The 144,179-nt window shown below is 42.9% G+C and overlaps 5 protein-coding genes across 6 annotated transcripts; 2 read left to right on the forward strand and 3 right to left on the reverse strand.

The window, feature by feature from the left end:
* Window positions 1-4,170: 4,170 nt before the first annotated feature.
* znf652 (zinc finger protein 652) lies at window positions 4,171-22,227 on the reverse strand. Of its 2 annotated transcripts, none has more exons than XM_080723801.1 (6): window positions 22,132-22,227; window positions 15,290-16,790; window positions 13,645-13,792; window positions 12,304-12,419; window positions 10,786-10,930; window positions 4,171-8,866 (listed from the first exon to the last, which is right to left on the reverse strand). In XM_080723801.1, exons 2-6 carry the CDS (start codon window positions 16,295-16,297, stop codon window positions 8,244-8,246), a joined length of 2,040 nt encoding a protein of 679 aa, XP_080579927.1. In that variant the 5' UTR covers window positions 16,298-16,790; window positions 22,132-22,227; the 3' UTR covers window positions 4,171-8,243. The 2 variants fall into 2 exon arrangements, with proteins under 2 accessions (XP_080579927.1, XP_080579928.1); XM_080723802.1 differs by lacking the exon at window positions 22,132-22,227 and adding an exon at window positions 21,937-22,043.
* Window positions 22,228-23,906: 1,679 nt separating this feature from the next.
* Window positions 23,907-30,858, reverse strand: phb (prohibitin). The gene is made up of 7 exons (XM_080725054.1): window positions 30,773-30,858; window positions 30,117-30,219; window positions 28,758-28,919; window positions 27,453-27,595; window positions 26,925-27,041; window positions 26,401-26,496; window positions 23,907-24,742 (listed from the first exon to the last, which is right to left on the reverse strand). Exons 2-7 carry the CDS (start codon window positions 30,199-30,201, stop codon window positions 24,530-24,532), a joined length of 816 nt encoding a protein of 271 aa, XP_080581180.1. The 5' UTR covers window positions 30,202-30,219; window positions 30,773-30,858; the 3' UTR covers window positions 23,907-24,529.
* Window positions 30,859-31,802: 944 nt separating this feature from the next.
* LOC308283542 (uncharacterized protein) lies at window positions 31,803-39,739 on the forward strand. Its single transcript, XM_080723981.1, has 6 exons — window positions 31,803-31,895; window positions 32,823-33,006; window positions 33,774-33,877; window positions 34,336-37,074; window positions 37,199-37,407; window positions 38,953-39,739. The coding sequence occupies exons 2-6, from the start codon at window positions 32,823-32,825 to the stop codon at window positions 39,044-39,046; spliced, it is 3,330 nt and encodes a 1,109-aa protein (XP_080580107.1). The 5' UTR covers window positions 31,803-31,895; the 3' UTR covers window positions 39,047-39,739.
* A 6,064-nt stretch (window positions 39,740-45,803) lies between these two features.
* On the reverse strand, window positions 45,804-77,319 carry vat1 (vesicle amine transport 1). Its single transcript, XM_080723916.1, has 6 exons — window positions 76,659-77,319; window positions 70,285-70,492; window positions 57,178-57,348; window positions 51,839-51,928; window positions 49,937-50,178; window positions 45,804-46,094 (listed from the first exon to the last, which is right to left on the reverse strand). The coding sequence occupies exons 1-6, from the start codon at window positions 77,088-77,090 to the stop codon at window positions 45,834-45,836; spliced, it is 1,404 nt and encodes a 467-aa protein (XP_080580042.1). The 5' UTR covers window positions 77,091-77,319; the 3' UTR covers window positions 45,804-45,833.
* A 23,126-nt stretch (window positions 77,320-100,445) lies between these two features.
* Window positions 100,446-135,857, forward strand: rnd2 (Rho family GTPase 2; the record flags this gene model as incomplete). The annotated part of the gene is made up of 5 exons (XM_080724113.1): window positions 100,446-100,553; window positions 100,911-100,998; window positions 123,562-123,671; window positions 128,019-128,153; window positions 135,588-135,857. The coding sequence occupies exons 1-5, from the start codon at window positions 100,452-100,454 to the stop codon at window positions 135,855-135,857; spliced, it is 705 nt and encodes a 234-aa protein (XP_080580239.1). The 5' UTR covers window positions 100,446-100,451.
* Between the last annotated feature and the right edge of the window lie 8,322 nt (window positions 135,858-144,179).

The following is a 144,179-nucleotide window of genomic DNA, read 5'->3' on the forward strand; positions in this document are numbered from 1 at the left end:
TAGTCGTATAGCCTTCGTCTTACTCCTTCCGCCCAACGCTCCCTGCAGACAGGTGACGCCCAACCTGCAGTGACAAATATCACCCTCCCCGAACATAGAGTAGACACTCGACAAGGCCAGATGCACCACAGTGGATTCGAACGCATACTACTTTACCACTGCGCCACCCGAGCACCGGTGAGCAGCAGTTCTGCAGTGAAAATGCACTGTTGATGACAGAGGTCAGAGAATGGCCAGACTGATTCGAGCTAAAAGAAAGGCAACAGTAACTCAAATAACTACTTTGTTACAGGTAGTGTATGCACTATGCAGAAAAGCATCCCGGAATGCACAACATGTTAAACCATGAGGCAGATGGGCTTCAGCAGCATACCACACAGGATGCCACTCCAGCCAGCCAAGAACAGGAAACTGATTCACTCGGGCTCACCAGAATTTAAGATAGGAAAAATATTTGTGCCTTGTCTGATGAGTCTATTTCTGCTGTGACATTCGATGGTAGGGTCAGCGTTTTGCATCTACAACACGAAAGGATGGATCCATGCAGATTTGTTTCAACGGTGCAGGCTGCTGCTGGTGGTGTAATAATGGTGTGGAGGAAGTTTTCTTGGTACACTTTAGGTCCCTTAGTACCAATCAAGCATCTTGTTCAATGAATCTATGCCATGAAGGATTGAGGCAACTAATAAAGTGGTGGGTGAGCCGCAGCTAATCTCTGCCACTGCTGAACCCAAATGTTTCAAATTGACCTCATGGTGGCACTAAAATAGGCCACTTCATACTTTGCCCTATTACTCTTGAACTGTAGGTCGTACAATCAAAAGTGTCTCCTTTCCTTTGATTATGATGCAACTCCCCATATAAGCCATGCCCATTTCCACTGGACAAGATTTTCCGCCAATATGTTGTGTTTTCTTCATAACACTAACTACCACTCCTGCAGAATTTGGCCCAAACTCTTCAGATCCAGAGTGAATGGATGACATCCAGAGTGAATGGATGACAACCATTGGTGGCACTGTTTGATTCAGACATTGTTCCCCCACCAAATTAACCACAAAATGGTCTCACAAATCATGTGACAGTAAAACAGGGTTTTGACTGTTTGCCTGTACACAAATTTGTGGGCACAACCCATTTCTTCCTTGTATCCTGATGGCTGCACCAACGACAGAGACAGCCCTGGGTAGGCAACCTGCCCTGACAGAACTGCTCTGGGAGTGGATAACACTTTCTAGTTACCATTTGCTGCCTGCAAATCCAGACGAACACACACACCAAGGCATTTTGGATGTTAGTTCCTACAGAACACTGATTGAACACAAGACCCTTCATGTACATTGCACGGGAAGGTGCTGTTGAAAGCATGCATGTTGCATGTATCTTCTTATCTGCCTGCTTGCAGACCTCCTCCCTCTTCACCACAGGGCTTAATGACTAACAGCTGGGATGGAGGACTATTTTCGAAACCCAAATGAGAATATATATGTACAGACTGTGCGTTATTATCTCCTCTCCTCCACGTGTGAAGAGAGCCTGCCTGCTGAGTACCTGACCACCCACTCACCAGCGGTGACTCACTCAACACTTTCTATCCCAATCAGTGTCCTCTGCCCCCATCTCAGCATCGAATTAAGCCATCTTCATGTGATGGAGCATGAAGTACCTGAGCTTGTAGATTGGCCTTTTTTTTCGTGCCACACCGTCATATGACGCATTATAATGTCATGTCAAAGGCTATGCTTATAATAGATATACGAAAATGTACTGAATTGGAAGGTTTCAACACTTTCAGAGTTTAGGTTATGTAATGTGAACGAGTGACATTAATCATACATTGTTGTGCAAAGATTAGATAGTATATGTAAGCGACTTGATATATTTTACATCCTTTTACAGAGGCAAAATGCAATCAAGTGCAACATATCATCTCACAAACCAAAAGTGAAGTTTAATTTGCATAGTTGCTCACCTGACGGCAACAGAAACTAGAATTAAACTTCAACTTCAATAAAGGTAAATTATTACGACAGAGGATGACTAATATAAAAGGTAATCTTACCTAACTGATGAGTCTTTGCACTTGACCAAACTGCCAGTTTAGAGGATTATTGCGACCGTAAGGTCGCAGTTTAGTATGAAAACCTCCACCGGCCGTCCGTCGGTCACACGTGCGGTCGACCGCACGTCACACGTGCGGTCGACGTGTGATGAGGTCACGATGAGTCATCTATGCCCAAATATAGATTTCTAGGTCAGATGGCCCATAGAGTTTGTGATGTCAAACCTAGCAACCCAATATAAACAAACCTGATGTCAGACCTGAAGTATCCTTTTATACCCATATATGGAGATACAGAGATCTCCATATATGGGCATATTAGAAAGCCCATATATGGGCATATACGGATGACATCAGGGATATCCATATATGGGCATAAAAGGGACAAGGGCTTACAGTTAAGAGATCTCCATATATGGGCATATCAGAAAGCCCATATATGTTCATATACTGATGACATCAGGAATATCCATATATGGGCATAAAAGGGACAAGGACTTACAGTTAACTCATTTAGTGCCACCCCTTTCACCACTAGAGGGCGCCCAGTGGCCATAGAAAATCCCATAGAGATATGCTGGTATATGCAGAAGCCCTGCAGCCATGACTTGCCTGAACACTTTCCTTTGTGCATGTACAGGAAGAGGATGAAGTTAGCTTGAAGTTAGCTATTGGCTACCAAGCATTTTAGAAGCCTTATTTTCGTCAACTTAGCCATGATTAAACCTTGCACACCTCATGCATGGGAAAAAAACAGAGAAGAATGAGCTCTAAAAAATCCAATGCAATCCTGGATTGCATTGGAGTGGATTTGTGCAGTTTGTTCACAGCTTTCAAACAAAAAAATCCGATTGGAAATCCGTTCAGGCATTCTTGAGATAATCGCCATTATGTTTTACATGTTATGTAAACAAACATGGCTGCCCTGTATGTTAGATGGGGTTGTATGGGGGTGGAACATGCAAAATCGCGATTGAAATCATGTTCACCAGATTTGATGGGGTCCAAAAAAAAAAAAAAAAAAAAAATCAAAAGAATTTTTTTTAATTTTTTTTTTTTTTTTTTTTTAAAAGCCGAACTTGTTCGGGATCGGCACTCTGCGATACGATAATAAAGCCGAACTAGTTCGGGATTGGCACTCAATGAGTTAAGAGATCTCCATATATGGGCATAAAGGGACAAGGACTGTTACAGTAGATATAGAGATGTCCATATATGGGCATAAATGAACAAGGACTGACAAACACTGAGATCTCCATATAACCTATGGGAATATAAGGGACGAGGACTGTCAGCTTGTAGACCTATTTTCTAAATATTGTTGTACATTAAAAACTTGAAATGGGTCGTTCTGCATAGTACTTGGGATTTGTTGATGTAAATGTTCACATAGAGTGTAATAATTGGTAAAACAAACTTTTGGCCTATTTGTGGAGATAAGCGACCAACGGTCGCTTATCTCCCGATTAGGGAGTCTTACTGGTTTGGAAGGGCAGGCTTTTCCTATTTGCAATTCAATACTGTAGCGTTAATGTTACCATTTGTTTTTTGCCAAAATTAGATATTGCAAGGGCTATGAGAGTTCAATTGATGAAATAACCCCAGCAGATTTGAAGGGAAAAAAGGCATGAAAATATTAAGTTCCATCCTCGGGCACTCTCGAGCTGGGGTGGTTTGGCTGGGAAAAAATAAAAACTTGTTTAACTCCTGGAAAATGTTTCCAGAAGGCAAAAATAAAGCAAGGAAAACAGGTCAGAGCTGCTGTCTGTGCTAACAAGTTGTGGTAAAATGCACACAAAGTCAACTGAATGGCTTGAGGAAATGTCACATAAACACAAATCAAGTGAATCCAAGTGATCAGCAAGGCCAAGTGAAACACTAAGTGAATTAAATCTATACACAGTACAACAACAGCCAGCTAGGATTACAGCTGGACATGGCCTTTGGGGAGAGCTTGTTGTTGAAGGCAGAACACACAATGTGCACAATATCGTATTCTCACTCTTTCAACACAGTATACAATTATTAAGTCAAAAAGTCAAAAAACACGAAATGTGATAATCATGGCTACTTGTTTTTACTTCTCAAAGTTAGCAGAGTCAGTTAAATGTACATTATCAAAAAAAGGCCCAACATTTCCACTTCTCCTCAACCTCCAGACATACAAAAAAAGGACAACCCAGGACAGTATAAAGCTGCACATTTTTGTACCAGATACTCACAATAATAAAATATGCAATGCTACATTAAGTGGTTAAAAATACAAAGGGGAAAGTATATTGATTTTTTTTTAAACATCTTTAAAGAATATACAATGTTATTTTCTCTCAACTAGCCAAGATTTTTAGTAGAAAGTGCATTCTATACAACAAAGAAAAGAGGAGGAGAATCATACAGCCAATTGGAACATAAACAAGCACAAGACAAGAGGAAACTCGATAAGAGAATCCCAACAAACAGAAGGCTGCACACACTCATATCCTCAGTATTGATTTAACTCTGGCAGTTCAATTAAATGTCACAGTTAAATGAACACTCAGGATTTTACTTATGAATTTCAGATGAAGCTGGGAGGGACTAGTGTAAAACCACCAAAGCAGCAGGACTGCCACACTATGGAGGCATGTCCATATTAGAGTGAAAGTAAAATTAACTGATCAGATATTCAAAAATAGCTGATCCAATCTCCTAAAAGTCAAACATTTTCATCAACGAACATGCCCGAAATAGGGTTCATGTGGTCACAAAAACAAAAAAACAAAAAAAAAAACGAATTGTCCTTCGTTTGCCACGGTCCCTTCCAAACTATACACTTCCAATCTGATTCTCCTCCTTTTCCCTTTGCCTAAAAACATCCGCTCACCAAATTTATCACCACCACCGCTGTCTCCAACAATGCAGCCAAAAACATCACTCTCTGCTTCCACAATGCATTGTCAGTCCCTCCCTTCCCTGCGCCTCACTCACGCAGCAGTAAAGTGCAGAGGATACACACAAATGAAGTCTTTAAAACAAAAAACAATACAAGAGACAAAGATCCATACTGCAAAAGAGGCCGAAGCACAGCAGTGAACCAGGACAGGGGACATTTTGATAAGCAAACACTGTGGCATTACGTTCCACAGAAATGGCAGGATACTTGCAGGTCTATAAACCAGGAGGGACACATAGCTTATCAAGTTTGAACCACTCTAAAAGGACTAAATGCCAGCAAGGCAGTAGATGGGTCATGCTGAATTTAATGCTATTGGTCATTTCTGGTATCCCTAACATACACAAATATTGGGGTAAGTTGTGTAAAAGCAGCGCACAAGAGCACCGGGGAGTCAGCCAGACAGACCGACATACACACACGCACACACACACACACACACACGTGCACAGAGATAGACAGACACACAGACAGACACACACATACACACACAGGAACAAAGCTTATTGTTGTTCCTAAACACTAATCTCTTAACAGCCGCTCCCATCAAGAAACTCAAACCATTCCAAATACTCAAGAGGCCTTTTCTACCATTTCCTCTCATTTTGAACACATAACATTCACACAATTGGGACAGTTAATAAAATGTAATGTCTTGTGATGATTTGAGTATGCTATCTATACAAGAAATGTAAGTGTATTAGAAACAATATACGAATTGCCTTTTAATCTCTAACATTTCCTATCATGTGCTAACCACAGTTTATCTACACTAGAGATGAGAACCATTCATTAGTTTGAAACTGGGGAGAGCATATTTTCTGAGTGTCATGTGCTAACCACAGTATATCTACACTAGAGAAGAGAACCATTCAATAGTTTGAAACTGAGGAGAGCAGATTTTCGGAGAATCTTTTCTATAAAACATCGATAAACAGCATCAAGCCTTTGCCATCATTCCAGATAGGAAACATTCAATAGGTTTTTTTGACACATATTTGCCTGTGTGTAAGAAACTATGTCAACGGGTGTGTACTGTAAGTAAAAAAAAAAAAAGAAAAAAAAAAAAAAAAAACTAAAAGATTAAATAAAAAAGAAAGCCCCACACCACCAAACGGTGGAACATAGGTTGATCAGACTACTGTATGCATATTAATTAGTTAAGAACTGTGATGATAAAGGTCCCAGGTCTGTGTACTGTATCATGTCAAATGACCTTAAACCCGTATCATTTGGACAGCAGCCAAGGGAAGCAAGGTAGAGGAGAGAGATACGCACAATTTATACTTTGTTGTACAAATGTTGTGCCTGAAAATTGCTGATCTACAAGCTCACAACGCGTTGTATGTCAGTGTTAATTTTCATTGCCTTTCAGCTTTTTCATGGGCTCACATCTTCTAAATGTAGGTTCACCTCACCGAGGGATCTGTTAATTTGTCAAGTATCCTTTGGTTTTGGTGAGTTGATGTTCAACAGTTACTCAGTTTTGAGTAACTGTGTGTCTTAGAAAATGTTCATATGATATGGGCCAATATGTAATTAAGTGTACTAGAATGAATGACATTATACAATTATTTCTACTATGCACTCTTGAAAAGCAACACTGCTGAATGCTGATGAGTTTGTTAAAATACCTTGCATTGGGTACTTTGCTGAGATTCCAAATCCACATTTGGCAATAATTCCTACTACGCAAAACTCATCGATCCCTTTCATCTCTCCTGTTCTTATTGTAACATTGTGCATTTGCAACGCATTGTGGGCTTTTAAATGGCTACTTTTGGGCGCAACACCATTGTACAAGCATAAATTGGGCATGAGAGAAGAGATATCCAAGTGGGGCCATATGTGTGACCCCTCACAGTGGCAGTATTTGAGTCACCTGTTATCTAAAAAAGCAACAGTACTGAAAGCCGAGGTTTGAGAGGCTTGAGTGAGAAAATGTGAGAGGGGGCCTGGGGCTAATTAAGGATCACTAGCTCTATTCTTTTGTTCATAAAATATGTCCATCCAGGTGACCTCAAAATGTAGACTTTACCATGTTATACTTCTGTATCATGACACAATACACATATAATTATATTAATTACACTGTGACTCTCGAATGGAAAAGCGAGTTAAGAACTATATGCAGTATTGGAATGGAAAGCACCATTACACAATCATATGAATCTCTGTACCAGACTCTGCCTGGTCCTAACTAACCCAGGTGTCCCATTTACCCCCCACCCATATGACCTATAGCACAGCGTCTTGTACTACTGCTGTTGACAATCTGAAGAAATAGCAGCCCCTGTGTCAAAGGACAGACAGAGGTTCTCGTTAAAAGCGGTTAGGACAATCATCGCACAGAACTGTGGGAATTTACACGCATAACACACTGAGCGAATGCTTGGACTTGCAACCATTACTCGTATTGATATACTAAGATTAAGGTCTGATGACCTTACTCACAGGTGTGAATGCGATGAAGGAGAAACTAAATGTTAAACATTCCCATCTTTTGCTAAAGGAATTCTACAAATTAATCTCTTCAGATTTCCTAAGAGTATGTTCTCATGAAAATGTTTTTAAAAACTGTAAAATAGATATATGTCAGTTAAGTGTGGTATCTAAAGTAGGCTTCTTGTTGTCCAACATATGTACTGAGGGTATATTAGTCTTTCACAAGCACCTAGGTGTTTACTTTGCATGTAATGTCCCTTGCCATGTTTGAGGGAGGCCATCCGAGTCTAGTGACCGTACAGTCTAAAGGAGGAAGTCTGTATGTTCATAATGATTGGGCCTCACTAATGCTCATTATGACAGGGCTTTTGTTTACTTACTCTGCATCTCATTGGTGGTCTATGGACAGTTCAGAAACATCCCTACCAATGACGTCATCGACAGGGATTCCAAACTAAAAGAAACTTCACCCCCTCTCTTCCTGGATATTTAGCATGCTGAAATGTAATTACTTCTTGCATTAATAAAAAGAAAGAAAGTTTGAAATCTTGTTTCAAAAGTCAAAACTTGCCTACCGACGATGATGCCACTGGTAGGCAGGTTTCGGAACAGTCCACAGCCTTCCTTTGACACACAGAGCGAGTGGAAAATGTGAGATATTATAGAGGGTAATAGTGAGGACCAACTGTAAGATTCCGTTGAAAATGGTTGAAGTGCTCCTTTAAGGGAAACTGAGGCAGGGCCAGGTATTTAAGAAGAACGAGGTGTGGTCCGGTGTGTGGGCTTGCAGGCCGGGAACATAGTTCAGTGGTGTTGGGAGGCTCCCGGGCCTTTGTCAGGGGGGGACATGTGGTGCATGTAACTGCCGTCTTCGTGACCGCAGTGGTTGAGGGGCTCGCTCTTGAAAAGTGCGGGGGGTGGGGGCAAGTGGGAGACGGGGGGCACGGACAGGTGGTGGTGGGGGTGAGGCGGGGCGTGCTGCTGCTGTGTGTTCGGGAGGTGCTGCTGGGCCGTGGCAGGGTGCGTGTGGTGCTGGGAAGGGGTCGAGTGGAGATGCAGGTGGGAGAAGGTGTGTCCCATGGGGCCTCGATGAGGCACAGCACCTCCTGACGGACTGAGGCCCATTGGAGCAGAGGCGGTGGCCGGGGCGGCCGCGGCCGAGGGGCCTGGGCCGGAGGACGAGGAGGGGAAGGAGTTGGTGAAGAGCCGGAGAGGCACAGGAGGGCCACTGGTCTGTATGACCACAGGGCTGGTGACCCGGAAGCACTTCTCCTTGTGGGCCTTGAGCATGTTGGAGAAGCGGAAGCGCTGGCCGCAGACCTCGCACGGGTACGGCTTCTCTCCTGTGTGCGTCCGACGATGGCGCTTCATGTTGGGCCGGCTGGTGAAGCTCTTCCCGCAGATCTCACAAATGAAAGGCTTCTCACCTGCAGGGTTTCAGGAAACGGGAGACGGATAAGAGAGAGAGAGAGAGATCGGGGGACAGCAGAGATTTAACACAAAACATCCCAGTGAGGGAGGAAACAAAAGTGATTGTGTTGCCTTGCAATCGACTTCTTTTAGAGTTCAAACTAATTAAATAACTCTGTGTTAAGGTATAATAAATATAGTCTAACCATTAGATCCTATGATTCTCATATTTGAAAATGTAATGCTAACAATCTGTAAAAACCTTGGGAAATGATGTGGATCTCTGGATCCACATACTGTAGAAACAGCAAGGCTCCAGTGTGGAGCTCAGGCTTCATGTGACCAGCATGTGACAGTCATTTTACTATGACATATCTATGATGTATGACTCCAACTTTGGATAATGTTTCAGCGCAATCACAGCCACATTTACTGTATATCGGTCCAGCAGTTTGCCAAGATTAGCTTCAGACAGTCAGATGGACAGATGATGAGCCACTAAGGGAGTATTTCCCCCACAAATCTTTCTATCATCTTTCAATCACCCCACAAAGCCTTGAATCTTTTGGAGATTATTTTGTTTTTGATGACCAGTGGAGACTCAATTGCAGTAGGAGACTCAAGTAGAATTGCAGGCTGTCACTAAATGCACTTGTTTAAGGACACCTGATACCCTCCCGATGAAAGGGCTTCAGTTTACCCATTTGATAGAGAAGGCCACTTCTTGCTAGCCTCCCTGGGAAGTATCTCACTCAAATTGGAAACAAACAGAAGGTAGTAGATCCCCCTCCTGCCCTTCCAGAACTAAAATCCCTTTGGATCTACATAATTCACATGGATGCCAGCCACATGGATGCCATATTTTCCTATTCAGAACGTTTGAATTCAGCCAAAAAGCAGCACGTTTGCATAGGCCTACGGGGAGGAAATTAATCCCCCAAAATGTTTAAAATGCTAATGGGTTGCCATCAACCCACCCACTTGCAGGAACGCCGTCTTTCATATTCTCTGTGGAAAGGAGATGTGAAAGTGAGCAATGGTGCTCCACTGGAAAACCACTCTCATTAACGCCCCTCTATGGAGTCCTTCAATGTGTCATTGTGCCTGCAACCACCCACACCACCATCCCATGCCTCTGATGCGCTCTCCAAATGCCTCTTTCTGGGCTGTGTGTTAGGTAAGGTGCGAAACTCTTCCAAACGGACAGGGAATATAAAAAGGTGTTGATATGGCTGCCTTCTGTGAGGGTTTGACGTGTTCACAAAACTCAAAACAGCTTGAAAAAGCTCAGAAAGGCTAGAGGAACTATGGGAGTTATGTTCATGTTCGTGTGTGTGGGCATATGTGATGCCTATTACAGAGCATCACTTGGGTGTGTCCCCCCATGGCTGAAGGCTAAATTGGTCGGTAGCAGCAGCGAGAGGAGAGGGTACAGTAATTACACCTCACAAATAGAAGGGTCCACCCACGCCAGGCACGGCCAGAAAAACGAACTGAAGGAGGTGCATGCGGCGCACTCAGTTCAGCTTTGGAAATAGAACAGGCCATGGGGAAAGAAAACCTGAGGGATGTAATAAAGCATGTGTCCGGGTAGTCATTAAAAGCCGCAATATATGTGAGGCTCCTCTTTGATGAGATACCTCCCTTTCATTATATAAAAAAAAGACTGGGTGAAGTCTCTGTGCTCCTACCACTGCAGCAGTCGACTAGTGGACGCCCTGTTTCTTTCCTTTTTTAGATGGGTGCACAGAGACTGGCTGACTGAGAGAGTGACATTGTTTGGTAATTCCGTAAACTCTTGCAGACAAATCCCAAAAAGCAACGTTTGACAGTGGGAGGCTTTCGATATGAAAGGGCCTAAAATCTGCCAGTTGAATGTCTGTCCTTGTGAGTTTATGAGAGGAGTGGAAAAATATCAGGTCTCACTGCGGCTCACCTGTGTGTGTTTTCATGTGCTCGTCAAAGTACTGCTTCATGTTGAAGTCCTTGCCGCACCACTGGCACATGAACTGCTTGTGTCCGATGTGAATGCTCATGTGTGAGCGCAGCTGGTACTTGTACTGGAACCGCTCGTCACAGTTCTATAACAAAAGAGATCCAGATAACACCAAAACGTTGAGGACAACACCATGGTTATAAAAATATAACCACGCACCCAGCAACTCTTTATTTTTCTTCTTCCTTGCCAGTGCTTCCATTCTTTATTAAGTCTTTGTTATGGTTTAATAATGCTTCTACAGGTTGAGGAACCGTCCGAAACCAAAGACTTTTACTCTTGTGTGATCGTATTTAAGATGTAACAATAAAAATATTCAATCTTAGAGCAGACCCAGACCCGTTTGGCTTTGACCTTCCATTCCAGTAGCCGGCTCGGGTACTCATTTGAGAATGGACCTTATGCTTGCATTACTTTAATTACAACTTAAAAGAGCTACGGAGGAAAGACAGAGGGAACTATAGAATCAGATACCCCTTAACAGGCAAGCAGTCTGATACAGTCGAATCCCTTACAGTGTACAACCACAGAAACATACATCAGGGAGTTGTCGGCCACTCATGTTCTCTACCCAGTACCCATTCATGTGGTTCAACCACATTAATTGAAGGCCTTGGGTGGGTGAAACATCCTCTATATGTTAAAGGCTTCCGCAGAACTGAAGTGTTTGGACAGCCAGTATATTATTAACCATTTTGAGCAGAAAAATTAAAAAACAGACTTGGAAAACATTCATCCTCCTCAACATAGTCAAACGCATCCAGAACTCAGGCTGGTTAGAGTCCAATGGCAAGAAATGTCCATTTCATTTATCCAAAGTCCCAGTGAATTGGAACACCATTTGTGTATTCATGGTCTAGTAATGTTTGACCTGGGAACAGACTTCGGAGCACACATCTGTCTCTGAATACATAACAGTACAATGAAACATTATGCAAGGGACACTGTACATACGAAAGACTATTTTAGGAGCGGTTACAAACCGCACAGTACAAGTGTCCCCTCTTGCTGCTCTTTTTCAAGCATGAATCTCCTTTTGTAACAAATGCACATTCAAACAGACTGCAAGGATCCGCCAGGTTTGAGTACTGAGTTCAATGCCAACAGGTTCATTTAACAGGGTGAGGGTGTTGTCCATTTGTGCACGCACGCACGCATGCACGCACATTCTGTACATTGCATGCAGTCCATCAATCCAGTTAAACAGGAAGAAACACAAGGCTGGGCAAATGTTAAAATGTTTGTGCATTATGTGAGTGTATGTATTAGTAATTATATGGATAGTTTGCCTGAAATCTGCATAGTAATTCCTTTATATCCAGAGTAGACTAGACACACACTCAATCTTCAAAGTAATTTTAATACAGCAACTACTTAGATAATTCTGACAGCAGCTGTGCAACATGGAAGAGGGAGACGGTGAGAGGGAGAGAAAGAGAGATACATTGTGATTCTCACCTCACAACGAAAGGGCTTTTCCCCAGAGTGCTGGAGTGAGTGGACCTTTAACGACATACTGCGTTTAAAGGACTTCCCGCATGTCTCACATGTAAAAGGCATGTCCTTGGTGTGAGCTAGAGAAGGGGTTAGAAGGGGGTGGGGGTTGAAAGGAGAGAGGACAAAGACAACATATTCAGCCCTGGTTATAGAAGAACTTTATCCAATTCCAGACAATTTATCCAAATTAAGACACTAGTATCTAGCTAGTCCCCGTGTTGATTACCGGGCCAGTTGGACCATTTGTGCATGTCACTCCCCAACTCTATCATTTCCAGTCTGTCTACACTGTACCATCAATAAAAGTAAAACATATTTAATAATAATAACATAAACCCTTGATGCTGCTGAAAAGAGCTGAATGAAGTGTCCAAAATTGGATAGGACTTTTGCCATCTCCAAACTATGTGCAGGTATGAAGATCAAGAAAATGAAGATGAATTCTAATAAGCATAAAGTTTAATAACCCAATATCCCCATACGGATAGTCTAATGGAAGTTTATTTCTCATCCACTGTGGGTAATTTTCATTCTCAGTGTGAGAAAGATGTGTAAAAATATTAGAGATAAACCAGTCTCAAAACACAGCAGTGCAAGGCATATTAAGACAATGATAATATCACACCAATTCCTGGTTCAGACCAGAGATTCACAAAGAGACAGAACCGTTTGCAGGGCAGCTGATGCCGGATGATTTACCATGGCCTCATGAGATTCCACTTGTCAAATCACAAGCAACAAGTTTCAGAACTTTCAGTTTCATAAATAATTAATATCGTCTCTCTTTTGCTCTCACAACTGTTAAACATATTCTGCAGGGACGCCTTTCCAAAATCTGAGCACTGAGGTCCCAACCAAAGGGCATCACAATCAGAAAAAACATGATATCTTATAGGGAAATACTGTCATGCGTGATCATTTTTGTTCCCATACTTCGGAGGGACGGGTGTGTCGGCTGTTTACTGTATATCACGTAGCCCGGAATAGAGCTAAATAAAACAGGAAAAGATGATGTGCTATCAGTTACTGGAGTTTGTGCGTAATGGAAGTAGGCTGACATGACGTGAAAAGAGTTGTTGCTGTGGAAACGGCGATCGGCCTCATCCGTCCAGTTTTAGAGAGTTGCAATTTCTGTTGCAAGTAGTTGCAAGTTTCAGCTTGGTTCTTCACGAATCTTTGGTCTGAACTAGGCTTACGGGCCCCTTTATGATCCTATTGGGCTGTGTGGATGAGGTTTAGCATAACGCTGTGCACTGCCCAGTGCCCACTGAGCACAGCAGGATAGAACTAGCCTCCACTTACCAACCATGTGCTTGCGGACATGAGCCATTGTGTAGAACTTCTTCTCACATATCTCACAAGAGAACTTCTTCTCAGCATAGCCGTGCACAATCTTAATGTGCTCGTGTAGCGACCACAGCTTTTTGAAAGATTTATTGCAAGAGACGCACTGAAGGAGACACAAAACACACACACACACGCACAAAATCAAGAAACAGGTAGCACCAGTTAGTAGATATGCTGTTTTATAAGCCTACAACAGGTTCACAAGACACCATGGCAGTAGATCAGGGATCTTCAACAGGTGGTCCGGGGCCCCTAGGGGGTCCTCAGAGTAATAACAGGGGGTTCTCCAAATCTTAGAAATAGAAACTTTTTCTTCTTTTCTATATTAACCAATTGAACCATAGCATCCATATTTGGAGAACTTTAGCCAAAAATAGCAGATCTACAAGCTCACAACGCCTCGCTGTGAGCTTGTAGATCGGCTATTTTTGAGCTTTGGTGTAGAGGGGAGAAAGAGCAGACCAAGTACAGAGTGAAAGGTCAAGTTTTTTTTAAGTATTGACGGTTCAAGTGGTTAAATATCTGAAAACACAAATTGACATGATTCCAAAATACACTTTTGACAGACCATATTATGGTCTGTCAAAAGATGAAACTATATGGAATCTATGAAAAGGTTGTGGGGGTCCCTGCTTCATCTCTCTCTCAACTAGGGGGTCCTTAGCCTGAAAACGTTGAAGACCCCTGCTGTAGATAGTTCCCATTTGACTCAGCTGTCTTATTATGCTCCGACTCCCTCTGCTGGCCAAATAGTTTTCTACATCTTCAACTCAGATAAATCCCCACATATCTTCAATCTTCAGACAGTAGACTAAATGGTTTATTTATTTACCAGGGACACATTAATTAACATGTCAGTTTTCACTGAAATCACCCAGGGATTTAATCTGGTTAATTATTTGTGTAACCATTTTGTAGTAATTACAGACGCGAAAGGAACACAATAGTGGTTATTTCACGATTTCCACTACGTGTTTGAGAGGTATTCAAGAACAATAGTGTAAATACATTTTTTCATGTCAGGGATAATACATTGGCAAATCCTCTACTTAATTTCCTATGCTGGATCAATAAAGGTCTATCTATCTGTCTACTACTTCCTCTTGATTTCTTCATGTTTAAAATGTTTTTAAATATTTATCAAAATAATGGAAGTAAATGGGACTCTGATTAGTTATTATTAAGCCATAGGCAACTGACGTCATATGAGCGATGTTTCAGGCTGGCCAAGATCCACATTGGAGCCACACCGTTCTTGATTAGATTTTTGAGCAATGCAAACCGCTCCTACATTTCACTGACAAAAGAAATTGCCAAAAATATTTAGGAAAATAAATTTAGTATGGATCTCCATGTATGATGTTCCGTGCTCGTACACGCAAAGTAGCTGACGTCACAGACAGAACGGCCCATATAAGGAGATATGCACGTGTGTCGTATTTGCACCGCTCACTTCACACTGGTGCAATCTTTTACTTATTTATTTTGTTCACCATGAAATGTGTGCCGTTGTATTGTATAAATCAAGGAACTTTGCATTATTATGGTCATGTTTTCTCTTCAAAGATTGATACATCACAAACAACATGCAAAATCTTACCAGGATGTTCTTCTCACAGTCAGTCTGCTGGTGCAAGGCCAGCTCACTCTCCAGGACAAACTTCTTGCCACACTTGTCACAGATCTGCATGCGCCTGTGTGTGACGTTCATGTGCTTCTCCAGGTACCAGCGTGTGTTGAACACACGGGGGCACTTCTCGCACACCAGCACCTCCCTCTCCTCGCCGCCCTCCTTCCCCGCCGCGGCGGAGCCAGCAGAAGAGGCAGTGGCCCTGGCCGGCCGCCGCTTCCTCTTGGGCTGCGGGCCGCGCTTCCGCCTGCCTCTGGTGGTCATGCCGGTGGCAGGCGTGCTCAGGGACGTTCGCAGGCTCTTCCTCCGCGGCCTCACTGCAGTGCTGCTAGCTGCACGACGCGCCCTCTTAGATCTCGTTCTTCGACTTTCAATTTCCTCCTCCTCCTCATCCTCATCTTCGTCGTCGTCAGGACTCTCCTCCTCTTCATCCTCTTCATCCTCGTCATCACTCAAGGGTGAGCCATCTGCTGGTGGTCCCGCCTTGTTGTCCCCTTTGGATACATGAAGGGTCTGATTGTTCAAGTTGACCTCGACGATGATCTGCTCACGCTTGAAGCCCTCCTGCTCCTCCTCGCCGTCCTCATCGTCACCCTCTTCCTCCTCCTCTTCTTCGTCCTCCTCAGAGTCCTCAGGGGTTCCCCCGTTCCCGGCCTGGGACCCCTGCGCCCCAACCTCCAGCTTTGCACCTCCCTCTCTGTAATACTGCTGCTGCTGCTGCAGGGTCACATGCTGGGTAGGTAAGTGGCTAAGGGTCTGGTCTCCCATGATGGTCTTGGTCGCTGTTTTATTGTCCACCAGCACAGAGCAAGGCTTACATTCACCTTCACGCTTATACAGCGTTCCTGGCAGGTCCAGATCTTGGTTAGGGGAGTGAAAGTAGGATTGGGACACCTGTGTCCTGCGGCCTTCCTCCTGGGACATACCGCCAAGGCTAGGGACAGACACCTCTTCCTTGAGGCTCTGGCAGGATGTCATGAAGACAAAGGGTGACCAGAGGGGAGATGACAGCAGGCAGGGGACGAGAAATAACGCACCTTTGCCTTGCCAAGACTCACCTAGTCTATGAGGAGGGGTAGGGGGGACAACACCAGTCCCCCACCCCTCCCACTACTGGAGAGAAAGGAAGGAGAGGATGAGGGCAAGATAAGTTCAACTAGACTCAAAAAGGGCATCCATGTTTTCCATGGTGGGTAAGAAAGCTGGAAAGACATGCAGCTTGTAGCAGATCTTTTCCCATAGGTCTAAGAATCAGACTTTAGAATCTGAGTTTTTGTTTCTCCGATAAAGAACATCTGAAGCTCCACTTATTTTCTGATGGTCTTGCAGATTTGACGTCTTCAGGTGGTTGATGTGCAGAATGCCCGTCTCTTTATACCGCAGAGCAGAGCAGGTAAAGATGGGCTTTAATGCCAGACGCTGAGCTGCAACAAGGATGTCTGTCTTGTTTCAGGAGCCATTTAAGTGTGACCTAGGAAATAAGGTAGAACAAATGAGACACAGGGAGATAAGTTAGAATGGTTTTCCGTTCTACGTAAGAGGCTGTCTCTGAAATCTGAACTGAAACTACAGTCAATTTAAAATGTGCAAACCAAGATTCAGCACTACAAACCGAGATTCAGCACTACACTTCACCGCAAGAGTTTCAGTGTCGTGTGTGAGTCATAACCACAGGCAAGTGTATGAGGGGAAGCTTCCTGATTATCTATTGGGGCACGTAACACCTGAGTGTAAAATGTAATGCAGAGATTGTCTGGCAACTACATTAAACACAATCATTATATTTATACGCAATCTTCAATCAAGATTCTTTGGATGTTGGTTTGATTAGTGTAAGACCAGAACATTGTTGATTAAGTTAGGAAGTTGAAATTAGCCAATTCTACAATTACAATTCAGCAGCTCTAAAAGAATAACAGTACTGTATATGCATTTGTACATGGTTTGTTGAATTCTCTTGTACACCTGTCATCAATAACTGAATACACAGATGAGCAGAAGACTAAAGACTTAAAGAGCAGATTCAAACTATGTTGTACGAAGGCAGAACAAAAATATTTAGATGTTAACTTATGACCAGCTAGGCAAACAGATCAATTCAGACTAGTACAACACCCAGTCACAAGCAATATACTGGTAAACTTGATGCTGGCACGTTTGTCACCTTTAGCATTCCTTGTAGTGTGCAGTGTAGTGTCCATACAGTGACAATAAACATCTTATCTTATAACCATATGTTTTTGGAAGGAGCATGTATTCACAAATTAACGTCATTCAGAACTTCTGATGGGTGGTCTGGTCTCAGAACTTTTTATCAGAACTCCTACGCACCCAGATGTCCTGTCTCTGGCTGGTAAAATAGGTTGTAAAATACTGTATTTAATATTCAGAGCCATTGTGGTTTGTAGTTTCAAACACTCATGTATCACATATGTAGAATAATTGACCACATTAAATATGAATTACAGAGAATACATAATTGTTAATACTTAATAAAAAAATAACGTGAGCTCTGAGCCGTTTGATCAAATGTATATGTGACAATACAACAGTTTAAACAAATTACTTAAAGATTTCTGCATATTTGTTAGATGTGTATTATTACCTCACAAGCACACACACATTTTCACTGTAACAGAACGGCGGAAGGTAACCACAGTTATGGAGAAATCATCGCAAGAACCATTACAGGAAATTGCATATACATTATCCAATGAGCAATGTGAGCAGATATCTACACAATAAAATAGAGTAGGCTAATTAAATAGATGTCCAATACTATACATTGTTTATTTATTCACCACATTCATAGCTGAGCACAGAATACAAATTTGGTATGCATTAATAAATCAAATTTTTGTGATCATCTTGTTTCTGATGATATTGTAAAAATGTATTCATGCAACAAATAATCTGCACCTGGATACTGCTCTATGACTGTGTCCTATGTGACAGTTGGTTGACCCCAAAACCACGAGCAGCCAAAATACTATGCGTACACTAGGGCGGTTTCTGTATTTGCAACCACTCCGAGGAGCACAAACACATTTCCTTTATCAAAGACAACAAACATCCTCTCGTGTCAAGACAGACACATGGCTTCACTTTGCATCGATCTATTCTCTCCAAGCTAAAAAAGACTAACAGATATAAGCTAAAAATGGTTCAATGATTCAAAATGATTTCCATTCGTCCCAATTCCCAACCACTAACATTCCTCTTATAAAATATAATGAAGGTAGATAAAAAAAAAAGAACAATGAGCAAGAAACAGAAATCAAGCAAGCTGACACATTGGATGTTAGCCAGATTTTAATCCCCAGTCTTCAGTATATCAGTATATCTTGCCAAGTCCCAAAGACAGTCCAACTCTAAATCAGTTTAGTTTCAATTCTTAGCATGCAACAACATAACGCAACAAGGTAAGCCAAGTGAGTCTTCCTCTACAAGTCCCAAACTACCGATAGTTACTCCTCAAGTCCTTTGATCTTGTTGGAAGGCAGTAAACAAGAATGAAAGACAGGCATTAATAACATAAATGACATCCACACGGTATCCGTTAAGCTAAAGTCAAAAGATGCATGGATCATATCGAATCTGACAAACTCGCATTGCATGCAGTGCTGTGGTTAAACGATTTCTAATTTGTTCTATACAAAGTACTCTCATGCCGAGATGCACCTGTCTTCCTGTGCATGTTCACTCTGATCCTTTCCAGGAACTGGACAGCAGCTCTGAGAGCATTAAGACCAAGGGGGAGGGCAAACTGTGTACTGACAGAGCAAATCAACTCACATGGCTGCTTGAGACACAATAGTATGAGAAACTATAACAGCCAAAACCTTGCCGCTTCTGCCATGCAAATCGCCTATGAACAAACACGAAAATCCTGTGTGTGTTCCATTCTTACTTTGTGATTCAAAAATACAGGGTTTTGCAGTTTCAAAAGTAGTAAAATTACAAAACAAGAAGGAAACGAGAACATAAATTCAGAAGTAAGAATCCATATACACCAAGTGCATGGTCAAAATAGTAAACAAAGGCAGTTAAGACAGCAGGTATATGGAATTATCATCTCTTGTTCAAGAGAGAGACATTTAGCAAGAACTATCTAGGTTTGTGCAGATATCCCATGTACTACAGCAATGGATTGTATACATACATTAAGTGACATTGCCTGCGTGACGACCTGTGTGGCCAAGGCTGACATGGTGTCACGTCTCAGCACTTATTTAACAGCCCGATTCACGGTTGGACAGCTTACTGTACATACGCTCTCGAATCGTCTCGATAGTCTATCTGACTCTGTACATGATGATACAGGCCTAGATGCTTTCATGGATAAAAGAAGTATGCATGGGCATTGAGCAATGGGCATACGTCTTTTATCCATGAGAGCACCTAGGCTTAATGGTAATAGATTATAAATGATACTTTTGCCTACATTTATATTTATAAGCATTCATATTATGCCAACCGGTCAGTCCACGTTCAGATGGCCAGGCCAGAATATATATATTTTGGTTTATTCTTGAATCTTAGCTGTATCTTTTTTCTCCTAGCTGGATCTGTCCTTTGTTTCATGCCTACTGTCTGTTTATCTATCCATCCATCCATCCATCCATCCATCCAATTAAATACAATATTAATCCACTTTGTTACAGATTTCCCCACGTTAGTAAAACTGAAATGGATCAAGCGTGATACATTCAGTTAATTCACCGACAAACATTCACAACTGTCAAAACACACACGCAAAACAGTACACAAAACAGCACGGTTATGTAACCCAAATTTGGTAGAATCCTTGCACCCGCTGCTGCTTATCGTTGGCCGTGATGAGTCATGTCACAGTTTCATTCACAGTGAAAGAACTCTTTCGTTTGATGTGGAAAGCAGGGAGGCAACAGAGTTCTCAATATCGGTACTAATCAGCCTACGCAATTATATTGTCAGATCCTGAGGTCAAACATAGTTGAATGGTAATGACATTTGTAATTGGCCTTTTCAGTTTGGACTGCTTTTAGAGATGAATTTTACTACCAATGTAATAAGTTATAACAAATAACAAAACAGTCTAATTTCATAATAAATTAATCATCCTTGACCTTTTAACCCCATATACTTCACTGACTAGAGTCCCCTAGTAGGAGCCAACAGCTAACTCCTTCTACACCAAACCTCTTGGCCGAAAGTAGCTGATCTATAAGCTCACAATGCTTCGTGCTGCGATGCGGTGTGAGCTACATCAGTGGTTCTCAACCATTCCAGTCCATGACAGTTGGAATTGTAGGATTTGAGGCATTCGATTGTGTTTGACTCAGTTGTAGGCCTACAGGTAAATATTGTGAAATTGTTTGCCTCTGTCTTAAATTATTTGACAATTTGGCCAAAGTAGCCCAATCCAAATGCATTTTCTGTATCACATAAAGCTCAACAGATACTTGCATGGCAGAGAGGACAAGACTTTCCTAAAAAACTATAAAGACCAAAAGAAAGGACATGCTAAACACAAGTCTCAGTGGCTGACAGCACATTTGAAGTGTTCAAATGCACCACCTTTACCATGTACTATCATACACGCTGCTCCCTCTTGGTATAAACTTTAATAATGAGCTTTCCATTTCACAACTTGGGAGAGAGACGGAGAGTAACATGTGAGGGTTCACATTCCTGACTCCATCCAAACTCATAAGACCTTAACCAGCACATTGTGTGGTGCGCTGCAGGGGTGCTCCATGCCCGTGGAGGTATTTCACCCTACTGCCTCGAGCAGCCATCTTTTGGCTGCCTCTAGTACTGCCAACAAGTCTGAGGCATCACGGGGGAATCCAAAAACTACAATGTCAATTCTAATTGTCTTGCACATCAAATGGGTCCAGATACACTACAAAGAAATAGATGGAGGAGAGACTGAAGATTCATGCAGGTATTCAATTTGTTCACTACCAGACAGCTCATTCAAGGAAAAAGAAAATGGCAACATTCCAGAAAGAAACTAAAGCATATCCCTGGTGTAATGTGCTTGATCAAAGTTAGAACAAATAAACATGCAATATGGGAAGATATGTGAATAGAATACACATTTTCTTCTAACTAAAGCACTTGCATTAAGACAAATGAAAACAGACTGTAATGTCTGCGTAATTTGACTTCAAAGGCCAACCCTTTTGACCTGCCAATCTGAGAGTTTACTCTAGCGCAGTGTGCAGCAAAGAAACGGTTAAAACAAAAACAGGCAACATTAGACTAGTCTGAAGACCAGTAACATCCTGCAGGCCTGACCAACTTGGGCTAGTTAGCGCAGCTAGCAATACAACTACTAACTGCACACACATGACATGCTAACCTGGCTATACATACTGTACTGTCTTGAGGTGGTCATGAGACTTTGATTCATATGACATCAGACACCCTGTAAAAACTAAAATGTAACTGTGCACAGTGCACCATACCTTCAAAGGCAGTGTTAGCCGACTTGCATTAGCTTAACCAAAGCTAAACGACTTTCACTTTTTTTTCTTTTTTTTTTGGTACCCAAACCCGCCCAGATCACAGCTATAGCTAGCTTTTAGCTAACACTGATCTTTATGTAACATTCACAGCCAATGTTGCACCTTCATTTAGACTAGTGACGATCATCTGGCACACATGAAAGTAGATGGAAATACGATTTTCGTTAGCCGAGGTAGCTAGCTTGTCGTGCAAGATAACACAAAAAAAGCCCCGCTTTCCCCTAACAAAAACCAGACTGTGCTGTGCTGTGACAAACCCACTGAACTCAAGACTGTCTGTCACAAAGTCAATATTACCTTCAGCTCGCACGCAATTCACACCGACGCCACGACCCCCCAGGCCTCTGCGTGCACGTTTTTCGCATTGTCTCGCATGATCGTACAGGATTGTCATGTTGTGTGTAAATAAATAAAATTAGTTAACGTACAGTGTGTGTGTGTGTAGTGCTGCTGGTTGGCTTACCTTCAGCAGAGAGCAGCGCCCTCCCTCTTGCATGATGTGCAATCAGAGTTGCACAGATTCAGCGTTGCATTCTTTCTGCATCCACCTACTTCACATCAAGGACCACTATTAATTCGGCATTTATTTGTGCCACGGACCACACTTTGATAGAGATTCAGCCTCTCAAGTAGGCCTAGTGCAGCTGTTTAACAATCATTTAACTCTTGTCTTGAGAGGGCAAGGTTTCATTTTACACTCTCAAGAGTTAAAGATCTTTAAGGGTCCATTTGGTTACCAACTCTCCATCATTTAGCTGGGGACCACTGGAACCCCCTCAGGGACCACTGGTTGAGAATGAGAACCACTGACCTATTCTACTTCATGTGGACCAGTTACCAAACAGAGGTGTTTGTTGTTGTGTACGTATATGTGCATCCTCAACAACACCACTGGCACTGTCTGGAACCCTAGTACGTGGCCAAGGTCTCACGGGCACGCACGACGCACTCACCACGCTCATCCAGGACCCGCAGTCTGTCTGTCTGGCCTACCAGACAGGGCACGACGCGCGTGCACGCGGCGGGCTTAATTAATTGACCACGACGTGAATTGAAATCTATTTCTTGGGGCTGTCAACTCCAGCATCACAATTTCAATTCAAAGGATCACACAACTAGAATAACAAACGGTTAACTTGGCTTACGTCTTATGGAATGTGATACAAAAAAAAACCCTAAACCCTACCCAATAACTTCTACAAGTATAAGACATATGAATTATTAAACAAATCATTCAATTTAGAGGAAACAAGACACTTATCTGCTTGATCATTATTAGCCTAAGACTAAAGATGCCCATTAGGAAAGGTAGTGTCTAGTGTGTGCCATTACTCAGTTTCTAAGAGTAGGTTTTACTTTTGTCACTGCTCAAATATTCAATCAACATTAACATTTCTCATTGAACCTATACATTGATAAGTGATCACATTTTGCATGGGGGTAAAAGGCACCTTCTTTGTTCATGCACAAAGACAGCTATGTATTTTCAAATATCACACCATCATAATCTGACAAAAATGTACAAAGATGAAGGTTAAATGGTAAAGTCTAATATTTTTAGTATGAGGTCAGAAGGTTAAAAGTGAACCTGGAATATTATCTCCAATTTGTCCTACATGTGACATTCACTTCAGTTAATTTAAATTATTTAGTTGCCGTTATAGCAATTTTATTTTCGGACAACCCCTTTCATACTGCAAACAATATATTGCATCCAAATGTAAAAATCATTAATTAAAAGCTATTAATATGGATGACCTATTCCATCTTCATGGAGTAATTGAAAAGGAACTAACCTGAAGGAGAACTATTGTTCTCAATAAAGAAATAGCAGGCTTATGGCGCTCTCTTGTGGTGAGTAGATCATCTTATACTGCAGATAGAACATGCCAATCAGTTGAAAGATAGTCTGCCTGCTTCTATATGACTCAGAATGTTTTTGATCCACAATGACAAAATCATAAACATTGGGACCATTATAGCAGCACATGTACTTTACCTTATACACATCAATACAAACTGTAAATTGTAAAAGTCTGCATTAAATAAAAAGTAATCAATTGGTTGTAGAAAGACATTTATTACTATGAAGCCTCTTGGAATGTGGGTCTTAACATATCCTCCATCCAAGGTCAAGACGTACCAACGACTGCAAACTATAATGTATATGACCCTGACAGGGACAGTGATATCTCTAATTGTTGATCATTTCCCAAAAGAGTGAATGCAATGGATTTTAAACCTATTTTAGCCAACTTTGAGAGATGTGAATATATTCATACAATACTCTGACAAGCTTGTCTAAGAGAACACAACTGTTTAATGGCTTTCTTGTCATTACTTTCTTTTCCATGTCACAGACTCCTCAATAACATGCAGGTGCTTTGCATCTGCGACAATATAAACAAAACAAAAATCTTATCAGTATCTTAACAATATAAAGAAATATTTTACCATAACATGGATGAATCAACACGCTCCCCTCTTCCACACACACAAACTTCAACATATATATCCTTATCCTCATTCCTTCTCCCACCACACCATGTCAACAGTGCCCAGTCTGTAGTTGTTTGGAGAACGAGCGAAAGGAATTCCGTGTGTGAGAAGTCGGAGTCTCCTCATCAAGCCTTCCCTCCATCACCAAGGTGACAGCTGGTGACAGGAAAAGGGTGGATACAGGGGTGTGGCGCGATCACTGAGGCAGCTGGAGCAGTGTACCCTGGCCTGAGGGAAGATACGTGATATTGCGAGAACGAGCTAGCTGGAAAGCGATGTCCTCGGCTGCCTCTAGCTTACGAAGCTCTACCAAGCCATCCCCAGCCTCCTGCAAGGAGTTTGCAATGAGTAAGGCAGCCTGGGAGTCTCCCTCTGCTGAGATGATGGCCGCCTGCTTCTGCTGCTCTGCCTATAAAAAGATGAAAAACAGAAATGTGTATCTTTAAAAACTTATGGTCTTTAATATATTTTTTTAAATGTTTAGTCTGGGCCTTTCCTGTTCATTTTAAATGTGCTATGTAATAGTTTTAAAATTGAATGGTAGTGTGTTTTTTCTTTTGCCTAAAGGTAGACAGGAAATAGGGGGAGAGTCAAGAAGTGACATGCAACAAAGGTCCGCCGGGCCCAGGAATCAAGCCGGGAACTCACAGACTATGGCCCTCATTTAGCAACGTGGTGCAGATCAAATTTTTGGCCTACGCCGAAATTTAGGCAAGTGTCGGCATTTATCATTTCAACTTGACTTTGCCGTAGGATCAGATCTCACGTCATGTTCTGTGTAGGATTCATCTTAAACCTCTTATTCCATTGTAGACATGCGGGGCAGCATTGTCTAACTATCTGACACATGTATCCACTCCAAAATGTATAGCTAACACACTAATAAATAGTCCCTGTGAATATATAACATTTTATTAAAGCATAGGCTATATAACAGCTATATAACTATTAACAGTTATTCGGATAAGATTGCCGATCTGGCTCAGAATAGGTCAGGAACTCAGGATACGACTGCTTATGCGAGACGCGAGCATTTTGCGGAGTCGGAATCGGCGCTGTTTCTTTTCGTGGGCCGAGGGGTGTGTCCTATATTGAGTTATGTGTTAAGGATAAAACACGATGCTCGAAACCTTCAGATTATGACAGCCTCCTTACCAGTATCTCTCAGTAACATAGCATGCATGGCAGCCCGTGGTTTGTGGGGAATAGGCAGCCATGGTTGCTTCATATTTTGTGTAACCACTCAAACGTGCACTGCGCCGTCACCGATAGTGGGTTAAATTAATATATTCCATTCGTGACAATGACTGGTGTGGTGTCACTCATGTAGGCTGCGAGCTTACTTTACAGAATAAATGGTAATAATGGATCCACATGTGAACCAAAATGCTGCTGGGCTTGGTGGTGTGTGCGTGCGTATGTGCATGTGTGTGTGGTCTGTGCGGTACGGGACATGGGAGTGAACTTGAAGCGTGCAGAGTAAACTCTCTTCTATTGGCTTTTCTTTCGTTGTAGGTCGTATTCGGGTTGTTCTAGTTGTAAAATCTGGGCGTTTCGAGAATAATTAAGGGCGTGTTATTTAAATGTCAGCCTGCGCATTTATCAACGCTGAGATCAAATGTACGCCTGGTGTGTCTATTTAGGACGTGTTCATAAATGCCACTTGAAGGTTGGCCTATGAAAAATTTTGGGGAAAAAGAATTACACTCCATTGATAAATGAGGGCATATGTGAGTGGTACGCATCGCTGTCAGGCATCAGAGCCTATGTGATGTGTGCCTTACCCCCCAGCTCCACTGGGTGCGCTGAGCGTCGCATCAGCATCAACGCTGGGAACGCTCCCGTTTTAATTAATGAAGGGTGCTCCACTGCCAACGTCAACGTCGGACGCCCAATTCGTCCCAGTTAATTTTTTGACGTCTTTTTTTGGAGCCCTAGCCTTAACCACTCTTTTCGGTACCTCATAAATCAGTCTTTGTATGTGATCACACCGCACCAAAATAAATAGATAAATAATCTTCACCTCCTGTGTGAACACACCTAAACAGTAACACAAATATTTATTACCTTTTCCACCACAAATCGGGCTCTCTCTGCCTCCTGCTGCGCCACCTGCTTCATTTCAACAGCTTCTGTGAATTCCTTGCCAAAGGTTAAGTGCGTCTGTTGGAGGAACATAGCAAAAGGAAAAATCTATTAGAGAAAATCTGAAAGTAAGGAAATTACACAAAATACGATTTTTTAGGGCCCTTAGGGGTCTTTTGAGTGGACCTTTACGGTTGATATTGCAACTTCACACTAAATTTAGTTACATGTCTTATGCAAATGGAAGCAATATGTTCCACAATAACTTGGTCTATGTTGTTGTATAAGTAACTGGCTAGAATGAGGCAACACATTTACTTGTGTCAGCCCCCCCCCCCCCCCCCCACACACACACACACAAAAAAAGAAAAGTATAAATGTCCATGTCTGAGATAGCAGATATGCAGAAGTCTTTCATCTGATTAGCCACCTACAAGGCAAAAAATAAAAAATTAAGTTTGACAGCATTAAATAACTTAATTATTATGTAACCAACTGGGACATACCAATGAAACATCATCCAAGATGAGACCAAAGGTGGAGGCTCTTTCAGTCAGGTCCTCGCTGACCTGCCGGGACACCAGCTCTCTCTGGGTGATGAGCTCACCAGCATCAAACCGAGCCTGCGAGGTACACAGAATCACAAGTTCAGTTTACAGTATAAAGATTTGAGTGCACAAATCTGGTTGGGCATGTTGACATATCTATTAGAGCTGCAAATATTGATTATCTTCTTAATTTGTTATATATCAACATATCTATGCAAGAGCAAGTCAGATATATTTTTTTAATTAAGATACTAAATTGATTAGTCCACTTATAAGCCCTATTCTATCATTCATTGTACAACAGTTTTGCACAAAAATAGCCCATGTGACATTCAATATCACAACGTGTGGCAATTCGTTGTGGGCATGTAGATTGGCTATATAAATGTGTGTGTGTGTGTGTGTGTGTGTGTGTGTGTGTGTGTGTGTGTGTGTGTGTGTGTATATATATATTATACATGTATATAAAATAGTTTTGATACACACCACTACAGCCTTCAGGACTTCTGTAGTAATAGATGGCAACACCCTCTCATCGTAGTCCTCTCCAATGCTTGTGAAGATCCGTGGGAGCTGGTCAGTCACAGGACGGAACAGGATACGCAGAGTGATGTTTACATTCTGCAGATCTGTGCGGTTAATGGTTGAAATATAAGAGTTCAGATAGTGAGAATAACTGTCTAACTATATAAGACTCATTGAAGTTAAAGATGCAGTGAAATGAAAAATAAATTGTTCACACTTTTAGAGCATATCTGTAGTGATAATAAGGCCATATACCTAACACTAGATGCCAAAACAAGTGAAAAAGTCCTGTGTTTGTGTATTATAACAAGACAATTACAGCCCTAAGTACAGCCCCTAAACAAAAATGTCATGCGTGATGACGTACGTTGCTTCTACTTAATAATTCATGAGCAGAATGATTGACAGACGCCTGTCAATCTTCAACTACTAGACCATCCCCGCGAGCCACTGTTCCCTGCACTGGTTCGCGTGGATCCCCTTTCCCTCGCCTCCCGTTCGTCCTCGCTGCACAGGGGAGCCAGTATGTTGCACTGGCCTACCTCCGGTTCAGCCAATCACAAGCCGCGGCCAACATCACATCCTATGAGTATGAACACAAATTGTTTACGTAGCCGCTGCCTTGTTACAGTCTATGGGAGCGCTTCTTACTGTCTATGGGAGCGCTGCTACGGAAAAGCTGTGACACTGAAGCTGAGGTTACATTCAGTCCCACAGATAAATATTGTAAAATGGCTGGTCTAGCTTGTAGATCGACAAAGCCAATACCAATCAAGGCCGATAGAGGCATTATCGGCCGATCGTGATCACTCACCGATCAATCGGCACATCTCAACCTCCCAGCACTATGTCCCTCCTTCCTGGCCCGTTTCACTGGTAAATGTGTCACCATAGGGAATTGTAGCATGTGGAGCACTTTGTGACTTTAACTATGGCATAATTGGTATTTGGAACATACAGCCAAAACACTTCTGATGCATCCCCACCCCATAGCGTCTGAGATTAGCCAGAGAGACTTACATGTTGTTTTAAGTACTACAAATGCATTGCCAAACGATTGTGTGCATGTACAGGTTTCTTGTTCACAAACAAACAGTAAGAACTAGCAATACAGCAGCTACATGATAGACAGGAGGCCGACTTCTCCGCAACACATTTTTAGGACATTATGAAAAGTTCACATTACTGATAGATCTTGTACACTATTGCGACAAACAAGCAAAACAGAAGGTCAGGTCTATAATTGGTATTGACTATTAGAATTACCTTTGCTACCAGTGATTACAGGCACATTGCGAGGGCGGGAACGGCAGTCGAAGATGATGGGTTTCTGGACCCAGGGGATGAGGAAGTGTGTTCCCTCACCAACCACAGCATCTTGCACTCCTCTGAACCTGTCAAATATGACAGCCCGGTGGCCTGCGTCCACTGTGGCAAAAATAATAGTTGCACTTTACATTTGAAGGTCAGACTACAGCACTCTACACAACTTTCAATAACAGTGAAAAAAGTCAACCTACAATATTTTCATTGATTGAACACTTTATTAACAGTTTGCAGAAAAAAGCACAAGGAGGAGGATTTAAACCCAAGAAAGCACTATGGCTTTGACTTTATTTACAGGGACCAGTTCTGAGTTGCAGCCTCTTTTAGAGAAGTTTTGCTTGAGAGAAGGGATTTAGACTACTTATATCAGGAGAATAAATGTAACCTCTTGTCTTTGAAGTTAGTAGATGTAATGTTATATGGTACAACATAGATATCTTGGGTATCTTAGTGGTGTAGCGTATCTTTTAGATCAGATTCTCACAACACATCGCGATGTGACACGTTGTGAGCTTGAGTCTACTTTGACTATTTTTGCACGACATTGTGGTGCAATTAAAGGGGCACTCCACCACTTTTCAACCTATGTTCATATAATTGGTCCTCACTCAAAAATAGCTTTCCTTTTTTTTTCAGAGGAGGGCTGTGGGCAGGTCAGAAACCCATCGTCTTGTGACATCATCGATTGCCAATCCAGCTTATAGAAAATGCAGGCTTTCTATTCCTGAAAAGTTGCAATTTTAAAGTGGAAGCCATTGTTCTCGCGATAATAAAAATCGAAATATCTTTTTCAAAAATATTGATTAAATTTTTTTTTGGAAAATGATGATGTCACAAGACGATGGATTCTGAACTTCCCACAGCTCTCCTAGGAGACTTGGACTAAGTAGAAAAAAATTGTGATATTTTATCATGAACATTAGTGAGGACCTATTATATGAAGACAGGTTGAAAAGTGGTGAACTACTCCTTTAAGTATGAAAAAGGGCTTAAACAGTTAATTGATTTGTTGCTATATATTTGTATATAAATTCCTTTCTCAATTATTTGATTGATTAATTGAAAAAGTAATCAAATAATCATCTAAAAAATTATCAATAGATGCAATCCAACACAAATAACATTCTTTTAGGATGTAGGACAACTTAAAAGCATAATATCCTTAAAAGCCATACAGCCTGTGCCAGTGCAAGGACAATAGAACCTCTACTGCATGCATGTGAAATGTAAGGAGACCAGATCAAACTGATCTGATGCCTTCTGATGCCTTTACCCAAAAATTATTTAATCTGCACTCACCATTGAAAAGGGCAGAGTTCACCACACCTCCACCGACCGCTAAGGCCAGACCCAACTTTCCAATGGACTCAAACAGTTTTGCCATGACAGCACTGGAGTGACACTGCAATAAAGGCAAAGCGATTTCATACATTATTCAAAATCACACCTTCATGACAAACTCTGTTATGTACACATACAACATTTCATACAAGTTATTCCACCTAGTAACTTAGTTTTGCTTTGGCCTTGGCTTTGACTGGATGATGCCATAACTGAAGATATTAGCCAACTAGCTCGTCGGATAACTAGCATGTATCCCATATATAGGCTGTCTAACCAGGTTCTGCTGTTTAAAATGTACGTTGTAACAGTCATGTCACGTGTAAAAATAAGTAACGTTATCATGTGCATTATGAAAGATCAACAGCTCATGTCATTTAGATCAAACTAACGTTAGCCTAACTGCACGTACGCATGTACCTTATTCAACGACCGATCTGGACTTGAGTGCTCAGTTCAGACTCAGAGTCCCTGTTAGATTGTTACTTCATCTATCTAAGGTCATGTGTATTTCATAACGCATCAGATCTACATCTCGTGTTATTAGATCGAGTGTTTTAGCAGCTGCTATGTAAACGAAACACAATTAGTGCTGTGAACTCAGATGCACTCACCTAGCGCTGCGTTTAGATCAGAGTATAATGTGACCTCCACCGGAGAGAGAAACCGACGCAATCGCAACACATGAGATGTGGGGACCTAGAGCGCATGTGCGGTATCTGTAACATCCTCTCCTCTGATTGGACAGGTGGGTTTCAGTTGGTTGTATGCTTTGCACTCATTGGTTGACCAAGAGATCACAGACGCCGGGGAGGTGTGTGTGTGTGTGTGTGTGTGTGTGTGTGTGTGTGTGTGTGTGTGTGTGTGTGTGTGTGTGTGTGTGTGTGCGTGTGCGTGTGCGTGTGCGTGTGTGTGTGTGTGTGTGTGTGTGCATAGATATATCTCTGTGTGTGTGTGTGTGTGTGTGTGTGTGTGTGTGTGTGTGTGTGTGTGTGTGTGTCTGTCAGTGTGTGTGTGTGTGTGTGTGTGTGTGTGTGTGTGTGTGTGTGTGTGTGTGTGTGTGTGTGTGTGTGTGTGTGTGTGTGTGTGTGTGTGTGTGTGCGCGCGCGCATAGATATATCTGTGTGTGTGTGTGTGTGTGTGTGTGTGTGTGTGTGTGTGTGTGTGTGTGTGTGTGTGTGTGTGTGTGTGAGAGAGAGAGAGAATGACCGGATACAGTAGGCGGACTCTAGACTCTAGTCTAGACCCTTCTTATTATAACTCTATGGTCTAGACTCAAATGAACCAGACTCCTCTAGACCGAATCAGACTGGTTCATTTGGACTGGACAGTGGTGGAAAAAGTACTCAAATGTAAATTCTCCACTGTAGAAATAACCCTTACAAGTCAAAGTTCCGAATGATGTCCCCCTGGTGATTATTTACTTGAATCCACAAACCAGTGGTGGAAAATTAAAAAGTACTAGTACTAGACTACAGACTACTTAACTAGGCCTACTAGTAGTTTGTTACTTTACACCACTGCCACAAACAAACTATTTGCGTCGCCACCATAGAGGGGTCGCCACCTATGGTCGCCACCCCCTGCCTCACCACACACAGATCTTGGTCGCCCCCTGGCGTGAGCCCAAGGCATCGCGCCATAATCAAGTAGTAGTAGTTTCACTTTTCTTCCATGTTTTGCACTGACTAAAGTACGACACATTTTCGGCTAAAGAGGACATGAGAAGCGTGTGAGGTAAGATAAGCTTATGTTATCAACATGTCATTTGGTGGGATCAAAAGTTAATTCCGTATGGAGGCTTATAACAGGTCCAAGTAAACCAGTACAGTAGCAATACGTTCATGACTGTTGCATAGCACTTCCTTAATGTCACGTTACAGTGTGTAACATTGTTTGTTGTTATTGAATATCGTCGATATTCGCTCGTAAACATGTACGCAGCGTGCGTGGTCCAGTTGGTGTGAGTGGTGGCTGGTGGCAGCTTAATTCGTTCCATCATAGTCGACTTAAAGACACACGTTTATCAGTGATGTAAGATCGCAGAGTGTTGTTCAGAAAAATAAAATGTAAACAGCTTGCTGGAATGCTGGTGGACTTAAGATGCCTTAGCTTAGGGGGTTGACTTTGTTTGGTATACATGAGAGGTAATGATTTCCCAATCTGATCACCGAGTTAGAAAATACTGAACATCTGTGATTGTGTTTTCCCAATCTCCAACGTTATTATAGCGATAGCCCACACTTGATGTGTGTCAGGTTTGGTTTGCCAGCCTATCATTTATGGCGTAAGCATGTGGAGAGGACATGGAGAACAGGGTTTAATTAATTGCAAGTTCCTTTTCAACACTAATCCTTGTGTGTTGGTGCAATGTTGTAGCAACCTCCAACAGAGGGTGTTGTGTTGTCAACAATTGGCACAATACAGCCCTTCATATTTTGAATAGGTGCAGGTATTCAAAATCTCTCCCAATAAATTATAGCTACACAGAGGGGTTTTGTGATATGGCTCATGGCCATCATGGTATCAGAGGTTCCTCTCACTGACAGTCATCATACCAGGATCGTGATTCGTTCCATGTTGATATCAATGAAAACTGAAAAGTCATACAGGCTCAGATTTGTTGTCAGTACCTACAGTCGCAATCCTGTTTCCCCCCACCAGATGGCAGAGCAGTGCCGGACAGTGAGAGTGAGGGGCCTTCCCACAGACATTGAGGCTGACAGATTGACAGACAAGCTGTGTATCCACTTCCTGAGATCCAAGAATGGAGGAGGGGAAATAGCCTCTGTCACCGTTGTCGAGGCTGCACCTGGCTCTGCCCTGATTACCTTTGAGGACAGCAGAGGTCAGTGACATCAGGGGAGTCGAGTGTGTATGTGTGTGTGCTGGGGCGTCACAAGGGAGGGAAAGTGGGACTGAGTTACTAGGGCCCAAGGTGGAGGGGCCGTAATGATTTTATACTTTAGCTATTGAAAAATAGCAGATATACAAGCTCACAGTGCGGCACTCACAAATCTTTGAATATATATATATTGTTTTTAAGCGAACATTTGTAACTCAAATGTTGCTTCTGAACTAAATATTTTGAGATGGGGTTCCATGGCCAAATACATATAATTTGGCCATTATGAAGAACATTCATGGGGGGCCTGCAGTGAATCCTTGTACCCAGGGCCTTGCATCCTTGCGACACCCATGCGTGTGTGAAGTGAACCCATTTCATACAGGGAAGGGGTTTTGTTTGTATACTACTTTATTCATACATTTTATACAAGTGACATGTTGAAGAACAAGTATACTGTATATGACACTGTGAGTCAAAACGGTGTCTTTCTCTGTTGTGTAAGTGTAATTAGTTATAGTCGATTATAACTAAGCTTATTACACATTATTATGTTATCTGCACTGTACACACCCCCAAAATCAGTTTGCATTAATTTGCAAAGTATTAACTGTACAGTACGTTTGCTTTACTGCCTGCCACCATCGATTTACACTGAGCTCAAGTGTTGGCATCCATTTCAATGGAAAGGCTAGTGGTGAAAGTGCTTAGTCAGTTAGTGTACCTCACAGACTGAGATTGATTTCCTTCTGCTGACCTCACTCTTACAGTGGCCCAGAGAGTTATTCAACGTGGACAACACATTTTCCAAGTGGACAGGAGGAAGTATGAACTGACCATAACTGAGCACCATGACAGTCTGGATCCTGATAAGGTATTATGCACAATAAATCAGTAGCGGAGGCAGGATTGACATTTTGGTCTGGCTTGCAAACGTGATGGGTGGGGTAATATTGGCCTATGATACTGTAATTAATAACTGTAATAATAGTGGGTGATATGTCTATTGGGGAAGAATTATTAAGACTTAAAAATTTCAGTCAATAAAATATCCAGCTACAAATGATCACAAAGGTTGTTACAGATACCTAATTCGGTCTATTCATTCTCAACTCTATCACACTAGTAGGCGTGACATGCAGATAAATGTAAACATGTCATGCACAAATTATAATCCGTTTCACAATCACTTGGCGGGTGAGAGCTTACAGCAGGTTGGCTTTTGCATGTCATATTTTTGCATGTTTGTATTATTGTCAAAATCTATCTTCGGGATGTTAGACAAAAGAAAAACACTGAATGTTTTGCATCTCCCCTCTTCCCTGACTCTAGGTCATTGTGAGCATGTCAGTAACTGTCGACTACAGTCAGCTTCCTCAGAGACGAACAACAGTAACAAGCCTTCATAAGAGCCACCCTGATGTTCAGATAAGCTTCAATACTCATGAGGAGTTGTGCACGCTGCGGGGAGCGTATTCACACGTTCAGGCTGCCATGGCACAGCTGCTTGGGCTTCCTAGAGGCCCACAATCTTTGAAAAATATGGAGACACTTCACCCTTCTGCCAGTGTCTCTGGAGGTCTCCCCACTGCGCAAAGTCCTTCTTCTAGTCAGGAGTCAGGAGATTGTGACAGGAGACCAAATGAGAGGGGGGAACACGGCGAGCAAGTCCACACTGGAGATGTCAACCCAAGTCCACCGGGACATGTGATATCTGAAGGTCACAGTTTTGATGACATAGGCCTGGCAGAGGGTGGTGCCATAGCTAAAGATCCCACCTCTGCAGAGGACGACTTCTCACTGATCATGGACGCAGACCTCTTCCAGTATCTGCAGAAACACTGTAGGGAGAAATACCAGCATATCCTCCGTATGTATGGCGTGGAGGTCGTGGATGTGACCACTCAGGGACTGACGACTCTGTTTCTGCAGAGTTCGCCAGGGGTGGATGATGCTGGCCATGAGCTAGAGCGCCTGAGATTGGCAAGTGGTGAGTTAAGTCGGCTTTACCAGGAAAATGAGACCAAGATCCGTCGAGCTCAACTACCAAAGAGCATCCTCTGCACAAGAGGTGGCCTGCAGAAGGCGATTGATAACTTAGGCGTCAGACTCCCTAAGCTCCTCCTGAGTGAAGATGATAGGAACATCTACATCGTCGGGAGCAGTAGCGATGTGTCCGAGGCAAAGCAGTTTCTGCTCCTGGACCAGGGTAAGGACATGGGCGTGGCAGATGTTCTGAGGTCACCGTCATCTGAACTAGGCTCATCAAAAGGAGCTGATGAGGAAACATTTGTGCCTGCCGTCTCCACAGTTGGATCTCTTGATCGTAGCTTAGATAAGATGCTGAAGGCAGAAGAGGATGAGGGGAGAGCTGAGGGAACCAGGAGGTATAAGCTAGCAGCTCGATTCAAGGACTCTGGGTTGGGCGGGTTAGGGAACCGACCAGGAGACTTAACAACGAGGGTTTCATCGTCCAGTAGACACACAGGCAGCCTCTCAGAGATACCAGGCTTTGCCATGAATAAAGGGTTCTCCTCCACAGGGGCACAAAACACAGGAGGTGACATATTGTTTAAGACGGGAGATGCTCCACTTTCTTCAACATTAACAAACCCTTCTCATAAATTCCCCACAGGCACCTGTAGCACAAGTGAGTCCATTTGGTCAGGGAACACTATAGGCTCAACTACGGGGTCAGGGTCCAGCTTGAGGCGATCCAGTAGTTTCTCAGGTACTACCAGGCCCAAGGCCCAGGCGATTGAGCAGCGTGACATCCAAGAGGACTCTGGGAAAGCCACTGTCAGAGCCAGACACAGGTCAAGTAGCTTCAGTAGCCGAACAGCAAGGGACAAGAAGGAGCGGTATACTGCAGAGATAACAGTTCCTTCATTGATGTGGAGCTACATAAAAGAGGCCTATGGCCCTCGCCTGGATGACTTGACCAGTGATCTTCAAATGAAGGAGAACTACTCAGAACCCAGTGGTCCTTTGACTGTAATCTTGACAGGGGCGGACTCCTTGAAAGTGAGTTCTTGTCAGCTGGGCTTACAGAGGCTAGTTGCCATGGTTACTGCAGATTTCTGCATACAGGAGCTATGTCTGTCGGAGTTGGGTGTGGCAGACCCAGCTGATGAAACTCTAGGGGTGTGCTGTGAGGAAGTTCGGAGCCGGTTTAAGAAAGTCTCCGTCCGAATTATGAAGGAAAGCATATATCTAACGGGCCCCAAACATTTGTGCTCCCAGGTGGGTGCTGCACTGAGAGAGGTGTTTTCTGGAGAATCATACCAGACAGGTAGACAGAAGGACTTCTCTAATCTGCCCACTTCCACTTTTAATCAGTCCTTCCGTCCACAACTGACCAGCAACCAAAACACCGTTCTCTACAATAACACACAGCGACAGCTAGATAGCCAAAACGGGGGAGATAATATGACTGGTGGCAATCAGGAAAGGGATGACTTTACCGAGAGACAGAGAAACACTGAGCTAGAGCACATACATAGATCTGTGAGCCAACAGCTAATTAGGAAAGACCCTGTCATTAAAGCAAATGTGATGAGGGCAGATGCAGTGCATGTTGTTGGAGGAAAGAGTGATCCATTCATCATCAGCCACTCTGCAAAAGGAAACAATAGAAATGTCCGACCTCTCAATGGTGTCGGCTCGATGGTGGCACGACCCCATGAAGATGCCCCAAAACCCCAGAAGGAGAGTAACAAACACTGCAAGATGAAGAACAATCGAGAGCACGGAGATCCAGAGGGCCAAGAGAAACCTGGGGGGTCGCTCATTCGCTCCAGTTCTGGCAGGTCCAGTCTAAGAGCTATGGCAGGTATCTGTGTATGTGGGGAGAGCGCCGCGTCAGTGAAGAGGACAGACTGTGGGGTGACCTTGTGCCCAAAGTGCTTGGCCAGAGTGCACGTGCACTGTAGAGTCTGTCCTAAGGCAGAGTCTTTGCCCCAGGGCATCCAGGGCAGTGTGAGCTACAGTGAGATGCCGGTCAGCCTACAAGGCTACAACCGGGACTCCACTCTGAAGATCACCTACTCCATCCCTGATGGCATCCAAGGGGTGAGAGGCTTATTTTATTGAGGAGATTTAAGGAGACCGAAGTTTCCACTCATTACATTAGTATTTCTTTCATTGAGACAGTGATTTTTGACACGCCTTATTTGTTTCTTTCCTCTCCACCCAGGAGGGTCATCCCTTTCCTGGGGGTCCTTTCAAAGGAGGAGTATTTGAGGCCTACCTGCCTCTCTGTGATAGGACGCGGAAGCTGCTGCCCCGGCTAGAGAGAGCCTTCAGGTTGGGGCTCACCTTCACTGTGACTGGCAAAGAGACAGGGGCCAGGGTCACTTGGGATTGCATCCCACACAAGACCAGCCTACAGGGGGGCAAATCAGGGTGAGTGACACAACATGGATCTTCCCTTCTCTAAGACCCATACAGAAAAGATAAGCCATTTGTTCTAAAATATGCAAAAAATATAATATAAATAAAATATATAGATCTTTGTGGTAGCTGTAGAGGGCAAGCCGTCTAGAAGAGCGTTTGTGCGCCTGTGTGTGTGTGTGTGTGTGTCCGTAACTATTCTGGCAAACCACTGGCCAGATCAGTGTGAAATGTCTTGTACACACTGCCAATAGCAGGGCAATAAGTATAACCCCAAATATTTCTCACATATTGTGAACAATCTTTTTCTGTGTGTGTGAATATTCTTCAAATTATTTTGAATACAGTACATGATATCAGATCCACTGTCCCTCTGCATTTGAGCAAAACTGATGTACTCAACATGACATTAGAGACTGACATGGATGCCATGCTGTTATTAAGACCATATCTTTCAGTTTCAGTATGGGAAGTAGAAAGTTCCTGTGGCCAAGATAAATGTGCTTTTCTAGTTAGTGTTGTTGCCTACAGGGCAACCAGATTAGTTATTGACCCCACATGTTCAATGAGTTCAATGGAGCCTCTTAAAATAAAGTCTAGACTACTATCTAGACTACACTTCATTAAATGACTAGCCTCTTAAAATAAAGTCAGCTATAACATCTAAGCTACTCTTCATTAAATGCACCCATATTTCAGGGCTTAATGTGCATTGACAATAAAACAAAATGATACGGAAACAGCCTTTCTTATTCATTTGTTTACTATTAGGTCAATATAATTATAACATTGATTGATTGAATACAATCAAATCTAATACTAGACAGACTATTTTAAGCCTCACTATATACAGCCAATGGCAGTAAAAACAAGTTGTGGGAGATTGTAGGTGGTGGTGTTGAACAATTGTGAGTCTTCTCTGGAGTATTGTTGCCTTCTGCCATCGTCCAATTGCGCAGAGATGCGTGGGACTGAACGCAGCCAGACGCTTCTCATTTTTATGCTGACATGCGGTGAATGGCATTCTGGGTAATTTGCTAAAGATTGAAAGATCGGGGCGGTTCAAGTTCACATACAGGTATTTGGTCTCTACTTGGTCAGATGCATACTTGAGGATTGGAACAGTACTTGGGCACCGACTGATGGCGTTTACAAGTTCGCGAGAATGAGAATCGGCCTTTTCTGATTGGATCAGATGTGTATAATGGATTTGAGGATTGGTCAAGCTTCACGTGACATCACAATATATAGGCAACCACACTTGCAATTTCCCAGAATTGCACCTTAGATAGTGTGGTTGCTGTAAGCAACACATTATAGTTCTAGCACAGCTTACTTCTTAATGTTCTGGTTAAACTTTTAGCCAATCAGGAAGCAGCATTCTCGGTGACGTCACCATTATAGAGTAAGTCCATTGAGTTCAATGGGGGAGTGGTGCAAGCTTGAGGATTGGTCAAGCGTCCCATGACAATCTGGCTAGCCAGACAATAAATAGACAACCACACTTGCAATTTCCAATTGCATCTTTCTAGTTGTCCCTGTTTTTGTCTCTTTCAGAAATGGATACCCAGACTCCAACTATTTGACTTGGTTATCTGAAGTCTTGGCTTCTCATGGAATCGAGGAGACACCAGCCAAGTCCCAAGACTAAAAAGATCGCACCTGTGTGAAGTGAGCGATGCTCACTTTGCATGGTATCAAACATGACACACGTGCATATCTCCTTGTATAGGCCATTCTGTCTGTGATGTCAGTTATCTCCATACCATACATGGAGTTCTGTGCTCAAACGGACACTCATACATAGGGACCTACACACAAAGCCGGACCTAGGAGCAGTTAGCAGCGCTCAAAAATGTCTTAGAAGTTAAGAAAACAAACTTGTCTTATATGCATTTTTATAGTTAAGTCATATATGTATTTATACTATGTTGATGAATGATGGTTAAGTTTACTCTTTTTGGTACAAGGCTGACTAATGCATGCAAAAACTGAAACGCTAAATTGTCTTTCTGATAATGTGCACTCTTACATCGGCATCATGTGAGTTTGATTTAAATAGTTGAATTATTCAGTTTTCTTTTAACATTGCTTGATCAGTTTTAAAGTCTTTATTGTTGCATTTGCATACATTCCTACAACTGTTGTGAAGCAGTACATTTGATATTGTATATTTTATAGATACATGTATGTACATATACACTTCTGTAGAAAAGAAATGACTAATATCTGCTCCAGGGAAACTGTACTTGTGTCACTCTGTATGTGTGCGTTGTACAAGTTTGTGGAATATGAGGCAGCAGTTATTTTTATTAAAAAGAAATAACATGGGACAAAACTACAATAGGACAATTTGATCCCATTTTGTTCTGTATAGGTGTTCAGATTAGATTTCTCAAATTCTCCCAGAAATTGACCATACCCGAACCCGACCCGACATTTAGGGTAGGGTAGGGCCTAAAATGTATGCCAATAGTTGGGCCAGGTAGGACCTCAGGCTCAATGAAACAAGAAAACATATATATATTTTATTTTATTTTATTACTATTACTCTGTGATAGAGTTCTCAAATTCTTTCCAAACCTGACACGACGTTTTCGGGCCGGGTAGGGCCTAAAATGTATGCCAACTAGTCGGTCCAGGTAGGGCCTAATTTTCAGGCCTGTTGAGAACTCCGCGGAAGTCAAAAGGCTACAGAAATAAAAGCACATTTGTTTCTGTTTTCTTTTTTTCTGTTATGCTTTTTTATTAGTCCTGGAAAACATGTAAGGCATATGGTAACATTACACACTGAAGCGTTACAAGCTCTAGAGTCCATGTGGACAACATGGCACCACGCAGTAAACCCAGAGTCAAGCACAGAAGCAGCATCAATTCAAAGGGTTTAAAAAACAAAGTAGAGACAAGAACAAAGGTTGGGATTGGGAGACAACACCAGGAGAGAGTACACAGTAACATCCTCAGTGTTAATTTAACTCTGCGAGTGTACAAATATAACCGAATGGACCCTTACTCTCAGAATCCCAAATGGATAAACGAACACTGAGGATTTGACTTTGTAGAGGAAAACTTGTTTACAAATCAACCGGTTGGATATGCCTTGTAGAAATATCACCAGGGGTGACTGAACTGTAACAAGAGGTCTTGCAGGGTGAAGCATTCCCAGAGATCGGTTAATGTGTGTTATGTGTGTACCAGCTGACCCCATCAGTGCTGTTTCTTCTTAAGCTGAGGGTGGCACAATGGGCAGTGGGTTGGCTGCAGTTGGCACCATGCTCAGACTGGAAGGACGTTTCCTGCTGCACCGCACCACATTACTACTAAACTACTGTGGAAGAGATTGCGAGTGATGCAACCACACATGCCCTTATATCCCTGCCCATCTACTCATGAATCCTAGCAGTCTAAATGACAAGCCCAGCCAAGCACTTTCTCAGCATCTCTGCAATGTTGTGGCGTTGCAGTATTGCAACAGTTTCAAGTGATTGCTAAGGAACAACAGCCAGCCACAGGCAGAAATTGTTTTGTTTTAGGGAAGGGTGTATTTGTGTTCTTCGATGAGTGGATGTGGCAATAATCCTCAGACGGATCCCTCTCATTCTGACTCGGAACGCCATAGCTTACTTCAAACGCTGAAAATGTGCAGTAGAATCAGGTATGCAGGAATTTCTGTAGCGTTGTGAAACAAAATATGTCATTGCCAACTAGGGCATGAAAGTTTTCTTATAAGGGAAACTGCTGTTTGGAATGACTTGTGAGAAACCACTTAAAAGCAAACAATGTCATTTCAAAGCTGGATGGTGGTTGTCTGTGTGGGAGTCATCAAGGCAGAAAACTAGCCATTGGAAATACTATGTACTATGAGCACATTGTTCACAGAGCTAGAATTAAGAATATCGATTAATGTATTCGTCTGTGCTCCCTTTCTTTCCATCTCCGAGTTAAAGTGTGCTCTTGCATAAGAACGTCTGTCTGTCTGTCTGACTGGAATAGCATTTCAAGATGACATACGTCGGAGCTCCTCCATAGTGGAAAAACTATCAGGCAGCACGCCAGAGTAGGAAGGGGTGGGCTTAACACTCCAACCCTAGACATGTAACACCCACCCCACTGAGTTGAGTTCATCTCAAAGGCATCTTCAAAAGTACCACTAGGGGAAATCTTTTTCACATGCCAATGAATGCAGGCAATTTAATTCCAGATGTCAAAGTGCTGTTTCATCCAGTATGCACGTCTATAGTGGGGGAAATGTGGAGCTGACTACAACCACTGCAGCAGCCAAGACGCTCTGGGGATGCAACACAGGAAAAGTGAATTTTACTCAAAATGTCTTGAAATCTTTAAGTGAACTGAGGTCAGCTATATGGCGGAAATGTTACGTCTGGGACCAGTCGTGGCTGATCTGAGATCAGCCAATAAGTTGTGCAGCTGCGCTACAGCAATGTCATCCCTACCACAGCTGTGTGAAAACATCTGTTCCCTCACTTGCAATACAAACCATTTGGAAAAAGTCTTAAAGAAATAGAAACATGGAGCATTGAACAATGAAAAAAAGAAAGATGAGGGCTGTGGAGCGTTGAGGAATTATTTTCAAATTCTATGCATCTATATGTGTCTTTTGGTGGTGTTTTGAACAATCTTGTTAACAAGATCTTGTCCACTTAACTGTTCACTGTGATACTGATTTTTTTTTAGAACACTGGAATCTTCCATATGGATATGGAGGGAGTCGCCTCAGAATGAGGTATGCTGTGTGCAATGACTGAGGTACAGTGTAGGCCTACACTCAGTGTAAAATCCTGAATGTTAATTTAACTCTGAGAATGTACAAATGTATACATTAACACTAAGGATTTTACTGTGCAGGAGTAAGACTGCGACCAATCAAAAGCTACAAATTGTTAAACCGTTTTGTAAACTGCAGCAAAATTCATTCATGAAGCTTTGGGGATACAAATCTCGGACATAGTGAAAACTTTTTTGTATTTTAGTTTTTCTGCAAGGTCAAGGAAACGTATCCAGAAAAGGGATTCTTATTTTTTTTTCTCCTTTTTTCTTCATAGTTTTATGCAGTGTTTATATTCAACGCAATGACAGAGGAATACATACAGTATAATTTGGCACAAATGGCTTGGACAACATAAAGACAAGAGTCATCACGTTTCAAAGGAATGCATCTTAACAGGTCCCCAAAAGAGTAATGAACTTTGAACTTTAAACCCTTGGATAACAAAACAAAAGAAATGAAGAAAAAAACAACAACAAAAACAAAAAACTACAAAAGGCAACATAAAATAAGATAAACATTAAGTAAAACATCCTTTTACTGAAGCATGTTTCTCACATGGCACTCGGAACAGAAGCACCGTCCGCAGGTACACAAAGGGAGCCCAGCAGATTAGAACAGAACACTACCAGAGGCTGACAGAACAGTCACTCCCCACACCAGCGTGGTAGTCACACTCCAGCCCTGCGTAGCATCAGAACCCACTTCCACGTTTTACTCATCCCAGTCAAGGATGGACAAGCACTTTGATTTCAGCTGCCACCCAGGAGAACTTGGCCAGGGCAGATGCTGCCAAAGCAGAAAATGAGTGGACCTTTGAGGTCTTTTGTGTGTCTGTGTGTCACCTGCGCTTTCTTGAAAGGTGTTGTTGAGAGACAGGCTGAAAACCCGGTGGGGTGGTGGGGAGGGTCAAAGCCTGCTGGACTGGAGTGAGACTGTCATGCTTATAAGTGCATTTTTGCTTAATTTATAAGACGTACGACGGTGTCATTTGCCGGAAATAGCAGATCTACAAGCTTGTGAGCTTGTAGATCTGCTATTTTTGGCGAGAGACACCGTCGTATGACAAAGTATAAATCAGGCTTTAAGATCAGCGAGCAGAGTGCAAAATACCAATACCAACTGTCCTCATGACACAGGCCTCTTGTCAGCCAAGGAGCAACAAAGATCCAATAATGGTGAAGGGTTTGGGCCAGCGCTACGTCATGTTGTAGCAGAGTATTGTGATGGAAAATATTGTAGGGGGGGGGGGGGGTCTTTTTCTTTTTTTAAATCTGACACGACCTGAGGACGCACACATCTTCACACACAATGACACACCACACACACAACACATGAGGGAGGCCACTCATGCTAACACAACAACTCTTTTTTTTTTTATAAAGTCACTAGTCACCATCTGAGTCTCAACAGTAAAGCCAGACTCTCAGACAGACGGGCAGGGAGATAAATGGAAAGAAGTGTAAAATGACGCCCTCCCAGTAACAGATTTACAGTCCACCCATGGGGATTTGTGGGAAGACTTCTGGCCCAGCCCAAAGGATTATACTCAATAGACCTCTGGCATGATAGCAGTCAGACAGGATTCAGATTGTGGGATATTGGCCATTAGGGGGAGTGGTGTACCCTTTTGCTGGAGCCAGCAATAATAGCAACAGGCCACCATTTGGTGCTTCAGACAAGTAGTCAATAAATTGAAATTTCAGGATCATAATAAAAAGGAAAGAAAAAGCTGGAGAAATGCTGGATCTTATCCTAAACAAACCTCTCCACTTCAGTGTAAAATGTATTAGGAATTTCAAAGCCAATGTCTCCAAAGTCATAATAGATGTTGTGTAATGCCGGACTACAGCACCAACTGTTGGCAAACAGAGAGTTGGGGAGGTAGAGAAAAGAGGGAGAAACAGAGAGAGAGAGTGGGAGAAACAGACCACAGTGCCATCTCTGATGAGCCTGCCGCCTGTTGCTATGCCGACCATAGAGAGGGAGATCGGGAGAGGGAGGGAGGGAGAGGGAGACAGAGAGTGGGCAGAGTGGAGAGGCTAAGTATGTACGCCAGCTTGAATTTAATTCTCCTCTCCCAGGTCAAGGCGAACGACAGGCGAACGGTCACTGTGAATGGAGCGGAATGTCACAGAATGCCGAGGGAGGACGAGTGCCTGATCTCAAGGCAAAGGAGTGGTGTTCACATCCCTTTTGCTCATTTCAGATACTTTAGTATCTCTACGTCATGACAGTGCCTCTTTCATAACATTCATTGTGTGTGTGAGTGTGTGTGTGTGTGTGTGTGTGTGTGTGTGTGTGTGTGTGTGTGTGTGTGTGTGTGTGTGTGTGTGGCCTCTTTGAACAGAAACAAATTCTCCCTTAATTGGCACTGTAAACTTCTTGCCAACAGTTGGTCAGCTAGAAAAATCTGTAACTATGAAGCTAGGCAATGAGTTCCCTCTCCCTATTCAATACTGGATAGAAAGGCTCATTAGGAGGGAATTTCATATTCAAACTAGTGCAAAATCGCCGGCTTCTATGTGCTATGCTAACGTGTTGGAAATGTTGCTGTCACATCGAAAGATTCCGTGAAAGAATATATCTGTTTAGGTTTCAGCTTTCAATGCATATTCTGTATCCAAATGATACTTTTGATATGTGAGATCTATATCGATCTGGTGTTGTCCGATCTATACGGATCCTGTGTCGTTATTTCTACTGTGGGTGAGGCTAAACGTCACGTGCATCTCTGACTCATCCTTAGTGATATAACTAAGCATTGGACCTTGAAAGAGAATGTGTGGGTGTGGTCCTTCATTGATCTGCCTGTCCGTCCATCCATCTGTCTGGTCTACGGGTCTGGACCATAAGGAATGCAGGATGGGGGGGACTCAGTAGAGTGAGTGGAAGGGAGAAGGTGGGCAAAATGGAAGTCAGAGCAGAACAATTTAGCACAGTGGGAATGGAGATAAAGAGAGGCATGGGGTGGGGTGGGGGGCGGTAGGTTAGGGGTTTGGAGCGTTGGGAGGCACAGGGGCACCGCGTGAGCTGGAGTGGGAGTGGGTATTATGGTCGTCAAGGAAACAGCAATCTGCCCCAGGCCTGGACAGTACCCATAATAGCTCTCCGACTGCGAGTCTCACTCAATAAGCAAACCTTTTAGACAAAAGGTCAGCATAGTGGTTATTTTCTTCTTACTAATGAGGCAAGAAGTGGCGTTGGGAACCTCAGTTAATGTGCACTAGGTGTAGGTGGGATAAAAGTGAGTGAATTGAGGGTGTGTGGAATAAAAACAAGGGATGAAAGGGATGGAGTTCGCGGGTGGACCCAGGCCTGAGTCATCAATCACTGCTGCAGTAGAACTAGTGGACTGAAGGGAAGGTGGGAGGAGAGGTTGCCGAGAGGTGAATTAAATGATGGATAGATCGCTGTTTGATAACGCGAGAAACTCCGCCCCCCGTTAACTCTTTCTCACCCTCCCTCACCTTCCTGCTCCCCAACCACTGCACCCCTCCTCTCTCTCTGCTCCCTCATCCCAGCCCCTTCCATCACCCCAACCCCCCAACCCCCACACACACACACACACACACATTACCCCCCCCACCCCTCCCGCTCCCAGGACATATGCTCCCCACTGGTCTGCTTGACTTGATCCGTTCCTCCCCGCTCACTTCTCCTCTTTCTTGGCTTCCTCCTTCTTCTCCTCTTCCTTCTTGGGCTCCTCCTTCTTTTTGTCGTCCTTCTTCTCCTCCTTCTTGGCGTCATCCTTCTTCTTGTCGTCCTTCTTCTTGTCATCCTTCTTCTTCTCCTCTTTCTTGTCCTCCTTCTTGGGCTCCTCCTTCTTCTCCTCCTCGGGCATGGGGTCCGTGATGAGGACCACCTTTCCGATGTTGCTTCTCTCCTGCATCTTCCGCATGGCGTCGCCCACCTGTGGCAAAGTCGGAGGGAGGAAACATGAGATTACATACAGTAAAGTAAAGTGGTGCTGAACCATTGTAGAGTTGGGTTGGATTAGCTACCTTGGCATGATATAAGACACACATCGTTTTATCTTTTGCTTCTGTACTGTACTTTGTGATCGAGTAACCAGAATATCAATTCCATTCACTCTTGTTTGGTGACTGTCAAAATAAGACTTGTTAATGGGAAGTAACAAAGCTGATTCGGCCAATATAGTACAGTACATTAAAAGGCAAATCTTGGTTTGGGAATTTGGGAAAGTCAAATGGGTAGATTCATGTTTTGTTACACTTGATGGAAGTTCTCCAACACAGTGTTTCCCAACCTCTTTTCTCCCAGGGCACACTTTTCATAGCCAAAAGATCCCAGGGCACACCTAGAATATACAGTGTGTGTGTGTGTGTGTGTGTGTGTGTGTGTGTGTGTGTGTGTGTGTGTGTGTGTGTGTGTGTGTGTGTGTGTGTGTGTGTGGCTATTTTCAAAATGTTTGCCTCCATCTTATATTATTTTACAATTTGATCAATGTTTTACCAGTTTTTACATAGTTTTTGATTACTTTTGATGTAATGGTCTTTTTTCTTTTCTTTCTTGAGGTATTAAAAATATTTTAAAAGTCCTTAAATTATGACTTCAATGTCAAATATCAAAGGAAACACCAAAGCATCTCAAAGGGCACACCAAAGGTCCGCAGCACAGTGGTTGAGAACCACTGCTCTAACGCAACAAAAATCGATAGGTTGGCAATATCAGTGAAACACGAGCACCACCACCATCAGTAGGCAAAACAGATGGAAACAAATGACATACTAGGACAGGTTTTTGTATATTGGCAGAATCTGTTGGACTAGTTTCACCTTGCAATAAGAGTGAAATGAATGGCTACTTCCCGTTCCTCACAGATAAGGCATGTACTGAACACAATCAATAGTATATGGACAAAGACGTGTATGTATATCATGGCCAGGTAGCTATACAATCCAAGATTCTTCCAAAATACATCACTTTGAATAAAGTGAGGTGAGGATGTGGCTGCTGAGAGAAGAGCTCAAATTCATCTGTCAGTGATAAATTATCCATTTACAGAGCAATGTACTAGTAGCCGGTTTATGATCTGCCAACGTATGTTTGAGGTGATAAATAAAAACGCTGGCATCCTTTAATTCTATCCCTCCCACAGTAACTGTAAATGAAGTTGATGCCAGGCACTGCCAACATAAATTGTCTGGGCTTCTTCTACTCCCTAAAAACTCACTTTATTTATATACCGTACATCATGCTATGAATGGGATAACACAGAGAGAAAGAATGAGCCTATCCCGTTCAAACTGAAAAGAAGAGCCTGGTCCAGGAAAGGCTCATACTTATGCTCACCTGGCTAGTACTGTATAATCATCACATGAAAACTGCTAAAAATCAGATATGTTTAACATTTGTAAATCTCGTGTAACCATATATTTACATAACGCAGTAGCAATGTTTATTGAAATCTCAGGGAAATACCGCAAGAACACACTGGCTATTTGGTAGTGCCATGTCACATCGTTATTGACTGGCTTGTTGAGTCACAGGTTAGACCTCGGAATGGCGACAGCCCCTGGTTTAATGATTGATCGATCCACTGGGCCACACTGGCAGTCCGTCACAGTGACACAGGAGGATCACCGCCCATCTAACCCAACCCTCCTGTAGTCTCTCCCTGTGTCCATCGTTTGCTCTCCTTCATCCCACTTTCCTCTCCCTCCTTCTCCTATCCCACCATCCCCGCCTGCCTGCGCAGGCAGGCAGACCACCTAACAACCAATGCCACGGCAACGGAGGGCCATCTCCTAGCAACGCAAAGCCTTGCCGAAGCCCAGCCCAACTGAGACGCACACAGACACATGGGCAGAGGGGGTGGGAGTTCACAAGGGGGAAGGATGGGTGGGAACTGGTGTCTTTTGGATGGCGAGAATGTCCTAGTAAATGAAGGGAACAAGAAAAGGGTGTAGGTGAGCTTTGTTACAGAAGAGCGTGATGGGCGAATCTGTGAACACTTGAATGTGAAAGGAAATCACACTATATCCATTTAATGAATCACTTGAATTGCTCTGCCCACTTACCCCACTTCTGTGTGCTACTGCCTACAGTATATCTCAGTCTCTCAGACGTCTTTACTATGGAGATAACCTCATGTGAGGCAGACTATCGGCATACATTAATCTGGAAAGGGTAAATGCACACGATAGGGATGGAGATTGACCTAACAGATACCACTTATCAGTGATCATGCCTTATTCAAAAGATGTTCTCCACACATGTTCATTGATTAACGGACACGGAGAATGACAGGATAGGTTGAAGGAGGCTTGTTCAAGAGTGTGGCATTTACATTATGCCTCAAGGCGATCAATATTATCTTACTAATTAAGTTTCAGCCGCATTGTTTGTCCTTTTTAAAAATGCAAGAACAACCACAAGAGATCATACGAACAATGTCATAAAAATAATACCCAGTATATACACTTACTCTATTTCTCTTACAAAACTTTATACTAAATGACTGTGCTATCTTCTCCTTTTCATCCCTCTGTATTCTCATGCTTTGCCTTTCTCATACATCAGGGCCCCTCCCTAAGACTGATGCACACGCAGACTATGGGAGGTCACCATAGCAACAAGAAAGAAAAAGAGAAAAAGATACACTGAGAGGAAGGAAATGAGATTTGGGGAGTAGAGTACATAGAAATAAAGAGAAAAAGAGAGACAGAGAGAGAGAGAGAGAGAGAGAATATCCTAAACACAGAGAGTGATCTAAAGAGCCGGATGTAAAGACAGAAAGTGTCATCTGACACTCTTTCTCTGCCACTCTCTCTGCCTTTACATGCCCACTGTCCTTGGAGGACAGTGGCTACTTCTTTCAGGCCGGAACACTGACCGGTCTTGGCTTTGATACTGTAGCTGAAGACTTGGGCCTGGCACCACTGACTCCACATGCCGTCTCTATTACTATCTGTCAACAGTGTTCATTTTCCCTCAACAGTCTAATTCTGTCCAGAGTTGGGTTGAAGGGCGACAGTGATTCCATTCGACACGTGCTGCCTGGTGACTGAATATGTGTATGGCCACGCCCATGTCATGTGCGACCCAGTTGGTTTTGTAAACTTTTGGGGACATTGCATTGACTTATTAATTAATAATTATAATATTAGTGTGGTTGAACCACACTATTGTTCTAGTGCATCATTTTTCCTGGATCAACTTTTAGCCAATCAGGAAGCAGCATTCTCGTTGACCATTATAGAGTAATTCCAATGAGTTCAATAGGGGAGTCAGTGGTGCCAACGTGAGGATCGGTCGAGCTTCACATGATCCATCCAGACAATAAATTGGCAGCCACACTTGCAACTTCCAATTGCATCTTCTAGTTCATTACTTGCACCAGCAGAGCGTGCAAGTACTGCGTTCGGCTGCATAGGGTAGATAGGTAGGTGGCTGTGTGTGTTCAAGCCTGTAGCCCAATCAGGGACCAGCATTTCTGACGTTGTCATCGTTAACAGCCAATGAGGGACCAGCATTCCTGGTGATGCCAGTGGTAATGCCAGCTGGCTACAAGGCGCAAGTTGGCACCTCGAGTTCTAGTTCTAGTTCCACATTGCCCTATCCTAACCTTTACCCTAACCCAGCCACAGAAGAAGCGTCACAGGCCCAACCATAACACAGTGAATATAATCTGCATATGAAACTGCAATATAATCAGATTTAAAATGTGACATGCTGTCCACACACCCACACACACACACACAGTATATACAGTACATTATAAGCACACACCTGCTCAAGATGCCAGGTTGAGTCAATGCGGGGTTTGACTTTTCCCTGACTATACAGGTCCAGGACGACGCTCATGGCCTGACTGATGAGCTCCGTCTCCCCATCCAGGTACCCGAGGTGGAAGCCACACACTGACTTGTTCCCCTGGATCAGGCTGAGTGTGTGGATGGAGAACTGGTGGTACCAGGTCTTAGCCACTGCCAACAGGTTCTTCTTCTGGCCCGCCAGCATGTTGGCTGCACCTGACATAGGTGGGAGAGAAAGGGTTACATAGGGCAAGGCAGAGAGAGAGAGAGAGAGAGAGAGAGAGAGAAAGACAGACAGACTTAAGGGGATTGCACACGGTACGCGGTCACCGCCTGCTAGTAATTCATTTTCAATGAGAGGCGGGCGGCTATTTCGTCCGCGCAGCGAAGTTTAGAGGCGGCGAGGCGAGCGGGCGCAGTCCCGTGAAAATCCCCGCGAGCGTGCTCGTTTGTGCATGCGTACGCGGGCGGTGAGAGATGGATTGTGTTCATCTTTGTGAAATACCGCGCAACGTTTACTCAAAGAGCGAGTGTGTTAGTGTATCACCGCGGCGCGGTCCTCGCAGATCCAAGCGGGAGCCCCGGCGGCAACCGCTGTCCGTCTGTAGAGCGCCATACACTGAAAGAGAGGTGTGTGTGAGTGTGTGTGAAGTGAAGAAGAGGGGGGCTGTTTATTCTCAAACTGAGGGGCAGCCTGTGTAATTGATTCACGGATGAAGCATTGTTTTGTAGTCTGGACCGGTTCATTTACTGAGATATTATCTACCCCAGCTCTCTTTTCCGGCTTTTGTTGTTTTACGCCAACATTCTGACTAGCCAACTGATTCTTTTCCATTCTCGCCCAAGCTTTAACTTCCACATCTATCTAATCTGTGCTCTCAGTTGTGGTTGAAGAGTGCTCTTGCTGGCATGGCATAATAGCTACAGAGGCACCCCATATGACAAAGCTTTCACTTCTCATGGGAGGTTTTCATGACAGCTCACATCCCCTTTACTATTGCTCTGCCTGTTGTGAAATCCAGAAACCCACGTTGGCACTTAATCTCTCACTGTCCTCACACCCCCTAAGTCTCAGCCCTACTGTGCTCTCAAAGGCCCCCAACAGTATCACTCTCTCTCTCTCTCTCTCTCTCTCTCTCTTTCCATCTCTCTACTGCAGAGGGACACAGGGACACAAGTGTGCTCTGAAAGAGGGGAGGGGTGCTGGAGAAGGACCCAGTCTGCTACATTCAGACACATTCCAGGTTCCGTGTGGATAGAACGCCCATTGTTCCAACCACGCATACTTCTGATAAGCTGGATGACAAGCAGCCGGCAAAGAGGGATGTGGAGAGCAGAGGACTTGCGGGCAGGGAGAGCAGAGAGCTAGCGATGGAGGGATGGAACGGAGGGAGGGATGTACTGTAGCGTTGCGAGGGTGAATAGATGAGGACGGGCAGGAGGGGGGAGAGGACACCATGCTGGGTAGTGGGATCGTTTTCTTTTTTTTTATGACATGCAAAGTAAAGGCCCTGTTCTCCATGGATGCCGACGCTGCCCACTGTTGCATGCACGCTGGTCGGCGATTGGCATCGTCACAGAGAGAGTGTATGGGCCTTCCCACGCACAACACAGAGCACGTTTGAGGACATGGGCCTCAACAGAGAGGCCAGCAACCGGGTGCACGCTGCCCACTTGGAAGAAGCTCATTTGGTAGCTAGCATGGGAACCCGTGGGCGTTTTGTCCAGTTTATCAATTTGCTTTTCATTTAGCTAACACGGTCATATTACACCCCCCCCCCCCCCCCCTCCCCTCCATACTAACAATCTGGATTTTGTGTGTACCACATAGTCATAGACAGTTACCCATCACAACAACAGATATTTATTTTCTTACCGTAGGTGATAAGCTTGCCCATAGGTTTGAGCAGATTGTAGGCCTTATGAGTGTCTGAGCCTCCCAGAGGGTCCAATACTATGTCCAAACCTAGGGAGGAAAGAAGAACAAGAAGTAGAAGATTTATCAGTGTGTGTCAAATGGAGGAGGAGATATAGGAGAGAGGAGGATGGCATTTTTCATGTGAATTATAAGACGAGGGGGATCAAATGTTTCTCTGTAGAGTTTTGTTTTTCTTGAGAGAAAATAACTAACCAATCTCTGGACAGAGAGCTATGGCAGCCTAACTGTAAGGGGTTCTCTGTGGCTTATTAATGTCTAGCCACGTCGGCTCAGACTGTAATGAATGATGCTTCTTTCTGTCCGGAGGGGCTTCTTAAAGCAGGCTGGCCACTCCTTGTTCCGTTAAACCCCTGGTTCTATTGATTCTAGCATGGCTCACAGCAGGGTTCTGCTCCGACCACACCACACAAGCACTGACAGACAGACAAGAGACAGAGGCACAGATAGAGAGCAGAGCTTCATTGATCCAGACAGCTAATTAGATGGGTTCTGTCTATCAGTCTGTCAGCTCTCTCTTTCTCCCCGTCTCTCTCTGCTTCAGAGGAGAGGTGTTGGGCGGGGGACTTCAAAACGAGCTAGTAGTGTAATATAACATTCTCCACTCCACTGCTAGGAACACAGCATTAGGTGAGCGGCAATTGGAGGGCTGTGTCATTTCTAGTATTCGGTGCTATTTGTCTTCCCATGATATAATACAGCATATCTATATGCCGTCTCTATAAAATAAGCAAAAAGCTTTTCTTAGACTGTTAAAGGTTCTACACCATAGAAAAAATAAATACAAAAAATACTCAGGGTGAATTCAATATAAAATAATCACTTTGGTTTTAGTAGAAGTAAGCTAAATGCCATGTCCCAGCTCACATTTACTCAGCTTCAGTTCAAATATAAGTAATACAATTCAAACAAAAAATAAAATGATATAGTATGTATTCTAATGTTTCTTACCAAATGTTATTAATTGTGATCAATGTTTTTTTTATGTTTCAAATCTTTAAATCAATGTGTGTGTCTCAGTTGACTGTCCCCCCGTTACGCTGATGCAAAGCTAGCTCTGGTCCATCGCGTCACCTCCCGGTGACGCTCTGACAGACCCGTCGGCAAATGAATAGACCGCGTTTTCTCAGCCCCTCCCAGCGCTCAACTTCAGTCAAAATAAACAAAACTACTTCACTACTCACCAAACCAAAGGTGGTTTCAAACCAAAGGTGGTTTTGCGTTGTTGAAAGTCTATTCTCCACGGTGGTGAACCCCTCAGCACCCCACCCAATCTGAAAAATACACTATTTTTGGCATGAAATAAAGTGCATCCAACTCGACCACCGCTTATTTCCGGGTTGTGAACCATTGTATCTGCGGTGGCCGCTGGGGGGCTCGAGGTGGGTGCGTTTTATTTCATGACAAAAATAAGAGTAGGTGGGGTGCTGAGGGGCTCAACACCGCAGAGAATAGACTTTCAACAACGCAAAACTACCTTTGGTTTGGTGAGTAGTGAAGTAGTTTGTTTATTTTGACTGAAGTTGAGCGCTCGTAGGGGCTGAGAAAACGCGGTCTATTCATTTGCCGACGGGTCTGTCAGAGCGTCACCGGGAGGTGACGCGATGGACCAGAGCTAATGCAAAGCCACCTGTAAATGTCCCCTGGCCTGACTAATTCCTCGAGCCACATGACTTCAGAAAGTAGCATATATTTTTGATAGGAAACCATATACCTGAAGAAGTATCAGTAGCATGGTTTAATTTGCCTTTTTATCAATGTTTTAGGTTACATTACTGTTGTGGTCAAACAAAACAGCATCGCAGAACACCGTAGTACAATTAGAAACAATGTTATCACTAGCCCTGTGGCTGTTCATTTCTCTAAAGCAGGACACAATGTCTCTATGTGCTTAGATACACAGGTATCGAATCAATACAACTTCCACGCAGAGGGGGAAACATTAATAATATGCTGTTAAAAAGGGAACTTTTTTGGATACACACATTGCAGACTCTAGCTCCTAAGGGCCTTAATGAGGACTATGATATTAGACCCTTCCTGTAGGGTATCTCTGCTACCTATATTTTGGGCACTGACAGACAAATTGTTTGTGTGTATTGTTGTCTGTATCAGATGTTGATATACATTTGGTATTTATTATTTTTCTTTTTCAATTGAGGTACTGCCCTGGTTGTTTCTCTCCTCTTATAACAGTCTCTCCTCTGTTGATATATCAAGGTGTTTTTGTCCCATGTTTACTTATCTCTACAATAGACAAGAGGCGCCTCTTTTAGGTAGCATTATGATGGCTTAAGGAACAGAATTGATTGTGTATATATGTATATAATGTATACTATGTATGAGATACAAATACAGACATGTAATATGTATTGGTGACATTGAACATGTGACACTGATTGGTCTATGGCCCACGGGTGTGGGATGACACACTGACTATAAATGCATGTCTAACTGCTATTGTGAAGGTCTGATGAAGAGCCGCTAGGCTCGAAACGTTACCACAAGTAAACTTAATGTTTGGGAGCATAAATTGGTGTGCAGACTTTTATTTTTCTACTTGTCAAGCAAAACATTCCCACCCTGTTTAAATAAAGGAAATTGTAACATTTTCACAATTCTGAAAATGTGGTTGATAAATATATAAAAATCTTACTCAGTGTTCCCAATGTGCTTCCATATTCTTCATTACATGAGTAATAAAATAAAAACGCATAAAATGTCCCCCTGTTACACCTGTAACAGGGGGGACATTTGTCCCATTCATGTGCGATGCATTTGGTCAAAGAATTTAGGAAACAATTAATTAAGATGGGATGATATATTTTTCTGGCAGCTGAACATGCCATCCTTCAGAAAATAATCTTAAAATCCTTTTTTTTAAGGTTTCTAGGCTGAAATGGCATCGAATACTAGGAATGACCCAAATATATGAATGCCGAGTGTAGTTTGCTGTGAACTATGTCAAGAATAGGAACTAAATGCATGGGGGGGATCATCAATTTATTTTTTGATAATGAGAGCTTATAGGTCTTGAGCAGTGGTTCTCAACCTTTTTACACCAAGTACCACCTCAGGAAATATGTGTCTCTCCAAGTACCACCATAATAACTGATGTTAAAATACAGATGCGTAGACCTACCCCATCCTATTCAGCTATGCACAGTTTACACTGGAGGCACAGTTATTATATTACATTTTTCCCATTTTCCCCAAAAAATATTACAAATAAATGAAAAAAGTTATCGAATAAACAAAGCCAGCTCACGTATTAGGAGGGCCGTATGAGTCACCAGAAAAAAAATACTTTTATTTTTGATGAATCTTGAGGGACAGCGAGTGCATTTTCCGGCAGCGGCACCTGCCGCGGCATTGCCAGAAGTGCCGACAACAGCCGCGGCAATGATTCCTTTGCCGCGGCAATTATACCTAATCCGTGGCATAGCCGGACAGAGCGGCAGTCGGCCGGCATGGAGCTTGCGTCTGCCACTGTTGCGGAACCTATCCCACCCCCCACGATGACCACCAGTGGACCAGCTTGTCACATCACGCTTGCTTGCTCTCTGCCGAGGACCACCGGGGACCACCGACACTGCCGGAGGCGCCGGGGACCACCGGCACCGCCGCTTCTGCCGGCAGGTGCCGGCACCAGCCGTATCCGCCGGCAGGTGCCGGCACCAGCCGTATCTGCCGGCACCTGCCGGCATCTGCCGGATGTGCCGGCACCTGCCGGATCTGCCGGTACCTGCCGGCATCTGCCGGATCTGCCGGCATCTGCCGGTACCTGCCGGCACCTGCCGGTACCTGCCGGCATCTGCCGGATCCACCGGCACCTGCCGGTACCTGCCGCATCTGCCGGTACCTGCCGGGTCTGCCGGTACCTGCCGGATCTGCCTACATTATTTATGTTCGGTGGTCCGGTGGTCGTGGACAGGCTGATCCACTCGTCCACAAGCTGGTCCACTGGTGGGGGTGGGGTGGGGGGGGGGGGGGGTGGGTTCAACAACAGCGGCAGACGCCTCCGCAACAGCGGCAGATGCAACGGATTAAGAATAATTGCTGCGGCATAGGAATCATTGCCGCGGCATAGGAATCATTGCCGTGGCTGTTGCCGGCATCTTCTGGCAGTGCCGCGGCAGGTGCCGGTGCCGGAAAGTGTATTGGCTCCTTCTGTGAATCTTTCATCGTTAAAATGGAATTTGAAGTTACAATGGGTTTGTATAGGAATGGGCCCTCGATGGGGAGTGTCTGATAAAATTAATATCAAATATCTAAATATTGAATCACGCAAATTAAAATCTGTCCAGGGTGTTCACAAAAGCCTTTTTTGAAAGTGGAATCCCTTTAAATTCCGTCAGTCACGCTGCATCTCACTCACATGGGTGTGAGGCACGTCGCTGTTTGCCTGGACCCGCCTGTTGTATAACACGCAGTTTAACACGTCGCTGATTGTCAGCTGTGGCGATCCTCGCGCGGTTGTGGAACACGCAGTCTGTGTGTGTCTGTGTGCGCTGCCATCAGCTGTGGCGATCCTCTCTCAGTTGTAGAACACACGGTCTGTATGTGTCTCTCTGTGTGTGTGCGTTGCCAGATTAATAGTTTAACTCCTGCTGTGCCCCGTTTAGAGGCTCTGTTATTTCAGCACGACCTGATGGTTGCTTCTCGCCCTTGGGGCATCTTACTTGTAAGTACAGTACATGTGTCAATAGAAAATCTAGAAACCTGAAAACTTCATTTGAATGGCCTGATACTGCGTTGTGCATGAGGCTGTGTAACAAAAATAGTGGAACTAAAAGCTCACATGTCGTGCTGCGACACTATTGTGAGCTTGTAGATCTGCCACTTGCGGTCCACAACAAGGGTACACAACGTGGTATAAACACATCTTTACCAATTAATTTCCAAAACTTTTCCAAAACGTTTCCAGAATATTTAACCCGATTTCCAGGACTATATAACAATAATTCAGCTCAATAATGAGTCGCTTACTCCTATGCGCAATGCCCAAAGACAGGTAGTGTATGCCAGTGGTTCTCAACCTTTTCAGGCCGTGACCCCCGAAATAATCATATTTGAACTGGGGACCCCCCACCCTGACGAGCACTAACAGTTGAGGAAAGGTATTAACAAAATCAATAACCAAAGACAATGCATAGCTATTTATTCCAGGACTTTCCAGGACCCTTGATCAATTCCAAAACTTTTCCAGTACTGGAAATATATTTCAAAATATTTCCAGGAATGTCATGACCGTGGGAACCCTTCATAAAGTGTCTCACCTTTGGGACTGATCTTGCGGACCTCTTCGACATAGTCCTTGGTGCGGTAGTCGATTGGGTGCGTTACTCCACTCCCGCTGATGGCCTCGTGCTTACTGGCGGACGCCGTGCCAAACACAGTCACATCCTTCACCGTCTGACACAGCTGGGTGGCTGCGGTGCCCACACCACCTGTGGAAAAAGGGGAGGCAGGTTTAACCCATTTAGGCCTAGAATTAGAAGGATTCAAAAGACACTTATAGAATCGGGTCAAAATTCTAATGTTCACGACTTTTCAAAAATAGCAGATCTACGAGCTCGCAGCGCTGTGAGCTTGTATATCTGCTATTTTTCAATAGTTAAAGCATAAAATAATGATACACAAAATGTGTACCCGTTCTAAATGGGTTAATGTATACCTGATTGATTGTAAAACCCTATGTACTGTATTTAAAAGTCAGCAGATGAATACGATCGAAACGCAGCAATTGCCCAAACTGGATTAGGGAGAGAGGAATTTATGCCTCTCAATCTTTAGTCATAGAAATGGTCACTCAGGAGACACCCGAGTAGAAATGATACTCGGCATACGGGGAACACTTGCCAAAGGCACCCCAAAATTAGATTATTAACAAGTATTTTCTAAAGCAGAAAAATGTAATTTGCATTATTTATTGTCCCAGGCAGGGCTTAGTCAATAACAGCATGGCTGTGCAGGGCTCAGGGGTAAGTAAGAGCATTAAACACAATCACATTACCTCTGCAGCCCTGGGGAGAATAGACAGACACCCACACACAGATGTACACACTGACATCCAACTCTGGAGAAACTGGCCATTGTGCATCGAATGACACTACCTCGGGTTTTATTCAAGACAACCTGCCTAAAATTCCACAAGAGATATTTGACTCAGCTAAGGTTTTTGTTTGCTAGTGAAGGCGAGATGGACGTCAATTGTCTCCATAAATTACAGACGTATAACTGCTCATAACAGTGCCACTGGAAATAAAAACTGATGCCGAATCAGCAATGTATTGTGCAAGATGACCTTTGAAGGCAAAGTGTTCTGAGAATATGTTCTTCCTGAGCTGTTTTGGATATCTGCGTTCGCATTGACTGTATTTGAACATGTGTGGCAAATGTCTGAGCCAGTGTTTGTTAAGGCAGCCACAGCAAGGAGTAATAGGTTACTGATAAGCAGGGGTCTGTTTGAGATGGAAGCTAGCTGACTTGAGGACTAGAACTGAAAGGCGTCCATAAAGGTCATTCATGCCTCACCAAATAAAGGGCACATCTTATCTGATGCCAGAGAGAATAAAGCAACACAAATGGAGCACTCACAGCATGTGCATTTAAATGAGATCCATTCTTAATGGCATAACTGAGCTGCTGAACTGTAGCACTCGCCACTCACCATGATTTTGTCAAGTCGTGATCTACTGGCTTGGTTGTGGAAGTATGCACACACTCCTACTCTCCCAAGTTCATGCATACAAACACTACGATCCAGTTGGGCAGTGACTCACACTCACGTATGTTCACATGAGTCGATACGTGGACTGTTTGAGTAGTCTTGCATAAAGGTAACCAAGATGACATATCTTTCCATTCAATTCAATTACCATTAATTTTTTACCAAGAAAAATGGTCTGTCCACTCTCTGCAGATTTCGAAAAATTGATAACACACACTGTCAATAGTTCAACTTGGTACCCTAGTGGATTCTTGCAGCATGCAGGTCAGGATAAAGTGCAATGTTGGTGTTCTTTTTAATGTCAATCCCATTTTTAGAGCTTGAGTGTGTGATTCTGCCTAAACAAGAACAGTTAACTTTGTCTGAAGACCCACAAGGCAACACAACTACCACACAGTAAAATCAGTGTACAAATGATAGAAATAATGTTTAAAACAACAAGTAAAAAGAGATCAAATTAGTGCAAAGTCAAGGTGAGGTCACTGGAAAGAACTGCTCGAGTCAAGAATGTTTATCTTTTGGGGTCAAGATCTAGCCAAAATGGTTAAAGACAGGATGGCAATCTTGATTCCAAGCCCTGGTTTGAGAGGACTATAAGTTTAAGAGCACTGAATAGACACCTCCACTATAAATGTATGATTTATACCTAGTGGTGTGACTGTCACACACCTCCTCACAACTTTGTGTAACTCAGGTGTCAGACTACAGTATTAGTTACTTTGTTGTACAGCCATGTCAATCACGCAAAGAAATTTATTTTTCACTATTATCTGGTATTCCTGGTGAGCGATGCGGAGCGATGCTACAAAGGCATAAATTAGGCTTTACTCTGCTCTTCTTTGCTGATGGAAAAAGTAAGACGTGAAGAAATAACGAGATCGAGGCTGTTTGCTGTTGTCTGGCAGTGTTGTTGAGCCAGCTTTATAATATCACCATCTCTCTCCTTGTCCTCGGAGAGAAACCAAGTTTGTGTTGCCAAGGAAACGGGGGCCAAACTGCCTGCGATGACTGAGCAAGGGGAACCATTTTGTTTCATTGGCTGCTCCTCCACTGGGCATATAGAAGTCATTCCATGGCACATCATGAGCTTGTTGTCTCCAGGTGATCTTTGACAGACCAGCTACAGCAGGGGTCTTCAACAGGGGGTCCGGGGCCCCTAGGGGGTCCTCAGAGTTACTTTAGGGGGTCCTCCAAATCTTTGTGTGATAGAAACCTTTTTCTCCTTTTTGAGCGGTGGTCACAACGCTCCTATACGTGGCCGTGTGTGTGGGTCTGTCTGTCTGTCTGTCTGTCTGTCTGTCTGTCTGTCTGTCTGTCTGTCTGTCTCCGGGTATGTAGCCTGCAGTAACCTTTTCTGACCACACATGTTAAGGGAGGGGCGCTGTTGTTCAGGATAGGCCAGGCATAGGCCAGGCACACTCACACACAAACACACACAGGGGGCACACACACACAGGGGACACACACACAGGGGACACACACACACAGGGGACACACACACACACACACACACACACACACACACACACACACACAACCGCTCAGTTCACATAAGTGTGATTTTTTATATTAACCACGTAAACCCTAGTGTCCTTATTCTGAGAACTTTAGCCAAAAATAGCAGATCAACAAGCTCACAACGCCTCGTAGATCGGCTATTTTTGGCAAAGAGGTTTGGTGTAGAGGGGAAAAAAGAGTAAACCAAGTGCATAGTGAAAGGTCAAGTATTGACAGTTCAAGTGGTTAAATATCTGAAAACACAATTTGACATGAATCCCAAATACACTGATAATTGTGCTGTCAAACAATGAAACTATATGGAATCTCTGAAAAATTGGGGTCCCTGCTTCATCTCTCTCTCAACTAAGGGGTCCTTGGCCTGAAAACATTGAAGACCCCTGAGCTACAGTAATATCAATCTCTTCAAAGCCTCATACAGCCAGCCATCTATGCGTATATGTGCAAAGGCTTGTATACCGGTAGTACAGTATACTATAGTATGTGCACAAGCAGAGAGTGAGTATATCTTCAAATACATATCTGAATAATATCGTCACTGTCGAGTCTGTCGGGCAGAAACCATGTATCTCCAAGTTTCAAATGTGTATGTTTTTAAAGCCCTGCTTCACACAAGACTGTCACACAAAACTAGTTAAAATGGCAGATCTACAAGCAAATATATAAGTATACAAATACTTCTATGTTCTGTATACATGCAACTTATTTGACAAATATAAAAGTGTACTGTATATACTGTATGTGTGAATGTGGTATATGGACTATGGAGGAAAACAAAATGCCATTCAAATTCCAAACAATGCCACACCTGCGTAGTGGTCATTGGCCACATTGTTTTGTCTTTGTTCAAAAGCTCTCTTTTCAGTGCCATACTGAAGGTCATCGCTGTCAGATGGAAACATTGTATGTCCAACAACGTTACTTTTCAGGAAATAGAAAAAAGAACCTGAGGCGCTCGGTGGCGCCGTGGTAAAGTCCCCGCCCACCACCACGGAGGTTGTGGGTTCAAATCCGCTGTGGTGCAACCGTTTTTTTTCGTGAATCTACACCAATACAATTGGCCCGTAGAGTAGTTTAGTCTAGTGTAAAGCAACGTACAGTAATCCAGGGATACTCAAACTTCTGAACCAGTGGGCCACATTACAAAAATGTCAAGGGATAACTTCAAGTCAAGACAAGTGCAATGTGCATTATTGTATGGCTTGGAAATCCATGTATATTCTGTCAGTGACACAATTTGTAATCAAAGTAATTTGCTAACTTTTGCTCTCTTTTTAATACTTCTGTGCAATTAGCATATTCCACACAAACACTAAAACAAACTAATGTACATTTGTCTGCTATTTGTTTGGGTTGATATCTGTCTGCCTGCTATCAAGTGGGATAACATTAAAGATGGCTGAGCACATCTCTCTTTCAATTGCTTCACAATGTTATTCATGACTTGGCCCATATTCAACAGAAATGGCATTTTGCAGAAAATGAACTTAGAAAATAGATACTTATGGCTAAGGAAAATAAAATAAAATCAAACAATCTACTTAAAGTTATACTGTGTAACTTTTTTTATAAAACATATCTTAAAATTGTCCTAACTATTAAATCGCTAAAGTTTTAGAACCCCCACTCTGTTAATTTCAGCTCCCAAAGCCTTTTCTTTATATGTGTTCTACTGAGCCCTGGTGGCCGTGACCGGGGCTGTTTTTCCCGGCAAAATTACGTCATATGCATCATTCTGTACACGTGTCTCCCTACCGGCCAATCAAAGCCCAGATCATACACTGCTGAGCTCTTCAGGAAGTACACTGCAGTGTTTACACTGGGCTAGGAGTCTAGCATGTAACTCCCCAACCGAGGCTCGTAGAGGGACACGAAAGACCTCTATGGATAGGTCTCGGCGAGGCGAGGCGGACGCGGTGGTCTGAATGCCCGGTCCGTGGCGAAAAACGGCCGAAAAAAGCAGACGCGACCGCGGTTTGCTCTACTGCTACTGACCACTAGTTGAGCAACTTACACAGTATAGCTTTAAAATAGATTACCCAGACTGTTTATCTACCAAATGGCTAATGATGCAGTTGTTAAGTAGAGCTACAGTACACCTCTCATTCATTTGATTTCCTACAATGACGTTTTGGGTAATTAGTCAGACAGAGCCACTGGTAAAAAATAATAATAATAATAAAATAAATCGGCGACTTTTGCGCAACTTTGAGGACATTAAGCTGGTGGGCCAGTCAAAATTGCGCCGCGGGCCGGAGTTTGAGTATCACTGCAGTAATCCATCAATTACATATATGTGCATTGTGCTCTAACGTTAGTGTTCACACATTACTGTAAATGCTAACTTATGATCCTCTCATCCTCCTCACATCATTAATCTTCTCAATTAGCTCAGCTGTATTTAGCATACTGAACAAATCTCAAAAGACGCAGCTCCTAGTCCACAGTCTACGTACACTTTTTAATAAAATAAAGAAATAAAATAAACTCTTAAAAGATTATCTTAACAGAAGAGATTAAGCCTTAAAATGGTGTGCTCTTACCCTAGAATGTGGGTTATGAGAGTTGTATCTCCCCAAAGAACGATACTGTACCCTGTCCAAATTTTATCTTCTAGAGATAGTGGGAGAATGAGGACACCTGTCCTGTGCCATGATCCCCTGAGAACCAGCTCCACAATGCTGGCCTTAAGACTGAACCCTGATCACAAGACCAAATAGCTCTGCCAAGTGCCCCTCAACCCTCCCGAACGAACACACGCACACGCACACACACACAAAATAGGGGATCTACAAGCTCACATGTCGTAACAAATATGTGAACAATTCAAATATTAAACCACCATTAATCCATTAATTTAGCATCCAATGATCGGCTTCCTGATTTAACAATATTTGGATTATAGTAAATTTACCCCCATTGATTCCGGATGGGGACTCAAATGCATTTCGGTCCCCATCCGGAATCAATGGGGGTAAATTTATTTTGTAATCAAATTATTGTCTTAGGAATGCGACAAACCCCAAACAATATTATTGAACTCAAGTCTCCATGGCGTGAGTAATCATAGGGGGTGAAAAAAACATTTTGGGGGTGAAGCCGGTGAACTACTCCTTTAACACACCTCCCATGTGCCCCTTCTCCCTATGGCTTTCCCAAGAGATGAGATTCCCAGGGTGACTTGAGGTCATCCCTGAAAACTAACCCCATTCCTTGGGCCATGGAGAAAGTTGCAACTCAACAAGATTCTTGAGACTAATTCCATTTGTTCTCCACCAGATTCAATTGAGTTGTTTACACTGGGAAATTAGGGAATGTCAAAGGCACCAATCTAATCTATTTAGTAAGTCTCTCCGGCGGCCATGCAGGGAGAAAATGACACACACACACAGGGCTCTTGTCTCCCTCACACACATACTCACATTTTGGCACCGGTTGCACTCTTGGCCTGCTTAACATGACTCTTAAGAGAGAAGAGGAATTTTCCCCAAAACACAGTGGAATCTAGCCTGACATTAGGGCCACTGTTGGTGTTCCACACCCTGTGCTCAACAACCAGGGGTGGGTGGGGACAACAGCAATGTTTTTAGATTGTACAAAAAAGCGGAAGGATAACACTTGAACCTCACACCAATAAATCACACACACAATCTCACACACACAATCTCACACACACAATCACACACACACACACACACACACACACACACACACACACACACACGGCCCCCGGCCAACGAATTGTATAGTTCTTTTTTTTAACAAAAAGGAATAAGACCTCACATTGTCTGTGTGGTATTTATTATGCCTCTGCTGTGCCGCGATCTCAGGTGTGGGGTCAGCGGCCACTGGCCACAGGGCTACTGTGCCAACAACACCAGCGAGATTGAATGTTTCATAGCTCCTTGCTCGTTGTCAGTGTGACTTCCCGTGCTTATTTTCAGGTTTCTTCCACCAGTTCTCCTCTTCCTCACCCTATCATTAGGCTGTGGCCGACAAAGTATGGAATACAAACACCGGCCCAAGAATCCCTTCCTGCCCAAACTAGCAGTGGATCCGAGACAACGTCAACAAGACGGATAAAATAAATTACCGTTGAGGAATGTCGGTGGCGTTGCTCTTTCCGATGGCTAGGTTATATAGACAGCAGTGCTCGTGTACTACAGTACACATCTAGATAGGTTTTGTGGTTGACAGAATGTCTGCTATTGAGGTATTACTATTCTGTGTGTGTGCATGTGTGTGTGTGTGTGTGTGTGTGTGTGTGTTGTGTGTGTGTGGTTTGATATGCTCACTCTCCAGTGGTAGATTTTGCTGCGGCATAGAGGAAAGCCATTTTTAGTTACTGGGTGTGAGAAGGCAGTCCTACGATTTCCTGACTGTGAACTCTCACAATGCTTGTTAGCGCAAACACTCACACGTACACACACCCAAACAACAAAGAGCACAGACGTACGCGTACCCAAACAACCCGAGCACAGTCAGAAAAGGGAAATGTTTGTTAACATAAACGCCACCGATAACCGCATGCAAACAAGCACATTCTTCCTACCATAAACTCCCTTCAAAATATGCGCATACACATTCTTTTGTGTAAAACACACACACACACACACACACACACACACACACACACACACACACACACACACACACACACACACACACACACACACACACACACACACACACACACACACACACACACACACACACACACACACACACACACACACACACACACACACACACACACACACACACACACACACACACACACACACACGGCAGGGAGGTGAAGATAGTGTACCGAGCACAGTTTGGAGGTTTTCTTCTCAAACACACCTGTGCATATGTGTGTGTGTGTGTGGGGGGGGGGGGGGGGTGCATGCATGCGTGCAGGGAAGGGGAGGCGATGGGGTCGTGTGTCAACGGCTGTAGCGGTGACGAGTGCATAAAAGAGCGATGTGATTGGAGGGTACACTGGAAGTTGCCCTCATTTCCCTCTCCTATCAGTGCAGCTGATCTGCCTCTGGGTAATGCCAGGCCCGGTGAACACAGAGAGACGGTTCAACTGCACAGCCGAGACTCCTGTTCAGCGGTCAGCTTGAATTAGCATTCTCTAAACTAGCGTACGACCTCCTGAGTTGACAGACTGGGGGAGAGAACAGGAAACCGCTTTGAAGGAGGCATGGACTTTAATTTTTTTTCCATCATGGCTGCTGAGAATTATGGATCCATAAGAGTTGAGATGTACTGCAACAACAATCAACTACTGTAACTGTTTCAAGAGCTTTGTTATCGATCGAATAATGAATGAAAGCTACAAGCGTGGAGGGAAACAAGTGCTGAAGTATACAGTATATTTCTTAGCTTTGAATTAATTTCACATTCTTCTTCACTCTCCCAAATGTATTACCTCAGCTCTCCCTGTTTCTAGCAGATTACATTGTTCCTCAGAATTTCCAGTCATTACTCTCTGCGCGCGCGTGTGTGTGTGTGTGTGTGTGTGTGTGTGTGTGTGTGTGTGTGTGACTGTGTACGCGCGCGTGTGTCTGTTGTCTGTCTAGTCAACAGTAAAATCTCACATCTTCAAGCTGCTGTTTCTGCACTGAAGCCTGATACTTGGTTGTGCGCCCAATGTCACACATCAAAAATAGCAGATCTTGTAATGCGTCACAGTTAGATGCATATTGAGCTTGCAGATCAGACATTTTCCTGCATGACATGGGCTAAGTAGTACGTATAGATATGGCTTGAAGGCACAGTAAGGGAACATATGCCGGAAGCTCTTCTGTCATGATTCACATCAGAAGATTGAGGCCGCAGCTGGACTCTCAAGTCAATATCCTCAAGACAAAAGGTCCTGTGCCAGTAGAGTTCCAGCATCAATGATAAACCTTGAACGATTGCTTGCTGGAGTAACTGTCAATGATTCCTCAAAGATTGCTGAAGATGAGGATACAAAAGCATTTTCAGCTTTGTTAATATCGGACAATATCGGTCAATATCCCTAATAATGATAATAATATTAAAATATTTTATCCAAGGCACCAGCACTGCATACATTTAGATATCTGAAGCCCTGGTGGGAATCAAACCCTGTGTGAGGTCCATTTTCTACCCACTGTGCCATTGCAGGACCACATGAAAGCCCAGGCCCTGTGAAGGCAGCACAAGAAAGATGTCGGAGACTGTGACTGTGACTCTAGGAATTAACTAAGTTCATAGTTTACTGTATACATGGACCATCTGCAAGGGGCTCTTCCACTTTTTTCCTTTTTAGCCACCCAATAACTCACAGATAAAAGGGACATGGACGCCATCATTGGGTGCATCGGAGTACCATAAGCATGAAGAATGTGTAGTGTGTGGGCGTGGTGGCAGGGCTGCTGGCCAGGTCCATAAACACTGGGCCCGGTTCATGGACAGGTCATAGGAAAGGCTTTTGGCTGCCTGGTCACAGCCAGATTTCACTGCACTTTATTCTACCCCTACTCTCTGGAGAGAACACAGTGGAAACACGCGTGTACACATTCCCCGGCGACAAGGAGTCAGCATGGGTATAGTAGGGCCATCTTGAGCCCTTGGAGGGTGGGAGGGTTTCGGGGTGGCGGGTGTGGAGAGGTGGGGGTTATGGAGTGGTGAGGGGGGATGCGTAGGATGGGAGGATGCAGATGTACAGTCCAGTAGAGTAGGCAGGCGGGATGGAAGGACAAACAATAAGCCATTGTTTGGAGAGAGAAGATAGGAGTGACCCACGAGAGAGGCAGCTGAGCACTCGTCAGCGAAGCCAGGATTCAAACACACCGCGCGCACGTATGCATGCACACACACACACACACACACACACACACACACACACACACACACACAGGAATGACTGACTGGCTAAGTCTAATCACCATCAGTCAGCCATTGTGTATTGGTCATCTGACCCGTATAGGAGCAAGTTTTTACATTTTTGTACAATGCCATATAAGTTGAATGGTATCACCTGCCAAGGCCACAATGACAGGTCAGGGTCACACCATTATACGACAATGGCTCAGACAACCTTAAGCGCTGTGTCAAGGGCCTTTACTGAGAAATTAGTTATTTGCACAATAGAGCCATCATTGTGCAACGTTATATACAGTAGATCCATGATAATTCCTCAGCTTGCTCCTCCCAACCAACCAAGTACTGGGTTTATATGATGGAATATAAACTAGTAAGACGCCTCAGGGCGACAATGTATGCCATGTCTTGGCTGTCTGGCCAGTGATGTATATCGGACCAGTTACCCATATATGGAGACCCCTGGTACCCATATTATGGAGATCCATGTACAGTATAAGGAGATCTGCTGTGAAACCCCAAACATCTTACTCAGTTATTTGTTATGTGAAAATCCTATGATGTATATCACATCTGACATCATATATACAATCCCTTTAATGCCCATACATGGAGATCACTGTCTGAACCAGGTGTACACGTCCATCAGGACAGATGAGTCAGCATGTTCCGTTTCACATACTAAACTGCAATATCTGACATGTAACGACAATGGGGTTTTGGAGGCTAAGTAGTAACCGATGAGTAAGTGAAAAAACAACCCAACCCATAATTATACACCTAAATATGAGAAAAAGTATGTTCCCCTATTTAACCTATTTAAAACCTATTACAGTATACTTCATGGGCCAGGGTCCCCCAGGGGTCGATCCTAGGCCCAGTCCTTTCTTCTCCCTTTATAACAAACAAATCTCTTTGCCAAACATTGCAGATCTACAAGCTCCCAAATATTTGCCTAACATGAAATGCCCAGAATAGGGATGCTAGTGTAGCCCAACAGCAAATTAGGCCCCCATTTAATACGGATTCCCACTAATCAACAGATTGATCAGACTGATGCACAGAGAAGGTTATTCATCAAAGAATTAGCCCATGGCTGTTGTGATAAGAGGATCCATGACCCTTACGAGTACATTTTTAGTTAATTTAATTAACACTCTGGATTTTTCAGTATTCAGGAACATTCCCTGTGACAGAGTCAAGCCACCTGCGTGATAGCGTCACCATTTAAATAGTAAATCTTGTTTTACTAAACACTTGTCACATCTTGGTCGAATGTTATGTTGATACAGCTACCAGACCAAAACCAGTGGAACCACAGAATTACATAAAGAACGCTGTGGCTGCAGTATCTTTCATGATCACAAAAGCATTTTCAAAACACCTGCTGAATAAACAGCCTGAATAAGACAGGCACACAGACATGCTCCCTTTCCTGGGCTTCATCATTGAAGGTATCTTTGATCTTTGACATTAATCAGGGACTAACTACATTAAGGAGATGTTCTCAGAGGTGAGATGTACAGTGTACATCTCACCTCTGAGAACATCTCCTTGTACAGTACATCTCTAGGACTAGTAATATAATTAGTTTAATATTACCACCATGATACTGCTTTTATAGTATGTGCAAACTGCATGCACAGAGATTATTTTCATATATTGTTTTACATCAGTAATGTGCACTGCTTTTTAATAATCATAATAATGTCAGCTGGTGAGCAAAGACTGGCAGGCTGCCCTGAGAAACAAGAGAAGCTGCCTCAAATGAACCAGGGGGGAAAGACTAGGACACCACACTCCCATATTAATCTGCCTACAGGAAACATACGCAACCCCCCCCCCCCCCCCCCTGACAATATGAGATTCACATGGATGTCATCTCTGCTGTTGAATGACAAACCAAATCATATGGGGAAACAAGCACTTGTAGATTCCTTTATGGGCCGTTAATCTATGAGTAACTGCAGTACGAGCCCACTGGTGAATGAGCCTGTTTGTGAACACTGCACTTGTCCTGGTAATGTCACAAATCAGGGCTCATTACTGAAACTGCTGTAACGGTCAAGAGCCACCAGGGACAGCACACCTGGACTGAAAGCCTTCCAGTGTTCAGGGAAAGGGACTGACATTTTTCTTGTAGAGAGAGCATAGTTGTAGAGTTCATCTGTGCTATATTCTCCTCGCCATTAACATCCACACTATTCCAAAAGAGCAAAGCATGTCTTTTGCGGTCTGGAATCATCAGCGCTTACAGTATGCAGTGAAAGCAAGAGAGAGCAAGAGAGAGAGAGAGAGAGAGAGTCCACACAAGAGAGAGATCAATTTCTTTTGGATAATGGCTCTCCGATTCTGTCCAGCTGGCCTGCTCATGTATACACATTACAAAGTAACTAAAATCACTGATTCTCACGCTCAATGCATCACACACCCACCCCATTCAAGGTGCCAGGTGCTCTATGACCACGCTGTCTGTCTCCAGACTAACACACCCATGCAGAGACATACATCAGGATACTCTCCAACAACCATGATTCATATAGGAAAGGTATGCATAAACAGGGACAGCAGAACAATATGTTTGGCAGTGTAAACGGTCTAGGGCGTTTCCTTGGACACATATTCTAGCATCCTTGTTCTGAATCTTATCTACAGTACAATATTATGATGCATTGACTCTAGACGCATATACAAGCTAAAGGCTGCAGCATACTTCTTGCGGAAATGAAGTTTGACGTCGCGAAAACAAGATGACGTAATTACGGATAAAACAAACGCATTCCCTTGCCAAAGTTCTTCTTTTCAGCACTTCCTGCACCTCCAATATTTTTTAACTATGTGAACATCAAAGCAGATTACACCAATGAGGAAAGGGCGAATAAGTCAGAAAATTGTGGTAGGGATGGGGACTAACATTCAGCACTCTAATGCTGCGTTCACACAAGCAGATACAAAGATACAAAGATACGCAGAATAATTTGTAGCTTTGTCTCTTCATGTCGCTGGCTTCCATTGAAAATGAATGGTAGACTGTATCTTTGTATCTGCCCATGTGAACACAGCATTAGTGTAGCCGCATTGTCTTCAGAGAACTTGTTTGGTTTTGGGCAAACAGAAAAAAAGTATTTTGATGTATGTGGGATCGCCACGGAATCACACGATTCACTGGATCTCTCTCAGAATCTCACAAAGTAGTGGAATGTTTGTGTTTGTATCCTTGCGCATATTTTGTACTGCTTATTCTTTGCGCATCCCATTCTTTTAGACTCCATTCTATTTGTTTGTTGCTCCATACCTGCGGCAGAATGGATGAGAATGCTCTGATTGGGCCGGAGGTTGCCAAAGTCAAACAGCATCAAGTAGGCGGTGACATAGTTGACAGGTACAGCAGCTGCCTCCTCGAAGCTCATTCCCTCTGGGATGAGGAAGGTGTGGGTAGCCGGCACCACCGCCACCTCCTGCCACATCCCACAGCGGCTCAACACCATCACTTTGTCGCCCACCTGGAAGAAAAGACAGTGGAGTTTGGTTAGAAAATAACCATAACACTTTAAGTATTGGGGTATAATGCATCAACACAAACAAGAGACGATTTATACATACTGTATATGTACATGATGATCATACGTCAATGTTGTTTTGTCAAAGCACATGGAAGATGTTACATGATCACTATTCCACATTATTGCACAGTACTTTCCCAACCACTGTTGCCACAATGGACAAGCCACCGTTGAAGTCAATAAACATCACAGCAACGACAGAGGATTGTGTGCAACTGCTGCAGCATGCTGAGGACACACACACAGTCCCTCTCGTTATTTGGTTGCAGTGTCCCCATGTCCCCAATGGGCTGTATCAGGACAGAATCCTCCAATCTTTGAGGACGAGCCAGTATTGTCACCTCCCACCCCACTGCAACACCGTCCAATCAGAAGAGAACACTTTGAGGGATACAGGAAACAGAGACAACCACAGCATTATAATTCACTTCCTGTTTTCTTCCACCCAAACACACTCCCAAATCTATGTTGCATCTCCTCTGCTCTTCCCTTTTTTTTTCTTTTTTACATCCTGACTCCATTCTACGTTAGAAGGTCTTCCTTCCCTTTCTCCATTCCCCGGTCTCATCCTGTCTGCGTTTGTTTCCCGTCCCCTCCTTCCCCTGCCCTCCACCTTCTACGATTGGTCTCTCTCCCCTCATCCCCTTCCTTCTCTCTCTCTCTCTCTCTCTCTCCATGTGTGTCTCACTTTCTACAACAGTACATAGCCTACTCCCAACTCCCTCAATCCATCCATCCATCCCTCTGTGAGGTGTGTCCTGTATCCCCTCTTTCTCATCAGTGAGACAGGACAATGGGGCCCCATCCTCTCCCCCTGGCTGCTCTCCACTCATCAGTGGCCCTGCCAGATTCTTCCCCATGGCTGCCCACAAGACAAGCCCTCTCCTCCTGGGAACATACCCACTCCGCCCGGGCCTCCCTAATGGCCCGGAGGGAGCCATGAGCCTCGCTGTCTATCCACTCCAATTAGAGAGATCTCCCTTTCCATCTTTCTCACTCTTCCCCGTTTTGTACCCACCCCAATTCTCTATGGGGTTGATTCATTTATTTTATTTCCCCTATACTTTCACATCAAAACTATTTTTTTAGCATTTAATCCTCTGCCCCTGCAAGGCTTGTTTTCTTCCCTTTATTATTTATGCTGTTGGTTTTGCTTTCCTTTCTTCAGAGCTTTAAAACTCACCAGCCTCACAGTGTAATTCGAGGTACAGTGTGGCACAATCAATAGTTGGGGCTTCACAGGAGACACACACACAATAGTTGGGGCTTCACAGGACACACACACACACACACACACACACACACACACACACACACACACACACACACACACACACACACACACACACACACACACACACACACACACACACACACACACACACACACACACACACACACACACACACACACACACACACACACACACACACATTCACATGCATCGGCATTTATTCTTCTGTGCCTACCGCCCACGGAAGCCATGTGAGATGCTGTCATGAACACACACACACATCTACTCACCCCCACACACACACACACACACACACACACACCAGAGGCCAGACGATCAAGCCTTGTGACACTTTTGTTACAACATATTCACTGTCTGACCCCCCCGCCCCCACTCCCTTCCTATTTCCTACATGTCCCTTGTTAACCCTCTCGGCCCACTTTTGGATATTTCAAAAGTCGAATTTCATTTTATATCGGATCTACAAGCTCATAAGGTGTCCCACTGATGCCATGACATGCGGTGAGCTGCTAGTAGATCAGCTATTTTTATGGTTGAGTGAAATAAACATTATCGCTCTACTGCATGAACTGTTCAGAGTAAATCCTTGGTGTTAATTTAACTGTGAGAAGTGTACAAACGGAAACAGAACCAAATGGATGCATAAGAAGGGTCTTTTGTTTTCTTTCTCTCTTTCTTTTCTTCCTGTGTAGTGGCACTAAGGCTGTTGGGTATGGTGTGGCCAGGGGGAGAACAAAGACATGTCCAGTTAGAATGCACGCAAATGGAATTAATCAGATGGTGATTCAAGTTTTGGGCATGTTGAACACACGTGAGTAGATGTGTGGTTTTGATGACCTTAGCAAAAAGATCTTTGAGGAGGGAAAAAAAATAAAATTCAGCAAAATGTCTTGTTTAGGTACTCTCAAGGGAGACAAGGTTCAAGATAAGGGCTAATAGTGACTCCAACAATGCCCTTGTGAGTCCCGCAAATGTAATTAAAAGGCAGCATAACATTGTCCTGGTGTCACTGTCACCGTGCTGTTGTCCCTCATCACGCTAACTCGGTTAGCGTTGACGGAAGCACCAAAGTCACGCCCTGTTCGTGCATCCGTCATAGCCTCCTGCCAAAGGGGAAGTCATCTCTTTTTTCAGGCTTATGTTATTACATGGCAAATATGTTACCTTGATTCAGCTATGCATTTTAAAACTTAAGTTTCCATGATTCATCAAGCAAACCCCCTGTGTATGGGCCAAAAGAGGACAAAATACAACACAGAGAGCTTTTGGAATATTTTTAGGCCAGTTTGTCTTCAATTTTGTCAGGGTCTGATTTTCTCCTCTCTGTGTAGTTTATGGTCAATTGTCATCAGGCTCTGTAAGTGAAGCTATAAGGGTAATCTTGTGGTAAAAGAAAAGAACAAGTAGGAAACCAGCGATATGGTAGGCCTGTGGGACAGAAGGAATAGGATAGATACTGTACTAGACGTCAAGCACATAAGGATGAAGGATGAGGGGACAGGGATAGTGTGGGGAGGTACATGGACGACATGATGAGGGGACAGGGATAGTGTGGGGAGGTACATGGACGATATGATGAGGGGACAGGGATAGTGTGGGGAGGTACATGGTGAGCGAGACGGAGACGAGAGGGAGGAAGGGCTAGATGGGAGGAAAGAAATGAAGGGAAAAAGAAAGGGGGATGGAAGATTTGAAAGGTGGAATCGAAAGAGAAAGGGGGAGACAAATAAAAATAATAAAATAATAAAGGGATCAAATGATGGTAGCAGGATAGGAGGTGCATGGAAGCATAAAGAGGTGGTGGGATGGAGGGAGGGGAGGAGGAAATACCAGACTGACAATGTGGGCCAGAGGAAAATAATTGAGAACATATGGGTCAGATCCTACTAAAACGTAAAAAAGGAGGGGGGAAAGGGGGGGGGGGGGCAGAAAAAAGTGCTGATGTTTAGTGTCAAGGGTGCTTTGATGTGATTTGGCATGCCTGCCCTCTTTTCTAACTTAGTCACTGTTCAACTCAAACACACACACACAACACACACACAGCTCCTAATAGGTCATTTAGGGTGACTAGAAGCTCGGCCGCCCGAAAGATGTCACTTACTGCAGTATTGCTCTGACTACCACAGAACAGAACTGTCCGAGGTCAAATACTTGGTAGTCTCACTGTCCTACATCATCAATTCCTGCAACAGAGGGTCTGAATCACAGATCAGCATGCCTGGGTTTTACCACAGAAGAAGTCATGGGTAAGAGTGTGATTTGCTGCATGGGCTATAACGGAATTGTGTAGTTGGTCCATGGTTGGGCAATATATATGTCTGGCATGCTAGGTTTGTCTTGGTGGTGGTCCTTAATCACTTTTCAATTGTTGGGCCCAGACTGATGGGATGAGATTGTGTTCATATCATACTCGTACACAACAACATACAGTATGTGTAAAATTGCAGACATGCACTGTGTCAGATAGACAGACACGTAGAGAGAGAGCTGCAGTGAGCTGTGAGGCTCCCAAAAACTCTCTGCCACCAGGCCAGGGTCAGCACATTCCCTCTGTGATTGCTGCCAAAACACAGAGATCTCAGAGGTCTCTATCCATTAGGAAGATTGGCTCTTTATTTCTGTGAACCAGGGACTGAGAGAAGATGGGGAAGTGTAAGTCCTGTGAGGATAAGATGCTTGTCTCTGTGTGTGTGTGTGTGTGTGTGTGTGTGTGTGTGTGTGTGTGTGTGTGTGTGTGTGTGTGTGTGTGTGTGTGTGTGTGTGTGTGTGTGTGTGTGTGTGTGTACGCATGCATGCCATGAGTGAATGTGCCTGACCTTTAAATCCAATCTACATGACTGACAAACTGAAAGGAGGTTATAAAGCATTTAATAAGGCTGGGTCATAGGGTTTATATGGCTACTGGACCATTGAGGACCAATGTCATCCTCTATTGAATAGAGAATGACAGAGTCTATCACAAGTCCATTCAATATTCAACCCAATTGAATGTATTATTCCCAATTTATGCTTTGTCGATTTTTACAAAATAACTGAATTCATATTACAAAGAAACATTAAGCCATATGCCATGAGTCCCCATAAGTAATCAAGCAACAAAGTATAAATTAGGATTTACTCCTGACAGGCATATGAGCCACTCCCAGCTAGACTAGCCCACAGACTCACTCAAGTTAAGGGATCAGCATGGAATTACCCACAGATTATTTCATTGCAGTTGGGGAAATGTGACATACCGGTAACTGTATTACAGAAAACATCGTATGACTCATCCTTCTTGACTGATGTGTGATGTGTAGAACATTATGAGTCCATGTTCTCGTTGTGTTACCTTGGTGATGCCATGCCAGTGATGCCACTCATGACTCATCATGTCATATGGAAAGGAAGTGAGTTACACTTTCGTCATTTCAGGGTTATCAATGATGTAGGCTACTTCAATTCTAATTAGAAGCCTATCCTAATTATGCACAAATGATAACCTGTGCCATTTCATTTTGTCTGTGGCATAAAAAATAGCTTAATTGCAGCTTCGGCGAGGGCGTGTGCGCACTTAACTTAAAACACTTTAGGATATTGATTGAGGATTGTCAAATTAATCACGAGCAACAAAGAAATATCTGTTGACAAAGAGCGCGTGTGTGTGGTGATCACATTTCTCATATCATGCTATAGCGCCTCGCCCTTTCCGCTCAGTGCGTGCGTGCGCCAGTGTCGCTCTCTATAACAAAGGCATCGGTGACCGTCTCGTCCGGTGCCGTTGCTCACAATCACATCACATCTAACTAAGCACAATAGAGTGCGGCGCTGTAAAGGTATAAAGTAAGTAGTCCACATTTGGGCAACGCTTAACACAAAATGTACACTTGGAAGTCTGCTTGTGAAATGAATGGATCCCTGATCTGCAACGCCCCTCGCGGCAGGTAGCATGACGTCCCCTAAACTTGGAGCTGTCAGTCCTGCTGTGCGCAGAGTGAACGCATTTTGATTAAAGACGATCGAGGGGCGCTGCCGCCCCACTGTGGCCTCACTGAACTCAACGAACTCACTGCTGCCAATGAAACACTTTTGTAATCAACAAGAAGAGTGAAAACGCTTGGCATAGCCTCGGCCTACTACATAGATGAATTATTATTGTTCACTTTGGCCGGAGCAGCCAGCAACCGCTCTCAGATTACGCACCTGACCCGTCTGTGAATGAATGGCTGAGTTTAACCAAATCATTGTCAAAATAACGCATCCTGCCTACAACTATTAACCCAGGCACACTTTTATTGTTAAGCTAGTTGTGAAATATACAAAAAGTATATACTTCGGACAGGTTAAATCACGAAATTGTTGAACGGATGTTTGATACCATCCCCAAATATTGGGCAGGCTGGTGGGCAGGCTGCTCTATTACCAAGCTAGCCGGAGAATGACACGCCCATGTGTCTGTAGCATAATGAGACATTTTGAAGCAGGGGCGTCATTTGGGGCATCAGGGGATGGCAATTGCTACCCCCTAGTGTTGCACATTTAACTTCAAATTCACTTAATATGCATATTGTCCCCAACTCATTTATTAACCACTTTCAACGTGGCATCCCAATTTTGGTTATGTCATTTAGGCGAACATCTTCAAACATTTCCTCTTTTTGCCCCCAAACAAATAGTGTTAATAGTTGAGCCTGTAGATTTTCACTATTTTAGAAATGAGGCCACCTTTTTGCCACCCCATATTTATTTCTGAAATTACGCCTCTGCTGTGTGAAGTAACTAAACACCCAGACGATGAAATGGGGCTCTGCTGGTGGCAAACGAACAAAGATGATAACGAGGGAACGAGAGCTAAAAAGAAGATGCGCTTACTTTTCTCTCCGTCACCTCCTCGCCCACAGCCTCCACCACGCCGGAACACTCCATCCCGGGTGTGACGGGCGGAGATGGCAGCCGGTCGTACAGACCCTGGCGCGCCAGCAGGTCGGCGAAGTTCAGCCCGCACGCCTTGACCCGCACCTGGACCTCTCCGGCCTTGAGCACGGGCTTCCCCTTCTTCACCTGCAGCTTCACTTTGTCATAGCCTCCGTAGCCGGTGAGCACCAGGGAGCGGTAGGTGAACGTGTCCTCCTCGGGGACCTCCTTCTCGGCCGCCGCCGCGGGCGGTGCCGCCGCAGCCTCGGCGGCGGCGGCAGGTGGTGGTGATTCCGCCTTGGCATCGGTTTTGGGCTCCTCGCTGGGTTTGGTGTCTTGCTTCTGCTCAACGTCGTTCTGCTGCTGGGCAGGTGCGTCTTCTCCAGACATTGCGCAGTGTGTTTGTTGAGACAGTGATAAGTCTTGAAATGTATGTAAACTTACGTTTTTTTGTTGCCTTAGGGGGGCTTTTTTCTGTTGTTTTGTTTTACTGCCTAGACTTTGCAGAGCGAGGAGCAAAAAGAAAGAGAAAATGTTGAAGTCGGAGCCTATTCACCAGCCTTGCATGGAGACACTACACGCCCCAGAGTCCAGACAGTGAAGAGAGAGAGAGAGAGCAGACTGCCTCACAACGGCTTCAGTGGCTGTAGTGGCTGTCAACGCTGTGAGCTGACAAAGACTGTGGTGGTGGTGAGTGGGACGAGACAGGGGCGGGCTGGAAAACACGGAGCGAGTTTGAATGGATGGGTTGGTATCTATGTCTATGATTGGATGCTTTAGGATTTTAGGGTGGGCACTGGGTAGGTCTATATTAACATTGTTGGCCCACCACACCAATTTTTTTACCTGATTGGATATGGCCTTAAATCAATGCTGAAACAATTGGTCTCATTTTAAATGTAGTCTATATATGATTCCAGATTTAAGGGGCATTGATTGATTGATTGATTGATTGATTGATTGATTGATTGATTGATTGATTGATTGAATACTTTATTGGAAGTTTGGTTTGCATAGGAAAGGGTACTGGACAGTACAGTTCACTGATACAAGGTCAACTAAAAGGATGAAGACCACAAGTCACAAGAAATATGTTAGAGGCTTGTTTGCATTGGGGCCAAATAATTCATACAACATTGAATGACAGACAAACATGTGATAGTGGGCATGCAGATGTCTATTTATTGGCAATTTCCTGAACTTTCAACATTAAGATTCATTGTTGCAATTTCCAGATAGAGGTTGCTCAGAAAATGAGAGCAAATGTGTATCCTGCCACTTTTTCATAAAAATTCCTGTTCTGGAAATATGGCAATATGGCAAAGCGATTTTGGCTAAATGTTTTCATACCAATACTTGCATTGGTTTTATTCACTGCGTATGTCATGAGCAAGGCCTATTCATCATGGATATATGAAAGTAAGCAATCTTGGTTGCTTAATAGTGAAAACAGTGAGCATTTCTCAACGCCCATGCTGTCAGAGCATCTGACAGCATGAGGAACTCTGACTCAGAGGGTTCAGTGTGTGGAACTGAGAGATGAGTTCAGTCACATAGGGGAGATATGACCATGACAGGGAGTGGTGAGACACCTTGTGGCCAGGAAGTGCTACTCAGCACTTCTGAGACCAAGGCCAGCAATATCCCAGCCAGATCAATACCCCACTGGGACTTAATTCTGTAGGACGCAGGCGTTATTAATCATCAGCTGTGACATTGACAAAGGGTTCTGACTGAGGCATATTGTCTGTTCTTCACTACTCTGGTTCGTGTTCTCACCGATATACTACACAGAGCTACTATCTGTCTGTGCGCCCTCACCCCAACCCTTGCCAGGGTTCAATTAAATTATCCTACACCCAAGTGTCCTTTCCCAGTCCACTTAATTACTTAGTCATTCCACTTTTTGTTGAGTATTGTTTACTTGATCTTGATTCCCCCCCCCCCCCCCCCCTCATAGCACTAAGCACTCTAGTCCAAGGCTTCCGCTGCTATTACTGTTAGGCAAATGTTCATGGCACTTAATCTGACCTTGCACTTTTGTAAGTTGCTCTGATTAAGAGTGTCCGATAAATGCCTACATAAGTTCTAATTGTAAATTGTACATCAGAATACTGTGGCGGTTACCACCGCTCAAAAACGCCAGTTACACCCCTCTCTCTTCCCTGGCCACCTACAGTCTGACTAGGTATTTGACAGTTTTATAGGTGATTGACCTCAGCTGGAGGGGCCAGTCTGACTTGAACTACAGGAAACATGGGCTGTAGTCCATTTGTAGCCCAGGAAGAACTGACATTCTGTACGATGATGTCACAGTCGTCAAAATCGTGTTAAGAATATCTAAACACAGAAAAACACACAAAACACACTCCAACATCATGTTTATTATGTCCCCAACTTCATAAAAATAGGGGCAATGTTGCCCTTTAGCTTGTACTAAGAAGACATGACACCCATATAGTAGTTCTCTAGATACACTCCCTTAGTGACCTGGCATGCTTAAGCCGGATTTATACTTAGTTGTGTACCGGTGTCACACACAGAAAATTACCGATCTACAAGAGTCGCAGCAGGATGCATTGTGAGCATGTAGATGTAGATCTGCTACCTTTGGTGCGTGACACCCCGTGCAACAGACGCATATCGAGCCCTTTGGGAGAGTTCTTGTATTTTCTAAGTAGGTTACTGAATACACAACATTGTATGCTGGTGTAATGTGGCCTGGATAAAGCATTGTGCCCTGAGCAGAGATGACTGCAAGGCAAATCGGCTGAGTCTGCAAGGAGGTTAGAAGGCTGGTCTCTGGAGGTTTGTGTCTGACTATACAGGGATAGGCTACTTATAATTTCCACCCATGTTGGACCCACACTGGAACTCAGAATACACATTTATTTTATTTTTAAGAAAAGTAAACTGCCATGTGATCACAACATTTCAGCATATTCATGCATGAGCAGATTGCACATGCACGCACACGTACATACCCACGCACGCGCGTACATAACTAGTCAGGTTACTACTTGGCCTCACAACTAGAACTCACCTAACCCCTGCTCATTATGCTAAGGTGATATGGCTTAGGGTAAAGGACAGAGTAGGCCTGGCCTACACTACTACTACTACTTCAACAACACACAGCACAGGCACCAGAGTTATATGACTATAGAGTTACTAGTTACTGTGTACCTATTTTACATTAAAAATGTGACCTCCTGGTGGCACTGGGAGCACTTGGTGACACACAGTGATTATCTCTGGAAAATCCTTCTGATGGGACATTTTGAGAAAAGTCCTAACAGAGTGTAAAATTCTGTCCTCTAGTACCCAGACTTTTATTTTTTTCTTCCTATCGCCAAAATAAAAGTCTGGGTTTCCGAGGCTAGTCCTCTAGTGACTGGTAGCGGTCTGCTAGTGGGGACCTTGACTTTGGTCCCACAGCGGTTGGTGCACATTCAGCTCAGAGTCCCACCATGATATAAAAGCAAGTGCACATGCTAACACATGCACACATGTGCATAAAACATTAATGTTTTAATTTCAATTAGTTAAAAATATCAGAATAAATTGCTATATGTTGAAAATGTTAAAAGTTAAACCCATTGCATGCAATGCAAAGTTCTAAGGTAGGTTATGTGTTACTGATGACCTACAACAGTGGTTCTCAAAATTGGTGTCAGGACCCCAAGTGGGGTCCCCAAATTATTTTGTGGGGTCCCCCAGATGATTAGATTTCCCCCCCCCCCCCTCACTCAACGGTAAACAACCCAACACACAGTATAAGTGTATACAGGGTATCTGCACATTTATAAAGTGGAAATTTAAGGACTTTCAAGACCGTTTTAATACCAAACTGATCAAACTGTCAAATATTAAGTAAGCAAGAGGCAGACATAATAGCTGATCTACATGCTCACTGCGAGGCGTTGTGTGCATGTAGATCTGCTATTTTCATCATATTTATCTGTGGAACCGAGTCACATTAAATGTAATACCTACAATTCCAAGTGCTTGTCAGGGAAGGGGTCCCCAGTTCAAATATGTTTATTTTGGGGGTCACGGCCTAAAAAGGTTTGAGAACCCCTGACCTACAAGGTGCCCAAGGGCATGACACCTCCATACCCGCAGGATCCAGCACTACACCCCTTCCTGCACACTTCAGTTAGCACAGAATGTCTGTCCCTCCTGACTGTCCCTTCGACACCCTAGCAAACCCTCCAAGCATCCTAGATGAGAATGAGTTTAGATTGATTCGGCTCATCCCACTAGAACTCGTTGCATCTTTGTATACTGTATGTACTTTTTGTCTATTTAGAGATACTAGTTATTGTATGTTTTCAGATGTCTGTTGGTTACTTGTTCATATACTGTATGCTAAGTATTGTAACGTTTACCAGCCGGGAGGCGAACCCCAGCCCCCCCCACTCAGCAAACAAGGCAAGCAAAGCGCAACGCCAAGAGAGCTAGCTCGCTTGGCATGGCGAGTTACGGCCCCATCTCTTGCAGGGTCTTTACACTATGTTATTTAGATTGGTGGACGGTCACTAAGTAGATTTTACTTGAGTGAACTGACTACTGAGTAAATCTTTTGAGCATCTGAGCTTTACTTGAGTGTTTATTTGAGTTTATGACTTTCACTCTGTTACATTTCAAAGACAGATATTGTATTTTTGACTCTGCATTTCTAGAAAGGGACCCAAACTTACAGAAATACATAAAATTATAAGTATAATACTGTAGCCTACTAGCCACCAATATCAGTCACCAGACCAGAACCAAAGTGAGAATTGTTTTAGATCTTTGGACATGAAAAAACGAAAAATACTAAATTATTATGTTCTACACTAAGAATGAGTGTACTCAAGTACTGGGAATGAGTACTTTGTCCACCATATGCAGTGTTAGCTTGTCAACTAAGATGCTAGATTTGATGTTTACCTTGTGCTTGTTACTTTGTAGCAGATACTTGTTTCCATATCTTGTTAATTACTCAACCACTTACTCTGGCCTGTTGGTTTTCATAATGCAGGTTTTCATAATGCAGATTGTGCGCTTTAGGATCTGGATTGGAGTGTCTGCCAAATTGTAAAGAAATTTGTTCTGGACTTTGAAAATGCTCACAGCAGCAACGCATCGCATGATGCTTGTGAGATTGTAGATCGGCTATTTTTGGCATGTCATGCTACAAAGCTAAAGCTACAGTCCTAGGAGAGGTGAAAGGTGAAACAAGCAACATTGTCAGGGAGAGCTTCAGCTGAACAACAGTTTCCCAATAGGCAATAACCACAATCCCACTTCATCTGGTTCTAGAGTTGCGGGAGCAATCACAGTGCATTGATTTGAGCAGCCATTTGTAACCAGGCACTCATTTCCATTGAAGCCACCACAGTAGTACACATAGGAGAAACAAAAAGACTAAAGAATGACTCATACAGTGAAGACAGAAACAGGAAATGCAGACTGAGAGTAGGGGAAATAAGGCACAGGAAATAGTTCGGCCAGGAGTTGAACCGAGGATACGCTGATGCGGTCATGTGGTATGTGCGGTTTGTGCACTAACCATTTGGCCACCATCAGGCCACCCTGATTGGATGTTAATTTGATATACTTGTATATTTGCACATGATGTCTAGCATTGCTTAATCCGGCCCACTTTAAGGAACAGCAGCCCGTGAGAACGGTTTTGGGGACACCTGGTGACAGGTTCAGGTAACTGCCTTGAATTTCCACATGCTGTTTAAACTGCTGATCGAAGTCTAAAGTGTGAATGCAGCATGACACCACTTAAATGTTGTATCGGTGAATTTATTTTTGGGGGTACATACATTATTTTAATGACACCACGCGCACATTGCTTAAGTACACTACAGTTAACAACAGAGTTAACAACAGGTCACACAATTGACTATTGATATCCAGGCTCCTAACCCGTTCCTATGTTAAATCACCCTGGTGTGACACTAGAGCTTTTGTAAACGTTGCTGAGGTATGAACGTAAGGATTTCTAACCAATACATGTGCGCGAGCGTGCTCCTGATCGAAAAGATTTGGGACGGTGTGTACCCGCATGACACGACCAATACAACACTGATTATGGTCATGCTTGGTCTAACTCATGCATCATGTGGCCCAATACAATTGGTTGTACTGACACCATTCCAGCCTAAGCCTTCAAGAGCCTAGCAAATAGAATTGCATTTATGGGTGGGTCAGAGTGTTATGAGAATCAATTCTTGATCAGGTCATCATGCATAACCATCAGGGCATGGATAATGGATTTAATGAAACTTTATATCATATCCATTGCCGGAATTTTGTCCTGCATAAATCATTAAAAACTAAAAGCAGCGCCCCAGCTGGCCTTGTCGCTGGCCTACTGGTCCAGGCGCATACCACTAAAGGCCCTATCATACAGTCTGGGGTGATAAGCCATCACCGTGGTGTAGTCTTTTAAAGTCGGAAAACAACAACACATACATAATTTGCCATGGGGAAGGGCTATCACCACGAACCACAACATCTCTCCTCTTTTTTTACCTTCAGACATCTCCCCATCATCCCGTTCACTGATTGGTCGATCTAGACCAATCAGTTAGCCCCCTGGTTTCATAGGCATCATAGTCACGGTGATAGGACTTCACCATGATGGCCTCCACTTGTTATCTCATTTTAAGGTGATAACTTATCACCTAAAAGTTGAGGTGATCGCCCTTCATATGATAAAGCCTTTAGGCATTGCCTCATAGGCATGGATGCCTGTCGGCGGCGCTGGTTCGATTCCCGATCCGGACGACCTTTGCCGCGTGTCAATCCCCATCTCTCCCCCCATTTCCTGTCAGTCTACTGTCCTGTCAATAAAGGCATAAAAGGCCCCCAAAAAACTAAAGGCAGCTTGGCACCTCCCTTGGATAGTACCTGTATGTGTCAGGAACCGTGTACTTTATTGTGTAGTATTGTTACTAGTGTTTCCTGTCTGCTGTAGTTGTTGCAATCTGTCTTGTCTCACCAGTATGTCATTGTAATTAGTTCACCTGTGTCCTGTTCAGTCCTATCCAATCATGTGTTGATTGTCCTTGTTGCTCACCTGTGTCCTGTTAGTCTGTCTATTTAAACCCCTCAGTTCTATGTGATCTTTGCTAGATCTTAGATGTTGTTATGTTCCAGTCCTGTTGTTATGTTCCATGTAGTTTGAAGAATAAATCATTATACATTTGACATCCTCTGCTCCTGCCTGTGTGTTCTGCTACTGGGTCCTAGAATCTTGCCTCTCACCGTGACAGTATGGCATTGTAAAAGCCTGACATCGAAGAAGGCAAACTCCTATAGTATCTTCAATGGAGATGGTTTACCGCTGAATGGCAGGGAGTTGTGGCTATCTGTACTCCCTGGCGTTAGTGGAGACTTTTAGCAACTTGCTAGGAACACTCACGATTGGCAGCATGTGGTTAAATGCGGCAACATCACATTCTGCTGGCCAGGTCTTCTGGGGAACTTAGGATTTACAGTATGTTGCCAGCAGACATCTTTGGAGAGTGTCTTTCTTCCAGTGCCATGTTGCTCTCTTACACCATGAATGAGCCTTTGCCTGTTGGGGGACACCCCAATAGCGGCATCCTTTTTAGCAACATCCTATTTTCCTTGGGAAGTGTAAACAGACCTTTGGTCTCTTCCAACTTGGCCACCCCACTTCCACCAATGTAATGATATACGTAGGCTATATGGATTTATGACAATGGCTCTTTTTATTGAAACTCAACCAACACATTCCCATTATAAACAATAACTCAAATAAATGACAGTAAAACATTTAACTGCAAGTAAAACATTACGCTGCAAGTGGTTGCAATAGTCGCATAACAACAAATCATTGGTGTGGAGTGGACTGGGCATAACACTCTATGGCTAATACGTAGTTTTCTGCCTAAATTTGTCACAATGCACAACACAAGTGTCACCTGACACACCATATAAGATGCCATGTTGTGTAGTGCAAATACTTATACTGGCACTATTTATTTATACTTTACTACTGTAAGACAGCTTCAGTATTATTAACTATAAGCCACATTTAATTTCTCTGGCAGGCAGAAGGCCGGGGCCTGTGATCATGTTTTCTTGTGTGCGTGAGTGCATGCGTGTGTGTATGTGCGTGTGTGTGTGTGTGCACGTGTCTTCATTCCAATCAACCTCCTGGTGGTGCTATACTATCCCACATTATGTTTCAACTCTTCTTGAACCAGGTCAAAGCCCATGAAAGAACATAAAAAAAAAAACACTTTTTGCTACTCCTACAGACTTGTGATAAATTTATGATACAGAATTTTGATATACCAATTGGTTATAGTTAGATTTCAAAGTTTGTGGGAGGGGTCTATTGTACATTTGTCAGATGATAATCCATATATCTATTATCCCCCCCTCCACGATGTTGGTTCCTCTTCTTATAGTTTAACCCTTGAGATTTCCTGTCGTAAGAGAAAGGTTTGCCTTAAACATATATACTGTATATATATATATATATATATATATATATATATATATATATATATATATATATATATATATATATATATAAAATCCACAAATAGCAGATCAATGAGCTTGTATATCTGCTATTTAGCCAAAGTATCAAAGTATAAAATAATGGTTAGAGTGGTTAAAATCTAAAGTGATGGGTCTTAAAACACCTTCTAAGCCAAGGGGAGCCCCTTAATGTTAAAACCGTACTATATCGCACATCCCCCCAGGGACTCTCAGCCACGTCGCACATTCCCGGACTTTGTCTTTAAAACCGGAATAAAAGCTTTTGATCCGAAAATCGGCGATCGTCTAACCTTCCCTAGTCACCACTCGTGCACTGATGGCTCATGCAGACCGTGCATGAAGCAGAGGTGACGTCAGCGCCTCTCCTTCTCCAAGGCACCTTCCACCCATCCGTTTACTGTCTACACACTCGAGCTCCTCCTGCAGCCATGCTTGGGGCTATGCTAGCGAAACTTTTCAGGTCTGTTCTTCAGTCACACATGGACTATTTGCGGGGACATTTACGTGAAAGGATCGCGCACGCGAAACGCACGGGGACATCGACGATCGGCCAAAACCCCCATTCTATCCCAACGGAGATCGAGAAAATCATGGTGAGTTACTGGCCTGGGGGGAAAAAAAAAAGAAAAAACAGCGGCGCTGTTCAAGATGGAGGGGCTGCGGGGTCATGTTTATAAACATAATATTATGTCTCAGATCACAATACAATAATAGAAATTTCACGGCTAATCTACCAACCCCCATTCTATTTCGGACTGCAACGTGTTAATTTGGAATCAATGAATCATTATATATACTTACCTCTGTAAGGATGCCTACCAGTTGTTGGTAGGCCGCTTCTAAATTATTATTTATTATGATTGAATCAAACAATCCCACCTCGTTACCTGCAAACAGCAATTAAATAGAATAGATCATTTTACTTTGTTTATATTGTTTGTTTATACCAATATTATTAGTGTGGTTGCCCCTGCAGGGAAAGCAGACTAATAGTACTTGTCCGACTCTATTCCATCCATCCAAATATTACTGAGACTTTAGTTCTCTTTATACAATACTTTAAAAAAAGATGTCATGTTGTATATTTACCTAAAAATGACGACATTCGCTGCTATTGGAAATTGTAGGCTATTTAAATCAACGGCTTCTGCATGAGCGTTTGCGCTGAAGTCACGTGACAGGAGGACTCTTTCCAATTGGGACCATGATGAGGATGCTGTTTACATACACGCAGCCTGATGGCCCCAAAACTGTAGTACCCACTTTGAGAACCACTGTAACACAAAAAATACAATTTGATTTTTTGGCACACCCCTAACCATACAGTAAGAACTTCTGTAAAAAGAAGGGAAAAAAATGGGGGAATTTTTTTTTTTTAAATATATATTATTATTATTATTTACCGATACCTATATTTTCTGATATAACATTTTATGCTAATATATCGGCCGATATTATCGGCCGGCCGATAATATCGGACACCCCTAGTTTAGACCAACTTTGGTATCACCTGGGCTGGTTCATTGTGAGAATATGATTTATGGTATGTTATTTCAGAACTTTTACCTTGTGCCATATAAGTCCCCAGCATATTCATAAAGGACAAAATAGTCTTCTGGGGAAGCCTCCAATTGCTCCCTCGTTTGGAAATGATATTCTGGAGGGTGCGAGTACATCAAAGAGACATGCATATATGTGAGAGCATCAATAACAAGTTAAGAAAGAAAATACATACAATGGAAATAATAATAATAATAATAAATAAATTGTTGTGAATGGACAATTCCACCAGTATGGTCAGACAATGCAACTGTAGGCCTACCTCTCCCGTCAACCTCTGTATCCCGTGGGGCCCTTGATGTGTCTGTAAGAAATAGTTTACCCATTACAAATGTGTTTCAATATCAAATTCTATGTACAGTATATATTATTCTGACATACGACTGTGGCCTCTGTGAAAAAGGTGGCACCTCTTACAGATCACATTAATTACATGGATTAAATTGTTCAAAAATTAAACATTGTCATCGTTTTTGGGGAAATGCATGATGTAATTAATTGGTTGGTAACATTAGAATAATTTTACTGAACTAATAAACAAGCTCAACATGTGATTAAATAAGCAATCATCTAAAGACAGAGTGTATCTACTGTAGGTGACTTCACTTCCCCTTCGGGAAGGATATCGTCGCTATCGGGTGGAAACCTTGTTCTAATGCAGCCAATAGGCCTATAGTTGTGGTGGAAACCTTGTTCTAATGCAGCCAATAGGCCTATAGTTGTTATTTAGTTACAAGCTCTTATTAGGGCTTTCCATTGGTTAAATATTGATAAACCCCAGACAGACATTTTTGACCATTTACACTTGTGAGTGACACATTGTAAGCTTGCTACTTTTTGAAACTTTTGGAGAGCATTAAGTGAACCAAAAGTGAGCAGCCAACAAACATACGTGAAATGCTGAACTCAAACACTACCTGGTACTTCGGGTCCGTCATGAGTTTATTGATTATCGAACTCTTTCCAGCACCAGAGGGCCTGTGCACTCACCACCAAAGGCCTGATGGGTGCCATCTCACTGAGGCAAGACAGACAGAGAAGACAAACAGGTGAACTGAAAGATTGTACCTGTGCCACAATGATTCAAATTCAATAATATGCTATATTTAGGCCATCCAAGGTGCCTTCTTTAAGTGAATGTCACAATGATCATTGGTGGGCCACTATTTGTGATTAGTGATATTAAAAAAACTATATATATATTTTTTTACCGATACCTATATTTTCTGATATACATTTTTATACTAATATATCGGCCGATATATCAGACACCCCTAGTTTAGACCAACTTTGGTATCACCTGGGCTGGTTCATTGTGAGAATATGATTTACGGTATGTTATTTCAGAACTTTTACCTTGTGCCATACAAGTTCCCAGCAAATTAGGAACAAAATAGTTGTCTGGGTAAGCCTGCATTTGGTCCCTCGTTCGGAAATGGTATTCTGGAGGGAGCGAGTACATCAAAGAGACATGCATATATGTGAGAGCATCAATAACAAATGTAGTACAGTTAAGAAAGAAAATACATACAATGGAAATAAATTGTGAAAATATTATGCAACAATGATTTATAAAACCGTGCACAAAAAGTAAGGAAACTTGACTTCGGTCCCCTTTAATAATACCAATTGGCATAGTATTTATATCATTTTTATTGTTGATTAGTCACGCTTACTCCTTCACATCATCAAGACAGGGAGCTAGGTATCTAAAACATCCCATGTGTCTTTTACTTGGTCTCCCAGATGGTCACATGGCCAGGGAGTGATTCAGTCACTCATCTATGTATAACCTTTTTCATTTCATTCCATGATGTCTGAGCTGTTTCTTCTTCTTCTTGTTTTTTCGTTTTTGTTGTGCTGTTTTGTTTTCTCGTTTGTCTTCTTGTTACTTATAAGTTCAGTTTTTGTTGTTGTTTATATTCTGTATGTTTATAAGAGTTTAATAAACATATTCTTAAGACTGATCATAACCGTAACCACTTAAACCCTCTCTTCTTAGTGAAATGGACCTGAGTTGCAACTGGACTTCGTCTGCTCTTGTTTCCTTTACATCGAATCTCTTTGATTGAATCGATGGCGTAGCTATCACTTTGTTGAAATGGGACAATAAAGAGGCTATTTTGGGCCTCTGATGGTGGAGGGTTAAACACACTTGAGTGCAAATAACTCTTACCTAATCTAAATAAAGTAATTGTTATATTTGTACCATGTCTTTGATCCTGTCTCATATTATAGCGGGTAACATTTATGTACGATATATGACAAAAGCTGTGAATGGACAATTCCACCAGTATGGTCAGACAATGCTACTGTAGGCCTACCTCTCCCGTCAACCTCTGTATCCCGTGGGGCCCTTGATGTGTCTGTAAGAAATAGTTTACCCATTACAAATGTGTTTCAATATCAAATTCTATGTACAGTATATATTATTCTGACAATTAATTGGTTGGTAACATTAGAATAATTTTACTGAACTAATAAACAAGCTCAACATGTGATTAAATAATCAATCATCTAAAGAGTGTATCTGTAGGTGACTTCACTTCCCCTTCGGGAAGGATATCGTCGCTATCGGTGCATGTCCAAAACGCATGTGTTCTAATGCAGCCAATAGGCATATAGGTGTTATTTAGTCACAAGCTCTTATTAGGGCTTTTCATTGGTTAAATATTGATAAACCATGGACAGAATTTTTTTTGACCGTTTACACTTGTGAGTGACACATTGTAAGCTTGCTACTTTTTGAAACTTTTGGAGAGCATCAAGTGAAACAAAAGTGAGCAGCCAACAAACGTACGTGAAATGCTGAACTCAAATACTTCCTGGTACTTCGGGTCCGCAACTAGTTTGTTGATGATCGAACTCTTTCCAGCACCAGAGGGCCCATGCACTCACCACCAAAGGCCTGATGGGTGCCATCTCACTGAGGCAAGACAGACAGAGAAGCCACTATTTGTTATTAGTGATATTACTTATATATGGTCAGCACAAATATGGCCTTTATGTTAAGTGCTTCAATACTAGTTTCCATTAACATGATTGCACCAGAACTCTGATGCACACATCTGTCAACACCTTCACTGTATGCTTAGTATTTTACCTGTTTGACATTTATTTGATATTTAATACTTCCCAAAACAATTGATTGCAATGTGATGACTCAATTTGAGGTTTACATAGTTGTTGTAATAGTACTGTAATTGCAATATATTCAGACTTTCAGCCACTGTTCTTTGGGCCAAAAAACTAACCTGTTGAATGTTAACCTGGTGAATGCTATATGCCTAAACCTAACCCTAACCTCAGTAATTGTTTTGGCATTGTCTTTTCCAGGTTGTAATCACTCAAGCCCTATTTTATAATTAAGTGTCATTCAATGATCTTATTTGTACCATATTTTTTATAATACCATACACATATGTCATAAAACGGCAACTGGTATACTTGACAGCAATTATGTGTAGGCTACAATGTTCTATTGCTGATGCTGTCATACATGAATTATTCTGTTTATACAGTACAGTAGTGTACAAACCTTATCCTTCCGATTTTATCTGAAAGTAGAAAAGGTAGAAATATTAAGTCACAAACGCATTCCTACTACAGTACGTTAGTAGCCAATCCCACTTCAGTGAGTGACAGTTGAGAAACAGCTCAGCTTTGATGAGCTTAAACCACTTTTTTTGTAGTTTTAAGTAAATATTACTGAGACTTTAGTTCTCGTTATACAATACTTTAAAAAAAGATGTCATGTTGTATATTTACCTAAAAATGACGACATTCACTGCTATTGGAAATTTGTCGGCTATTTAAATCAACCGCCGTTTAGACCAACTTTGGTATCACCTGGGCTGGTTCATTGTGAGAATATGATTTATGGTATGTTATTTCAGAACTTTTACCGTGTGCCATATAAGTCCCCAGCATATTCGTGAAGGACAAAATAGTCTTCTGGGGAAGCCTCCAATTGCTCCCTCGTTTGGAAATGATATTCTGGAGGGTGCAAGTACATCAAAGAGACATGCATATATGTGAGAGCATCAATAACAAGTTAAGAAAGAAAATACATACAATGGAAATAAATTGTGAAAATATTATGCAACAATGATATATAAAACCGTGCACAAAAAGTAAGGAAACTTGACTTCGGTCCCCTTTAATAATACCAATTGGCATAGTATTTATATCATCATATTGTTGATTAGTCACGCTTACTCCTTCACAACATCAAGACAGGGAGCTAGGTATCTAAAACATCCCATGTGTCTTTTACTTGGTCTCCCTGATGGTCACATGGCCAGGGTTCAGTGATTCAGTCACTCATCTATGTAGAACCTTTTTCATTTCATTCCATGATGCTTCTTCTGCCTCTGCTACTTCTTTCCAGCTGGTTCTTCTTGTTGTTTTTTCGTTTTTGTTGCTTCTTCTGCCTCTGCTACTTCTTTCCAGCTGGTTCTTCTGGTTGTTTTTTCGTTTTTGTTCTGCCAACGAGGGGAGGAGCTCCCACACTATATAAGTCACCGGCCTTATTTTGTTTTGTCATTAGTCATTATTTTCTCTGGCACTAGAGCACTTTTGTCTATTTACCTTTTATTACTTTACATTTTTTAATATTTTGTCCAAACCACCTTGCGAGAAGAAATAAATCTTCATTTTTGAACTTCAGTTTGGTCTCATTTCCCTCGGGAACAGAAAGAAAGGAGGAGAGAGAAGAAAACGTTTTATGAAAATGAAGTCCATGATGATTGCAGTTGTTCTGCTGCAGGTTACTGTTTACACAGAGGCCCGGATGAGAGAGAGAGATGTACGGGACGAGATCATCAATGGTCTAGAGAAACTACAAAAAGCTAAATTAGTAGCCGTAAGTAGAATTGCAGAATTATTTTTATGATCACCATTTAATGCTCTAGCATAGGGGTTTTCAAAGTGGGTGACGACTGACGAGGCACCCTGGGGTGCCACGACGGCAGTCCAGAGATATTTTGATATTTTATATATATAGGCCTATTTTAAACTTGAAGTATAAAGTTATTTTCAGTTACCAAAATGGCTATTATCTAAATGTTTTCCTCACAACATAATCTCTGGGAGAATAATTGTAAAAATGCCCTTATGTTTCCCCTTTTATGGAGGTGAATCAATTTTAATGTACAACACAAATTCTGATTTACTCAATTAAACACATATTCATTCAGATGTTGTCTTAAAATAATTAATAACAAAAAATCTAACAATTTTGATTAAAATAATAGTTAGATCATACTGTTATGCTAAAGATAATAATAGAATATGGCATAAATAATAAATATAAGGTGCTGGGAGTGACGATTATGAATATAATGTAGGGGTGCCTCAGAGGAAAATAATATTTATAGGGGTGCCCTGAGCCAAAAAGGTTTGGGAACCCCTGCTCTAGCACAGTGGTTTTCAAAGTTTAATTTATGATCATAAAAAAAAATGATAAATTGAAAGTGCAACACTAGATAAGTATTTTTCGTCTAAAGTTGTGAATTGTGGAAATTGTATTTGGTTAAAGTAATTTTTTTTTTAATATGGTGTACCTAAACAGAATGAAGTTGAACACAATCATTTGAAATTTTAAACTGAAACATGCTTACATTGACTGGAGAGAGTCAATGATGGTGTAGAGCAAAAACAAAAAACCATACAGAGGATAATAATAATAATAATAACATTAATACTAATATGTCTATTTCAACAGGCAATGAACTTTAAAGTGCCATCAGAGGATATGAGAAAAGAAGCAGTACGTAATCCATGAGTTGATTATGGGAGCACTGAAAATTGTTCATGTTCAACATTTTATTTTGTTCTACTCAACAAAACTGCAGTACCCTGACCAGGCCCTGTCATTTGCCCCATAGTGTAACTGCGGCCGTACCTTTGCCAAGGACCTGAAGCACTTTGTAGATGAACTGGATAAGACGATTCTAAAGGGAAGCAACGTTGTAGAGAGCCTGAAGAGTGGCACAGGAACGCTCTTTAAATATCCCCTGGTTAGTGATGCATTTTCTTAATACTGATGTTCTGATATATGCACCGAACACTCACACCACCAGCCTCTCTGTCAATCAGCCACAACAGATGTGCAAACTGTAACCAGTAAACTCAAAGTAGACTGTCTTCTTCTCTGTCTTTTTTTCAAAGGGGGACAACTGCAAATCAAATAGTGTTACCGGCAAAGGCAAATTGAGTCGCAACATAAACTATTTCATCAACTTCCTTAGGACATTGAATACCAAAGACTGCGTAAGTAGCCCTGGGGTACATATTCTGCACAAGACAACATTTACATGGTACTTTGTATATTTTTAGCAAATTGACATTTATGACACATTTTCTAATTTTGCAGCTTTAGTTCCATGCACCTGTGATCCCTAATGGAATATCGAGTCATACTGTATGGGTAAGAAAATGTCTTTACACTATGATCGTTAAGGCTTTGTGATAATATGCTTATAATGTACAATATAATACATAACTATATGCATACAGTATAGGGAGAATTATGCAGATAGAGACTCTTGAAGCACGATCGATCCTTCATGCTACATTCGACTGTGTTGGTTTATTTCATAAAGGGACCTACTGTAATATACTGAAGAATTTCATGATGAAAATGCATCGAATCCCTACTCTTATCCTGCAGTTCCTCTCTCATCCCAACAACCTCTGGCGACACCACTGCCTACCCCTATGTTTACTACAATGACATTACGTAAAACTATGAGAGTTGTACGTACGGACGTCATGGGTCCTACTTTCTCCCACTGCTCTACTCCATCTTCTTCATCCTGGGTCTTCCAGGAAATGTGCTTGTCCTCTGGGTCATAATCTTTGTAGTCTAGGACCTGGCTAAAATATGTATGCAAGAATATCTCAACTGTTCTTGGCTAATATGACCCCAAGGAACAACTTAAGAACTGTGCGAAATTCTCTATCAGGGGTGAAATACCCGAAAATGACCACGCGAGAGTATGCCCTGGCCTGGGTTACATCTGGGACAAATGTGATGGTTTTACACTGATTAGTGCAAAGAAATGTCCCTAAGACCCTGGACAATAATAAGTTGACCGTTTTTAGCGTTTCTTAGTTGTTTTGTCATATATATAATATCAAAATTAGAAATGTTACACACAAATGTTGTCCCCCCTAAACATTGGTATTATGAACATTTTGAGCACCTCAGAAAATGTGTAGCTCCAACGATTTAGAAGATAGAGCCATGTTGGAAGTTGTGGTCATTTTTAATAGGGCGTGGTCATTTTCAGGTATTTCGCCCCAGATAGAGAATTTCGCATAGTTCTTAAGTTGTTCCTTGGTGTCATATTAGCCAAGAACAGTTGAGATATTCTCTCCTAAATTAAGTGCATACATATCTTAGCCAGGTCCTAGACTATTACACCGAATCTCTTTGATTGAATCGATGGCGTAGCTATCACTTTGTTGAAATGGGACAATAAAGAGGCTATTTTGGGCCTCTGATGGTGGAGAGTTAAACACACTTGAGTGCAAATAACTCTTATCTAGTCTTTTGTAAAATCAAAATAAAGTAATTGTTGTATTTGTACCATGTCCTTGATCCTGTCTCATATTTATAGCGGGTAAAAAGCTGTGAATGGACAATTCCACCAGTATGGTCAGACAATGCAACTGTAGGCCTACCTCTCCCGTCAACCTCTGTATCCCGTGGGGCCCTTGATGTGTCTGTAAGAAATAGTTTACCCATTACAAATGTGTTTCAATATCAAATTCTATGTACAGTATATATTATTCTTTCTGACATACGACTGTGGCCTCTGTGAAAAAGGTGGCACCTCTTACAGATCACATTAATTGCATGGATTAAATTGTTAAAAATTAAACATGGTCATCGTTTTTGTGGAAATGCATGATGTAATTAATTGGTAACATTAGAATAATTTTACTGAACTAATAAACAAGCTCAACATGTGATTAAATAAGCAATCATCTAAAGACAGTGTATCTACTGTAGGTGACTTCACTTCCCCTTCGGGAAGGATATCGTCGCTATCGGGTGGAAACCTTGTTCTAATGCAGCCAATAGGCCTATAGTTGTTATTTAGTTACAAGCTCTTATTAGGGCTTTTCATTGGTTAAATATTGATAAACCCCAGACAGACATTTTTTTTGACCATTTACACTTGTGAGTGACACATTGTAAGCTTGCTACTTTTTGAAACTTTTGGAGAGCATTAAGTGAACCAAAAGTGAGCAGCCAACAAACATACGTGAAATGCTGAACTCAAACACTTCCTGGTACTTCGGGTCCGCAACTAGTTTGTTGATGATGGAACTCTTTCCAGCACCAGAGGGCCTGTGCACTCACCACCAAAGGCCTGATGGGTGCCATCTCACTGAGGCAAGACAGACAGAGAAGACAAACAGGTGAACTGAAAGATTGTACCTGTGCCACAATGATTCAAATTCAATAATATGCTATATTTAGGCCATCCAAGGTGCCTTCTTTAAGTGAATGTCACAATGATCATTGGTGGGCCACTATTTGTTATTAGTGATATTACTTATATATGGTCAGCACAAATATGGCCTTTATCTTAAGTGCTTCAATACTAGTTTCCATTAACATGATTGCACCAGAACTCTGATGCACACATCTGTCAACACCTTCACTGTATGCTTAGTATTTTACCTGTTTGACATTTATTTGACATGTAATACTTCCCAAAACAATTGATTGCAATGTGATGACTCAATTTGAGGTTTACATAGTTGAAAAAAAAAAAAAAACTAACCTGTTGAATGTTAACCTGGTGAATGCTATATGCCTAAACCTAACCCTAACCTCAGTAATTGTTTTGGCATTGTCCTTTCCAGGTTGTAATCACTCAAGCCCTATTTTATAATTAAGTGTCATTCAATGATCTTATTTGTACCATATTTTTAATAATACCATACACATATATGTCATAAAACGGCAACTGGTATACTTGACAGCAATTATGTGTAGGCTACAATGTTCTATTGCTGATGCTGTCATACATGAATTATTCTGTTTACAGTACAGTAGTGTACAAACCTTATCCTTCCGATTTTATCTGAAAGTAGAAAAGGTAGAAATATTAAGTCACAAACGCAATCCTACTACAGTACGTTAGCAGCCAATCCCACTTCAGTGAGTGACAGTTGAGAAACAGCTCAGCTTTGATGAGCTTAAACCACTTTTTTTTGTAGTTTTAAGTAAATATTACTGAGACTTTAGTTCTCGTTATACAATACTTTAAAAAAATATGTCATGTTGTATATTTACCTAAAAATGACGACATTCGCTGCTATTGGAAATTGTAGGCTATTTAAATCAACCGCTTCAAGGCAAGGCGTAACTTTTCTTGAACTTTTACTTGAAAAATTGTAGATCAAAACGTAAAAAGACAAAAGTGTCCAAGGCCCTAAATTTAAACAGATGACAGCGTATTGGCAGTAGAAACAAAACTGTGTGGCTGCAGCAGTGTGACTCTAGTTAATACAGAGAAAAACATCACCTGCTACTACTTATTACTGATTGCGTTTGTCACACCTGTTACTACCTATAGAAGATTAGAGCTTTGGACTGGTTGCATTTGTATCCACAGTACCAAAAACAGACACAAGAGGGAGTTACTATTACAGACACATAGTAGGTAAATAAGAATACAATAAATGCTTGCAAAATAACAGTTCTTGAACAAAACTGAAGCCAGAGGCATCACACCCATCGTTGAGAGCACCTCAAAATAGCTGGGCTGGCTGGAATTGGATGTACTGGAAAGGAGTACAGGAAAACCCTAAGGTCACTCAGGAATTCTGCTGCTCCAATAGGCCATGTATGGACTACTTGACCATACATGGCGCAAGCTGCAGTTCTAGTTATAATTTTGCTTTGAGCACCACTTATATAGCAACATATGTTTTTCAGAAAACTGTTACAGTTTACATTTTACAGTTTAGGCATTTAGCAGACGCTTTTAATCCAAAGCGACTTACAATAAGCAGATAACATCACAATAATAAACAAGATAATATGTCAGTACATCATCAACAATATAACAAATGCAAATGGATATCTATCTAGAAAAAACACAATATAATCAAAGTTCTAAAAAACCTAAAAAACAAAAACAAATGCTAACTAGCTTCATGTATGGTCATTGATTTTTTTCTGTAGTGCTAAGGGTTTAGGTGGAGTCTGAAAAGGTGAGTCTTCAGTCCACGGCGAAAGCTAGCGAGTGAGTCCGTTGTTCTAAGTGCGACAGGGAGTTTATTCCACAACTTGGGGGCCAGGAGGGCAAACTGTCTCGGACGAGTGGATTTTTGCCCTGGAGTTTTTAGCGAGGGTTCTGTCAGCATCCCTGTGTTGGCTGATCTAAGTGAACGGGTGGGGGTGTAGGGGTTGATCAGCTTCTGGAGGTATGGAGGAGCCATACTGTTAGGATTTAGAAGACATAATCTGTCTCAGGTGTTAAGTCACTTCAATGCTGCATAATATTCACACTAGTCCTGTGCCTGGGGGTGTGCACATTATATGAGAATGTTGGAGTCTCAGAAGTAATATTGGAGAACCCAGATTGGTGCCTGTTGGGCAGAATAGTCACAGAGATATTCTGTAAATGTGTATAGTTAGATTGTGTGTGCAAATAATCATGACAGTCTAGCCACTTACACCCTCTTCCTTAGTTGACTGGGATCCACCAGGGCTCTGGATGGATCTAAATTCCAATATACCCCAGCAAGCATAGTCAGGACCTGGACCAATCAGGGGGCCATGACATCATCATGATGACGTCATCACAATGTCATCATGACGTCATCATGACACAAAGCAAGCATAGTCAGGACCTGGACCAATCACGTCATCATGATGACGTCATGACAATGTCATCATGACGTCATTTGGCTTGCTGGGTCATTGTACAAATGACAAGTACATTGTCTTTAAAAGTAAACGTCCAATAAACCAAATGTCATTCAACAACTAGTCCAACTAATGAATCTGCTGTTTAACAACATATCCTGTAAATGTTTTGCACTTATTCACGGTGGTGATGATGTGAGAAATGTTTCATTGGACAATATATCTGAAAGGAGGACATAAGAAACACTACCATACTGCTGTGGTAGTCAGACACAAGTTGTACTCATTTGGAGGATACGAACTGAAAAACAGTGATCAGATTGACGTTCACATCTTCAACACATTGTCTTTGCGTTGGAAGTTGCCCCCAGTGACAAATGGAAGAGGACAAGGTCTTGTTGAGGTTCCCTCCAGGCGCTGGGGCCACGCAGCTGCACTGGTAGAAGATATAATGTCTTCCTCTGGGGAGGATGGCCTTACTGCAATGTCCTTTGATGTCGACGCCCACAGCTGTCTCTGGGACTATTCCAGAAGCAAGGTCTGGCCACTCAGCCTGTGTCCTGGAGAAGGTCATGTATGTCTATGGAGGATTCAACCATCTTATTGGATATACTAATGACATGTACAAGTTGGACACCACCATATGGCCTGGTCTTTAATTAACACCAGAGGCTTTCCACCACCTCCTTCATCACGTCACTCTGCCACCATCATCGGAACAAAGATGTTTGTATTTGGGGGCGGTGGCAGGGACTTTGCTGTCTACAACAAGATCACAGTGTTTGACACAGTGACAAAGTGTTGGCTGAGCACTCCTTGTGGACTCCTCCCAGGAGAACGTTTATGTCATAAAGCCTTTGCCTACAATGGAGAACTGTACATATTTGGTGGCTGGGATGGGAAACAGTACTTCAATGATCTGTGGAATTACAGTCCTGAGACCCTTTCCTGGAAGCAGGTTGAGCCCAAGGCGAAAGGTCCCTGTAGGATGCATGGGGTGTGCTGTTTCATGGCGGGAGATCGTTTCATCTTTGGAGGATACAATTACAATGCAGACTTCACTGATGACCTGTGCATCTTAGATTTGAGTCCTAGTCTGAAGACATTATGCAAGCTATCAGTTATTCATTATGGTCTGGATAAGTCTGAACTCCCACATGACATCAGGTGGGAACTGACAAACATGATTACCAACAGCAACAAAACAAATCAAATTAAATAATAATTACCATAAATACCGGTAATACAAAAACTAATTATAGTTGGCCTGGGCCACAGGATAGTGGTCCAGGCACATAGACTGGTAATCCAGCCTTGCAGCGTCGCAGGTTTGAGTCCCGATCCTGACGACCTTTGCTGCCTGTCACCCCCCCATATCTCTCCCCATTTCCTGTCAGCCTAATATACATCTAGCAATAAAGGCAGAAAAAGACCAAAAACATATATACAGTATATATATATATATATATATATATATATATATATATATATATATATATACATATATAGTTGTTGTTGTTGTTGTCTTGTTCCTTGACTTTGTGGAAAAAAGGACAAAATGTTAATTTGTGACAATGTTCATTTGTGACAAATGTTCCTTTCTTTAATGTGTTAAAAGTCTTTTGAGAAAAAGAAAATTAATAAAGGGTTTTGTACTTTTGACCCAAAAATATTGTTCTGGGATCCACCTATGGGTCCCAACCCACTGTTTGGGAAAGAGTGATCTAAAGTATGTGCACAGTTTCACATACAGTAAACTGGCCATGATACTCTCCATGATATTGCCTACCAGAGCTAGATATTGCCATGATACTGACATGATAATGACATGATAATGCTCATGGGGGATTGACTAATGCAAATGTATCTCCACAGTGACTGCAGTTATGAGTAGCAGCAGCTTTGCAGAGCCTTGCACCCCCATTTATTGGCTCCAAATCGAACCATCAAAAATTGTCTCATTCAGTAGTGCTGGATGTGCTCTAATTTGCGCCGTTGAAATCATCAATTGTGCTATTTTCTTTAATATATACAGTAGTATAAATATTGATATGGTTATGAACTAGTAGCAGCAGTAGCCTACAGTGCCCTACAGAGGGCGGTGTAGAGCAGCAGCAGGCAGTGCTAGTTGAACATAATAAGCAGCAGTCCAGTGGTGGTGTGTACATAGCCAAATAAAACATCTAAAACAAAATATTTTGAGATAGGTGTCCTGTGTCCAGTGTCCACAGTCAAATACATAGGTACAATTCTAGGGGTTCCTTGACATGAGCAAGTTTGAGCACCACTGAATACTTTTTTTTTAATAAAACCATTAGGATCTAGAAGACATTTTTAGAATATGCCTCAGGTGTTAATGGGTTTTAATATAGCCTATGCCTAATTTGCCTACCTACATAAAATTAGTCAGCAATACCGATCCATCCACTGGTGGGTGATCTGCTCTACTGTCAAGAGAAGAGAAATATGTAATGTGGGATGAGGATCTGTAAAAGGAGTGGACGTCAACATTGGGAAGGCGTGGCTAATAAAAGTACGGGAGTTTCAGGCAGTGATCTGCTTCTACTGCTGTGATTGGGGTTAACAACAGGCTGTCACAAGGCAGGAGCCTGTTAACGTGGTGGGAGTCCGAGTGTACTAGCGCCTGGGACCAGAGAGGAGAGGACCGCTTTGCCCTGAAGTGTTTATCTCTTACCGGATGGTGAATGAAACCTGTCTCCGTTCGCCTCGAGAATAGATTCTGACGGGCAAAAATGGATAGTCAAGGCAGCCGCTGTAAAATTGTTGTGGTCGGGGACACGCAATGTGGCAAAACGGCATTGTTGCACGTTTTTGCGAAGGACTGCTATCCAGAGGTAGGTGTTCTGAAAGTGTAAGCTTTGTTTATGCGCTCTATGCGATATTCTTTACTATATGTCTGGAACCACGAGCCTGTGATTGACTGCAGTACTGCAGTAGTAGGAGTAGGACAGAGTATCCTATGTGAGCGCGTTGGACAGTTAAACTTTTATTTAACGAATTAAATTCCACCTGTCGAGATGTTTTTACTGTTAGTATGATGACAAACAGGTTTATATAATATGTTGTTCATTAGTTGTAGACTACTAGTTTTATTTGTATTTATTTTTTATTTTGATCCAAACGCTGAGAAGTCTTGTGGCTAGCCTAACTGTACACAATCCAGCAATCTCTTGTCTCTGTCTAATTTTCAGAACTATGTACCCACGGTATTTGAAAACTACACAGCCAGCTTTGAGATTGACAAGCAACGGATTGAGCTGAATATGTGGGATACGTCAGGTAAGAAGACAATAAAGTCGCGCTACATCTCTCCCATCACGCTGTAGAAGGCTATAGCCTACTGTGACTGTCGCTGCCCCAGTGCCATTACACTTTTTAAACGGTCAGACAAATTGCTTTAACCTTGGCAAGTTATGATGACGGGCACATAGTTTTTGCTCAGGGCATCTGCAATTTATGACCGCTGTCTTCGCTGGAAACTGCTGTGGCAGTCATGCCCTCAAGAGAGCACTCTGTTTGCATTCCTCTGTGCAGCGCTCTGGTTATTCCCATGATCTGCCTGGGGGTCAGGAGACTGTAGGGTCACGGGTGGTCACTCAGAACTGATTCAGACAGGACAAATCCTGTCTGATCAAACAGATCTGAGATCTCCAACTGTCCCACACAAGTTATGTCAGCAACAGCATCAATCAAGTGTCTTAAAAGCATAAACATGACTTTCGAGTGTATGGAAACTAATATAGCCTAATGCTGCATTCACACTGAGAGAAGCCAAGCTAATGGTTTTAAAAATGTCCAAGCTTTTTTTCCAGCTTGGAAATTTTAAAAGATGGTTTGCATAGAGAATACATTGAATTACCAAGCAAACCATTAGCTTGGCTTTTCTGTATGTGAATGAGGCATAACACCCCTCTCTTCTATCTGGCTGATAGCTGAACTCACATTTAAAGGCCTTTTGTATATGGAATCGGATAATGGTTCTCAGGCTCAGTGGGAAAAAAACATTTTGGGATGCCTCCCATTAAAAGTTGTTCCCAAGAGCAATACTTGTAATCCACAGCTTGGTGGAATGTCATGCCCTACAGTACCTTCAGGATGGATTGTTTTACTGAGATCTGTCCTGATATTCTGCTTATCTCTACCCAGTGGTATTAGCTTGTTATCTGACCATAGATGTCCTGACTAGGCTATCTGTACTGTATCTCACCATTCCCATCTTTGACCAAAGTCCAGAGTAAGCAACTTGCCCAAGGGAAATTCCTAAATTTGACATAAACATCCCCCAACTTACATTTCCAGTAGATGATGGGTTATTTTTGTTTTAGTTATATGGTCTTATAAGCCGGAGGAATGTTGTTTTTGCTTGCACCTTGTGGTGACCCAGAGAGTAAATCTACTTTGTCTGTCATTCGGGGCCAGAGGTCAGGGTGCTTTGCGGCTGGGAGACACCACTTGGATGGGTTCCTTTTCTCTGGGCTAATTATGCACTGGGAGTCCATCTTTAAATCCCTACACTATACCACCTCTGGCAATATTGTCGACTTTTATTTTCAACCAAGAGCCCCAACCACTATAAACATCTCCCCCGTCACCCTACCCCCATAGGGTACTTTTGAGTGTGCGTGTGTGAGCGTGTGTGCGTGCGTGCGTTCGTAGCTTCTTCTCTGCACTATTATTCAGTGATTCACATCAAACACTGGAATGTTCGTATTTTCTCTCAATGAACGCGAACATTAATTAGCTCACATTTTAGTGGCTTTCATCTGAATAAAAGGCAAGCCTCCTATCTTTCCTCTATGCATTTATTAGCGTACACCACTTACTTTCTCTGTGTTTCCATGTCTCTCATGTACGGTAGTGGCTGCAGCAATTTACTACCCAGGGCCACTTCAGCTGCTGGTGCTCTGTCTGAACCCACTACTGCAGTCGCTGTGGAGATACATTTGCATTAGTCAATCCCCCACTGACCTTCATAAGACAAAACCATAACCACTACAAATATGTTTTTTTCCTTCTCCCCCTTATTTCTAATGCATAGTGAAATCCTGAGTGTTAATTTAACTCTGAGAGTGTACACATGTAATAAACATAGTAATAAACACACAAGCCACTTTGAGTACTCAGAAAAGTGCTATATAAGTTGTATGCATGTATGTATTATTATTACTAGTAAGACGCATCAGGGCGACATGTGACCTCGCCCTAAAGGGCCCCTAAGGGCCAGTGATGTATATCGGACCAGTTATACCCTGCATGATAGTCAACAATGTTTTGTCAAAACATGCCCATATATGGGCATTAGCAAATATGGGCATTCCCAGACATAACAGGGCATCATCTGGGAATGTCCATACTGTATATGTATTTTATAAATGTTATCCTTTATTAATATATATCCATATACATATATGGACTTAATATTAATGTTTTCAGGGAAGGTAGGGTGTAAATCAGAGTAAAGCAGGCTCTTGTGCCAGTTAGGGCCTGGGATTGATGACATCAGGGATCTTCAAATTGGGCATAAAGGGGATTAAGGGGAATACCCATATATGGACTTTTACATAGGTGATGTCACCTGTGATATCACCTGTGATGTCATAGTGACAAGGGAACCAACCCATAGATGTAAAAATGTGAAGATAGTGACTTGTAGGACACACACACACACGCACGCACACACACACACACACACACACACACACACACACACACACACACACACACACACACACACACACACACACACACACACACACACACACACACACACATAGACAGACGGAGACAAGCTGTGACATTTCTCATGGTAAACTTAACACGCAGGCTTTTACAGTATGAAGATAACTTTCATCCTCTGTGGATTTATCTTCCTGTTAGGTCTAATTAATGTGGCGATGTGTGGCCTGCTGTGCGGTTAACTCCATTTAGAAAGCATTATTTCTTATAATGTGAGGGGAGATTATTTGCAGCAACTCATGCTCATCCGCTCTCACACTCCTGGCGTGGAAGGATATGTATTGCCATTAACAAAGCCTCTGGCTTATTGTCTCAGCACGGAAGCAGACCATTGATTAGTTTAGGGTCATTGATTGTGTTTACTTGTGAAGGTCTGGTCTCTCAGGACAGGTGAGAAGAAGGGTATCGTGTTGATCTAATTGAGGTCATTTTGGGAGGGCTTAACTTTGTGTGTGTTGTGTTTATGCTTGTGAGACAAATGAACGGAATGTTTATTTTGAAGAAGCATTAACATTAACAAAGGCCTTATGGCTTGTAGGGACCAGGGGGCAACTTTCAGTACCGTTTTGTATTCTGCTCTGCATTCAGCTTTGGACCATCTGGAGAATTAAGTCAATTAGAAACTGATTGAATGGAATTTAAATTAGAAAGTGTGTGTGTGTGTGTGTGTGTGTGTGTGTGTGTGTGTGTGTGTGTGTGTGTGTGTGTGTGTGTGTGTGTTTCTGAAATAGAGTGTATATGTTGTGATAGATGGGGTCATCTATTTCAGTGCTGCACAACTATCTTTTGAAATCAGTAATACATTGAGGTATTGCTGATCCTCTGATTTTCAACATCTTTCAATCAACAGTTACAGTTTGGCTATGGACCAATCAGCAATAATTTGTGCTCATTTATTGTCACTGGTTGCCAGTCTAGCTACAATGTCTACTTTCTCTCTTCCTAAAATGGCTCTTTTTTGGGGAAATATTTCCACTGACCATGGTTCTGTTAAGCTCCCGCTGACCTGTGGGAGGGATGTCTCAAGTCCTGACAGGCTGGGTTTGTGCAAGGTCCCTACAGCAATTCCATCATGTCTCCTTCTGTTTCTCATAAGCTGTTTACTCATGCCTGGTGTGTGGCCCCATTGTTGTTTCAAAAGTGGAAGTGTCAAACGTCATGCTTTTGGAGAATGCTACTTTCTGACTATAAGTGTTGTGTGACGTGTCACTAGACCGGTGGTTCTCAACCTTTTCAGGCTGCGTCCCCCAAAATAATATAATTTAACTGGGCCCCCCCCCCCCCCCACCCTGACATTACATTTTGTATAACACTGTTCTATTGTGAAAATAGCCGATCTATTGTGAAGCATGTAGATCGGCTATTTTCACAATAGAATAGTTAAGGCCTCTAATATTTGACAATTTGTCAATTTTAGAGGTAGTAAAAGTCCTTAAATTGTCACTTTAGAAATGTGCAGATACCCTAGTCTACCCAACATACTTAAACTGTATGTTGTTTTGTTTACTGTTGAGTGAGAAAACAAATGTTTCACATTAAGTTAATCATCTGGGGACCCCCCAAAATAATTTGGGGACCCTCCCTGGGGGTCCCGACTCCCAGGTTGAGAACCACTGCACTAGACAAGTAAAATAAAAATAAGAAGTCAGTTGAAACATATGTTTAGGTTTAACTCTCTCTCTAAACAGCCCTCTTTATTCTATTCTTTCCTGTAACACCTTGCAAATGGCAGACTCCGCGACCGCGTGCATCTTCACAGACACTGGGATTGTTGTTTTCACTCGAGATAATGACAAGACACAGTGCTGTTCCATCAACCAGCGCGCATGCACGCACACACACACACACACACACACACACACACACACACACACACACACACACACACACACACACACACACACACACTATTCGACATTCCTCTGGTGTCTATGTGTTTGTTAAACTCAACATTCTGAGTGCACTGGACCAGTAGGCCGTCCACAGGGCTGTAAAAACAAGCTTTAGTTTGGAAGGCCTTCCATTCCTCAACCCTTTCCACTTGATTAATCTTTAATGGAGAGTGAGTGAACTACAACCGCTATGCAGGGATGAAATAAAACCAACATACCCCCCCCCCCCCCTCCCCGATTCAACCCATAACTCTAGTCTGTACCCCTCTGGAGCTCGAGGGGGTGGGAGGGGGGGGGGGGGACTCGTTGCTTAGCTCTGAAAGTACTTTCAGGCTTGATATCATCTGAGCAGCAAACATGCTGATCAGAGGAGATCAGGTGGGATTATACGATTATTGACTAGCTGCAGCAATTGGCAAATGTATTTGCTCTCTCTGTATTTCTGGATCCCTGCCTGGATATTACTTCAGAATTTTTAAAAGCACAGGATTTTGATATGCCCCAAGGTTACTTTTTTCGTGGGGATCATGAATGGGATTCTGTTGTAGGCAGTGATGACAAAAAGAAAAGCTTTTAATTTATTTCTCATCGTCCTCAAATGAGGTTGATGTCATCTTATGAGCTGCTGTTTACATTTATTAATATAAATACTTTGCTCAAGCCATGTACTAACTGTACATAATACTCCCAGCTTTTTATTTGACCAACCTAAGGCAATACATGTCTTAGGCCGGCTTTACACTGCCTCTGAAATCTAGCCTGAATCAGATCTGAGTCACATCAAAAGTGGAATCAGATTTTTTTTAAATAGTCTAAATCCAGACAGGTCACATGCATGTCACATGAAATCCCACATCCAGAGGTGGTTTCAAATCCGATCCATATTGGATCTGAGGACATCTGACTCAGTCTGAAAGCAGCAACCACATCCACCCCATAGAGTTATATGCAAGTCACATGCAAGTCACATCAAACTGGCAAAGCGTCACTTGCTGTGCGACCCGAGCATCATTACAGAGCGAGAGTATTTACTATTTGATTACAGCGCACTGAGCATATGAGAAAAAGAAAAGAGAAGAGAGAAAACACGTGAGCTAAACAAACAGTTAAAACCAGAGAGAAGAGCGAAACACAAGAGTAAAGAAAAGAAGAGAGAAAAACAATATTGTAACGTGTGTTTACTATGGTCTATTATGTCGCATTTCCTGAACGTAATCAACTAGCGTCGACGTAGTGACCTAACGTCATGCCGCCTACGTCGTTACCACGGTAACCAATTAAGCATACATGTCGCCGCAGGGCAGCTTTGGGCTGACGCTGTCTCAACGCACAGATCAGATCTGTGTCACTTGCAAATGCTGTGTGAAAACTCGGGCCAAAAGATCGGATTTGACAACCAAATCGGATTTGGGCTGGATTTGACTGCAGTCTAAATCCGGCCTAAATAAACCTGTTTTGATCATGAGTTGAATTGCAGGCACACCCTGTGTTAGGAAAGAGCATCAGGATGTTTTTTTTGGGGTCAGAGAACGCTACACTGTTTTCAGAATATGACCCCTGGACCCCTGGTAAAACCTCTTTTGTTGAAAGCCCCTCTCTATACCCACATAAACCAGTTCATCCCTTTGCATAGGTGATAAGATATTGTCCTTTATACAGTCATTATACCACCATTAGAGTGCTACATTTGGCACAAAAATGTATTGTAAAGTGGTTTTATATCTATTTATTCAACACTACGTCTCTAGGAGGCTCATTGCTGATAATGGGAAGGATGCAGCCCATACTATTTTAGGGGATGTCAAGCATAATATTGAGAGCACTTCACAGGCACTGATTTACTGAAAGGGATGCGCTATTTAAAAATGTATGTGGGTTCCTGTTTTTGAAGCCCACCTTGTTGGACAACAAGCACTTGTTGAATTGTGTTTAAACACAGGAAAAGTGAAGACAGGAGAGGGTCTCTAATAACACAGTTACTGCCATGTTGGCGACTGCCATGGAGATCCCTGCTCTGAGTATCTGACATCACTGTGAGGTGTCAGGCGTTACCCATCCGGACGGATACATGGCGACTGCAACTCAAACGAGTTGGAGTAGTGCTCGCAACCTTTGAGTAAAAAACCTCGGTTCAAAGTGGAGCTGTGTGTGTGTGTGTGTGTGTGTGTGTGTGTGTGTGTGTGTGTGTGTGTGTGTGTGTGTGTGTGCAGTGCCCCTCCTTTAACTTGTGTGGCCACTCAAGGTATTGCCAGGCTACAGACATACCCAGCCAGCCACATAGCCAGCCAGCCACAGACATACCTGTCTATTGGGAGCGCTTTCACCGCTCTATTAAAAAGCCATACGTTTCTGAACACGGAATTGGCAAAGGTTCACCAAAGATGTCTGCACTGCAAAATCCTGAGTGTTCTGTTAATTTAACTCCTGACCTAATAGTGTAGAAATGGAGTGTTAAATTAACTTGGGTAGTAGTACTGTCTGCACCAGAGCTTTCTGTCAGGATGCAGTTTAGCCAGGCTGTGGGCAATGGCGATAAAAAAGTGTCTCTCTCTCTCTTTTATGCACTGTTCTTTGCCTTCATCTGCGTTCCCTGTCGCTGTGATAGCTCATTAGTCAGGGTGGCTGGTGAAGCACGGGCTGCGCTGACCTGAAGTCAGGGACAAAGTGAAGCGGAGGGAGGTGTGGGTACGAGCTCTGTGTGAGAGGGCCAATCTATGACGGGAACACATACCGGTATATAGGCTATAATTAACACTCCAAATATCAAGTCTCAGAGGCACATAAACACGCACGCACGCACGCACGCACGCACGCACGCACGCGCACACACACACACACACACACACACACACACACACACACACACACACACACACACACACACACACTTACACATCTATGCCGCAACGTGCACGCTGACACAACCATGCAAAGCTGCTTACCGCCACCTGGTCCACGCAGGGCACACACCCAATGGTTCTGCTCATCTCCATGTGTCTACAAAGCATCACACATGTTGCTTTTCCGCCTGCCAGCTCAGGGTGGATATCTAAAGATATTGTGTATCTCTTGCTTCTTATATTGAATCTTATATTGAATTATTATATTGTTGTGGTCGGGCAGAAGCCATGTATGTCCAAAAAAACATTACTTTTTAAGGAAATAGAGAAAAGAACTGAAAGAATGGAACCAATGTAGTTGTCAATACTTTTTGTTGGTTAAATGTTAAATGAATACATTTATTTGTAAAACCCACAGACAGGCGTAACGACTTTACCCATTCAGGCCGGGAACACATTTTAGTGTATGACAGGGGCTTACAGTACATGTACAGTATGTAGCAACATATTTGTTTTTGTAGGCTAATTTCTGATTTAGGCCTAACTCGGGGGTCAGCAACCCGCGGCTCAAGAGCCGCATGCGGCTCTTTAGTGCCGACCTAGTGGCTCCCTGGAGCTTTTTCAAAAATGTATGAAAATGGAAAAATATATTTTTTGTTTTAATATGGTTTCTGTAGGAGGACAGACACACAAACATTCTTAACGTTTTCCAATGCTGTAACAATGTGTAGAATAAATATTAAATTTCAACATTCTCTCCAGGATGCGCTGCAGGGAAAATAAACATTTAATCATGAATACTCATTATGTATTTGTAGGCTTTTCATTTTTTGTGGCTCCAGACAGATTCGTTTTTTTTTTTTTGGTCCAATATGGCTCTTTCAACATTTTGGGTTGCCGACCCCTGGCCTAACTATAGGTTAGGCCTTAATGGGTTAAACCTGGCTTCCCTATTTTGGGTATATGCAACAAATTTCATATTCTTATATAGTGAAAATAGAAATAGATCTAATGTGATTTTTTTAGATTGGCTATTTTTGCTGCCTTTGCCTTAAAAGATCACAGACAAACTATAAAATACAGCATGGGTCTTCAACAGGGGATCCGGGACCCCTAGGGGGTCCTCAGAGTTACAACAGGGGTTGTAGATCGGCTATTTTCGGCAAAGAGCTTTGGTGTAGAAGGGAAAAAGAGAAGACTAAGTACACATTGAAAGGTCAAGTTTATTAAGTATTGACGGTTCAAGTGGTTAAATATCTGAAAACACACATTGACATGAATCCAAAATACACTGATGATCGTGCTGTCAAACAATGAAACTATATGGAATCTGTTTCAAATATTTTTATTAGTTTTATACATAAGTATATGACATATTGTAAGGACACTGATACATTTTTAACGTAAAGACAAAAGGAAAAAATAACGAAACTATATGGAATCTAAGAACAGATTGTGGGGGTCCCTGCTGTATTTCTCTCTCAACTAAGGGGTCCTTGGTCTGAAAATGTTGAAGACCCCTGAAATACAATTCATTTATAGGGAGGGGGAAATGAGACGGTGACCATGGATACAGCAGCGAAGCTCATGCTGCATGATGCAGTCTCAACTCTCAAGCCTAATCTATGCTCCGTCATGCGATAGTGTCGCGCGCTGAGAATAGCAGACCTACAAGCTCAAGCCCAAACGCGTTGTGAGCTGTAGGTCGGTTATTCTCGGCACGAGACACTGCTGTGTGACGAAGTATGAAATCGGGCCTCAAACTGCAGCTCACTGAGCACCAGCCAAAGCTGGGTAATTTGTTTTAATACCATGTCCAGTGCTGAACAGCTCTGCACACTGCTGATAGCGAGGAGTAATCGTAACAAGTAGTTATTAGTGATTGAACATTTGGCAGCCATTGCTATAAGGCGCACTTGGGTTTTGTAATGTTGAGGAAAAAAAGAGTACTTAAGGGTTTTTAATTAGCTCTCATTGACGCAGACTGCGGAGCCCTGCGGTAGAATAGGACTATTATAATGAGTGACAGACAGTAATTAAAGTTGTTACACACAGAAAAATCCGGAGTGTTTATCTAACTCTGAGACACCAGTACAGAGTACACTCTCAGAGTAGAAAGGGATAAATGAACACTGTGGCTTTTACTGTGTATGGGGATATGCCACATGCTCCTTGTGGGTTGTGAGGACCCACTCATGTCTTACGTGTCTGCCCTCCCGAAATCTGCAGAATACGCCAAAAAGTAAAAGTTGTTATATTTCATTCACAAGAATTTCATTCACAAGCAGAATTGGAAATAGAAATAGAAATACTAATGGATAATTATAATACTTTGATAAGATTTAGACACAAAGAATCCATGGATATTCACATATGCATTGTGTGTGTGTGTGTGTGTGTGTGTGTGTGTGTGTGTGTGTGTGTGTGTGTGTGTGTGTGTGTGTGTGTGTGTGTGTGTGTGTGTGTGTGTGTGTGTGTGTGTGTGTGAGAGAGAGAGAGAGCACGTGCGTGCTTGCGTGTGCATGTGTGTGTGTGTGGTTAAGCATGTGACAGTGTATGGGAATTTCAACAGCCTTGACCCCCCTCACCCACCCACACACCCCTCTCCCTATTGTGCCTCAGCTGACCAGAATCGGGATGGGGGGGGGTTGATGAGGAGTTCTTGGATTTTATTTTGTTTTGTTTTTTCGGAGGGCGGGGGGGGGGGGGGGGGGGGGGTTGATGTTGGGAAGCACAACAGCTGCCTGGACCAATAGGCTAGGGTATAAAGGGTTGGGCGGGTGAGTAGGTGAAGTGGATGGGATGATGGTTGAAGAGGGTGGGGGGGATGGGTTTAGTATGTAGACCAGTGGTTCTCAATCTTTTTAGCTCGAGACCCAAAAGAGAAATTTGTGAAAATAGCACATCTACAAACTCACAAGCAGATTCGCGACGTGTTGTGAGCTGCTATTTTCACTAGTTCTTAAACATTTGTTTTCTAATTTATGGAATTTCTTAAACATTTCTTTGATTTCTTCATGAAATTACTGGAAAATAAAAATGAATTTTGTTTTTAATTCATGAAAACAATAGCTTTTTTGGGAATGTTTTTTGAAAATATTTGGAATAATAATAAAAATCACACCCGTGTGAAGTGGAGCTGTGTGTGTGTGTGTGTGTGTGTGTGTGTGTGTGTGTGTGTGTGTGTGTGTGTGTGTGTGTGTGTGTGTGTGTGTGTGTGTGGATCATGTGTACCGATTTTTGTGACATTTGAAGAAAATATGTAGGAAAAGGAGCAAAAAGTGTGTTTTGGAGAAAATTCAAGATGGCGGAAAATCTATCATGGCGCAAATGGGCGTGGCCTATATGGGGAGATGCGTCATGACCCAAGGAATCCAGGGAAAAAATATTTTTAATTTTCCGACCTACGGTTCAAGAGTTACAGGCCAAAACGTAAAGTGGGGTGTTATGGCGCCACCATGCGGCCAAATGACACAATTATTTTTTATTTAATCCTTGAAATCATTATGAACCTCCTCTCCAAGTCTTGAAACTCTAGCCCCTATGGTTTGCGAGAGACAAATAATTGAATGTGAGTTTTTGCGATTCCCATTATAAGTCAATGGGGAAAATTAATTCACTAATAAATTAATATCAATTAAACTATTGAACCTTTCTCTTAGCAAGTTACTAGCCCACGATTCCCGAGTAAGCCGGTCGATTTGACATATGGCGCGAGTGTGTGGTGGCAAAACTGTGGGACTAGTAGCGTGCCGAAGTTTAGGAAGTTCAGGCTACATACAGACACACACACACACAGACAGACAGACACACAGACCCACACGGCCACGTATAGGGAGCCTGTGCTTCACACAGCTCCAAAAACCCATAAAAATCTGTCTGCGACCCACAAATGTGTCCCGACCGAGTGTTTGGGAACCAGTGATGTAGACCATGCTATAAGAGCAGCTAGTGTTCCAGCCCATTGAAAAGGGGGAAACGGAGACAGAAGGAGAGGTGTACATCTGTGCCTATTCCCTTACAGGCCTGCTGAACCCGAGCCCCCAGGCTTTGTGTCGCATTGTGGGTCAGGTTTGATGCTGGCACCTGGGAGACTTGACCCACTCGGGTCCTCCGGGAACACAGGGCCGCACAAAAACTGACTGTGTTGTCCTCCCCCCCAACACTCAGTCTCAGAGCTTAATGTACATCCTTCCTATTGCTTGTTTGAAAGGACAAAACCGGCTTACTGTTGATCATGTATGTCACTTGTAGGCAGGTCGCTGAACTGCCCACAGTCCTCCTCTGATACACAAAGTGAATAGACAGAAATGGTGCCTTCTTATAATGAACATTTAGTCAAGAACACTCACGTCTAAGTAGATTTATTGCATAAATGTAATACAGTTAATCTTGGCGTTAAAGGGCTCCACGTTCGGAGATGTTCCCTGAATTTTGTGCATGCTTTTTGAGCATGCTAAGCAAAACCAGGGAACGCAAGCAGTACCCCCCCCATAGGGATACAATAGCAGAACAATAGCAATATATTGACATGTAACAGTCAAAATCACAGTATTTGAGCTTAACAACATTGACATGTAACTTAATCAGACATTCACAAGTATTTGAGCTTAGCCAGACTGATCGTGCAAAGGTAGAGGCTGGGGTGGAGGAGGCAGCTAGCAGCGAATGATTCAGAATCTTCGGAAATCAAGCACTGTAGGTAGAGAAAGCAAGCCGTATTTTAAGGCGCCTTCCCTACTGATTGAGAGCTTTGATTGGAGTAAATGGCAGTCATGTGACGTAATGACCAGCAGATATGAGAATGTGGAATGAGAACAGAGCTGACTGACACCTGACTACAGGTGGGCGGGACGACTCCTGTGTCCTGCATACATTAACGTGTCGCTTCAATTAGTGAGGACCAATTATATGAAGGTTGAAAATAGCTTTAGTGGTAACACTGAAAACGTTCTGTGTAGCTGTTGTCACTTATATTTCATTGAATGCTGTCAGGTTAACTCCCACTCAAAGGCATTTATTTCCATGCAGCAGCAACCATTGAGCGATTGAGTCATGCAGGTTGACTGGAGAGGAGACTCACACAGGGAGCAGCTATGGAAATCTCTCTCTCTCTCACCATCCCTCCCTCTGGACCGGGCCCTCAGGCGAGTCGCAGCAGAGCCCACAGCGGTGGCCAGCTTTGATCAGCCAACTTCAAGCTGCTGCATTAACTGGCTGTGTCTGTGTGGCTCCCACTGGGGCCGGTGTCTCGATCCGTCCCGCCTTCCACCTCCGCGAGAGCAAAGCCTCTCTCGGCGTTCACCCAGCCGACCGTGAGGAGATCAGGGCTCGCTGGTCTCTTGGCTCCCCTCCTTCACCAGCCCCCTCAAACTGCCCCCCTCTCCCTGCAGTGTCCCCCCGTGCACCACAGCTTCAATCATTTATGTATGACTTTATTTATATACTTTCTCTCTACCGCTGCTTTTGTGGAAGTAGAATTGCACTTGGATGTTAGTGGCCTGTTTCTTCCTGAGGGCCTCCCCAGGGAGCTTCACAGTGGGCTTGGGATGGATAGGGCTATGATAGGGATGTGTCTGGGACTCTGGATTGTGGGTTTTATCATGGGGGAAGGGTGGGGCGCATGGACCAGGGGAATGTCCTTTTTTCACTCTTCACAAGTTCTCTATTAATTTGCTCATAACAAGTTGCCTGAATACGCTTCTCCCCTGTCAGACAGATAGCTGGAGACCAGAAAGCCTCTTTTAATGTCACTACTCTAATGAAAGTCCTCAGCCAGGGACATGAGATTAAAAAAAGCGAACGAGAGAGAAAATTAATGACGGAGAATGAGAGCCAGGCGACCGTGAAAGTAAAGCATCCGATCTCTGCTGTTTTACAGCCGAGAGAAAATTTAGGACGTGAAAATGTAAATGTTTCCTTTGCCACACGAGTGTGTGAGTGTGTGTGTTTGAGTACAAGGGCCTTTTCAGAACAGAACTGAATTAATTACTGCACAGTAATCCACATCCTTCTCATTTTGAACTTGAGTAGATGGTAGCTCTGTTCCATAGCTTTAGAAGGAGTTCTCCTTAACGCTATGGGACCGATGAGCCCTTGTGCTCACACCCCATCGTCCGTAGTAAAAAATAAAATAATACACTTTGGCTACTCACCAAAACAAGACGATTTAGTTGAAAGCCTACTTCCCCAAGTGGGAACACTTGGGGAAGTGAGCCCCCCACCTCACGTCTAATATACACCTTTTGGCCTGAAAAGGACACAGTGGTGTAACTATTTTTTTTTTCTTCCGGTGAAATATTTCGTAAATTTACAAAAAGTGTATTTTAGACGTGACGTGAGTAGGCTTTCAACATCTTAAACCCGCTTTGTTTTGTTGAGTAGCGAAAGATTTTTAAAATGTTTACTACAGAGGAGAGGCTGCGCAGCCTGGGCTACTACTTGTATATTGATTAACCCTTTGAGTCCGTTTCAAGGCACAATGAATCTTTGCCCACAGCCAGGCACACTGCATGAAGAGCAGTACTTGGTAGCTCATCCCAGAGAGTGGGAACAGCAAAAATAATAAATAAAGTGCCTTCATTGAAAGCTCCCCTAGCAGCCAAGAACAGGTTGTTTACCGTTGTGGCTGAAAAAGGTGGTGTTCTTTTTTCAAGATAAAACCTTTCATAACGTTTATCATTTGATATATTTTGGGCAGTGCTAACCGCTCCTACGTCTGGCTTTGTGTGTAGGTCCCTATGTATGAGTGTCTAAATGAGCACGGAACTCCATGGAGATAACTGACGGCACAGACAGAACGGCCCATACAAGGAGATATACACATGTGTTGTGTTTGATATTTAATAACAGCCTGAAATGTCCCAACTCTGGTGAGAGTGTAAAATGTACCCGTGTGTGATTTTACTGGGTAAGTGGGTGTCCACTTACACAGTCCCTCTTCCGTTATCTCCTGGTAGACGAGCTCACAACCTATTCCGGATGTCCTTTGTCTGATCTTATCAGTTCACTTAAGCCTTCCCATAACACAGAAATGCATGCTATTTCATTGATTGTTTCAAAAATATGCAGAAATTGTCCAAAACATATTTGGAATACAATTAGGAGTCTGGAAATACACCTTTGCAGATAGATTTTTAAATACATTTTAGCTACAAAATATATCTTTTTACATATGAGTATCCAAACTTATGTACTACCGGTATGTCTTTCCATTTGTTATGTATGTTATCGAATATAAAAGGATGAGACTGGATATTACCCCAAACCTTCTCACGGCCGCCAGTAATGGCTTCTTTGAGTATAGCTGCCTGATTTCTTTTTTTACTTAATGATATGACTTGGAGTCTAAGTTGGGAATGTTCCAATGAACCAGAATCCTATACTCACTGACAAGTTGAAGTGGTTGTGTGTGCGCAAAAGAACAATTTAATTGCTTGTCGTCTTTTTTTTGTGTTATTTGGTGTAGCTTGTCTAAACATTTTGATGCTGCAGCTGCTTTCAGTAGTCTGGGTTTGAAGGGTGCTGTGCTGAGAGGAAACAGAACACAGACACACACACACAAAAAAAAAAAGAAAAATAGAATTGGCTTGTGTTCCGTAGAGTTGACTGCAAGCCAGCCGTTCACACAGCTATTTGATTTCCTCATACGAAGCATAAGAGTGTATTCATACATCTAGGCCTACTGTAAGCCAGGGGTCTTCAACACGGGGTCCGGGACCCATAGGGGGTCCTCAGAGTTACTACAGGGGGCCCTCCAAATCTTTGAGTCATAGAAAGTTTTTTTCTCCTTTTTTATATTAACAACTTGAACCCTAGTGTCCATATTCTGAGAACTTAGCAGATCTACAAGCTCACAACACCTCTTGCTGCGAGGCGTTGTGAGCTTGTAGATCGGCTATTTTTAGCAAAGAGCGTTGGTGAGAAGGGGAAAAAGAGTAGACTAAGTACATAGTGAAAGGTCAAGTTTATTAAGTATTGACGGTTCAAGTGGTTCAATATCTGAAAACACAAATTGACATGCATCCAAATTAAACTGATGATTTTGCTGTCAAACGATTAAACTATATGGGATCTATGATAAGGTTGTGGGGGTCCCTTGGCCTGAAAACATTGAAGACCCCTGATCTACTAAGCTCTTAAAGTTGTTAGCAGACTCTTCATTAATTCCTGAGAAGGAATGATGTCATTTCCCATGGCCTATACGCAGTGATAATAGTCTGGCCATGCCAGGCTACTTTGGTTCATTGGCTGTAACAATAAAAGGCCAAAATAAGACATTTCATTAATACCTGAGAATGCATAATCCAAACTGCTTTGGCTGCACAGATAAATAATCGTCAGAATAAGACAAACTTACATCTACGTTTTGGAGTTCATTAGTACACCATCAAACCACAACTTATCAAGAAAAACTGGCAATTGTATAAAAAGCTGCAAGGGGGCAAACCAATGAACAGAGGATTATTGTTTTTGTGCATGTGTGTGGGAAGAGAACGTTATGGACAGAGATGGGAGCATGGAGTGACAACAGAAACAGCGTGCTCTGATATTTAAAGGAAGTGAGTCCCAGCGTGAGCCTGAGACAGACACACAGATCAAACAGCAGGAGATGAAATGCATAGCTGTCTCTCAGGTGAAATAACGTGTGTGTGTGTGTGTGGGGGGGTGGAGGGCGGCAAAGAGGAAAGAGACAGAGAGGACACACACTCCATCACCATATCCCCCAGGGGAAGCTCGAGACAGGCAGTAACGGGCTGTGTCCCCTCCCGGGCGTTGTCAGAGGTGGGTGGGCCGGCAGCTTCTTTTTCAACCTGGGCCCGGTGGAGGCACACGGGTATTAACTCCTCTACGGTAATGTTAGGCCTTTGAGAAGATCCGCGCAAGCTGTCTGCTGTCGGCCCTTCAAAGGCTGCATTTGTGAACTGAAGCGAAGGGGGGGGGGGGGCATTGGGCTTTGATCGATATCCCTACTGAGGAGGCTGCAGATATGGAAGGTTAAATGCCATTTAACCCGCTGTCACCTCTGCTGTCCCACCTGTGTGCTGATGCCTTTGAAAACTTGACATAGCCATCTCTATTACAGATCAGCGACTTTATCTCTCCCTCTGTGTGTGTGTGTGTGTGTGTGTGTGTGTGTGTGTGTGTGTGTGTGTGTGTGTGTGTGTGTGTGTGTGTGTGTGTGTGTGTGTGTGTGTGTGTGTGTGTGTGTATCTGTGATGCATATCCTCTTATATTTGACAGGAAAATGGAACCTGGGACTCAGAGCTTCTAGCCAATAGTACTCGAAGCACTACTATTGTTCTTTATATTTGGTAGATTTTTTATTTCGCTGGGTGGAGGGCTTATTTTTGATATGCAAATTCATTGACTGAGCTTCTTGGAATGGGACTCAACCAGTGGTGTAAAGTAACTAAGTACATGTACTTACTTAAAGGGATATAACACTTTCAAAACTTTTTTTTCGTCTAATCAGGCTTGTATGAACACCCTGAACAGTTTTTAATTTGCTTCATTCAGTATTTAGATATTTGATGTAAATGTTACCACCTCCAACACGCCCAGGCCCTCTCCACATACACACCCATTGTAACTTCAAACTCCATTTTAACCATGATAGATTCATTAAAAACACCCATTATTTTTTCTGGTGACTCATAATACCCTCCTAATACGTGAGCAGACCGTGTTTTTTCAATAACTTTTTTCATTTATTTTCAATAAAAATATTATTGTATTTAATGTTTTCCATTTTCCCAAAGAATTATTAAAAATAAAAGAAAAAGGTTATTGAAAAAACACGGTCTGCTCACGTATTAGGAGGGTATTATGAGTCACCAGAAAAAATAATGGGTGTTTTTAATGAATCTATCATGGTTAAAATGGAGTTTGAAGTTACAATGGGTGTGTATGTGGAGAGGGCCTGGGCGTGTTGGAGGTGGTAACATTTACATCAAATATCTAAATACTGAATGAAGCAAATTAAAAACTGTTCAGGGTGTTCATACAAGCCTGATTAGACGGAAAAAAAAGTTTTGAAAGTGTTATATCCCTTTAAGTACAGTTTTGAGGAATTTGTACTTTACTTGAGTATTTACAATTTCAAAAACGTTTACTTCCACTCCACTACATCTCTGATCCAAATATTGTACTTTTACTCCACTACATTTATTTGAAAACTTTAGTTACTTGGCAGATATAAATTATAATATTATAAAACATACATAAACTACTTTAGCCCTATATTTTATACCAAGGCTGTTTGAAAATAGCCGATCTACAAGCTCACTGTGAGCTTGTAGATCTGCTATTTTCATACATTTTGTACTTTTACTTTTGGTACTTTAAGTACATTTTGAATTCTGAAATTTTTCTTGTAACAGAGTATTTCTATATTGCAGCATTGATACTTTTAATAAATCTGGTTTACGGCATGATAGTATGTATCGTGTACTTATGACTTAATATTAATATACTGTTTTATATGCCAACACGGTCGCACACAGTAACCACACATTCTCACTGATGGTGTTTTGGCAGCACAGTCTTGTTTCTCCCCTTGCTTTGTCTCTGCAATAATCACACTTAGAGATTTGTTTCAGTGTTGACCTGAAAGAGCAACAGCCTTGTGAATTTACAACACAAGGTTCCTCCCCTGTCCAATACGGGACGTTGTTGTTGGTAATGAAAGGGCTCCATAGCCTGTTAAAGGTTGGAGCACCGATTCCTCTCCCTCTCTACCCTTTTTCAGTGGCCTCTTAACCATCAATACACCAGAGTCATTAGTGGACACATTTCTCCTAACTCGGGTTCCCTCACTCCTTCGCTCTCTCAGCGGCTCTCTTGCTCTCTTCCTCCTTCACTTCCTTTCATTGGCTCACAAAGGAACCATTTGCATCCCTCCAGGTTGCTACGATACTCGGCCACCGCAACCTGAAATGTTGCACTGTTCTTTGAAGGTGGATTTCAAGAAAGCAAAAACAGCTGCAGGGCAGACAAAGTACTGTATGTGCCTATGTGGTGTTAAATGTGTTTGTGTTTATAGGCTGTGTGGCTTAACTCGATCGCGTCTGTCACCATTCCATCTCTTTATTTGGGCTTGTATGAGAGAGTTAGCTTTTTTACGCCATGTCTCTACGTGGCTGTTTTTTGGTGTGTGTGTGCATGAGTGTGTATTTGGCCTAATGAGGCTGTTTGTTGCCATGGACTCCCTGCCATATGTGCATGAACACATTATAGAGAGCCTCTGGGCTTCTCCCTCACAATGGTCTGCTGTTCAGCTGCCCCTGTAGTGCACAAGGCAAGTACCAAGTGGTGGAATATTCTTGCAAAAATACTGTGACCAAAAAGAATAAAATGCTGCACTACAGGTGCAAATGCTTTACTCCATTACTCTTGATTTGTGTGAAGATGCCCAATGAGCGTCTGGAAATCAGCACAGAGTCAGGTTTAAAGTGCTAATGTATTCACCACAAATGTTGGAGGAAGGCCTCAGCAGCAACAAGATGACTAGGAATCATAATGGCAATATGGCATGGTGGCAGGCTGTAGCACCACCATGTAATAGTCCTATTAACTCACAAACAACAAAAGTCTCGATTTCAAATCCGACCGCTGAGTGCTTTTCCTGACTTACGTCGGGATATAACGTTTCCTTATTGTAAACCTGCAGCGTGCGCTCTGTGGCACCCGGAGGACCTCTTCGTTACAATTTGGCAGGTTCTTTTCACTCTTTGAAGCCAAAGGAGGCTGAACTTGAAGTGTCGCAACTGGTTCAATATAAATGATGTATTTTCAAGTTGTTCATTTTTGTCGAGCAAGTGACATCTCTCGGAACGGTTGTGTGGCGAAGTAGCTGTGTAGGAGTGGATTTGTCGGGCATAAATAAAGTCACTCACCCTCAGGCCTTTACTTTACACACCATTAAGTTCTTGTCCATCTTTATATCCTGTGGGATATTTGTGTCCTTTAACGAAGCTCTGCTGACTTTTTAGGCCGAGGTGCACTTTACTGCCACCTTTGCTCAGAGAACCTCCCACACGGCACCTAATTAGCAGAGTGGAAATATGATGGCCTGGCCATCCTCTCTCACTGTCAGAGATAGCCTGGTGCAAATCAGGATAACGCTAAATATATATATATATATATCTTTTTGTGAGCAGCATTTTATGTGCTTGTCCTTGTAACAGTGGGGCAGGGACCAACTCCTTGGCGGGCCGGGGTGTGCCAGGCAGGCATGACAGGCAGGCTCCTCCTCTTTCCTCCACCACCTCCTCCTCCTCCTCCCTGTGTCTCCCCATCCTGCCCTATCCATCTCATCCTGTCTCTGTCTGGAATTCAATTGACCTTTTGTTCTAGTGCACAGTGAATGGGCACAAGCCAAATCCATCCATAGCTGAGCCTAGGTCTTTCATTACCCACCCAAACACACACTGCCCACCATGTCTGCACCACTCCCCCACAGCTCCGCCCGCTTTTATCTTGCTCGTCGGTGGGTTGGTTGGTGGGTAGGTGTGTGTGTGGCTCTTTTTCTTTATCTCCTTCTTGATGGTTGTGGTGATTGGCTTTTATTTGTGCTTGCTTGGCTTGTTTAACACACAGCAGTTTTCTCCTCTGCTCTTTCATTCCCTCAGAGGACTTTCTCTCGTTTTTTTACTTTGCAGAAATGCTGAGATGGCCACTCTGTCGCTCAGGGCAGAGGAGCTGTAAATTGCTGTGCTGTGACATGGCCCAGTGTGCACGTGGCGCTGGCACGCCACTCATTTTGATCTGCAGGATTGACAAATTGATCCCAGAGGCCCCTTTATGCTGTCTAATTGCGTTCTCTAAAGTCTCTCACATTTTCCTTTTATGACATCTCTCAGTCCCTTGGTCACCGAATTGTGCCTCAATTGTCCTGTCTCTTCTCTCACCTGATCTCTCTCTCTCTGCACCCTGCCCTTGCCTCCAGTCAAAGTCATTCAATCTTCCTTCTCCCATGCTCCCAATCTGCTGCACTCTGATACATAGTAAAGACAGCCATCATGCTCCCAGTCCAGGTCTGCTGCACTGTGATACATACAGTAGTAAAGAGTAACACCACCTTCAGCAGCATCAGCATATTTGTGTGACCACTTTTAATCAGAGCCTGGTGGTGAACTGGCATACGTGAGATTGCAATTTTGTTGCTGTCTGTATATGTCTACCGTATGTACTTATTGATAAACTTGTAGAAAACTAGAAGAAAACAACAACCAGGTGCTCAACAGAGAATTAAGTAATAAATAAAAGTAGTATTGATGTTGCTCCAGGATCAGCAAAACAATAGAAAAAACAATGGAAAGATCAGGGCACTGAAAAAACAGGAGCCAAGATGAAGAATAATAAAAAGTTAAACCCAACATGTTCGACATCGGGGTAGACTAGACTGCTTGAAAATCCTGTGTTTTAATAATATAGAAACGTAAGGTCTGGAACGTCTTGATATTGTGAATCTGGATTGTTTCATCTTTGATATATCTTCTGACTGGGTGAGAAAAAGGGCCATGTCTTTTATTTAGGCTAGAATAGATTTCCTGTGTTGCCCTCGAGAAGGATCGATACTTGCTCTCGCTGGACAAGTAAATGAACAAACAAGTATAATAGATAGCTTCTTGACAGATATTGCTACACTTGTTGGGAGATTTGATTACTCAAAATCCTTTTATTCTGTCAGATGAAACAAAAGCCATCCATCTTCCAATATGCAGCCTGGGACGCTCGTGAGAAGACGCCTGTTGCATTGTTCTCACTGGGGCGGGCAGTGGCGGGGGGGTCAGGATGGGACCGCCAGCTCAATGACTGGGGCTACGGCCGCGTGCAGCCATTGTTGCAGCCCATTCCTGTTATCAACAAAGGGAACATAGTGATGCTAGAACAGGCCGTGTGGCCATTGTGTGTAGACTCCATTGCCCCTGCCAGACAAAAAATATGGGGCACTTTTAACTGGCTGGTCTGCTATTGTGTCAGATATGGCTATAAGTGTGGTAATAGCAACTAGTATGAGAGTAATTTATGGCTATTATAGTCATAAGCTGCAGCTGAAATAACTCAGTAAGTGTAAGGCCATTTATGTGGTTCACACATTTCTGTCCTTTTCTAGCGCAGTCATAACAGAATCTATGACTTTGTTGCTGTTCCAGGAGTTTTCATGCCACTAATGTTGATGTGGCCAGGGTGCAGTTTCCATCCAACTGTAAGAGCAGTGCTTCAGACCATCTCTCAGGGAGCCCCCCCACCCCTCCACCCCCCACCACTGCCATGTTCCCAGAGAGCCCAGATATTTTTACGAGCCTCCTAATGAGAGCAGCGGGGAAAAGTGGTAACACAGAGAGGCTCGTGAATGCACCGCGGCGCAGAAATGACACAGAAATGAAAGCAGCGACGAATGTGGGAGAGAGAGAGAGAGAGAGAGATGTGCGAGTGCAAGCCACTGGCTTCTTACTGAAACATGGAAGGCTTTAAACTTAAAGGGACAGGACGGAAGCAGAGAGCGGGGAATGAATTTGGGGTTCAACCTTTCGTTTGGCCTTTGCACTGACACATTGCTGTCACTTGAAGATTATAGATTGTGCAGGGTACAACTCCTCTATTTGTCAGTGTGTGTGTGTGTGGGGGGGATCTACTGTGTGTGTGTGTGTGTGTGTGTGTGTGTGTGTGTGTGTGTGTGTGTGTGTGTGTGTGTGTGTGTGTGTGTGTGTGTGTGTGTGTGTGTGTGTGTGTGTGTGTGTGTGTGTGTGTGTGTGCGTGCGTGCGCGTGTGTGCGTCTGTGCGTGCGTGCGTGCGTGCATGCGTACTCTGAGTCTGAGGAGAACCCCCTCCACTCCTCCTGAACTCTGATTAAGAGCAGCCACAGCTGTATGCATGTGTAAACCCAAGAGACCAACATACTCCCAACATGATTCAACCACAGCTGCTAAAATCAACACACGTTGATATCTGCACAACGCAAGCATGTGCATTCAAGTACTCAACTCATCACTGTCCCTGTTGTAATGGCATGGAGCTCCTAATTCTCCTCAGTTTGTAATTTTGCCATGAGAGAGCACAGATGTAACCAAATGGACAGGTCAAAAATTTGATCTTGTAGCAGGGTTGTTCAAGGAGAACTTGACTAGGGCTGTCACCATCATTCAACTTTATTTGACGACTAATTGTCATTCAAATAATTGCGATTTATGATTTATTCGTGTTTTTTGGCATTGAACAAATGACATTTTTGTTTAGCTTTAAAATAATAATCTTGAAAACAATTAATCATGGAATAATTGTGATGATCTCAAATAATTAACGATTATGTAATAATTGTGAGAGGCCTAAACATGACCTTATTGCCATATGTTGATGTGTATCCACAGGTTCCTCCTACTATGACAACGTGCGGCCGCTGGCGTATCCGGACTCTGATGCGGTCCTCATCTGCTTCGACATCAGCCGCCCAGAGACGTTGGACAGCGTCATGAAAAAGGTTGGTCTGTTTCTTTTTGAGCGGTGCTAACCGCGCCTACACCCGTCTTTGTGTGTATCGTCGTTGTCGGGTGAAAACCTCGTATGTCCAAAACCGTTCGTTTTGCATTTATCATTTTAAAAAGGATTCAAGCTACTTGGAAAAAACTTGGAGATACGAGGTCTCCACCCGACAATGACGGTATGCATGTCCGTCCATATGTCTGTCCATATGTCCCGCAAAGCAAACTATGACACCACAACAATTACATCATACATTATACATTAGTATTTATTCTTGAAGGCACTGCTCGCTTCACACTGGGTGTGATTTTCTTTTTTTGTCCAGACCAAACACACATTATTCTAACATCAGTTATGAAATATTATATTCAGTGTATCGTTGCTGTCAGGCAGAAACCGCACATCTCCATATTTCAACTCTTATATTGCGGTTAAACAAGTGTTTATAAATATTTAACCAATGAAAAGTATTACAAGAGCCTGTGACTAAATAATAAGCACTGTACATTGAATCCATTGGAACACAGGTTGTTTTTTACATTTTCTAAAAAAAAAAGGAACCGTTTTGGACGTACAGAGTTTTCTACCTGACAGCGACGATGCTCTTCTGAGGCAGCGGAGAGCATTGTTATGGCTCAGCAATAGAGTAAAGTCACCAGAAAGGAGCCTTCCATTCCTTTTATTTATCCCATCAGAACATCCATGGATACTTGACCCCTGGCTCTCTGGGGAGTGGAGGGTCAGAGGCAAGAATGAGGGGAAAGATCTTGGGAGCCTGGAGTGGAATATCGTGGCAAATTAGCCACGCCAACTCAATCAAAGACCAGCTGTTGCAGGTCCTTGTGGGCCTAGAATTATTGAACGCTTTAACCAGTGAAAAATAGCAGATATACAAGCTCACTGCGCGGCACCGAGTGCCATGCTGCGAGCTTGTATATCTGCTATTTTTTTTTTAAAGTCGTGAAAATGTGTGCAAATCTTTGAATATATGTATTTTCAAAGTGAACGTTTGTAACTCAAATTTTGCTTCTGGGTTGTCCCTGGAACAAAATATTTTGAGATGGGGGTCCGTGGCCAAATACATATCATTTTGGGGGTCCTTCACATGAAAAGGTTTGAGAACCACTGACATAGTAGTCTCTCAAGAACAGCTCCATTTAAGTGAAAAGGACCTTTTCTTTGACGATGGCTAGCCAGATTGCTGACATAGAAACATAGGTTTTTCAAAAACTCTTAGAAGGATTCAAAAGACACTTATAGAATCGGGTCAAAATTCTAATTTTCACGATTTAAAAAAAATAGCAGATATACAAGCTCGCAGCGCGGCACCATAGTTAAAGCATAAAATAATGATACACAAAAATGTGTACCCGTTCTAAACGGGTTAAGGGTACACAGTGAAATCCTCAGTGTTCCTTTAACTCAGAGAGGTTGCACATTTAACCAAATGGACACTTTTGGGGTCCATTTGGTTACATTTTCACCCTCTCAGAGTTACAAGTAGATTAAGTAACACTGAGGATTTGACTGTGTACTGTTACACCTCATGTTTCTCTAAGCTTGTGGTTTAAAAAAGAAAAAGAAAATCACACTGGTGTGAAGTGAGCGTTGCGTACATCACACCCTAACCCTAACCCTAACCCCGAAAAATACCGTATACTGAAAAAATGTTGTGATGTCAACAATATAATGGATTTGAGGATTGGTCAAGCTTCACTTGACATCCATTATATTGTCCAATCAGAAAAGGGAAAATGTCAGACCACTCCATTCTGAAATGTTCTCTATTCTATGTAATAATGGAGAAATCAAATACTTATTTCCCTCACATGGACATACACACAAAGTCACGTATTGGAGCGCATAGCACCGCTCAAAAAATGTTTAAATGCGAGTATCACTCATAATGGGAGGACAGATGATGCTGATTAGTAATGGTGGTTTCGATGTTTTGATGATGCTGGAGTTGGGAGTGGTGGCCAACGTGTGGTAAGCTACTGTAGGGTGGGGTGGTTGAACGTGGCCTGGTCATCATTGGGGACGCTTTTTACCACCACTGGCAGACTGTGTTTGTGTGGGGGAGGGAGGTGCACACACGCATTTGAGCGTCAGCATTGTGAAATGTCTATTGTACAGTATGCGAGGAAACACCCCTCTTAATTAGTTTGTTTATGTGCATGCGTGCCATGAGGAATAAGCCGTGCGCTCTCTCATCTTGAGGCCATGTGTGGCAGTTGTACCCTTTGAACCGTCTCGTCTTACGAGTCAAAGACATTCCCACGGCAGGCCCGTTGACGTGTTTCGTGGTCAGAGGGGAGCTGCTAAAACGCTCCCACAGACTTTATAGATCTAAGCCTGGGACACCTTCTTTTTGAGCGGTGGTCACACCGTCTCCATAGCGTGGCCGTGTGTGTATCCGTGTGTGTCTGTCTGTCTGTCTGTCTGTCTGTAGCCTGAAGTACCTTTTTTGACCACACATGTTAAGGGAGGGGCGCTGTTGTTCAGGCCACTGAGGCCAGGCACACTCACACACATTCACATTCACACTCACATTCACGTCCGCACGCACACACACACTCTCACACACACACACACACACACACACACACACACACACACACACACACACACACACACACACGCAGCCTCCACCGCTCAGTTCACACGAGTGTGATTTTTATTTTGTAACCCACAAGTCTACTCGCAAGCCTCGCTGCACCCTGTCAACAGAGGGAAGGCGTTCTGCCATCAGGCTTTTGGTTTTCCCATGAATCCCCTGGCAGGGGGCTGCAGTGACCTTTGCCCACTGGCTGTCACCCTGGTAATCTCTGAAACCCGGGGCACATGGAAAAACCTGTTGCACAATCACCGTCCCAAATTAGGCTGTTGACCCCCAGGGGCTCCCGTGTCACCAGGGTCGCTGGATGACAGCTGGGGGAGGGGACAGATAGGAGAGGGTTAAACAATCAAAGTTTTTGAATGGGTAATTTGGAATGAACAGGGGTAGGATTGAAGGGTCAAAGGTGTTTCACCACTTGAGCGATGAATGAATGCACATGCCCGCATTCTGCACATGGCATCTGGAGTATTTGAAGCATTTGTAGTAGTTGTCTGTTGTTTACGTGTTGCAGGGAAAATATTGCATGTTTGGTGCGGCTGAGTGGTGATGCTGAGCCTCAGGTGGAGACGTGCAACCATCTCCTGTGCACAACTTGAAATAGATTTGTTGATGAAGGCTGTATATGCATATATGGAAGACACCTGACCTAAATGCGGCAAGAACAGCCTAAATTATCACATTTTCTTGTTCAAAATGTCCACACAAATACACACACATCAGCAGCACACGTTGTTAGACAGCAACCTCACTCCATACAAAATATATAGGACTGAACATCAGCTAAATGGCAGTAACACGAGATGTAGTACAGGAAAAAGAATGTATATCCAAAAGCAATATTATCACTTAAACTACTTTCAACCTATGCCTACAAGCGCATAATGTGTCACATTGAATCATATGGTGAAGCAAACAGGGCTTAAGTGGTTCAGTACATTGAACTAATGTATTTATAATGACCTTTAAGTGAAACAGAAGATAGTCTCTCTCCCCTGGTTAATCCAGCTCAGGTCAGCTACTGGTCTGTATGAGCTCAGGCTATCCATGGCCAGGGAGTGGAAACCTCTTTTCAATGTAGCCTTGTTTCACTGGTCAACACGACAACCCACCGACCTCCCTCCCACCCACCCAACCCCCTGCAACCTCTGCAGTGAATTTAACAGTATTTAGCATAGCAACTGTGGGTGAAACCAATTTCAATTTCAATTATTTTATTTTTTTTCAATTCAAAGAAGCTTTATTGGCATGAGAAAACATACGTTTACATTGCCAAAGCAAGTGTCACAAATACAATAAAAACAGTTGAAAATGGGGAACATATATACATTGGGAGGGGGTACAGCATTGTGTAAACAGAGCTATGTTGCATTGTGACATTTTATATATATATACAGGGTATAAAGCTTTTGGAACAAATAACAGCATTATTATTTCTCAAAATGCATTTAAAGGTAGCAGCTCTGTTTCATACTGTATGTGCTGTAGGTCTAGATGTCAATCCATGGTTTATAGTCCGTAGGGTGGTTGTGTTTCTAGCCTTCTTTTGTCGCAACAGTTCACAAATCTTGCTGCTGTGTTCGAACATTGTTGTATTTCTCCCAGTAGGTATGGGAGTTTTTCATCATTGGTCATGTTTTCAAACTCACTTCGGGTGTGTGTAATCTGTGGGAAGTATGTGAAAGCACTAATGTTGTTCTTCCTGTCTGGTCATCTATCCGTCCACAGTGGCAGGGGGAGACTCAGGAGTTTTGTCCCAATGCCAAAGTGGTCCTGGTGGGCTGCAAGCTGGACATGAGGACTGATGTCAGCACACTGAGAGAACTGTCCAAGCAGCGCCTCATCCCCGTCACACATGAGCAGGTGAGTGGGAGCGCTTGATGGATATCAGACAGGGAGGACGGAGGATGATACATAATGAGAAAGCGATACGGGGGGGAAAGGAAGGGGGAAATGGAGAAGCCAGTCGGAAGGAAACAGGGATAGAGGAACAACAAGGGACACAAAAAAAAGGAAATTAGAAGCCAATCCAGCAATAATATGCAGTTTTTCCAACATGTATCAGCAATGCCATTGCCTCCCTCAGGAGGGGAGCGTGAGAGGAGGCTCTCGCCACACAATCAACTACAGTGGAGTAAGAGCTGCATGAAACCCCCCTGGACATATTGCTGGGGTTGGCGTTTTGACTGCAATTTGCTGACAGTGATGTAAGGTTGCTTATGTTGAGGGCAGACTAAAAGGGGTGGGTGCTGTGTGTGTGTGTGTGTGTGTGTGTGTGTGTGTGTGTGTGTGTGTGTGTGTGTGTGTGTGTGTGTGTGTGTGTGTGTGTGTGTGTGTGTGTGTGTGTGTGTGTGTGTGTGTGTGTGTGCGCGCGTGTGTGTCACACAGTTTTCCCCCTCTCTGAAATATTCATGCAGATTTAGGGATTTTCAAAATGCACGTTGAATAGAAAATGGACGTTGATAAATGAATGAGCCCTTTTATCACATGCCGCCATGACCTCCAAGCCAAGGCAATAGCGAGAAGAGGGCGAGGGGGTTGATAAACGGTCCTGTAAATCCCTGAATTTTAATCAGCTTTTTGCATGTTCATTTTGTGCGCTCCCGTGTACGACACACAAAACATGGAGGGGCTTATTCACCCCCTCTGAACAAAGGCCTGCCGAACAAAGAGGTCTTTTTCATCGCTGTCTCTGAGCTTGCCTGGAGGCTAAATGAACACAGTATCCCAAAAATCAGCTGCTGGGGGAAAAAAGGCAGTTACTGTAAATAAGATACATAAACAAAAGATAGAGTTGCAAGCCAGCCATGAAGCGAATGTTAAATAGCCGGGGACCGGTTTTGCAACAAGGCTTATTATCAGGCCATTGTTTTGTCAGACTCTATTTTTGTCTGAAGCTGCTACTCAAGTATTACCCACTAATACAGGCAGGCAGTATGTGTCACACACCAGATGCCAAAGCTTTGGCCAATAAACTGCTTGGGCGTTCCAATCCAATAGCTTGCATCCTTATCCTATAGCCAATCTCAAATTGAATTCCACAAGAGCCAGGAGTCACAGGTAAGAATGACCACCCTGTGAACTCCGGATGTGTGATCTGAAAGAGCTTTTTTTTCTGCTTGTCACTACAGTTTCCCTTCTTAGATCCCCCACCCTCCAACCCCCAACCCGCCACCACCACCGTCGCCACCGCAAACTGAATCTAAATCCACCGTTCCACCTAATGAGAACTATGCTTCTCATACCTATATGCAGCCTCGATAAAATCAAACCAGGCCCCAAGGGTATGAAAAGCTCTCTCTGTGTTTGAGTGCATGCAATCCCGGGAGAGGGGGTCATGGGAAATGGTGTCCCTGTCTCATCTGTCACCGCATTAGAGCATGTTGATGCAGTGTGAATAAAGACTAAAAGCCAAATAGTGAAACGAGAGATGAAGGTTTACTGTAGAAATGGAAGGGGAGAGGAGGGATCTGGATATTACATTTTGCTCGCTGATTTGATCTCAAGCAAACATTTTACGGCCTCAATTAACCGGCTATTGTGACATTGCCCTGGGCAATTCTTGTGGAGGTTTGTCTATTCTCTTTAAATAGCATACTGTAGATAATGTTTTTCCCGGCCCGGAAGACTCTACGCCGCTCCAGTTCCTCTTTAATACCACAGTCAGTCAGCACCAGACTGGAGAGGCAGGGGTTCTGCATTATTCATGCCTCAGATAGAGTGGCTTCATTTGTCTCTTGACATGTTTAGATTAACATCTTGGTCTCTGAGTCGCTGCCTCTCCTGGAGTCCTTAGGCTTTCACTGTAGCTACATGTGATCCTGCATATGGTAAGGTACAGTGAAGGTCACTAATATGTGTCTGTGTCAAGAAATGTGACATTCTTTAGAAATGCATGCATACTGCCTTGTTGATTTTGTCAACTAAAACTATGATGAACATTTTTCATCGACTAGCTTTTTTCACTTACAAAAACGAAATAAAAACGAAGCTATGATGGCTAAAACTAACAAATAAAAACTAGACTAATGTTAGGTAGGGACTAGTGGAGAAGAGATCCAGTAGAACTAAAAGTCATTTTATGTTTGGTTGCGCTCGGGTGTTGCACTCTGAAAATAGCAGATCTATAAGCTTGTGAGCTTGTAGATCTGCTATTTTCAGCAAGCAACCAGGGCATCAGGCATTCATGACAATCAGGCATTACGACTCCATCAAGGCTCGGCAAAACATTTCTTTGTCTACAAATCAACTGTATATTCAGTCGCCTAAAATCATATGATAATTGGTCCACTAAAACGAGACTAAAACTAAAACTTTTCAGATGACTAAGGTGTGAAAAAACAAATGTATATTTTATTCAAAAGACCATGACTAAAACTCAATCAAAATTTGCTGTCAAAATCAACACTGCATACTGCACTTTAACGCACATGCGTGCGCTTGACAGAACACCTAAAAGCCAGAGAGCAGGAGATGATGTGCAGTCAAAGGCAATGTTATGATAATGACACTGGTCTGTCAAGGTCAGTGATGTATGTCATCTGACTGTGGGGGTCAGAGAGGGAGAGATAGCAGTGGTGGGAAAAGTACTCAAATGTAAAAATATCAATACTGCAATATAGAAATACTATATTGTTGTAGCTGTCCCAGCAAGGGGGGGGGGCTAGGAGATTATTTTATTTTATTGGATTATTTATCTTTAAATGTGTAAATGTCTGTTTGGGTGACATATGGTGTGATTTGGAGCCATCTGAGGTTCAGGTAGTGCACAGGTAGGCCTGGAGGTCACATGACACCAATCAGCGGTGCATTTAGAGGCCACCTGTTGAGGTTCTGGAGAAGAGAACAGATCACACTTGAGTTGTGAAGAGGCTCTTTGTGTGGAGTCTCTTAGTTAAGACAGGCCAACAAGGGTCTCTTTAAAATAAATAAGATAAAAGGAACGTCATCGTTAACTCTCCTAAATACATGCACAGAAGGCGCACACGGTACGTCACCTCTTATTGTTTGGGTTTCATTGTTTGTAATGTTTTATTGTTTTGTAATGTATTGCATTGTCTTTTATTGTTTTGCATAACTAATTGACTATTGCATTAACTGTTTGTGATTCATTGTCTAAAATATGTATATTTGTATGTTTTGCAGTTTATCACGGTGTTTCATCATGAGTACAAAATAAATGGTCCTCGTGAACATCAGTCGGAGCGTAGTCCTTCTCTGTGCCTTTAAAGAAGCGTTTGGGAGCAGTTACAGTGATAAACGTAAGCCATTCACTGCAAAGCTGAGCTGAAGACCATTTCGGAGTTCGGACCCCGAAACGACGTCGAGGTACGACGTGGTCTCCTTGCCTGGTGGAGAGCGTCTACCATTCAACTCGGCAGCAACAGCAGTGAGCTTGGGGACACGGCGGTCCACTTCAAACTACATGGCCATGGGAGAGGAGCTTCTTTCCATGCCACATGCATCAATCAGCCTACCTGTCTGCAAGTCTCAGGTGACGTCACACACGTAAACTTTAAACCAACGGAATGGAGAGCCAAGAAAGAGGAGCAAGAAGTTGGTGCTAGTGGTCGAATGGTCGGCCACAAGTGTCGTCTCCTCTGGTCTTCAGTTTCAAGAGAAGGTTGGGTTCAGTTCAAGTGTTAGAAATAATATTGGGTATCAGGACGACTGTATGGTGTGGAAAATGAAAAGGGCACTTTAACAACAGTTTAAGTTTTATTGAAGGTTGAATATTTGAGTAGATTTTTGCACTGAATTTTATTGGTTGAGGCTGAATATTTATTGGTTTATTTCCTTTAATATTCGTAGATATTCCACTGCAATATTATTTTTGTAAAACTGCTAAATGGGCCACCAAGAATTTGATAAAAATATTTTGAAGATTTCTGACATGAGGTTAATAATTCTGAGCAAAAGTCACTTTAGCAAGGCACTTTAAGTTTTAAAAATGGACGGTTTTACCCCAGACCAAATCCTTGCAGCCTTGGGAGAAGAAAAGCTTTACTTGGAGGAATTGTTAGAAGCTGAAACTACTGAGTCAGAATGCAGAATAATTCAAAGTAGAATAACTGAGATTAATGCATACTTTACCAGCCAAGAGGCCTTAAAGCCACCATCTGAAATTGAAATTAATGCAACATCAAAAAGTGAAAATCACTCAAAGGTGTCATACCATGAGATTCAAAAAAGAGAAAAAAGGTTTTTGTCTTTATACCATGACTTCAAGTCAGAGGTCCAATATATCAGATTAAAACTAAAAGAAGGGTGCTCAAAATTTGTACTGGAGGAATTTGTATTTACTCTAAAGAAATGGGAGTCTGACATAAAGAGAACATATGGAGGTTTATGGGAGCTGACCACTCCATGTCAAGATTTCAGAAGAAGAATGTCAAACTGTGTCAGTGACTAGTGAACTGGTGCCTTTTCTGAAGAGGTGTTCAGCTGAGGCTGGGAAAACTGAGCTTTACCCAGAGAGAGCCCAGGAAAAGAAGTTGGACATTTTTGAAACCAAAAGAGACTTGGATGTCATGGAGGTAGACAAGGTCACCTCCACACACGTCTTGGGGCCAGCACCACCGCTGTCTAAAGTGGAGCCAGAGGAGGCTCCTTGTGCAGTGGAGACCACCACCTCAAAACTCCCTGCTCCTGCTGTCTTGGGAGAGGTGGAGCAAGACGTACCCCATGCCAGGTCCTGTGAGGAAGGCACCGAGAAGGAAGCAGAGATGGCTGACTCATTTCAAGTGGATGCAGCCACCAACCCAAGGCCCAGTGCTAAAAGCTTAAAGAGGGATCCCGGCCCAATGGACGGTGAGCAAAGCGAGCAACCAGTGGCGGCGCTGGCGAGAGGGGAAAAACCCTCAAAGGAAAGACCAAGGAAATCAAGGTGCCAGATCATCAGAAAGAGAAAAAGAATTGGAAGAAGAAAGGTAAAGATGAAGGTCTATGGGGGCAGCGTAACTTAGAAGGTCGGACACAAACCTAGAAGGTTAAATGAAGTGCCTTTTTTGACAAAGGGTGAACGAACAAAAGCATCTGTTACAAAGTTGAACACAAAGGAAAAGATTAAAAGGCAAAACTAAAAAATATCAATGTTGGTTGGTCAAAGGTTTAATGTGACACTTGGGTTTAAATAAGAAAATTACAAAATTCTACAGCCTAAATATAGAAGTAATAATTTTTGTAATTTGGGGGCAGTGTAGCTGTCCCAGCAAGGGGGGGGGCTAGGAGATTATTTTATTTTATTGGATTATTTATCTTTAAATGTGTAAATGTCTGTTTGGGTGACATATGGTGTGATTTGGAGCCATCTGAGGTTCAGGTAGTGCACAGGTAGGCCTGGAGGTCACATGACACCAATCAGCGGTACACTTGAGTTGTGAAGAGGGAAGGGGCTCTTTGTGTGGAGTCTCTTAGTTAAGACAGGCCAACAAGGGTCTCTTTAAAATAAATAAGATAAAAGGAACGTCATCGTTAACTCTCCTAAATACATGCACAGAAGGCGCACACGGTACGTCACCTCTTATTGTTTGGGTTTCATTGTTTGTAATGTTTTATTGTTTTGTAATGTATTGCATTGTCTTTTATTGTTTTGCATAACTAATTGACTATTGCATTGTTAACTGTTTGTGATTCATTGTCTAAAATATGTATATTTGTATGTTTTGCAGTTTATCACGGTGTTTCATCATGAGTACAAAATAAATGGTCCTCGTGAACATCAGTCGGAGCGTAGTCCTTCTCTGTGCCTTTAAAGAAGCGTTTGGGAGCAGTTACAATTGTTATACAAGTAAAAGTCCGGTAACCAAGTATTGGTATCAAAAGCTTGTGGATCTGCTACTTTTGATACTTTTGTGTAATGTAGGGTGACCATATTTTCAGCCACTCAAACCGGGACGCGAAACACTGTTGCCTAAAACCGGGACCCTGAAAGCAATGCGCACGTTACCGCGCACCCGCGTGCCCATTCTCCAACGTTCGTGCACGCGCACACACGTACCGCAGGGTTGCAAACAGGCAGTGAGTGATTGACAAACGGTCTCAGTGTTGACACGCAATGAATTTGTTCATGTTTTCTGATTGGTTAGGTGAGCATGTTTTCATGAAAAGAACATGATAAATGTCTATGCAACCACTGAAAACAGCTACTATTATTTTAATTCTGCCGAAAACCGGGACAATTTTGCAGTGAATGTTGAAAACCGGGACATATTCGTGTTTTAGAGATATTTGTCGGGACACCGGGACACGCAGCTTGAAAACGGGACTGTCCCAGGTAAACCGGGACGTCTGGTCACCCTAGTGTAATGCTGTAGTTAGTATGATCAAGTCATTTACCAAAAAAAACCCACAAAAAGTTAAAATATGGAGATAAGAGGTTTCTGCCTGACGGCAGCGATATGGAGATTCATTGGCGCGCACCGCTTCTGGACAGCCGCCGGTCTGACCCACTTCCCACTTGGCACATCACTCCCTCTGGCACGTTTGAAGTTGATCGGTCAGCCGTTGCTCACTCTCACTCACTCACTCTCCCACTCACTCACTCAGTCACTCACTCACTGATGCCTGTTGGGAATGATGCCTGTTGTGAAAGCATTTTGAAAATGTTCATCCAATGACATGACGCTTTCTGCGTAATTTACTGACATGCCCAACACAGAGACACCAGTACAGGTTGAAAGTGGTTATGAATCTGGGCACATTGGATGCATAATCGCTGATACCGATGTTGTCAAGAAAGTCAAATAATGGCCACGATATGTTGGCCAAACTCATATATATATCAGTGGTTCTCAACCTTTTCAGGCCGTGACCCCCAAAATAATTTATATTTTAACTGGGGACCCCCCACCCTGACGAGCACTAAGAGTTGAGTCATTACATTTTGTATAACACAGTTCTATTGTGAAAATAGCAGATCTACATGCCGTTGTGAGCCTGTAGATCGGCTATTTTCACAATTTCTGCCTCTAATATTTGACAATTTGGCCAATGTTGAATTTGTCATTTTAAAGGTATTAAAAGGTCCTTAAACTGACTTAAGAAATGTGCAGATACCCTGTATACACTTAAACCTTATGCTGGTTTGTTTATTGTTCAGAGAGAAAACAATGGTGCACATTAAGTTAATCATCTGGGGACCCCTCAAAATAATTTGGGGACCCCCCCATGGGGGTCCCGACCCACAGATTGAGAACCACTGATATACGGCATATCACAGATGAAAATCATGAACGTCGCTCGTCCTATATCTAATCCACACGTTTTTTGCTCCATCTGTCTGTCTGGGTGTTGCAGGGCAGTACGATAGCGCGACAGATGGGAGCGGTGGCCTACGTGGAGTGCACCTCCAAGGTTTCCGAGAACAGCGTGCGGGACGTGTTCCACATCACCACGCTGGCGTCGGTGAGGCGGCCACACAAGCCCCAGCTCAAACGCAGCAGCTCTCGGAGGGGGCTCAAGCGAGTGTCCCAGCTGACCCTACCCCCCCTACCAGGCCGGACTGAACACATGGACCCGGCCCCAGCAATGCGGAAGGACCGGGCCAAGAGCTGTGTGCTCATGTAGAGACCAGTCAATATAAAAAAAAAAATATACAGTATATATATATGGAAATATATAACAGAGGAACTCTATTTATTGTTTTTGTTTTTTTAATCTCTTTCTCATTTTTTGCACTGCTGAGGACTAAGGAAAAATAAGAAAATACACATTGTGGAAACAAATACTTCATGTGTGTGTGTGGGGGTGGGGGGAAGGGGGGGGGGGAGTGTATGTGTGTGTGCGCGCTTATTTTCTAAGCTGTTTGCATTATTTGTTTTGTTTTGAAACGGTGGCAAAGCGGACTAACTCCCCTGGACGTGAAGATACTGGCATTGTGCCGCAGAGTATTGGATATTGGCAAAGAAATGACTTCCCAAATCCTCTCCAACAAGAGGCCAGCACCAGGGCTGTAACGAAGAGAGCCACATGGAGGAATATATTGAATTTGGATGTTTGAGGATAAAGCTCAGACAAAATCTCACGAACACTGGTTACTGTTGCCTAGCTCTACTGTACTCTGTGAAGTCACTTCCTGCAGCCATATTTCAGAGGCAAACCTGTGCTATGTACTGTAGCATAGTGCTGAAAAGGGATCTTAGTGAGAAGGCCTAAAATGGGACAAACTGGCGTAGGAAAGCCTGGGCCTGAAATTGCGTTTTGTATGGATTGAAATGAATATTGTGAAGGTCTTTGTGAAGTTCTTTGGAGTATTACAACCACAAGTGCATTTTAGAAAAAGAAAAGTCACAACATATCTTTTTTTAAACTGAACTATATCCTTCTCATCAACTCAAATCACCTTGACCTTGAGCTTACTCGAATTATTGCAGTTATATATTGCTATATTAATAGCAACAGTCTTATTTATTTGTCGAAGATATAGCATTAAAATGTTAGGGCTATTTTGCTGTATTTTCACTTACTGAGTCTAAAATAAAGCAACAGCTTGTCTGCATAGGGAGATGAGAATTCCTGCCTGAAGTTTTTTGATTAATTGTAGTTTTTCCATTCCAACAGTGTGGCCATGGCATTCATGCACACACAGTTATCGCAGTCTGTGGCTAATTGTCTCATCATTACTGAATTGGAACAAACCAGCATCCATCTTTTCCTCACAGCTTCACGTTCGATGTATTTATCTGTGTGCGTGTTCCATCAGCCATCCTGCTAATGTCACGACTATAAGCATCAGTTGGCAGTTTCCAAGGTTACCACTAACCCTGTGTCCACATAGTCATAGAGATGTACGGCTGCTAATAAACAGACCTGTTTTCGCTGAAGTGACTTAAGATGCTATGCATCAATACCAGTACAGATCTAGATGTGAAGGGCAGGGGCCGCAGCCTTCACGTCTACATTCTAGACTTCTGTTTTCCAAACCGTGGGGCGGGACCCATTTGTGGGTCGCGACTCGCGGACACATTTTTATGGGTCCCTTTATTTTGTTTCCTACATTTAAAAAAATAAAAATATTATTTTAAAACATTTCAAAAAACATTCCCCAAAAAGCTAAGATTTTCATGAAAAAAATTATAATAAATGACAACAGGTTCTCACCCCTAATGCTTCATACAACCGACGCGATCTTAAATACCGAATGCTTCTCACCATAGACGCGGACGGATTGCCTAATGTCTCAAGGGTTAGACGCATTGGGTGGTCTAAGAAGAAAGAAAAAAAAGTAGTTCCTGATGCGGGATTCGATACCGCTCTGAAGGCTTCTTGGTTTACCAGCCACCCGTCGCTACCGTTCATGCCACTATAAACGACGGAGCAGCGCCGTCTCAGGCGCCGATGACCCCCGTGAGTCGCCACCGAGGCGAGCAATAGCGAGCCGAGTTGCCGCGACGAGCGGTGGGAACGGCGCATGAGCCGACTCAGCCGCGTTACCGAATTACGTGCCGTTATGGACAGAATAGTAAATCTTGACCAGGGGACTGCTTCCGCCTCCGAATGTGGCTCAAAGAAGGGACTACGTTATCATTCCACGTTTTGTCAAAGATAAAAGCACAAAAAAAAAGGAACTTCCCAGTCACTCTGGTTAGCTCAGTTGGTAGAGCATGGAGATACAAATCCAGGGACCGGGGTTCGATTCCCCGTGACGGCCGTCAGTGAAAAATATTCCAGTGAACACATGTCGGCGCATGCGTGTTAAGACTCTGTCTCGTCCAAAAACTCTCCGTCCCCGTCGCACCCTAGACGCAATAGTCACTCCCAAAACTTCACAGGGGTGAAGCAAAGACACAGCGTCGGGAGGGTGAAGCAAAGGGAGTGAGAATGGGTTGTAAATGATTTAGTAATTTCATTCATAAATAATGAAAAATCTAAGAAATTCCATGAATTAGAAAACAAATGTTTAAGAAGTTAAGTGTAGATCTGCTATTTTCACTAGTTTGGGTCCTGGGCAAGCATCTAATCTCTCTTTTGGTTCTTGACCATAGACTGTAGGGTCTCGACCTGAAAAGATTGGGAACCACTGTTCTAGACTACATAGTGTAAAACACGGCTACATTCTAGACTAGATACATAGTGTAGAACACCCTGCTGCAATAGTATGCTGTACATATATAATATATAAATAATAATTACAGATAAAACTAAATAAGGCCAAAATACTCTCAGAGTTACGTGATTTTACAGTGGAACCTCTGAGACACAGGTGGAAATAAATCATTTGGAAAAGTCATGGGCGAATGAGTAGGCTAGATACAATATTTACTCTGCTGGAGAAACAAACAACCAACGCATAAAATTTGAACAAAAACAAAGGATACAGGATTCTAGTAAGAAGAGGTTCAAGAATGCAAGAAAGCAAAAAGCACATTTAAGACAGTGAAAGGACAGAAGGTATCTAGAGGAGTATCAGCAGAGGAAAACTGTGGGTGATTTTTGGACTGAGAGAAAGTGGGATGGTGTCACCGAGGCCAGGAAATGAACAGTCACAGTGAGGCGGGCCCCACAGCAGGGGCATGGGACCCACTGTGGCCCTACAGTTCAGACTGACACTTAAGAGGGTTAGTCTTGTGGTGTCAGTGTGTGTGCATGCTTGTGTGTGTGCATGCGAGAGAAAAATATAAAATGTATTCATGAATATGTGTGTGTGTGACTGTGAGAGAGAGAGAGAGAGAAAGAAAGGGAGAAATAATCGAATGTGTGATCTGTACATGACCATTTGTGTGTGTGTGTGACTGTATGTATGTGTGTACATAATCTTAATATTTGTCTTCATATTGAAAACTGCAGTGGGGGTGTAGCCTCAGACAATAGACTGAAAATATCCTGCCTTGCCTTTTTTCTTCTTCTTGCATTTGAGTTTTTATTGACAGGCTTACAAGCAGGTTTATTACTGTTAGCCTAGCCTCTCTCTAAGAAACTGATCAGCATTTTTGCCCTTTTCCTTCGGCACACTGTAAGGATTAGAGATACCTTCGTGAGTTCATCATGGGTTTCTGCATTCTCAAGTTCCTTCCGCCTTTGGGATCCAGTGCTGTGACAAACAAAGACAGCCCCAGCAATCACTTAATGGCCATAGCTGACATTGTTACCACAGGAAATGCTTAGTCATAGACATCCAAGGAAGGCCAAGCTGAATTTGTTGATATTATGAATGGGGCTTCTGTTCTCAGAAATGGCTTGGACATGTATAATAAACACATGCATGCATGGAGTAGTCTACATGCATGCACAGAGAGAGCGAGAGAGATAAATTGGACAGTCTGCTTACAAAAGGTTATTGAAGAGACACAAATTGCATACAGTCATGAGATGATTTGTAATGAGAAGCAGCGTGTGACCAACTTCCCCCGCACACACACACACACACACACACACACACACACACACACACACAGACACACAGACAGACACACACACGAAAGCCAATACAGATAACGATTGGCATTCCATGTACTGGTTCTGGGAATTAACCACTAATGTACTGCACAGTCAATTGACTCCAACAGCGTATTAATTTGAGGACGTTTCCCCTGTCACCTCTTAAGATTTCCAACTTTATTGTTTCCTGCCTCACAGCAGATAAACTCAGCCAAGTGGAGACTGACCAGGGCTTCTCCCTGAGGTGGACTAGCAAAAGAAAACACAGACTGGAGATTAATTAGCCTACCGTTTAGTGCTTTCCCCACAATGAAACAGTGCAGCTAATTAAAATGTGTGAGTGTGTGTGTTCAGGTTTATGGGCTGAGTGCGTGCGTGACATGTGAGGGTCCGTGTCTGTATATGAGTGTGTCTTCATGCGCTTCTGAGGACAGGGATGAGAATGGAGCTTCTCATATCTTCTTTAGTCAAAAGAAGATCAAGGAAAGATGACTGAGAGGAGGAATTGATATTCTGGCAGATTGCATTTTTGTTTTCTCCATCGGTTGTCAGGGGTACGTGCATTTCTCAAAGAGATTAGGGTTTATATATGTGTATGCATACCCTACGTGACTGAGATGTAAGAGAAGAGTGGCGTTCTCTGACAAGTTCTGATAAGAGGAGGAGGTGGGATTATTGGACGAGGTATTCAATGACTCTTCCCAACCTGTACGGTCGGTGGAGGGATTGCAGAGGATCCAATGAGAATTAAATGACTTCATCTGTCATTCTGGAGTCCTGTGGAAAGACAGGGAGCAGTACAAACATTTACACACCCACACCTGGGAGTTCCCCTTTGCTGGCTCGGTTTTGTGCCAGTGGCTATAGAGCTGTTCTATTACAGCAGCAACGGTTCAGTGGCTTGATCAAGGGCACTGTTAACAATGAGGGAAGAGAAGACATTACCAAATCCAAAACCCTACATTCAAATAATACAAATCTGAGGGAGCATCCACGCAACATCCTACTGAGAAAGAACATTGTTCTAATTGTTTGAATATGTTCCAATTGAAGCAGAATAGAGCCATTTAAAAAATACGGGAGAGAGGAAGACTCATCTCTCTGAAGGTGTTTGTGATTGCTCCAAACCGTACCTCCCACGGCTAGTGACTAGTGGGTCTCTTGGGTTTTGCATCTCTGTAGTGGTGATTACTGTGTAATTAAAACCATGTCAGCTCTTGTATTACCCTCCAGGTCTGTCTGGCTGGCTAATACAAATCCCAGCTGAAATCCCTGCCATGGCTCACATAATACATTATAGGTTCTCTGATGTGCAATAAGAGCTCGGTCTAACCAATTAAACACATATTAGTGAGCCAATCAGGTGTTTTTTTTTTCCTTTGCCGTTGGGTGTTCAGTTCCAAATGCAAATGGTCATGTCCCACGGGGGTAGCCTACAGCATGTGAACCATGTTTAAGCAGTTTAGATTATTACATTATGTGTCCAACAGAGGGTAACCGTAATAGGACTTTTCCATCAAGGTCATTATCAGGCTAGTATGCAGACCAAATATTAAAATAGCATTGTCTAATAAATAGGATGAGATGAATAGTAATATGATGCCGGCGGAATGAGAATCTGACCCCACGGTGCCTGAATGAGTTTCCACAGAAACACTGACGTCACGGTAGCCATTGAGGGAACGTCGCAGAATTTTAATGAACTTTGCCAAGACCTGCTGTTAGTCAACAGGTAACTGACAGCAGGTCTTGGACATCAGCAGTGAGGTGAGTGAGTTATCTCACTGTCACTGAGGTGACAGGCAAAGCACACAGTGGTGGAAGAACTACTCCGATTTGTTACTTGCCACTATGTAGAAATACTCTGTTACAACTTACAAGTAAAAGTCCTGTATTCCAAATCCAAAGTACAAAATAATACATCAAAATATACTTAAAGTACCAAAATAAAAATACTACAATCTTTCAAAATATATGAAAATAGCTGATCTACACAACATGGCACATTGTGAGCGTGTAGACTATCAAATAAATTAACGGCTGGTTAATGTATGACTTGTAAGTTGTATTCATATCAAATCAGTATCAAAGTTGTACTTAAATACAGTGCTTGAATGTACTTTGTTACTTTCCACTACTGCACATCTCTGTAAAACAATGTCTGGTGGAGGGCGGGTTTGTTGCAGGGCCAGCAGGATGAAAGCCAGGAACAGGGAACAGCATGGCTCTGAGAGAGAAAGAACCAGAGAGATGCTTATTATGCTTTGTCATACAACAAAGTGTAAATGAGTCTAGGGACACAGACTGGCTCAGACTGGAAGCCCAAACCAGATTTTTGGCCTATTGGACCACATTTTCTAATCACATTTGAACCGTGCAGATCTCTAAAGATGTGTCTCAGTTTGGACACTTGGACACAAGCTTGATTTATACATACTAGTCATGTGTGACACGTACGCACAGTATCTAAGAGATTGAATGTAGGAGTCTCAGAAGTAGTAATGTTGGAGTGCCTGTTGGGCAGATCTTTATGCCCATATATGGTGTTCCATGTTGGAGTGCCCGTTGGGCAGAACTGTATGCCCATACATGGTGTTCCGTGTCCAGGCCAGTCTGTGATGTCAGTACTATGACGTCAGAGTATGACTTCATGAAGCATGCAAACAGCACCCTGTGGACAATATGCCTTCCGGTTGGTTCTAGCGGAAGTGGCGGAAGTGCTGTGTTTAACGGAAGTTACGCCATGCGTTGCAGTCTTCCGGTGAAATTCTCATGGCGGAAGTTGAACGGTCTCTGCCTGATATTGTCACCAGGCTTTTCTCTTCGCAGATGAGTACGCCTGGCTACGCAAGGCTATGCAGACAGACGGTTACCATGGCGGCGAAACTGTGTAATATCAGTGATGTCAGCATGCAGATGGTCAGATGGACAGACAGACATTCGCTAAATTAATTGCGACCGTAGGTCGCAGTTAAAACCGGCACATCTTTCTGTATCTCTGTCAGTCACGCCTGACACTGTGGTTCTATGGGTTTGTCGCTCTAAAATCATGCTCTGACGTCACTGTGATGTCAGGGGAACCACTCATAACAGAATGGCTTTGCCACTCTGGACATCACGCTCTGGCTTCACTGTGATGTCACACTAACAGAATCCATTTTTTTGCACATACCGGTATATGGAGTTCCCTGATGTCATCAATATTAAGCCCATATCTAACAGGACCATATATGGAGGCCACGTCGGCCACCACATACCACACTAACGGCTGGTTCGACAGACAGGGATCTCCATGTATAAATGGGTATGATGTCAGATCAGATGTCATAGACATCATAGGACTTTCACATAACGAATAACTGAGTAAACATGTTTGGGCTCTCACAGCATATCTCCATAATACAGTACATGGATCTCCATATATGGGTACCAAGGGTCTCCATATATGGGTAACTGGTCCGATATACATCACTGGCCAGATAGCCAAGAATTCGCCCTTTAGGGCGAGGTCGCATGTCGCCCTGAGGCGTCTTACTGGTATATAGTTAGATAATAAGTGTTGAATTGTGACACATTGTGAGCTTGTAGATCGGCTATATTCAGTGAGCGACACTGTCATACGCATTACTTCTACTAATAATTATGTAATAATAAATAATAAACTGGTAAAGTGTCCACAGTGTGGACAGTGAAAGTCAGCCCTAGATCGTATTTCAGAAACAAATCATGTTTGCCTGTGCAAAGCCGTAGACAGCGATCCAGACAGAGGCAGATGGAGACCAACAGAGACAGGATGGGTAGTTTACAGGAACAGGAGAAACTCGAGCTGTTCCTAATCACACCCATGTAGCCCTGAGCACACACTACAATGATGATGCAAAGGCAGGAGTGCCTACCGCTTAATTTTTTACTCTTGTCATACGATGTTGCCGCTCGCCGAAAATAGCCAATCTTGATTAAAGGTCACTGCTGTTGTCCCTTCTCTTCTTGTTGGTATTCAGAACACTGTCACGCCAATGGGACAGGCTTCAAACTAGAAGCACTGAGGCTCAGAGGAGCTTTGTGTGTGTGTGTGTGTGTGTGTGTGTGTGTGTGTGTGTGTGTGTGTGTGTGTGTGTGTGTGTGTGTGCGTGCGTGCGTGCGTGCGTGCGTGCGTGCGTGCGTGCATGTGAACACGTGTGCGTGCGTGCATGTGCTGTACATTGGCAGTATGTGGTGAATGTGGCTGAGAGGCACATGCCTGTTCTGGTGTGCACTACAGTATGTGCACATGCATACTGCATACATAAATGCATACTGTATGTATGCCTATACATGCATGAAGCTTGCAAGTCCAGCTGTGTATTGCTCAGTGAACCTAGTAGTTTATGAAGAGGAATATGTTGGTTAGGATCCAATTCTAGGTATTTATTACCTTGCAGTTGGAAATTAAAACTAATTCTCACTGTAACACCTTTGTATTTAGTGATTCAAGAGTGTAAAGACAAGACTACACACCCTATGCAAAAAACT

The sequence above is a fragment of the Nannobrachium achirus genome, assembly GCF_963921795.1.
Source record: "Nannobrachium achirus genome assembly, chromosome: 4".
Lineage (NCBI taxonomy): Eukaryota > Metazoa > Chordata > Actinopteri > Myctophiformes > Myctophidae > Nannobrachium > Nannobrachium achirus.

Bases quoted from the DNA above. Each gene is read 5' to 3' on its own strand.
- phb (XM_080725054.1), bottom strand. From the start codon at position 30,201: ATGGCAAAACTGTTTGAGTCCATTGGAAAGTTGGGTCTGGCCTTAGCG. The intron at 27,596-28,757 runs GTAATTCTAATA...TTAACCGCACAG, and splicing joins TGTAATCACTGGTAGCAAAG to ATCTGCAGAATGTAAACATC. The intron at 24,743-26,400 runs GTAATAAATATT...ATCTTTTTATAG, and splicing joins CCCGATTTGTGGTGGAAAAG to GCAGAGCAGCAGAAGCAGGC.
- znf652 (XM_080723801.1), bottom strand. From the start codon at position 16,297: ATGACATCCTGCCAGAGCCTCAAGGAAGAGGTGTCTGTCCCTAGCCTT. The intron at 10,931-12,303 runs GTGAGAATCACA...CTTTTGTTATAG, and splicing joins AAAAGCCCTTTCGTTGTGAG to AACTGTGACGAGCGGTTCCA. The intron at 8,867-10,785 runs GTGAGCCGCAGT...GAAACCCTGCAG, and splicing joins GCACATGAAAACACACACAG to GTGAGAAGCCTTTCATTTGT.
- LOC308283542 (XM_080723981.1), top strand. From the start codon at position 32,823: ATGGCAGAGCAGTGCCGGACAGTGAGAGTGAGGGGCCTTCCCACAGAC. The intron at 33,007-33,773 runs GTCAGTGACATC...TCACTCTTACAG, and splicing joins TACCTTTGAGGACAGCAGAG to TGGCCCAGAGAGTTATTCAA. The intron at 37,075-37,198 runs GTGAGAGGCTTA...CTCTCCACCCAG, and splicing joins TCCCTGATGGCATCCAAGGG to GAGGGTCATCCCTTTCCTGG.
- vat1 (XM_080723916.1), bottom strand. From the start codon at position 77,090: ATGTCTGGAGAAGACGCACCTGCCCAGCAGCAGAACGACGTTGAGCAG. The intron at 57,349-70,284 runs GTATGGAGCAAC...CTTTTTCCACAG, and splicing joins TCTCATCCATTCTGCCGCAG to GTGGTGTGGGCACCGCAGCC. The intron at 46,095-49,936 runs GTGTGTGCTTAT...ACTTTGCCACAG, and splicing joins CAACCTGGCATCTTGAGCAG to GTGGGCGACGCCATGCGGAA.